Here is a 144,179-nt window from a genome sequence, read left to right as displayed (position 1 = left end):
TTTGGATGTTTGAATGTTTGAAGGTTTGTATGTTGAATGTTTGAATGTTTGAATGTTTGAATGTTTGAATGTTTGAATTTTTGAATGTTTGAATGTTTGAATGTTTGAATGATTGAATGTTTGAATGTTTGAATGTTTGAATGTTTGAATGTTAAATGTTTGAATGTTCGAATGTTTGAATGTTTATATGTTTATTTGTTGCGCATTTACGGCAAAACGCGGTAATAGATTTTCATGAAATTTGACAGGTATGTTCCTTTTTTAATTGCGCGTCGATGTATATACAAGGTTTTTGGAAATTTTACATTTCAAGGATAATATGAAAGGAGAAAGTAGCCTCCTTCATACGCCAATATAAGAGTGAAAATCAGACTATAGAGTTATTCATCATAAATCAGCTGACAAGTGATTACACAGATGTGTGGAAAAGCCAGTCTATTGCTGTATTTCCATAAGGTCTATAGTTTCAATCGGGTACTTGTGGATGAAACTACCAGTTATGAAAATCTATATATATAATAGCGAAATGGCACTCACTCACTGACTGACTAACTGACTGACTCACTCACTCACTCACTCACTCACTCACTCGCAGAACTAAAAATCTACCGGACCAAAAACGTTCAAATTTGGTAGGTATGTTCAGTTGGCCCTTTAGAGGCGCACTAAGAAATCTTTTGGCAATATTTTAACTCTAAGGGTTGTTTTTAAGGGTTTAAAGTTCGTCTTTTAGCATGTATATTCTTCTTCTCCCAATCTCTTAATTATACTATACTATAACTATATACTATAGTTACTATAGAACTATAATCAAGATAGGATACCTCTTCGAAACAGTTGTTAACTGGTAACTAAATTAATAATTTTGTCAGGTTGGCATTAAGTTCGAGTTGACTTTGTTAGGTTGGCACAAAGTTGAAGATTTAAATGCATTTATCGCGGAAAAATTGATTGGGCACTGCAACTTCAATCAGAGCTATTCCTGGGAATATATATTACTAGCCGTCAGGCTCGCTTCGCTCGCCATATCCATTTAGCCAGACGTTTAGTCTGGACCCCCGACTTGATCGTCCTAACATATGATCGTCCTACAAATGAAAAATGCAGGCGAGCGAAGCGTGCCTGTTGATTTCATTCTTGGACGATCCAGTCGGGGTCCAGGGGGCGGAGCCCCCTGGCTCGACGGATATGGCGAGCGAAGCGAGCCTGATGGCTAGTTACATCAATAAATCTGTATCAGCTACCGTCTATAGGAGGCATTGACAACACAGAGTAGAAGCTACGTTTTCTCCTATCTTTCTTCACTGCCATTATAACGTGGAACTCACTATATATATATTCTAGTGTAGATCATTAATAGTTAGCTGTTGAGTTGGTCTATTCTATAGTGTGGTTCATTACAAACTTTCAGCATCAGTTTAAAGGTAAGCATGGATGTTATCTATAAGGAATAATGACAGTTTATAGATAATCTCACTGCAGTAGGTCAAGAATAGTTTAATGATGGTAAGGCGTTGATGTAAGTAATAAGTAACATATCTGTCAATTACAATCACTTACTAGAGCCATATAATAAGCATTCTCTATTTAATGCCATCTGTAACTAGTTGGCCGCTATGGCTTTGTATAAAATGAGCGCTGCTCTCCAGAGATTGTCAGTTTGGTGTAAGGGCAAGCATTTCTGACTAGCAATTGGGAGGTATCGGGTTCGATTCCCGGGCTGGCAACTAATTTTTGGATAGTAGTTCTCATCAAATTTCCATCTAGCTGTTAGCCCTGTTGTCAATGTCTGCAGTAGCAGAGGTCTTCGGGGTGATTTGCAGCATTTATTTAGGATTTTCGTTCAATGATAATTATATATTAGGCCTAATTAGCATTTGAATTAATTTGAATTCGGGGTGATTTGCAGCATTTATTTAGGATTTTCGTTCAATGATAATTATATATTAATTAGCATTTGAATAAATGCATTCTCTATTTAATTTCATCTGTAACTTACTAGAGCTGTACTAAGAGTAGGCTATACAGTGAGATGCCATTATTCTTTGAAATAGAGAAACGGTAATTGTCTGAAATGAAATATATGGATCACCACAGCCCTCTTTTAATATTTGTATTTAAGTGAGTTTACATTTCTTTCTTATGACTTTCTTTGAAGTATTTTTGAAAGTTCCTTCAGGTTTATGGATTAGACCAAATATAGTTCAAATAAGTTGTTAAGTTGTTAAAATAAGTGGATTTCCATTAGTATTTATTATTTTTTATTTTTAGCCGGTACAATGTTTTGTAATCATATTATAATGTGCGAGATGAATTAGTTTTTGAATTGAAAAATTTAGAGCCCATATTCCCATCTTCAGATTAAAGATTCATACATCATTTTCCCATGATTTCAAATTGGAGTATTTGGTAAATAACTTTATATTTATTGACTAGTAGTTTAATTGTTGAAAACTTACAACTGAGGGACTCATGATTATTGAACAAATAGATTCTAAGGATAGCACATTGAGAATCAATGGAACAATATTGCTGTTGAAACAATTCAATCAATTAGCATGAGAAATGTTTCTAGCGGAAATCAAATGAGAATTCTACATCTGCACATTTCTAGACTCCATACTATTCCAATGTCGAGGAATCATTGAATATGTTTAACCTGTCTGATCTCTGATGACAACATTTAACTGCATGAATGTCATGAACTGCATAAATATTCATGTGTATGATGACAATGTGTTACAAAAAGACAGTCAATGATTAAAAAAACCGTTTTTTTCAAATTCTACAGTTTTATTTGGTACAGGGCCATGGTTCCGTGATCACACAGGCCACAATTTCAAGCTGACTGAATTGCTTTCAGGTCCTGTACCAAATAAAACTGTGTAGAATTTGACAACATATTTGTGTTTTTATTTCAGTATGGAATGGTTCTACAATATTGACAATGACTCAATCGAATTTTTAGTCAATGATTCATTCATTATAACAGTACTGTTTATCACTTCTATCGCCATAGAAAAGGATCCCAAGTATCCATACAGTATTCTACACAGTATAACCATACTCAATTCCTACTGATAACCAGAAATAATTCCATCCCAAAATTATTATTATTTTCCAGTCTACGTTTCAGCTGAGTGAACTCAGAGACAAGAAATACTTATGCTTATCCTTTATCATATGGTGAACTCAAATAGTAGTCGGATAGGGGAGATGACAACAGCCAATGAGAGATGAGTATTAGAAAATTCAACCAATCACAAGCTAACCAATGAGCGGGTAGCAATTTTGTTGCAATGACGACAGCCAATGGGAGTTCGGTGAGAGAGCTTTCAACCAATCACAAGCTAACAAATGAGAATGCAGATATATCTGACAACAGACAATTTCAGTTGAACCAATATTTATTTATAAATATACAATACGCACATCAAATACATGATTAGAAAAGGATCAACAGGCCTAGTCCAAAACTGTTCCCTTTCCGAATTTTGATAGTGGTAAACCAATGTCTAAAAGGTAGGTTATGTTGCTCCACTTTGAATCAAATTCCGAGTCCAGAAATATAAGGGATATATATATATCTCTGATATATATCAACCAAACACCAACTAACCAAAAAAAGCAGTGGTTTTTGACGTTCCATGTAGTCATGGACTACAAAAAATTCTAGTGTTCAAGCGGGAAGAGATGAAATAATTGATGAAAAACAAGAAGTAAAAACAACATGACCTGTGATACAATTGAAGGTATGATGAATATAATTCAAGTGAAGGTGATTTTATGCTGAGTATTCATATAGTTTCCATTCAATAGCCAATAGTTTAAATAAGTGTAAATAAGAACATAATAATATAATGAGTTTATAATAAGTGTAATGAGTTTTATAATGAGTTTTAATATAGATGAGTTTAAATAACCACAGAATGACTAATTTGATAGAGTAGACCATTTTTTGTCATAGCGATAGTAACAGACAATGAGAATCGAGAAAGAGCTAAAACCGATAGCCAATTAAACATCCAATGTAGAATTATCATTTAAGAGGATATTTATTTATTTATTAGGTTAGGCACAAACGATACAATGATCGGAAAAGAAAAAACAGGCTCTTGCCCAAGACTTCTTCAATTTCCTAGGTAAATCAGATGAGAATCAGAGGTGAGGTTTCAATAACTACAATCAATTCAATATGAAGTGATAATTGAGTGTTATATTTGAATATAGTTTGGTGTTTCCATTTCTCTAAATTCGAAATGTTTAGCTTATATATATTCTTGGAAGAAAATTGAACTTGAACGTTTCACACTAGAAACATAACCTATTATTGGACATTTTATTAATTTATCAAAATTTGGGAATGGAATAGATTTGGGCCAAGCCTGTTGTTCCTTCCTAATCATATTTATATGATTTGTGATTCTGTCCACGAATAATGAATAAATAAATGAATTGAAGAGGAAATTCTAGTGTTGAGAGGGAAGAGAAATGTTCAAGCGGGAAGAGATGAAATAATTGATGAAAAACAAGAAGTAAAAACAACATAATGGATACAAATTTTGATATGGTGAATATGGTCATATGTGGCACTTAATATGATCGCAGTCAAGGTAGCCTGATGGCGTCCTAATATGTCTGAGGCTGCAGTATTTTAATTGTGGAGTAATTAGATTCAAGCATTACTCTAATTACACGCGAATCTTAGAACGGATGCTAGACGAGGAAGAGAGATGATAAGTGAGAGAAGAGTAGCATTGATGGAACAGACAAAGGATTTGGGCAATCTAACAAAGTGGAGAGATTATTAGACTGTACCTAAAAGACAAAGAAGAAGAAGAAGAAGAAGAAGAAGAAGAAGAAGAAGAAGAAGAAGAAGAAGAAGAAGAAGAAGAAGAAGAAGAAGAAGAAGAAGAAGAAGAAAGAATGGGGGAGATGACAGAGCCATGAAGAAGAAGTTGGAGACAGGAGAGAAGAAGCAGAATAGAATGCGGGAGATGATTGAGAGAAGATAGATGAGAAGGGATAAAAATAGAACAAGGGACAAGAGAAGAAGTTCGACAAGAGTCGACAAGATAAGGTGAATTTATTTATTTAATCAATGAGAATTACACAACTTACAGAAAAGTGCCATGGGCTTACACGCCCAAAACGGTTCCAGGTGTATGAAGACCAAAAAGTATAGAAATTGAAGAAGTGAAGAAGAGAGAAATACGAAAGGATGAAAAGAAGGAGTAGAAGATCAAGAGCAATAACAAAAGGGAGGAAAAAAGATGACTCAATTTATGAATCTCAGGAGCCTCCAAGAGGAGACCTAGCAAAAAAAGAAGATGATAGACCAGGTGCAGAAATGTAACACAAGGTTCTAGAACAAGACTAAGTTAGATAGAAGATGAGAAGATAGAGATAGATTGATTGAGTGAGAGCTTTATTGATAATATAGATTACAATACTTACATGCTTATACACTGACATATAATAGCTTACAATACAACAAAGTTTTAGATGAATTTACATGATATAAATTGAAATAATAATTATTTAACTGAAAATGGAATTATAAAAATGCAATATAGAAATTACTATAAGATAATATTGCTTTGTATCCACATAAATTGGCGGAGCTTTGAACATATCAATGTCCATTCTTTGGGAAGGATACTCAGAATATCCTTCTCCCTGACTCTCTGAAGAAGAAGAAGAAGAAGAAGAAGAAGAAGAAGAAGAAGAAGAAGAAGAAGAAGAAGAAGAAGAAGAAGAAGGAGAAAATATAATGGAGTGGATCGCAGAGAGAAGACAGATAACGAGGGATAGAAATAGAACAAGGGGCAAGAGAAGAAGCTCAAGAGAGGACAAGATATATTCATCAAGGTGTATGAAGACCAAAAAGTATAGAAATTAAAGAAGTGAAGAAGAGAGAAATACGAGAGGACGAAAAGAAGGATTAGGAAGTACATATTTTTGTATATATAACAAATAACACATACAATATATAGTATAATATATATAATAAATAACAAAAGGGAGGAAAAAAGAAGAATTTTTATGTGTTTTTATACAAATACGTATTATTTGAATTATGAATCTTCTAAGAGGAGAATCTTCTAGGAGGAGGAGGAAATAAAGAATATGATGAACCAGGTGAAGAAAGATGATAAAAGGTTCTAGAACAAGACAAAGTTGGAGAGAAGAGGAGAAGAAAAAGAGAAAGAGACAATGACAAATTTATGTGAAGAAGACCCTTAGCCTCCAGTAGATCACACTGTAAGTAGTCAAGTACTACTGTATCATCACTTGATACAGTGGCCCATCTGAGGAGGGATGAGGAGAAGGATGAGGGGTGGATGAGGAGGAGGATAAGGAGTAGGAGGAGGAGAAGGATAAAGATGGAAAGGAGGAGGATGAGGAGGAGAACCAAATCACTAAGCATCCAACTTTTACTTTCAGCGCCAGAACTGGTTGTCTCTCCTTCTCCTCCCAGTTTATCCTTCGTCTCTCCACCTTTTGGTCTGTGGTTTCAACAGCGCCGATAATCATTGCACCATCGTGTAATCCGGAAAGTGGGGACAACGCAGCCGCTACTTCGGACCCCAGAAAAACTTCAACGATCGCCTCATTTCAATCGGGTGTCTCAGACTGGTAACTTCGAAATTTGCGTGGTGTTGGACTTTTTCGTGATAGTTTGTCTAGTGGGAACTTGAAATAGTTGGGAAAATTTTTTTGTATCAGTTGTAGAAAACAAACTTGATTCGAATTTTGCATGGTGTTGAACTTCTTTCGTGATAGTTTGTCCAGAAGAAACTTGAAATATTTGAGAAAATTCATTTGTAGCAGTTGTTGAAAACAAACTTGATTCGAATTTTGCATGGTGTTGAACTTCTTTCGTGATAGTTTGTCTAGTAGGAACTTGAAATAGTTGATAAAATTCATTTGTAGCAGTTGTAGAAAACAAACTTGATTCAAATTTTGCATGGTGTTGAACTTCTATCGTGATAGTTTGTCTAGTAGGAGCTTGAAATAGTTTGGGAACATTTCTATAATATTTAGAGGAAAACAACATAATTCATATTAGTGTTTACATTTTCTTTCAACGAGCAGTAGTTACAGTAGAGTTAAATTTAGAGGAGTTGGGGTTGCTTTCAAAAATCAACGACATTTCTCAATAGGAACTTGAAATACAGTTGGGAACAGTTTTTCTGTAATAGTTGAATGAAAACAACATAATTGTATTAGTGTTTACATTTTCTTTCAACGAGCAGTAGTTACAGTAGAGTTGAATTTGTAAGAGTTGATGTTGCTTTCAAGATCAACGAAATTTCTCAATAGAAACTTGAAATATAGTTGGGAACAGTTTTTCTGTAATAGTTGACGGAAAACAACATAATTCATACTAGTGTTTACATTTTCTTTCAACGAGCAGTACAGTAGTTACAGTAGAGTTAATTTGTAGGAGTTGATGTTGCTTTCAAGAATCAACGGAATTGTTCAATAGGAACTTGAAATAGTTTCTCGAACTTGGAAGTTTCTGTGGTAGTTGTAGAAGAACGGATTTGAATCAGTTGAGATTTCTTCTAACGAGTGATAGTTACAGGACAAACTTACATGAGTGAGGATTGCTTTCAATTTTCAACGGGACTGTTCAGTAGTAACTTGTAGTATTTATAACAATATTTTGTTACAATCTAACAAAACTAACTAGACTTTTATTCGAAATTTGCGTAAATCTTTAACGTTTCTATGTGGGGACAATCATTCGAGATAGTTGAAGGATTATTTGTATATATTTGGGTATTTGAAGAAAATAATTTTGAAGAATTCTGACTTCAGGGGGAATTTTCACTGTGGCTTAGGTTATACTCGGGTTGAAAAATAGATACAATAGTTCTTGTGGGCCTCTTGTTCTTGGATTTCTTATTACATCCCTTGTGAAATGTTTTGTGATATGATAAATTGTTTCTGTTATTGCTGGGAGTTTGTTTTAAGTGTTAAAATTTTACACATTTTTCAAAGATTTGGTTGATATTCTGAGGTTTTCATTGTGTCTGCACCAAGACTGATCCTCTTACATTTGATTTGTTTTGTAAACATCATTTTTAGATATTATAAAGTATAGAGTGATTGGGAGCATTTTCTAGCGTTATTTGTAAAGTTCCAAAAATATAAGGAGGCAATTTGAAGAGTATATAGTGTTTTTCATTGTTGAATTTGAAGCAGTATGAGAAATCTAAGGAGGCAATTTGCAGAGTATATAGTGTTTTTCATTGGTGAATTTGAAGCAGTATGAGAAATGTTTTTGTGTTTGACATTTTTAGGGGATAGTGAATTGATAAGAAAGAATTGACTTGTCTTCTTGTCTTGGCGACTTCCCCAAGCTTCAATAATAAGGAATCTTGAACTTTTCTTCCCTGTTTCTTATGCCGAATAGGGTTTGGGAACTCTTGATTCTGATGAACCTAGGGTTTCATCATCACAATATCCTCTCTCAAAACATTGAGAAGTTATTCAGTGGTAACTTAGGACAAAGAACGATTGAGGGAAATTACTCACAAAAGTTTCAATATCATGCAAACTTCGAATACATTGAAGATCATGAATGATTTAAGATTCAAACAATATTACTGTCCCCTTTGCAAATAGAACAGGAAAATTCTTATTTTTCCAAATTAACTTATTGTCACGGAATTATCTAATCAACAATTAACGGAAATAAGTGTATCCCAATGTTTTAACATGGTAACCTCCTTTAGGTACGAGAGTTCAAGAACTTGAGGTCCATTTTAGAACTTATTGAACAATAAGTTCCAAACAATAACTATTAGAAACAATCCACACGACTGTAGAAAATACTTTGATAATTTTAGAAGTCAGTGAAAAAACAACCCAAGTTTCCAATAGATGTAGATTTTTAGTGGAAAACCAACCATTTTTATTGTGAATCAGGTTGAATCAGTGGGCTGATCGATTGGACTTGGACTGTTGTGAATCGGAATTAGTGCTCGAATAAGTTATTTCTGTGATAATATACTTTGCGGACTATACGGATTTAGCTAGTTCGAAAACATTTTTTAAATTTTGAAAAGTGCTGGACATTTACAGTGGTGTGCAAACATCTGCTATCTGGAGGAGGAACATTTCTAAGGTGAGTAACATACTAATTCATCATTCATACTCAACACTCTATAACTGATAGACAAATAATTATATTTCTTTAAAAACCACTATTCTTCAATTCTCCACTAGAATTCAATAATAGTCATAGAAAAGCGAGCAAATAAATAATTGTTTATCTCCCAAAAAAACTAAAACTACAAAATCACTTACACAAAATATTAGATAAATTACAATTACATACAATATTTAGTTACAAAATAATGAAATTAATGTAACCTCAAAAGCTGAAGGTAGAGAGTTCCATGAAATAAATAAATAAATGTTCAATTATCTCCAAAAAACTAAAACTACTAAATCAACTACAGAAAATATTAGATAAATTACAATTACATACAATAGTTCGTTACAAAAAATTCTTATAATGTGTCCTCTACTTCTTTAGTTTTCTCTGTGTAGAAACTGACCTACTCCACTATGGCGTACCATGTTCTAGAGTAGGTTTTGTTTGTTTTTTTTTTGTGCGGATTATTATTGATTAGTTAGTGTTTAGTAAGTCATTAGGTGGTTGAACTGTTGAACTGTTAAACTGTTGTGAAAAAACTGTGAGTTTCTTATAACCTCATAGTGACATCCAGTTGATTTGGTACACATTTTCTTCAATTTTTCTCCAAATCGATTCTCTGCACCTCATCTTCTATTTTGTCCTGTCCTTTTATTGTTCTTCAATATCACTGGATAAAAAAATATATATCAACTGTAGGAGATAAATAATAATAATATCATTTTAATATACAAACATTTTAATAACTGTAGGAGATAACCTACATAATATAAATATAAAGAAAATAAAAATCTCAGTACGCTTTTTTTGAAATATTTTATCACAACATGTTTCAAACATTTATGCCATTTTCAAGTGATCACTTGAAAATGGCATAAATGTCCGAAACATGTAGTGATAAAATATTTCAAAAGTAGTCTACTGAGATTTTTATTTTCTTTATATTTATATTACAAGTAGCCCTATACAGAAAAGAGATAGCTTACATAATATTTGGACGATTTTAGACAGAATTGAGAGATTGAAGAAGTTTTGGGCAATAGCCGGTTATTTTCATTTTGCGACTATTGTATTGTTTGCTCTATCCAATTAAGCACAGCACCAATCAGCCGTGGTATGATAGGGAATGTAGAGGGTTGAAGAGGATGCTAAGAAAAACATACAGGGAGCTGAAAAGGAGCAGCTTCAACGAAACTATATTGAATAATTCCATTTCAGAAAAGAAAATGTACAACGAATGAATGGAGAAGTAGATTATCTAACGTTAGGTCGAGTAAGGAATTTTGGTTATCTGTGAAACATTTCAAGATGAGGAAACCAAGGTGTAATAATATAGAGACAGAGATATGGGCCAATCACTTCCGTGAAAAATATATGAAAAATGAATGAAAACAAAATTTTAAATCACAGATTTATCACGACAGCTTTTTATTTTGAAATAATTTACAAGATTTCTCAAAAATCGAGATACCGGTTCGGTTGTTACACCATTATCAATGTCTGTAAAATCTTTACCGATTTGGATCCTCCGTCATCTACAATAATGTTGAAGTGTGGACAATCCTAACAAAACCTAAACAGTTCAACAAAAGAATCTCTACCAAGATGGAAGATTCCCATTTCTTCCAAAACTATAAATTCTCTCTTCTTGTATTCATTTTTCTCTTTCACTCCTCCATTTTAATTATTTATTCATTCCATTGACAATCACAAATCATAATTATAATATACTAACAGTCAGGCTCGCTTCGCTCGCCATATCCGTCTAGCCAGAGGGCTCCGACCCCTGGACCCCCAACTGGATCGTCCAAGAATGAGATCAGCAGGCTCGCTTCGCTCGCCTGCATTTTTCATTTGAGCATTTTTATCATAATATGTTAGGACGATCCAGTTGGGGGTTCAGACTAAACATCTGGCTAAACGGATATGGCGAGCGCAGCGAGCCTGACGGCTAGTAATATAATATTCCCAGGAATAGCTCTGATTGAAGTAGCAGTGCCCAATCAATTTTTCCGCGATAAATACATTTCAATCTTCAACTTGGTGCCAACCTAACAAAGTCAACTCAACTCGATGCCAACCTGACAAAATTATCAATTTAGTTACCAGTTAACAACTGTTTCGAAGAGGTACTCTCTCTAGATTATAGTTTTATATTAACATATGGTATGGACATTTTTCAATTATAATTAAGAGAATAAGAAGAATATACATGCTAAAAGACGAACTTTAAACCCTTACAAACCACCCTTAGAGTTAAAATATTACCGAAAGATTTCTTAGTGCGCCTCTAAAGGGCCAACTGAACATACCTACCAAATTTGAACGTTTTTGGTCCGGTAGATTTTTAGTTCTGCGAGTGAGTGAGTGAATCAGTCAGTCAGTCAGTGAGTGAGTGCCATTTCGCTTTTTATATAGAAAATATGATTGGGAGAAGACAACAAGCATAGCCAAAACTCTCTTCTCCCAAATTCTTACAAATCTAAGTTTCAAAAACTAATGAGGTTAAGATTTCACATCTTCAAAGATTTTCTCCACGATCTCTCATCATCTTTCTTCATATCATATACAATTCAATAGTTATTTTCCTAGTCTATATTATGTAAATTCATCTATAATTTTGCTGTATTGTAAGCTATTGTATATAAGTGTATAAGCCAGTATATATTGTAATCTACATAAATAAAGTACTCAATCAATCAATCAATCAATCTACTCTTTCTCTTTCGCCCCTCCTTCTTCTCCTTTTTATTCTCAGTTTCCTTCTCGGTTGGCTACCTTCATGTCCTTCTGAGTGTTGCAATAATCATCATCTAGATTTTAAATGCCTGTCCATCCTAGCAATTACAGTAACGCTATATGACCACGACTATCATTATTCTATATCCTACTCCTTCTGCTTCTCTCTCTCTCTTCTTCTTCTTTCTATCTTCATCCTTTTCTTCTTCCAAGCATGCAATAAACACATCAAATGTGGAGTCATCCACCAGTACATCACACATGTACACTTGTTCCTTACTAAGAGATTGTTAATGCCTCCTCCTTCTTCTTTTTATTCTACTTCTTCTTCTTTTCCACTTCTTCATCTTATTCTCCTTCTCTACCAAATAATCCCATAAACACATAATATACATTGCACATCAATTGAAGCAAATCACATGAATAATTATCTCACACGTAATTTTGTTTGCTAAGATAGTCTTTCCTCTACTTTATTGATTATTATTGTCTTCTAATAAGGGTCAAAAATATCTGCTGAAACGCTCATGTATATGATTATAGTACAGACTGACTGACTTATTATTCCTCAATGATTTTAGAGAATCAAATATTTAAGAAACTGTTCAATTACTGCATTACAATTTCAGCCAATGAGTTATTGAAAAGCAATCATTTAAAAGATCTGTAGAAAATGCCTCAGACCTTATTATTCATCTCCTTCTTCCCCTTCTTCTTCTTTTCCCCTTTTCTACTTCTTCATTATCTTTTCCTTTATAAAGAGTGTCTCCTCCTTCAAGAGAGGAACATCAAGATAAAATTTACTCTCAAATACCATTGGTTGAAATTTTATTGTTGAGAGCTTCATAATGAATCGTTCTCCTCGAATTCCATTGTAACAGTTGCAATATGTCTAAACCTTACACGGTAGATGAAGAAGAAGAAACTGATTCCACAAGAACTGAGACCCTTACCTTCAACTGTCACCTGAAACGTCACAGAACAGCCTCGACCAAATCACAGCCGAGTAGGAGGACACTCCCACTTTTAACGCAATCTCATTGGTCGATACAACAGTGCTGTGTAGATGGGAGCCTTGAGGGATTACTTTGTAGGGGGGAATCGTTTCTAACCAATGTTTTGTTTCCACATTGCTATCAAAGTTGTAGTTCCAATAGCTGAGATGACTGGAATTATATTTTTTGTATTCATTATCAATGATTGAACAGAGATGAAATATCTGTATTTCAGTTATTAACACTTATTATATAATAATTTTGAGAGGTTAACATCTATTTTAATCTACTATTTGAAACTAGGACTTCAATTTCCAAAATATTTCTAGAGTTGTACTTTTGCTGGTGGTGATTCCCATTCTGATTATTCATATAAATGAGCAATTGAGGTGAAAACAACAGGCATTCGTCCAAAACTGGTTTAAACCTTGATTTAGAATACACCGTCTGGAGCTTATGTGGAGATGGTAATTTTATTCACACACAATTTGAATTGAAACAAAAAAAAAATTATCCACTGTACTTAATGTTGTATTCATCAAATCAGTTTCCAAATACATTTTTAGTGTATTCATTATTGACCGAGCGAAGTGAGTCTAAGATTCAAGTCGACGGTTTGGCATTTCTCTTAATGTTTAAATGTTTATATGTCTATATGTTTTTATGTTGCGCATTTACGGCGAAACGCGGAAATAGATTTTCATGAAATTTGACAGGTATGTTCCTTTTTAAATTCTGCGTCGACGTATATACATTTTGCATTTCAAGGATAATATAAAAGGAAAAAGGAGCCTCCTTCATACGCCAATATTACCGTAAAAATCAGACTATAGAATTATTCATCATAAATCAGCTGTCTAGTGGACTATAATACTACCCGTTCAAAAACATCGAACATCTTGAAAATTGTATCTTTCCATCAACGTTGTAGACAGTTGCAGCCAGACCTGATAACATAGCTCACACTCACATTCCGGGATGACACGTCACGATACGATAGGACAGAAAGCTCTATATTTATTTTGGATTTTTTCTAGACATTTTAAATTGATAAATTATTTATTAATTTTTGAGAAAACATAACAACAGGTCAATGTAACTCACTGAGCGCAAGGTCTACTGTTCACAGAACTACTAGTTATTAAAAATCATGATGTGTGATATATATCGTGTGAAAATGAGAGACAATTGATCCTTAATTTCTTGATTTGAATTAATACATAAAGTTATCATCTATTTTCTCATCCTAATCCACCTCATTACCCACGCACAAGAGTATAAGCCTCTTTTGCAGACATCACCATCAACCAAAAAATGTAATGGTATACTCAGGTATGAAGGACATCCAGTATACAAATATTGAAGTAAATTAAAGAGATATCAGTCCCGATATTTTCTATTGCATTAAACTGTATTATTCATTGCTCATTTATTAAGAGAGGAAATATGAGATATCATTCCTAGTGACCTTATATGTATTTTCAAATATTAACTAACTATGAACCCTTTCACTCATATACTTTCCGCAATCTTCATAAACCACCTACAATAATCAATACACTTCCATCTCCATATACGACCATCTGTCAATAAACCAGCCTCACCACATACATACGACAGTAGCAGAGAATAATTGTAATTAAAACAGACATATCGATGTCATAACTGTTAATTGAAACTCTCGTGTATGCCTTTCTCTCAAATACAGCCGATTGTCATTGCAGAAGACATGAAATATGTTTGGGGAACTTTTACACCACCTGGCAATAACATTAAACTTATGACGAAACTCTTGTATAGTAGCTGGTATATGGATACAAATATATTTACTTTATTCATGAAGATAGATATGTGAAATACAGTGGAATAGTCTCGACCGGACTGAAGATATATAGTAGCCAGAATGTGGTTACATATATACTGTATTCATGAAGATAGATATGTGGAAATTTTAAATACAGTAGCTTAATTTCAACAGCTTAATGAATTGTACATGGAGACCGCTGATAAATATATTTAGCTGTCATCTTAACTGTAGGTGTACAGTAATTCGAGTTGCTCAATGGACTACTATATAAAATAAATATACAGTATTGATAAAATTAGAGGATTTTCCGTTACTCAATTCTTATCCTAAACAATAAACTGTTATCATACCATTTTGGTATTTTATAAGTGGATTTTGGCAGTAGAGATTCTTCAACGCAAGAGGCCCTCTAAATAAGATCATTTGGTATCTGCTATGTGGACCTTAACATGGGATGAAAGTAGTAATGTTATCATCAACTTCAATCTTCAATATTATACCATAACCTCCCTAACCTTCCCTTCTACCTTTGAAAAAAATGGAACAAAACCTTTAAGGGTTATGTTCATCTTCTTTTATAGACAGGACAAATTGAAATCTAGCAGATCCGAGACTTGAAAAGTTATACCTTTGTTTGCTATCGTTTCCTCCTCTCTTTTCTCCTCAATATTGTTAAGTGTTATTTCCGGCTCTTATCAACCCTTCGAAATTCAAAATTCATCAGTCATATCTCGAATACGTATTCTCTGAGTGTTAATCTTTGGTGAAAACAGAAATTTTAAACTTAACCTCACTTTGGACTATTTATGTGCCAAAATCAAGGAATTGAAGAAGTTTTGGGCAATTGCCTGTTTCTCTTTCCAATATCGTGTTTGTGACTGTTCTAATAAATAAATAAATAAATAAATAAATATGAGATCATGTAGCAAGTCCATAGAATATCGTATCTTTCTCAACACTCTCATTTATCATCGTGTTTTTTTCAAATTGATCCCATCTTCATATAACATTTAATAATTACTTTTTAGTTCATAAATATGTGAAATCCATTCAATTCAAGCTATATTATAATTTAGTCAGCTCATTGTTAATAATATTATTAAACGAAAATCCCAATTGAATGCTGTAAATCACCCTGAAGACTTCTGCTATTGCAAATATTGACAACAGGGTAATCTAGCTGTAGATGGGAATTCGATGAGCACTACCATAGAAAAATTAAATTCGAATTTCCATCTAGCTGTTTACCCTGTTGTTAAAATTTGCAGTAGCAGAAGTCTTCGGAGTGATTTACAGCATTTAATTGGGATATTTCGTTTAATAATAGTTATCCATTAATTAGCATTAGAACAAATGCAACTTCAAAATTATTTCCATCTGTAGACTAGCTCTTTGTTACTTAGCAATCTTTATTGTTATTGTTATTTATACGTTCTCTCAGCATATCCTATTCAAGAATCTATTCTACATAAATGACAAGATGTAATCAAATCAATAATTATCATACTTTTTCGCTCATTCAGATTGGTGCTAGAGAATTACTCATGGAAAAAATTTACCATTTTCTGTATGTTCCATTCTTATAATCTCAATCATATTTTCTTCCTTATTTTTTCTCTTTTTGGTTACTGCATGAATGAATAAATCTAATCTGCTCTTCAATCCATTATCTCCTTCAATTTCTTCTCAATTTTCTACGAGCACATGCTGTGACATAACAGTTTCCGCCACTTCTTCTTCTAGTTCTACAAATTAACAATGTTAACTCTGTTGCAGCACTTAGAAAGGCAAAACCACTTTTCTGCTAAAACAGTTAAACAATGTCGGCTGATGATGAAAATATAGTCCATCACTCTCTCTCTCTTTCCATTCTTCCCTCTCTAACTCTCTCTGAATTCTTCATTCTATACCTCACTCACTCTCTCTCTGACTGTCGCTCTGTCTCTCTCTCCTACTCTCTCTCTCTCTCTCTCTCTCTCTCTCTCTCTCTCTCTCTCTCTCTCTCTCTCTCTCTCTCTCTCTCTCTCTCAATAAAGTATACTCATAAACTCTACTCATAAATAAAGTACCTACTCAATCAATCAATAAATCTCACCCTCTCTCACCCACTCTTTCTCTCTCGCAATATCTTTCTCTCTTCTCTCTCTCTCTCTCTTCCCCCTTTCTCACACACTCTCTCTCTCTCTCTCTCTCTGACTCTCTCACTCTCTCTCTCTCTCTTCAGTAAACGAATGAAGTAATTGTCGCAACTAGGCTACTAAAGCAGTATCAACTACTAAACTAGATTCACTGCAAAATATTGTCAGTATAGTTTGAATGGGAAACATTGGTGTTGTTTATGGAGAAGGCTGCCAGTTTGAACTGAAACTCACTATACTAACAACTACTAGACCGCAAAATGTAGGACGAATAATTGATAATATTATTATCAGAAACAGAGATGGAATGCAGCTGAGTATCATTGTTTGATGTGATTTTGTATCACTATCAAATCATTTCGTAATATTGTCATAATAGCTTTCTTGTTGACTACAGTGTTTGAAACATGGAAAAATGTCAAATTTGTGATAATCTTCTTCTTGAGATGATTGTGATAATTCTTTAAATTGGAAGAAAATGGATGAGGAATTTCATCTTTGTTCTTCATGAAGAGGAGTAAAGAAGGAGAAATTGTCATTGCTTTCCATGAGGAGGAGTGAAGACGTTTTGAAAGTGGATTGAAATGGATTCATGGTAAAATCTTGCCTTAACATTGAATGACTAAATTCAAGAAAGGTATGGGATTTTATTAGATTTTGAGCAGTTGGGCAGTGTTGACAAATGTTGAGCATTGTTGACAACATTGAGACATTCAGAGAGTATTGATTGATTGATTGATTGAGTACTTTATTTATGTAGATTACAATATATACTGGCTTATACACTTATATAAAATAGCTTACAATACAGCAAAATTATAGATGAATTTACATAATATAGACTAAGAAAATAATTACTGAACTGTATATGATATGAAAAAGCAGTTTGTAATATAATAACTATAGATAATAATCATATTGTTATGCATCTACATAAATTGGCGGAGCTTTGGTCCATTCTTCGGAAAGAATATTAAAAATATCCTCCCCACTAACTCTCTACCAAAAGTAGAGGTGCGAACAGAGAGTAGAGGTGCAAACAGGTTGAGTAAGTCGCGGTGTAGATCGATTCCACTAAAACAGCTGTGCAATGATTAGAACATTTTTTGGAGTCATTTGGTAACATTTTTTCGATATAATTAATAATATCAGGGCACCGAGCTTTGCTCGTTATTTTTATTTAGTGATAAACAGAACACAATTCTCTAAAATGATCGTGTTCATATTTCACAGCTGGCTATACGTCATCTTATGAATTTCAGTGATGCGATATTTTAATTTTCCACAGAATCACTACCCACAGACGACGAAAGTCTCAGCTGTTTCAGCCAAGGATGAATTATCCCTTTAATGTCGTTCAGCGAGTTTTCCCAAGGATGAGACGTAGTGCAATCGAATTTTTATATCATAAACCTACCATGATCCAAATTTCGTGAAAATCGTTAGAGCCGTTTTCGAGATCCGTTGAACATAAATAACCAGATATAAAAATATGAACAGATATACAAAAATTGCTCGCTTAGTAATAAATAGGATGGAAAATCGACAACAAGCTGATATCCATGTGTATAATACATTATTCACCTGACCGTTCTGCTCGGGCTTTTTAAGGTTTCAATCAGAACACCAGAGACAACAATTCAAAGAAAATACGAAGATTGAGGGACCTCCTTCACAATAAAACTGCCAAGAAATAATCAAAAATGAAGGAAAAACATGGAAATGATGTCATTGTTTATTTATGTATCACAAATAAGAACAGATCAAGAGAGGAAAACTGAGAATACCTTGTGCGTTATCTCTCCCAAATGAATACAACATTAAAAAAGTCAGAATCAAATATTTTCAAACTAAATTTCTGTGGAATTTTAAAGTGATCTATTCAGCATTCGATTATTTCAAATTTTGAAAATAATATCTATACTAGCCCTCAGGCTTGGTTCGCTCGTCATATCAGAATGGCCAGGGGGCTCTGCCCCTTGGACCCCCGTCTGGATCGTCCAAAAATGAGATCAGCAGGCTTGCTTCGCTCGGCTGCATTTTTCATTTGAGCATGCTTCATTCTATCAGAAAGTCAAAGAAAAACGTTGAAAAACGCAAGTTTTGAGCGTATCATAGGCGAAATATTGAAGGCCTCTCAATTTGTAGACCTCAGCGGAACCTCTGTACCGAATTTGAACGTTTTATGTCAATTTGATCTTGAAAATTTGAGAAAACGTAGAAAAACGCTGGTAAAAACACCTGTTACTATATCGGCGTATCTTTGGCGAACAAAATTCTTCCACCTCAGCTAAACCTGTGTACTGAATTTTTTTTTCCTCCACCTACTGTCTCAAGTACTTACTTTACTCCCTGAAACCTAATACTAAAGTGTCACTTTTTCGCTCTCGGTAGTAAAAAGCAGAAAAACTCCCTAGGGAGTAAAAGTGACTCCGTTTAAATAACATGGGGAGCATCTCTATTTTGAAACTTACATTGTAATAGGCCAGAAGGTCTAAGCTCAGATGAGAAATCATAATAGAGGTGTCTGTCATTGAGTCAACTGAATTCAATACCACAACCAGAAATTTGATATGTGTTTGTATGATAATTATTATATTCCTTATATTAGTAGACGATAAAAATTTATACAATATTTAAAATATTTTATTCTATTCAAAATACCAGCCAACAAATATTTTTGATCTGCAATTCAAATCTGAACCGCGTGATCTGGAGTCAGCCATTTTTGTTACCGGCAAGCTGATATAATTGTTACAACTTTTGCCGATAGATAGCGCAATCGGCAGTGCCAATCAGACGACCGGTTTTTAGGTTTTAGATTTAGGTTATGTTGTTAGGAATCATTGTCACGTAAGTTATTAGAATGATTTTATTTGCAGTTTCTATAAAAAACTGTAGATGGAGGAAAAATGTTGTGTACATCACGAGCAGAAAATACTTTTTCTCCCTCAGGAAAATTGCTGCCCTCGGCTTCGCCTCGGGCTTCAAACTTTTTCCCACAGGGAGAAAAAGTCGTACTTTTCACTCTAGATATACAAATAACTATTAATATATTTCCATCAATCGTTGAAAAAGGTGAGAAAACGCAGAAAAGCTTAAAAACGTTGGAAAAACGCTGATTTTGGGCGTATCTTTGATGAAATATTAGAATCACCTCATTACAAAATTTTTAGACCCCAACTCAAAGCTCTGTATCAAATTTGAGCCTATCTTTGGCGTTATTTCAAATTCCTTCCAACACAACATTATTACACTCCAGCTGAGCTTCTGTAGTAAATTTGAACATTTCTGTTCATTTGTTCTCAATAAAGCTGAGAGAGCGCAAAAAACGCTGGAAAAACGCTAATTTTGGACGTATCTTTGACGTTATTGCAAATTCCTTCTATAACACAACATTATTACAACCTAGCTGAGCTTCTGAACTAAATTTGAACATTTTCAGTTCATTTGTTCTCGATAAAGCTGAGAAAACGCTAAAAAAACGCAGATTTTTTGCGTATCTTTGGAAATTTTCCCAAATTCGTTCTCAGTGCGCCTCTAAAAGGCCAACTGAGCAGTCCTACCAAATTTGAACGTTTTTGGTCCAGTAGATTTTTAGTTCTGAGAGTGAGTCAGTCAGTGAGTGAGTGAGTGCCATTTCGCTTTCATATATATAGATATATTAATATGAGTATAATGAGGATAAGAATAGAAAGGACGAAAATATATAATCAAATCATAATAATTTTGAAGACGCTTCGATTCCTAGGAAGTGATACTCTTGAATTCCCAAATGATTTCTACTCGTTCTTGAAATAACGCACACTGAATTGACTAGGCCTACCTCAAACAATAACTTACTTGCATTTTACAATAGCACTATCCTGTTAGTTACTTTGATTTATAACTGAGAAGCCATCAATTATATCAAGAGTCATCCACAATCCATCCAACCATATTTAGCTGGTAACCTTCGAGTTTTAATTATGCTAGTGATGATGAAGCAAATCTATGGACGACATTGTTCAATCCTTTTTAGATAAATCTGTGTTGTATCATGAAAAATTTAATACTTATCTTGTTTTTGTTACTTGCTTTGTCTTTGGTGAACTGAGGACTGTAAGAGTGGTTCGGATTCCACGTGGATCTTACACTGGTTTCGAGGTTCCATTAATATCTTAATTTCTGGTGAACTGAGGACAGTCAATAATGAGGTCTTATGTCAATAATCACTATGAGTTTATGAAGAATGAAGAACCAACATATTTTAATGTAACTTTTTAGCCTTACCTTCAGTATTGTGTCTTCATCATCATCATCATCATCATCATCATCATCATCATCATCATCATATTGTAGGCCTACGAGCAATTCTATGATAAACCATTGAATAACCCCGTAGAAATAAATAGGAAACAGCCTACAGTTATCTTATACTATTAAACGAGCAACTTCTGTTTATAATGTTTATTATGTTCAGATGTTTAGATGTTTATATGTATGTATTTCACCGGATTTCGGTGCTCTAACGATTCTCACGAAATTCAGCGATTTCTGTTTATATATGTTTAGATGATTGTTTATAGATGTTTAGATGATTGGATGTTTTTATGTTTGTATTTCACCGGATCTCGAAAACGGCTCTAACGATTTTCACTAAATTCAGAACATAGTAGGTTTATAATATAAAAATCTGATTGCACTAGGTCTCATCCCTGGGAAAACTCGCTGAGGGACATTGAAAGGATATCCAGTGGAACGTTGATAATTCGGACGTCAATAATCCGAACCATCAATAATCCGGATTCGTCTCTGGCAAGAAATAAAATTTTGATACCTTCTGCCCTCGGCGCTAAGCTCCTTACTTTAGAGCGGGCGTCGGGAGAATGGCACTAATGTATATACCTTATACTGTACCTACCAATAATTGAATACTGTATATGCAATTTTAACAGCTTTGTTCCTTGAATAGTGCGTGCTGACCGTTTTTTTTTAACGTAATTTCGATAATCCGGATGGGGTCCGGTCCCAATTAATCCGGATTATTGACGTTCTACTGTATGATTAATCATCTTTGGAAAAACAGCTGATAATAATTATTTCGTCGTCTGTTGATGATGGAAGTGAGTGAGCGAGTTGATGTGTGTGGGACTGTGTCAAAATTGTGACTCAGTTGTTGAACTTTTGTAATCATTCAATCAGGTACTTAGTGCCGGTTGCAAAAAAGCCGGGTTATCTTCAATCCTGATTAATTCCAGAAGATCCATCTTTTTGAAATGGTCTTCTCTGATTTGGTTCACGTGAAATTAATCAAGATTAAAATTTAACCGGCTTTTGTGCAACTGGGCCTTTGTGAGGGGAATTTTTGCATTCCTCTGGGAATTAATCTCAATTTACTGTGATTAGATAGAAAATTTCTGTATGATCTATGAATGTTATTATAATTTCTTCTTTCGTAACAATTTTTTTATGATTTTGTACTCCAGAGCGAAGCTCGATCCCCGATATCAGTAACTAATTATTGTATATAATTTATTGTAATTTATCTAACATTTTCTGTAATTGATGTAGTAGTTTAAGTTTTTTTTGGAAATAAACATTTTTTTTTACTTGAACTTTATTTTCCAAAAAAACATTACAAACAAAGAAAACGAAAAACAATAAGGGTACCTACTTATTGAATTAGCAAGTTGATGCTAAATGTAGCTATATATTTATAGTTTATTAATAAGAAAGTAACATTGCTGCTAGAATAAATATAATGTCCATTATAGATAATTACGGGTAATATTTGAGGGAAAATGATACCTGCATAGGTTTAAAACCTGTGCGCAGGTAGGTTATTGAAAAAAGATCAAAGACACAAAGAAAATTACAAACGAGTTGATAATTATAACTAACGTAGGTATTTATTTATCTATTTTATAGAACTCTCTAGCCTTACCTTCAGTTTTGTGATTTCGAATAACTAAAAGTTATATAGTAGGCCTACAAGCAATTCTACCATAAACCATCAATTTTTAATAACTCTGTAGAAATAAATAGAAAACAGCCTATGGTTATTTGTTGTAATGAGAGAAGAATCTACAAAATTTATAACATAGAAGAATTTGTGATTGAAATTATTTGTTGCATTCACTGATTCACCAAACTTTGAAGCAATAAGAATACATTGTCAAGATGTATTTTGAATTTTCAAAAATGTAAAATTTGTTTTCTGTTTATTTGCAGGCCTGGGCGTGCCTTGAAATGAAGGAGGAGACTTGCGCTATTTGACGATAGTAGAACTCGGAAACGTAAGTAATCTAATTGAAAAAACAGTTATTACTTACTACTTATTCTAAGTTTATTCCCTAGATTTTATATTTCATTCATCAAATACAACTTCAGAGTCAATACATGTGTTGATATGCCTTATTAATCAATGTTTCTATACTAGTTATTTTCGAAGATAATTTCCTAGATTATACATTCCATTCCTGAAGAATGACTACATAGTCCATTCTTGTATTGATACACACATTAATCAATAATAATTATAACTTGATTGGTTCGCATTCTCATATGATATGATATACAGATTACTCTTGATGTAGCCTACTGATTCGAAATTTTATGAATTTTCATGAATGTTCTTCAAATAATTACTACTTTTAAAAATGACATCAGAACCTCCGAAAGTCAATAGACGACCTTCTATCCGAAGACGTCTTTCTAGCTGTGCTACGCTAGGTGTGAAGAGACCCTGATGGTTTGAAGTCTATGGTCCGGTTGCACAGCAGTCGGTTAAATTTGAATAGTGATTAATTTCACGAGAACCAAATCAGGGATGGCTTTTTCGAAAGAATAAGGCTTCTGTGATTGGTTCTCATGGAATTAATCACGGTTACAATTTAACTGGCTTTTGTGCGACCGGCTCTACATGTTGATAATTTGAAGTTGATTGAAAGAAGGATTCTAAAGTTATCGTCAAATATACAAACAGACATATCAAAAAACCAACAAACTGTAATTATTTGAAAGAACTGTGTAAATGAAAATAAATGAATGAAAATCAAAATACGGACAATGACTCGAACATCAAGTCAAAAGTGAGAACTCGCTACTCTCGTTCAATAATTGAAAACTTCCAAGCGCCAGTTTCCTACAGATCTTTCAAGGTAGGAGAGCACAGATCGTCATCGGACGGACAGCACGCATCGGACGATTAGATTTGATGCATTGTTTTCAAATGGAGTGCGCATATCTATACGATGCGGATAGTTTTGATACTTGTAAAGGGCCGCGGTTTCCGAGCTCGGGATTTGGCTAAGTTCTAGACTTTAAACAGCTAGCGTCAGGTGATCAATTTTCATAACGGCAAGGAAAGTTGTGTGAGTGCACCACACCAGATTATTATTATTATTTGGTCAAAGAAAAACGTTTCCAATTATAGAAATGATAAAATAAAAACTACGACCATCCTGTTATAAAAGATGCAACTACGCCCCCGTTTTGGAAATCAAATTTTCTTACTCCAGCTGTTTAAAGTCTAGAACTAAGGCCCGTCGCAAAGTAGACCCATGTTAATCTACGATAAGCAACCCACGCCGTGGGATGATGTTTTGTAAACCATTGCTATAGAATTATTCATAATCAATCAGCTGACAAGTGAATTATTCATTGCATAATAATTATATTACTTAGATGTCTAGAGAAGCCTAGACATGGTTTACAAAACATCCCACGGCGTGGGTTGCTTTTCGTAGATTAACATGGGTCTATTTTGTGGCGGGCCTTAGCTAAATCCCGAGCTCGGTACCCGGCCCGTTAGAAGTATCAAAACTCTATCAGAACAAAACAGCACATTATTTGTATTATCATCCGCTCCTATTTTGGATTACAAATTGTCTTTTAAACTTTAAACTTTTGAACACAATCACCACTTTTTCAATATCCTCATTTCCAAAACCAGACAACCCACATTACCTGTTACAACTCTTGCCACACACGCTTGCCAACCCAAATACAATAAATTGGCTACTAGAAAAATGGCGTTTCTTTTGTTTTTGTTGCAAATTAAGTTGGCAAAACATGATTGTTGCCGGAAATTCTTGAGTGTTGCTGCACTACTAAAACATTGCATGCAGTATGTGGGACAGAGCAGAGACCTTTGTTTCTGTCTCACTCTAACACGTAACTCTGTCTCTCTCTAGCACACTGGAAGTTGATAGCTCTGTCCTTTTTGGAGCACTCCTTGACCAAGATTGAGAGTCGGGCCGGTTATTGCTCAAGTGAATTCTAGCTTTGGACCGCTTTGCTACTTGTGTGTCAACTGAGTGCTGGTGGTGCATGTGGGAAGAGGAGGATGGTGGAGGAGGAGGAGGAGAAGAAGGAGAAGGAGAGAAGAAGGAACAGGTGGTAATAAGGAGAGATGGAGGAAGAAGAAGAAGAAGAAGACAGGAGGAGAAGATGAAAAAGTAGAAGAAGTAGAAGAAGAAGAAAAAGAAGAAGAAGAAGAAGAAGAAGAAGAAGAAGAAGAAGAAGAAGAAGAAAAAGAAGAAAAAGAAGAAGAAGAAGAAGAAGAAGAGGATGAAGGAGTAGGAGGAGGCGGACGAGGTAAAGGAGAAAAATTGGAACAGGCGAAGGTGAGGAGAGGTGGATAAAGAGGTGTTAAAAGAAAGAGCAAAAGAGCTGATATGAGGTAGATGGAAGAGGACGAAGGGGAGAAGAAAGAGGAAGAGGATGAATAAAAGAAAAAGGAGGTTCTATGTTCAAACCCACGGTATAGGTGCTACGAAACATATAATGTTGAAGGACTGTTGACAAAATTTTTTAAGAACAGAACTAACTTTCCATATTTTTATAAAAAAATTCAGATTGTGTTACTGAGATTATGTCTTATTCCATTTGTGAGATATTTGAACAAGTAGTTCCTTATTCTTCTAATTTGACTGTTTTCAATTAAATTTTATTGACACTTTTCCGCAAAGCGAGTCAAAGAGACTGGGACGTCCAAGTAAGATTCAATAGGGAAAAGATTAAACTATTTGTTTCAAACACTTTCTCCAAATGAATTAATCGCATAATCCTACAATGCAAGCTTCTTGTTGAAGTTTAATGAAATACAACGTTTCAGGCATTATTATTAAACGAAAATCCCAATCAAATGCTGTAAATCACCCCGAAGACTTCTGCTACTGCAAATATTGACAACAGGGTAAACAGCTAGATGGAAATTCGATGAGCGCTACTATAGGAAAATAATTACTATTGATAAAGTTATGATTTATTATTTGTTTGAGTTATTATTTATTTCCATGTTCAGGATTTTTTTTTTTTATTTTCTATGACAATACACACTTTTGTAAATCTGAATGGCATTTCTTCGCTATATTTTTTGATAATACTACTTGTTTTAATATCTATTTCATTAGAGATCTATATATAAAAGCGAAATGGCACTCACTCACTGACTGACTGATTGACTGACTGACTGACTGACTGACTCACTCACTCACTCACTCGCATAACTAAAAATCTACCGGACCAAAAACGTTCAAATTTGGTAGGTATGTTCAATTGGCCCTTTAGAGGCGCACTAAGAAATCTTTTGGCAATATTTTAACTCTAAGGGTTGTTTTTAAGGGTTTTAAGTTCGTCTTTTAGCATATATATGTGTGCATGTATAAGTTTTGTGTAAGTGTATGTGTGTGTGTGTGTGTGTGTGTGTGTGTGTTTGTGCGCATGTGTGAATGTGTGTGCGTATGAATGTGTGCGCATATGTGAATGTGTGTGCGTATGAATGTGTGCGCATATGTGAATGTGTGTGCGTATGAATGTGTGCAAGAATGATTATAAATATTGACATATTGATTTATTTCAATATAATACCATATTCAATTATTATGTTTTCATTATATAATATTTAAATTTGTATATAAATATTTATTATATATATTCAAGTGTCCCCACACATGGTAGCCTATAGGGAACACATATTAGAAATTAGGGAACAATATTGTATTTGATTTTTGGAATGCATTTGATTGTTGATTGTTTAATTTTTTTTTTTGAATAAAGAATTTGAATATTCTTCTTCTCCCAATCTCTTAATTATAATTGAAATTTCCATATCATATGTTACTATAGAACTATAATCTAGATAGAGTACCTCTTCGAAACAGTTGCTAACTGGCAACTAAATTAATAATTTTGTCAGGTTGGCATTAAGTTGAGTTGACTTTGTTAGGTTGGCACCAAGTTGAAGATTTAATGCATTTATCGCGGAAAAATTGATTGGCCACTCCCTACTTCAAACCTGGGAATATTATATTACTAGCAGTCAGGCTCGCTTCGCTCGCCATATCCGTTTAGCCAGCCGTTCAGTCTGGACCCCCGACTGGATTGTCCTAACATATGATAAAAATGCCCAAATGAATAATGCAGGCGAGCGAAGCGAGCCTGCTGATCTTATTCTTGGACGATCCAGTCAGGGGTCCAGGGGGCGGAGCCCCCTGGCTAGACGGATATGGCGAGCGAAGCGAGCCTGACGGCTAGTTTTGAATAAAAAAACAGTTTTGGACTAAGCCTGTTGGTCTCTATTCATTATTATGATATCATTTTTGATTAGATGAGTGAATCAATGAAAAAAATAGATGAAATGGAGGAGAAATGGATGTAAAACTATATAATAAACCGTGACCTTGACCTCAGAAGTAGCCTGGACTCGACACAATTCTCCATCACTAGGTCAAACAGGAAAAAACGCGAGAATTGCGACTAGGTTAAAACTCCAGTCTACGCGTGTATTATATAATACAACATTTGGCGTCTTTTCTTCATCAGCCTCTCACACACTCGCTCTCTCTCTCTCACACACAATCTATCTCTCTATCTATCCATTGGCGTCTTTTCCTCATCAGCCTCTCACACTCTCACACACACTCTCTCTCTCTCTCTCCCTCTCTACATCTCTCAATCTCTATCAGCCTTATTCTCTCTCTATCCATCTATCTCTCCATTCATACGAGTGAGTGGAATGTATTTTCTAGTCCGCTGAAAAATTGCTCAACAAAACAGGGTTTGAACCCGGGACCGACACCTTGCGACATTCGATGTCGAATTGTGTTATCTAACCATACAATTAATTTATCGGCTATTGCTTTCGAGTGTTGAATTATTGGAAAGAAAACATACAACTTTATTAGGGTTAGTTACAGCCTTAGTTACTTTTTGAATGGTGCAAGTGAATTCTTGGTTCAAATTTGTTCAGTTCTTTTATTTATTCATTCATTGAGTGGCGCAAATCAAGAAGAATTTTCCCATTAAATTGAATTAAAAAGTCTAAGATATTGTCAAAAAACCACAGATTAATTATTGATAAATTTGGTGTAATAACCGAAATATGGTGGTGGATATGGTGTAATAACCGAGACCGGTCTATCTAAGTATCAATGAATCTGTAGTTTTTTTGACAATTTCTTAGTCTTTTTCATTCAATATGAATAGTTACCACAATATCAACTTCTCAACTACACAAAAAAGTTCTCTATGAATAATTGAAAATTGATAACTTGGAGAAAAAACAGGCCTTTTTTCCAAAAAAGGCAATGAGAGAATAAAAAATACAATGAAGGAACTTGCCTATTCCAGTTGAAGAAGTTCAGATTTAATGATGGAAAAAAGTTTATTTCTCAATTTTGATTTGCATAGTCCAAATATCAATTCAAATTTGGCCACGATTGCAAGTATGTCCATTAAGTTTGGCCATGATCAACCGATGATTGAAGACGTCACCTGTTGGTTCTCGTACCGTCATTCAATCTCGGTTAAATTTAATGAACGTATATGCAACCGAGAATAGGATTTTTTGAATTGTTCGTTTTCTAATATTATATCATAAATAATGTGCATACCATATAATTAAACATTTGTTTGTTCTCTCTTATTTCATTGTTATCGTTCAGTTCAAAATTTAAGTTATAGCCTGTACTTGGGCACTTGAATAAATATTGGAATAGGAACAGATTTGTAGGTTCAAAAAAACCCCTAAAACTAAAGATCAGTTTATCTCTCCTATTTCAATTGCCTCTCGCACAAGCCTAGAGTACATGTAGACATCATCCTCAACAGGAGGTATTTGAAGTAGCTAAATACAAACACAACAGGAGTTATTATTTTATTGATTCATACATTAAGTACATTATGAGATAGATAGCGAGAGAAAAAATAAGGTAACCTTGTGCTAGTGCTAGTCCGAAATAGGTTGAGTCTTGTAGTTGATCACTTTTTCAATCCTTAATTATGTTTAAATTCAGATGCTTTAAAACCAAACATAGAAGAAATCTTTATTATATTAATACTTCACATTATTATCATTAAAATTGTAAAACGAAGTATATGGGCTTTATACTTAGGAAAAAATGGCAGTCTTGTATGATAGCTTTGGAAGTATATCAATAAAATTCATCTTGTAAAAATATCAATCAAGTGCAATAAGATAAGTTATCGAAAATTTTAAACAGAAGAAAAAATATATGATTGTATAACCACCCGTCAGGCTCGCTTGGCTCGCCATATCCGTCTAGCCAGGGGGCTCCGCCCCCTGGACCCCCGACTGGATCGTCCAAGAATGAGATTAGCAGGCTCGCTTCGCTCGCCTACATTTTTATCATGTTAGGACAATCCAGTCGGGGGTCCAGACTAAACGTCTGGCTGGACGGATATGGCGAGCGAAGCGAGCCTGACGGCTAGTAATATAATATTCCCAGGATTGAAGTAGTAGTGCCCAATCAATTTTCCGCGATAAATGCATTTAAATCTTCAACTTGGTGCCAACCTAACAAAGTCAACTCAACTTAATGCCAACCTGACTAAATTATTAATTTAGTTGCCAGTTAACAACTGTTTCGAAGAGGTACTCTATCTAGATTATAGTTCTATATTAACATATGATATGGAAATTTCAATTATAATTAAGAAACTGGGAGAAGAAGAATATACATGCTGAAAGACGAACTTTAAACCCTTAAAAACAACCCTTAGAGTTGAAATATTGCCAAAAGATTTCTGAGTGCGCCTCTAAAGGGCCAACTGAACATGCCTACCAAATTTGAACGTTTTTGGTCCGGTAGATTTTTAGTTATGCGAGTGAGTGAGTGGGTGAGTGAGTCAGTCAGTCAGACTGTCTGTCAGTCAGTCAGTGAGTGAGTGCCATTTCGCTTTTATATATGTATAATAAATAGTAATAATAATGATATGAGGAAGTGTATCAATTAATCTGGAATTTAGACAACGTTCAGTCAAGATATACTGAAATAATAACTAAGAATATTATGTTCTTCATTTTGGAGAATATTATTTTTCCTATATAAAGACCCATATTTCACCTTAAATGAAGAGCATTGTTGTAATTTACAAAAAATACAGACAATAATAATTGAAAGCAAATCTTTCTACACCAGTGTCCCAGTAAAACCATACATGACCCACTTTACGCTGCAATAGCCAAGTTCATAAATTAATCATTGTCTTTTCCTTTCCTTCAACACATATGCGCATGCGTTCACGCATCCTGCTTCAGATTCCTAGGTCCTGCATTAATTTTCTGTCTCTCTCATCCTGTTTGTAATTAATATTATCCTTATTTTCGACATCCTGTCTTAAGGATTGCACATCCACTTACTGCAGTGTTGCAATGGCGTCTAGCTTCTTCCAGTTCAGAAGCGTGCATTCTTTTTGTGTTCTAGTTTTTAATGGGAATGCAATGTGTTCCTCTATTATCTTGGTTTGTTTTCTTGTTTTCCTTGTCTATTATTCTTCTTTTTTCTAGTTCTTCTCAATTTTGCAGTCCTTCCCATTCTATTATTCTTGTCTATTATTCTTCTTTTTCTAGTTCTTCTCAATTTTGCAGTCCTTCCCATTCTTCTCCTTTCAGTTTGTACTATCCATCTTCTATTATATTTGTTTGTTTTTCTTTCCTATTCTTCTCTTTCTCTTTAATTCTTCTCCTCAATTTTGCAGTTCTTCCCATCCTTCTCTAAGTTTGTACTATCCACTCATTCTCTTATATTTTTTTGAAATTATCTGTGTTTTACTTCTTTTCAATGGTGTTTTTGTAGTATCTATGCTTGTTATTCCTCTCTGGTTACCTACCTTCTTAGTACTTCAATCATTTCTATCTATTTCCCTTTCCATCTCTCTATTATCCTTTGTTTGTCTCCTACCCTCGCATTCTCTTCTATTTCATCTTTATAATTATTGTATTTCCTTCTTCTCGTTCTACTATTTTTTTTCTCCACATCAATCCCATTTTCATGGTTCCTTCTCCACATTTTCTCTCTCTTCTTCTCTTTCTAATATTTGTCTGTTTTGTCTCAATTTTCCCCTTAGGTATTGTGAAATATCAAAATTTCCCATTTTCATGGTTCCTTCTCCACATTTTCTCTCTGTTCTTCTCTTTCTAATATTTGTATGGTTGTCACAATTTTCCCCTTAGGTATTGTAAAGTATCAGAATTTCCCATTTTTATGGTTCCTTCTCCACATTTTCTCTCTTCTTCTCTTTCTAATATTTGTATGGTTTTGTGACAATTTTCCCCTTAGGTATTGTAAAGTATTAAAATTTCCCATTTTCATGGTTCCTTCTCCACATTTTCTCTCTCTTCTTCTCTTTCTAATATTTGTCTGGTTTTGTCTCAATTTCCCCCTTAGGTATTGTGTAATATCAAAATTTCCCATTTTCATGGTTCCTTTTTCACATTTTCTCTCTCTTCCTCATCCTCTCTCTTCTTCTATCTCTAATATTTGTCTTGTTTTGTCTCAATTTCCTCCCTAGGTATTGTAAAATACCAAAAATTTCCTATTTTCATGGTTCCTTTTCCACAATGTCTCTCTCTTTCTCATCCTCTCTCTCTCTACTTCTCTTTCTAATATTTGTCTTGTTTTGTCTCAATTCCCCACTTTGGTATTGTTTCCCCCTTTTTCATTATCAGCAATATAATTTTGGCCGCTTTTCTCCATAAATATTCTATTTTGATTCTTAATTGTTGTGAAAAACTTACATCAATCACCTGTCCTCTCAATCTAATTATATTTATCTTTCACTTTATAAGATATTAATTATCCATTTTTCAAATTAAATTCTAGGGACTTATTCCAGATTCAATAGCCTATTTTGTCATAAAAAATTTGAATACGCAAAATGACACCACTTACGTTCCATGTTCTATTTTGGATCTTGAAACCGTTGAACTTCTATTCTTCTTATTATTCTATTATTCTTCTTCGTCTCCATTATTATTTCTTCTTTTCTCCCTTTTTTGGTCCTTTTCTCATACTTCTCATGAACCACTTTTCAAGTAAAGTTATGACACATTCATAATTGTTTTTCTCCGTTTTGAAAGTTGTAGTATGTCACTCATATTGTAACTTGCATGTTTATGTAAAGTGAACTTTGTGTAGGTGAAATGCTTCAAGCAAATTCGTGTTATGTTTCGTTTCATTCAAGTCAGTATGAATTAACACATTCAACATAGCTGTTACATTAATTAGTTTTTGCAATAACAGAAAATGCATTACTAAAAAAATTATCTTGTGTAACTGCATTGCATTTTAATATTGTTAAACTGACGCTATATTATTAGATGATATACATTAAGAAAACTCCGATCTTGGTTTTCAATAAACGAGTTTAACGATTTCAATTATTGAACGAGTGTTAAAGACTTTTGACTATGAAGGCCAAAATCATTGTCGTCTGTTTGTATTCTCTACAATTATTAACTAACGTTTGAATCAATCAACTTCAAATTTTGAGCACATATCCTTTGAAATTTCTTACAGATGAAGTTCTTTGAAGAACAAAATTTACCGTCTCCTTCATCCTTTTTTAGAAAAAAGAAGGATAGACTCCCAATATAGTTGTGTACTGTTTATGATATTATTATAAACAAGTCTATTTCTATTTAGTTTATCTCTCTAGTATACTATAGTCCATCTATAGATAGACTCAGTGGCCCAGTTGCACAGCATTCGGTTAAATTTCAATCGTGATTAATTTCACGATAACCAATCAGAGGAGGGTTTTTCGAAAAATACGCTTCTCTGGAAGGCTCTCATGGAATTAATCACTATTAAAATTAAACCAGCTTTTGTGCAATCGACACATAAGTACTCACGAGAAGAAAAAATCATACAAAAGTCATATGGAATATTGTAAATTGATCACAGTCAAAGTTAGTAGACTACGTTAGTAGGTTAGTAATTAGTCTACTAACGTTGGGTCACTGCGGCGTTTTTGAAACTATTATGCGAGATTTCCTCAGTCAAGGAAATAATTGAACGATCTCATCGAGCTCCTTCTTTTAACTTCAGGATCATTTCGTCGTCTGTTGGTGATGGCAGTGAGTGAGTGAGTTCATGTGTGTGGGACTGTGTCAAAATTATGACTCAGATGTTGAACTTTTGTAATCATTCAATCAGGTACATAATGCCGGTTGCAAAAAAGCCGGGCTATTTCCAATCCTGATTAATTCCAGAAGAACCATCTTTTTGAAATGATCTACTCTGATTTCGTTCATGTGAAGTTAATGCAACATATGGAAGTGAGGAGGACTGCAACATATGGAAGTGAGGCGTGGACAATGGGGGTGAGAGAGGAGAGAAGATTGGCTGCATTCGAGGCATGGTGCTACAGAAGAATGATGAAGATCAGTTGGAGAGATATGATTACAAATGAGCAAGTTTTTGAAAGAGTGGGAGAGAACCGGAACTTCTTGAAGTGGATCAAGCAAAGAAGAGCACAGCTGATTGGCCACATCATCAGACGTGACACTCTACTGACAAGGATAATGGAGGGAATGGTTGAGGGAAGGAATATGAGAGGAAGACCTAGGCTGGAGTATATGAAACAATTGCTACGGGATATGAGATGTGGATCATACTACGAGCTGAAGCGGAAAGCGGACGACAGAAAAGCATGGAGAGCTGCTGCCAACCAGCCCTACGGCTGTTAACCCAAGAGAGAGAGAGAGAGAGAAGTTAATCAGGATTAAAATCCTATGTTCTTGTAATTTTTCTATTGATGTAAATAAATAAATAAAATTTAACCGGCTTTTCTGCAAACGGGCCTTTGTGAGGGAAATTTTTGCATTCTTCTGGAAATAATTAATCTTAATTTACTGTGATTAGATAGAACATGATGAACTATGAATATTATTATAATTTCTTCTTTTGTAATAAATTGTTTATGCTTTTGTACTCCAGAGCGAAGCTCGGTCCCCGATATTCCTTATTATAAAAAACAAGAGAATTACCAGTTATATTGAATTGGATTAGAGTAGGAATTGAATGACGTTTTTATTCAAAGTGAAGAAGAATCAATAAATATTATTAGATTAAGTGGCGAAGTTTGGACAGTAATGTCCACTCTATGGCTCCCATTCGATTGCGGGCCTTCACCCAGGTAGTGAGCCGGGACCCCACCCCGTCACAGCCCCCTGTGGGGGGGGGTGGTGTTTATGTTCAGTCATGATTGAGACACAAATTTTCTAATTATGTTGCTGATTTACTCGAAGATTTTACTCAATATATTTTTATGAAGTCTTACGAGCAAGTTTGATATTGGTTCAATAAAAAATATTGTTGAAATAAATCAAGACCATGATTCTATTCACCTCTGAAATCGAACTATCAATATCCTCTCCAAAACAGTAAAAATTTTGAGTTGTAGGATGCACAAATTCGGCAAGACTCGAGAATTAGGATTAGATAGTATCAGATTTAAGGGGAGACAAAACGCCTATTCAACATAATGTTAACTCTGGGACAGATATCTGAAGAACTGTTAGAGCTAGGGCTCTGTTTTTTTTTTGTTTTTTTTTTTGAAAAGCAGACCTTTATCCAGTTCCTTACACAAGCTTTTTTTGATATGATGAATAAACTTTGTTGAGAAAAGCGAGTAAAAATAAAAAATAAGATATTTCTATTAATATTATCCAGTAATTATTTCCTAATATATATTTTCCTCCAATTTCCATTAATTTTTCACAATTTTCCATTGCAGATCCACGAGTAAATGACTGGCCACTTATGGACAGCCCTATCCCCACCATGCTGATGGTGGTGTGCTACCTCTATGCTGTGGTGTTCCTTGGGCCCCGCATCATGTCCAACCGAAAGCCGTTTCATCTGAACTCTGTACTAGTCGTCTACAACGCCATGCAAGTCATTTTCAGTCTGGTCATGCTCTGGGAGGTCAGTAATATATGTTTTTTATTATCTGCATGATATCATAACATTATTACAGTCCGGGTCCTGAGCTTTGCCTATCGGCGGAGGCCCACTAGATTCTAATTGACCGAGCGAAGTGAGTTCTAAGATTCAAGTCGACGGTTTGGCATTTCTCACTGTTTAAATGTTTATATGTTGCGCATTTACGGCGAAACGCGGTAATAGATTTTCATGAAATTTGACAAGTATGTTCCTTTTTTAATTGCGCGTCGACGTATATACAAGGTTTTTGGAAATTTTGCATTTCAAGGATACAATAAAAGGAGAAAGAAGCCTCCTTCATACGCCAATATTAGAGTCAAAATCAGACTATAGAATTATTCATCATAAATCAGCTGACAATTGATTACACAGATGTGTGGAGAAGCCAGTCTATTGCTGTATTTCCATAAGGTTTCAATCAGGTACTTGTGGATGAGAATACTGCGTGAGGTCTACTGTTCACAGAAATCCTAGTATTGTTCTACCCGTTCAGAAACATGGTACATTTTTGAAAATGTATCCTTCCATAAGCAACAGCTGCTCTTTTTATCTTCTCAGAATCCGAAAAGATACACAAGGAGCTTTGGTGTATCTTTCCATAAGCAATTTTTAACAAAGCTATTAAAGTTATTATTGACCGAGTGAAGTGAGGTCTAAGATTCAAGTCGACGGTTTTGAATTTCTCTTTTAGACGAAAATTTGAACAAAGCAAGTGACGGTAGGCGCTGAAACTCTAGCCTAGTTATTATTTAGTTTCATTCTTATTGACGTTGTGAGGTCTATTTTTTTTACTCGGATTTTCTTTTGTATGTATGTATGTAACGCATTCACGGCCAAACCAACCACAAAGGCTGCCATATCTCAGTTAATATTGATCCAATCTTAAATAATCGGGTGCCAATCGATAGGCTATTAAATTTACTGAAAAAAGTTATTCTTGTAAGATTTTTCTTGTAAGGTTTCTGAGTTATTTAGGAAACAAAATTTTAAATGGCCGCTATTTTGTTTTATGAATTAGGAAAATTATAATAATTTTTTTCTAGCTTTGTTCCTAGCTTTGTTTCTAGTTCCTATAAATGATCGAGCAAAGTTTAAATTTCGTATGTTCAACCATTATTTAGAAAAAAAAATAATGAGTGAAAAAAGCTAAATGGCCGCTGTGTGAGTAGCTGAAGACTTCTGGACAATTTAAATATGATATTTAGATATGTTTTTTTACCCAGGAACAATGCCCTAGAGTTTTGGTAGGGAATTCGTAAACACCCTGTATAACTTATATCATATACTCTGAAGATAGGATTAATCAGACTATAAAAATTATTCATAATAAATCAGCTGACAAGTGGATTATTCATTGCATCCATTACACAGATGTTTGGAGAACATCTCCCACACTGTGGGAATCCGTCTCAAAGTTTGACAACAGATAATTATTGAGTCAGCCCCATGAGCCAATCATTTTCAGGTTATCGTTTAGGCTCAGGTTACCACACGAATATATCTACAACCACACATCTAATTGTCCGAGCGAAGTGAGGTCTAAGATTCAAGTCGACGGTTTGGCATTTCTCTTAATGTGTTTATATGTTTTTATGTTGCGCATTTACGGCGAAACGCGGTAATAGATTTTCATGAAATTTGACAGGTATGTTCCTATTCAAATTGCACGTCGACGTATATACACGGTTTTTGGAAATTTTGCATTTCAAGGACAATATAGAAGGAGAAAGAAGCCTCCTTCATACGCCGATATTTAAACCGTAAAAATCAGACTATAGAATTATTCATCATAAATCAGCTGTCTAGTGGACTATAATACTACCCGTTCAAAAACATCGAACATCTTGACCATTTATCTTCCCATCAACGTTAGTAGACAGTTGACTATAATACTACCCGTTCAAAAACATCGAACATCTTGAGAATTGTATCTTTCCATCAACGTTGTAGACAGTTGCAGCCAGACCTAATAACAGCGCTCACACTCACATTCCGGGACGACACGTCACGGTACGATAGGATAGAAAGCTCTATATTTATTTAGGATTTTTTCTATACATTTTAAATTGATTAATTATTTATTAATTTTGGAGAAAACATAACAACAGGTCAATGTAACTTACTGAGCGCGAGGTCTACTGTTCACAGAACTACTAGTATCTTTGAAACTACACGAATACAAGATGATTTCTGAGTTGGTTACCCAACTCGCAATGTCTATCTGTAGCTATACAAATCTATAGCTGGTAGCTGTAGTTGGTTAAAGCTAAATGGCCGCTGTGTGAGTAGCTGAAGACTTCCGGACAATTTAAATATGATATTTAGATTTATGTTTTTTACCCAGGAACAATGCCCTAGAGTTTTGGTAGGGAATTCGTAAACACCCTGTATAACTTATATCATATACTCTGAAGATAGGATTAATCAGACTATAAAAATTATTCATAATAAATCAGCTGACAAGTGGATTATTCATTGCATCCATTACACAGATGTTTGGAGAACATCTCCCACACTGTGGGAATCCGTCTCAAAATTTGACAACAGAGAATTGAGTCAGCCCCATGAGCCAATCATTTTCAGGTTATCGTTGAAGCTCAGGTTACCACTCGAATATCTACAACCACACATCTGATATCCTTGAAACTACACGAATACAAGATGATTTCTGAGTTGGTTACCCAACTCGCAAATGTCTATCTGTAGCTATACAAATCTATAGCTGGTAGGTAACCCTATCAATATATTATCTTTTGTGAGTAAAATAGGTTAGATTTTCGGAGTACATTGTTATAAATTTTGGTAATGATTGAAAACTACTCTTTACATCAAAAATACAATACTTACATTAACTTCCTGATCCATTAACGAGCCGCTAGATACCGGGAATATTCGTTAGGACTCCAAAATTGACGAGCGCGACGACATAGAGGTCAGTTCCACTTGAAATTCGCGACGCGACTGATTCAAAACAAAGGCAGAGGTGACCGTCCAAATTTGACAAGTTATGACAGGCGACGTGCCAACGTGCAGCCCGGCAGTCGCTCCATGGCTGCAGCGTGCCGTTTACCGGTTGCCATGGTAACGGCGCTTGGCGGTACATTTGAAAATTTCTGCCGACTGAGTTTCTACACCTGTAGACAATTACATTGTTGAGCATTGTTGAATGCGGAAGAAGAAGAAGAAGAAGAAGAAGAAGAAGAAGAAGAAGAAGAAGAAGTGTGATTTTAAACCCTCGACTGGGGTAGGGTTCAAATTCAAGTTCTAGACTTAACTGAGCAAACACAAATCAGTTATTGTTTTGGAGTAGATAAAAAGCCAAATAGATTTCATGGAATACCTAAATAATTATTGGATTAGTTCATCTAAACTCATAATTTATAGTTTGCAAGTTCATTTAGGAATAAAATTGTATCAGAATTATGCGTAAAAAACTAACCTTATTTTATGACGACTGTGACATAACCTAAAAATGGTTCAAGAAAAATAATAGGATTTTCAAGGATTGCCTTGGAATTTGTATTCCAATCTGAATGTTATTAATCAAAGTCATATTCAACAGATGAATAATAATAATATAAAAATAATAAATTATTATTCCAGTTTTTTTCAAAACAAATACGTTTTCAAACTCAATAGCCTAATGAAATTGTTATTCCAAAATCACTGGTTAGAATCAATGATCAATAATAGCATGACGTAAAATGAAATGTTTATTCATTCACCTTTCAAAGGTTTTGCTTTGAATAGGCCTACAAATTGAAACGTATTTTTACAAAATAGTTTGGAGAGCATGCTCATTTGAATTATCCCGCTGCAATCAGCTGTTTCCGTTTTGCTATAATTCCAACAATACAACAGCAAAATATTGTGAATTTCCCTCATGTTTACTGCGTTAAAGTCCTGGACTCAAATAAGTCGAGAACTTGATAGACCCAGAAGTTTAAAAGATAAAATCATGACTCAGAAAGTCAATTTGGACCCGAGCGCTTATTTTAGTCCTGGACTCTGTAAGTTCAGAACTAAAAGATCCCGAGCTCGGAAACCGGCCCTAAATTAAAATAGCTTTTGGCGTGACTGGGTAAAGAAGCCTTGAGCTCCAGCCATGAGAAAGGAGAGGAAGAATATTGAAAAAAGTAATAAAGAGGGAGAAGAAGAATAAGAAAACTGAGGAAAAATTATGAACAAAAAGATATCATAGAAAAAAGCGAAAACTCCTTCCTCATCGAGAGTGTATATAAGTGGGAAAGTGGACCGCTCATATATTATTATGCGTGATAGGATAGCAGTGAATAGAGTTTGGTGAACCTTGTAGAGTCATTAGATGACCTTGGGACTACTTTTACTCTCTCGATGCGATGCTCAGTTACAGCTGTTGTGATATAACAACTCTGCTATTCACAGCACAAGAGCAAAAGAGAAGGAGAAGTATCAGAAGAGGAAGAAGTGGGACATGAGCTGAAAACATCGTAGAACAAGATTGAAAAGAAAGGAAAAAATGGAGAATGGAAGAAAAAATATGAAATAGATGAAGACAAGGTAAAGGAGTGAGTTAGATTGATTTGGAAGTAGGTAGAGACAAAAACAACACTAACAAGGCGAAGACGAAGAAAAAGAAGAAGAAGAAGAAGAAGAAGAAGAAAAAGAAGAAGAACAAGATTGGAAGGAGTGATGAGAAGGTGAAGTAAAAGAGGATAGGATCAAGGAGGAGCTAGATATGAGGGAGCAAGGAAGAAAAAGTAAAAGAGGAATGAGTGGGAGAAAAATGAGGAGAAGAAAAGGAAGAAGAAGAAGAAGAAAAAGAGAAAGAAAGAAGATAAAGAGCAGTGCCGCAAAGATGAATCACAAATTGGAGAACATCTGACCTGTTGCCGAAAGAACCAATTATTTATTAGGACTCTCACTTTCAGTTACAGTCTCCTTCTCAGTTTAGATGCAACTCAATACCGATAAAACTGGTAAACTTATAGTCATGAACGTAGAGAGAGAGAGAGAGAGAGAGAGAGAGATAGAGAGAGTGAGAGAATGCGAGAGTGAGTGAGAGAAAGAAGGAGAAAAAGTAAAAGTGGCAAAGAGTCATGGCTGGTAATCCCACAGATTAGATATTGCTTCATCGAAAGTACAAGAGTTTAAAAATTTCCTGCAGCATCTAATAATAATATTTAACTACCCGAGATGATTGTATTTTATTGATTCTCTCTATTCTTTACAAATAGTTTTGTCATTCTCTCAGTCATTCTCCTTCTGCTTCTACCTTCTCTTCTTCTCTTTCTCACAACCCAGAAATACATGAACTTGATAGAGAAAGAGAGACAGTGATAGTGACATAATTAGTAATTTTTTTATACTAATTTAAACAGGAAACACTAAAGATTACAGATAGGTGAAAAACACTTGGAAACTCACATTATAGAAATTTTCGGCGGCTGTTCCATACATTTTACAATTCCAAATGTATGTATTTTAAATGGCAGAAAAATAGATTCCAATATAGTCATTCATTTTTTCAATTTCAATTTTCAATTCATTCATTCCCACATCGGCAGAGCGAATGGCTCTCATTCATACATAGTTTACTGATCTATTCACTTACTCATTATTGGAAATCAAACTCTACAGTAATACATAGCATACATGGCTAATACATAGCCACAAAATTGAATGTATTGGAAAAGTTAAAGTTCTGTGTGTGATAATTGACAATGTATTGTCCTGGAGACCTCACATAGAATATCTTAGGAGGAAGCTAAATTCATCGATTCTTGTAATAAGAAATTTGAGGTCTCTGTTGAATTTTCATAATTTGAAAAATGTATACTACGCGTTGTTTCATACGTTGATTTCTCAAGGTGCGTACAGATATACGCGCCGTGAACATGGGCAATTCACTCTTAATCAGCTGACTATATCTGTGATTTCACAGAAATTGATTGATTGATTGAGTACTTTATTTATGTAGATTACAATATATACTGGCTTATACACTTATATACAATAGCTTACAATACAGCAAAATTATAGATGAATTTACATAATATAGACTAAGAAAATAATTATTGAACTGTATATGATATGAAAAAGCAATTTGTAATATAATAACTATAGATAATAATTATATTGTTATGCATCTACATAAATTGGCGGAGCTTTGGACATATCAATGTCCATTCTTCGGAAAGAATATTAGAAATATCCTCCCCACTAACTCTCTACCAAAGAAATGGTAAGATACAGATATAAAAAGCTTGGCATGAGCTGATTAAAAGTGAATTGCTCATGTTCGCGGCGCGTAAATCTGTACGCACCTTTACGGAGTAGCATTCTGAGAAAATTCTGTTGAGTCAATCCAGATTTTCAGATTAAAGAAATGGGCTGCAAGGGTGATGATGGGTGAGACAATGAGGACAAGCTGCCGTCTATATTTCAAAACGCTGGGAATACTACCACTTCCAAGCCTTTTCATGTTCGAATGTATTTGTCTCATTAAAAAGAACGAAAACAATATGATTAGAGGGTCTTTGATACATTCTTATGACACACGGAGACGTCACCATCTCAGAGATGAACAGCATAGGATCACACTATGAGCCGGTTTCCGAGCTCGAGATTCAGCTAAGTCCTAGACTTTAAACAGCTGGAGTCGGAAAATTGGTTTTCCAAAACGGGGCGTAGTCGTAGTCATTGTCACAGTCACGTTTGAATTAAATTTCAAAAAACCAGAAAATTGAACACATAATAAAATGAAGATAAAATAGTGTAGAGTTTCAGCTATTTTGAATTATTTAGGAATGTCTAATTTCGTCAAGTAAAAGCGTTTCCAATTATAGAAATGAGAAAATAAAAACTACGACTACTGTTATAAAAGCTGCGACTACGCCCCGTTTTGGAAAGCCAATTTTCTGACTCCAGCTGTTTAAAGTCTAGGACTTAGCTAAGTCCCGAGCTCGGAAACCGGCCCTATATGCTAAGGGGGTTGAAAGTTTAGGTATTAATCTTGATAATGCCTTGACTGATAACATGAAGGGGCTAGAATCGAAAAGATTCGAAATGGAATTGAAGAGGGAACTGGTGAAGCATGACTTCTATTCCATTTCCGAATTTTACGATCACTTTGCCGGCACCAGAGAATCGACTTCGACTGCAATGATTCGTTGAATTTCAGTGACAAATCCTTATACCCCTTTCACAGGAGGTCACAGGATGAAATAAACTAAACTAAGCTAAATCTACTTGAACCAATATTTTTCAAATTCAATTCAGTCGGACATTTAGATGCTCACTGAGAAAAGATTTTGAATGATTTCCAGGCTTTTCTCATCTTTTCTCTGCTCTTTATCAGGGTTTTCCCAGGTTTTGATTCTCAGAAAATTTGAAAAATTGTTTCAAATCAATGTTGAATGATCCAAGCTAGTGACACAACAGTGACAGTGAACAGTGAGAATATAATTCCCATATATTCTAATGGTATTATTCATACTCACTCGGCCGGGCTGAGTGTGAATAGTCCTATTAGAACACGTGGGGATTATATTTCACTGTTCACTGACACTGTTGCATGCGTATCCAGCTTTAAGGGGCTTCAAAATTACACCAAATTCATTCCTAAAATCTATAATTATTGTCTTCTAATATTCTCCAATGTTAATAACTCTATAATAATATTATTATTATCAAATTCTTCAACTCTCTTCTAAAGTTTGGTCTTCTTGTCTCTAATTGTTATTATTAAACGAAAATCCAAATTAAATACTGTAATTTTCGTTTAATAATAATAATAACTAGTAGTTTTGTGAACAGTAGATCTCACGCAGTATTCTCATTCACAAGTACCTGACTGAAACTATAGACCTTATGGAAATACAGAAATAGACTGGCTCCTCCATACATCTGTGTAATCACTTGTCAGCTGATTTATGATGAATAATTCTATAGTCTTATTTGTACTCTAATATTGGCGTATGAAGGAGGCTCATTTTTCCTTTTATATTATCCTTGAAATGCAAAATTTCCAAAAACCTTGTATATACGTCCACACGCAATTAAAAAGGAACATACATGTCAAATTTCATGAAAATCTATTACCGCGTTTCGCCGTAAATGCGCAACATATAAACATTCAAACATTTAAACATTAAGAGAAGTGCCAAACCGTCGACTTGAATCTTAGACCTCACTTCGCTCGGTTAATAATAATTAATTCATTAGCATTTGGACAGTTGCAATATCTCAGTAATTTCCATCTGTAGATCTTCTTGTCTCTATTAGCTCTTCTAAAAACATGAAACTCTGTGTTACATTTGTTAAACTCATCTTTGCGGAATTGTTAAACTCTGTGAAAAATCTTCCTAGTTGAGCAAGATTTGATAAGTCACGGCTTCCACATTCTCTGTACCACAGTAAGACTCACTACAAACGGTCAGCTTTACTCATAAGTAGCATTGATGCTTCCCATTCGAGCAATGCTGCATTTTGAAGTAGCATGCTCAAAATAATGTACTCCTATTAGTCAGAACGGCATGAGTTTCTTCACTTTTTAGAAACAGGTTTGCGCATGCTTCCATATCACTCTTCGGCACACATGCAAAGTTATCAGGAGAGAAAGGACAAGTGGAATTTGGATAAGGAGAGAGAGAGAGAGAGGAAAAAAGATTGTGTGAGAGAGAGAGAAAAAAAAGATTGTGTGAGAGTGAGAGAAGAAAAAATATTGATGAGAGAGAGACAGACAAAGAGAGAGAGAGTGAGAGAAAGTGAGACACAGTGTGTGTAAGAGAGAGAGAAAGAAAGAGATGAAGACAAAATTGGAGTTCGAAGATATTGCACATACACCTGCTTCGGTTATTAGTCACTTTATATACTAGACTTTACAAGCCTGAGGTGCCCAAGTAATATCCTGGGAATTTTTGAAGATATTTTAATGTAATTTGTAATTTTCTATAACTTTGAGCTCTTATTTGTTCGGGTGATCACGATCATGATGTATTCTTTTTAAGAAACATATGTAGTACATGGAGTCCATGGAGTTTTACAAGTCCATGGAGTCATGGAGTTTCTATAAAAAACACAGAATATTTTTTATCTCATAAAGTATTTGAGGACAACATTGTTTGTGAAGCAATGTCATTCCCCAAGACCAACATTGAGTTATCCGGAACATTTATTGATGAAAAATAATAGAGGATAAAATTGGTATTCAAATTTAGTCTATGTGCCTTATTTTTCAGAGATTTTATTCAGACCCAAACTTGGGTCTTTATTTTTTAAACTTTATCCCGAAACAGGAACTTTGAAGCCTGAAATTTCTGTCACAAACATCGTTCATTTTGTAAAGTATGTAAGATCGACATGGTATGTTAAGAAAAGTCAATCTTTCAGAGGTAGATCCACGGCAAAGTGGTGGACTTTAATGGGATGGACTTTAATATGATCCCAGTGAACGTGGCCTCTCCTACGAAGCTGAGTCCATCCGTGGACTTTCCTACAAACAGTTGGAACACTATTTAACTGTTTAGAATATTCAACTGCTAGAATTCTCCCTGTATTCATCAACTTGTATCTGTTACTGTATTATTTATCTTATACTGCATATGTATGCTATAATTCTGCTACTATTCTACATCTATTCTAAACCTTTGAAAGAAAAATGGAAAATCTGAATCTCATGGAAACAATAATTTTCAATTGGAGCGTTTCTCAACAAGAAATTATTTGGAAACAAATATTACTAGTAGTTCTGTGAACAGTAGACCTCGCGCAGTTATAAACCGCAGCCTCCTCTTATACTGTCCATCAGAGTAAATTCTGTCCTGTCGTGTCGTGTCGGCGACATATCGGTGTGAAAACGGCTAATGGCTGTTGGGGTTGGTGTATCAAAAATGCTAACATCAAAAGATGCTAATCTTCTTCAATACATACTGGCAACAGGACAGCCCAAGTTCAGAGCAGAGAAAGTTCGAGAGACAATACTATGTTGTTTTAGTTATTAATTATTGCATGCGTTATTGCACGCAATCAATAGTTCATTTGATAGTGCATAAAATTGCATTCAATGAGGCATGCAATTTATAATTCGCTCGACAGCTTATTTATGATGAATAATTCTATAGTGTTATTTCTACTCTAATATTGACATATGAAGGAGGCTCCTTTTTCCTTTTATATTATCCTTGAAATGCAAAAATTCCAAAAACCTCGTATATACGTCGACGCGCAATTTAAAAAGGAACATACCTTTCAAATTTCATGAAAATCAATCAATGCGTTTCGCCGTAAATGCGCAACATATAAACAAATAAACATTTAAACATTAAAAGAAATGCCGAACCGTCGACTTGAATCTTAGACCTCACTTCGCTGGGTCAATAATAATAATATCGAGTGACCTGGCTGGCTCAGATCTTGTGTCAGAGTTTTCAGGTTGTAACTGATTAATTTCAGGGCCTCTGGCATGACCTGCCGACTGCTTTCCAGGCAGCCGGGACCGACGACTTAAAGTGTCCATCCGAAACACGAATGTAAACAAATACACTGATAGACCGATTCCAACACAATCTTTGGTCAAAATTTCGCCAATCAAGATGGGTTCTAGATCAATCACCCCACAGTTTTTTTATAATTTAATCACTTTATGGCTCAACTCACACTTACGCGACTCAAGTCGAGAAAGACTTGACTACGACTGTAGTCGAGAGCATGTGTTTCCAAATGGTGACACTCAGACTAGTCGATTCCAGTCTCCGCGACGTCACCATTTGAAAACACATACTGCGTCGAGAAGAGACTAGAGTCGCAGTCTCTTCTCGACCTGAGTCGCGTAAGTGTGAGTTGAGCCTATTACTTACAAGTGTATAGACGGCACAAGTGCATATTGAAAGATGCATAATGTGATGAAACAATACTACATTGGTTTGTCCAGTAGTCTCAACAATACCTACCTCTATTTCCAGTATAATAATTGATTGTAAATACAGGTCTGTGGGACTTATAACCTGATCAGCCACACCTGACCCCTGTCTAGGCCAGTGGGCCAGTAAGACACCTTCTTCTTCTTTTCTCTTTCTGTTTCTCTCTCTTTCTTCTTTTCCTTCTTAAAAATTTTCTTCTTCTTCTTCTTCTTCTCCTTCTTCTCTTTCATCATCTTCTTCTCAGGCAATAACAACAAGCAATAAATATAAAAGCAAGCTAACCGATAAATATTCTCGTCGTATATATGAGCAACAAGCCGCTTGTTATATAATCGGCTGTAACCGGTCGGTCACTGATAGGTTGGGAATATTATAACATGTGAATATGTGATTTGAATCTTAGAATTATGGGATGAATGAAAAAAAAACAGATGATATTAGAATGGTAATAGTGAATACAATATTGCATTAATGATTCAAAATAGATAAATGGAACAAAAGTTATAGGGTGGGATTCAATTAAGATTTTAGAAATTGATTGAGTAATAATGACGATATACAATACTAAATAACAAAAATGTTGAGATGAGATGATGAATATGTATTATGTAAGATGGATGAATGAATGGAATGAAGAATGGAAAGGAAGGGAGATTAGAATATTTGTCATGCAGTGCTCTGGGGTTGGACAGACTCAGTCATTTTCTCTATAAGATATTTTTTCAAAGACAAGATAAAGCCCGCTCGGCTCTCAATGCAACTAATAGAGTTGGGAAGTTTATTCCATTCACGACAAGCACTGACAAGGAACGATTTAGAATAGATAGTAGCTCGATGACTAGGTATCCTATGAGTATTTGCACCAGTTCTAGTATGGGAAGCATCTACCATCGGAAACAAATTTAAAATCATTTTTGAAATAATTAGGATTGCCATATTTTAAATATGTATATATATATATATATATATATATAGAGAGAGAGAGAGAGAGAGAGAGAGAGAGAGAGAGAGAGAGAGAGAGAGAGAGAGAGAGAGAGAGAGAGAGAGAGGTGTGGAGAGAGAATGGATAGGATAGAGGGTGAGAAATGGAAAGAAATTGAAACTAACTGAAAATACAGATTATTTAACTGTTTTGTTATATAAAAGTTATTCTGAAAGTAGAGTGGGACAAAATGAACTGACCCTTTTACTTTCAGAATAATTTGATACAATAACAAATCAGTGAAAATAATTAATATTTTCAGTTTGCTTTAACTTCTTTTCATTTTTAACTCTATATCCTACCCATTTTTCCTCTCACTCTTGAACTAATATTGAACTCATTTGTTCAAGAGAGAGAAAAGTGATTAGATTTGGATATACATCTGGATTTAGATTTCTTCATCTGTCTGTGGATTACAATCCTATATAAAAAACGCTGGCTCATACACTGAGACTTTTTAAAATAATAATTTTCAATGAATTTCATAAAATATGATCTGAGAAATTATTGATCGATTTGAAGATGTAATACATTTTTTAAATTACTTTAGTTCCTCCTTCTGATATAATATTGAACTGCATCTACATGAATCAGAAGAGCTTGAACAGATAACCGTCTATTCTTGAAAAATCATTATTAATAAATATTCTAACATTCAATGGCACATTGGTGAAAAATATGAGAAGAGAAATTTATAAAATTTCTCACATTATAAGTAGTTTTGCATGATAAAATAAAGAAATGAGTGTAACAGTTCAATAGTTTCTTCTTCAAATACCCACATGTCGAGGTAGCCCAGTGTCTAGCAAAATCCAGAGAGTTCAATCCTTCACTGAGAACTCTTCCACACGATTAAATAATCCAGTCTTTTTAGGAACACAGTGACCCTTAGATAATAATACCTGGCCTGCATTTTATTACGTATCTGCTTTCCTTACAATTCACATTGACCTTCCAAACACACACCAAACCGGAAAGAGACTGGATGTGGAAGAAGAAGAAGAGGAAGAAGACAAAGAAGAAGAAGGAGAAGAAGAAGAAGAAAAAAAGTAGAAGAAGGCGATGATGTAAGAAAGAGTGGAGGGAAAGACAACGTAATTGAGGAACAGAGCGGAAAAAGTGGATATAAAAAGTTGGATGAAAGTGACGAGGAAGTGAAATAAATTCACTTTCAACTGTCAGGGTTTCATGTATTCAACAACAATATTTCCCATTCCAACAACGCTGACAAGGTGAAGTATATCTCTCCATGTCAGCGAGTCTCATAGATAACATCGATGCTTGCAAATGCAGCGAATGCTGACTGTTTAAAGTGAAACTAATAGAGAAGTCTCGCGACCTTAGAGGTTCGTTGACTCTCCAAGGTCGGCAAGGTTCATTCTTACTCTTTCTCCCCCACTCACTCTCACTCTCACTCTCGGTGAATGGGCCGACTTCAACAACAATCTAGGACGATTTTGAGATTTGAGCAGATTATTTTCTGTCTTACTTCAAGACCTAATCTTTACTAATATTACTGTAGGCCTGCATGTGCCTAATCTTTAAGATATCTAGGATATTTTAGAGGATATCAATATTACTAAGTAGGTACTGTCAGAGAGAACTTATACTTTAAAACGTAAACTACTCTCATAGATAGTTCTATTCTATGGTACAGTTTGAATGAATACTAAATACTCTTTACTAAGTACTGTGGGCCTACCTGTACCTAATCTCTAAGAAATCTAGGATATTTTGGAGGATATCAATTTGGATTTGAATACCTATCATTCTAGATAGGAGAGCTATCCGAATGGGTAGATATGAGAGAGCTCTTATGTGAGAGAACTCTATATTTCTATTGACTTACTTGATATTTTGATTTCATTGACCATTCTAGATACCTATTGGTCTAGATCTACCAATCATTGATTTTAATAATGAGCGACGGTTTTTTTATCCAAAATGAACTTAAGTTGTTGTATGATTGTGTATGAAAGGTTGAAATGTATCTGTTGGTTATCTTGTATTGACTTCAATACATTATCTACATTATTGAGCACATCACATTTAACATCATTGAGCACGTCATAAATATTACATCAGAATATTGAACATTATCATTGTATTTATCCTGTATTCATATTTATGAGTTATTGATATATAGCAATATTCTCAATGAAGGCTGAGGGGATTCTAGAAATCTTTGCAGAATAACCAACTCCAATTTGAAATTTCATTGATATAGCTTTCTGGAGCAGGATTTCACGTCATGTAATTTAACATTCTTCTGTTTCAAAACATTGGACTTTGTTTAGATTAGACTTTTCTGTTTTAAAAGATTAGACTTTGTTTAGAAGATTAGACTTTTCTGTTTCAAAAGATTATACTTTGTTTAGTAGATTAGACTTTTCTGTTTCAAAAGATTAGTCTTTGTTTAGAAGATTAGACTTTTCTGTTTCAAAAGATTAGACTTTGTTTAGAAGATTAGACTTTTCTGTTTCAAAAGATTAGACTCTGTTTAGAAGATTAGACTTTTCTGTTTCAAAAGATTAGACTTCATTCAGAAGATTAGACTTTTCTGTTTCAAAAGATTAGACTTTGTTTAGAAGATTAGATTTAATAAGCAGGATTTTGTATGTGAGAGAACTCTATGTTTTTATTGACTTACTTGATATTTCGTTTCCATTGACAACTATTAGACTATTATTCTTGATAAAACTAATGTTCAATTCCTTTTTCAGCATTTGATGAGTGGATGGCTGCTAGAATACAGCTACAAATGTCAACCGGTAGATTACTCTCATAATCCAACAGCTTTAAGGGTGAGTAATGAGTGATATTTTGATTATTCTTTGAAATGTATCAAATTCATTATGAAATCAAACTACGTCTACATGAAAATAATATTGTATGTAATGAATTATAGCCTATCTCATATTATTTATGAAACGAATATGAAATTCTTCGAGGTCTTCCCAACAATCAATTCCATTACGATTTTACAAATACAAATTTAAAATTCACAAAATGAATTTGAATTACGATTTGAACTTTTAGTATTATCATAGAGAAACAATAGCGTAAGTAGGTATCCCATGGTATAGGGCGTCTATGTCGCAACTTTTTCTGTTATCCCAAGCCGATTATTGTCAATTTTTACTGTTTTGTTGGGGTGAGAGTGTATGAACGGCAGAGTATGAGAGATTACGAGCGTCACACAGCTTCACGGGAAAGAACTACGTGAACTATCGGCTTGGGATAACAGCAAAAGTTGCGACATAAACGTCCTATACCATGGGATATCTACTTATGCTATTGTTTTTCTATGGTATTATGCTCCTCTTTTCTGAGTTCATCAGATCTCAGCAATTCCGAATCGCAAGCTTTATTCTTCATTCTTCATTGATTCATACAACGTATTTACAACAACCTATTACTTATTACTTTTTACTTAGTAACTTTTTAATTTTAACTTATTACTTTTTACTTATTCATACAACTTAACTACATCATCAAGCTTTCATGCCTTTTTTGTTATAGGGACTATATTATGTCATAAAATGTTCAAAAGTTTTATATTTTTGAGTTTCAAACCCGTTTGTTTTTTTCCAGATGGCAAACCTCTGTTGGTGGTACTACATCTCAAAACTGACTGAATTCGCCGATACTGTGAGTAAATAAGTTAGAAATCTGTTACAGAATGATACAAAAGGTTTGATGCTTATTTATATATCAGAGATAAAACGATTAGAGACGTGTGTAGAGTTGTAGAGATCAGTTCCAACAATTCTATACTACTTTTGAACCACTATCTTCAACTCTATTGAACCACCTATTATAACTCTATACTCTCAATACCCTATACTCTTACAATTATTACTGATCTGTGATCTGTGGTCTAGTGGATAGAGTGCTTGCTTATCAGCATAGATATCCTGGGTTCGAACCCTCTCATTACCAAACGTTTTTTAACCATGCCGTGTTATCGGATGGGCACGTGACTGTCGGTCCCGGCTGAAGTATGACATTCGTAAGGCCCATTGACGACTTAAATGATACATTTAGGCGGTGGGACCTTCCCGCTAGGGACTCCCCACCAACAAAAGCCATACGAATTTACTTTTTACCATTATTACTCGACCACCTTTAATAGTATTCTGTACTCTCATACTCTTCTCTTCAACTATTATTACTTATTATACTGAAATTGATCAGTTGCGACCTGAAAACTCTGACACCAGACCTGAGCCAGCCAGGTCACACGATATTATTATTATTATTATTACTTATATACTCTTGGGAAGTCCGATGGTAACAAGCATTCAAAAAACACACCATTTTTTAATGTCTTGTCTCAAATTGAGATGCAACGCAACATGACTGCTGGATAATTTAATGCAATAAAATCATATTATAATGTTCACACTTACCAGCTCCTTCTCAATGTGAACATGATAATTATTATGATCGTAGCTTATAAGTTAATATTATTAACTAATCTAGCAGACTCGGGTCACGTGACGTGTCGCCTCAATATCTGACTGGTCACAAACTCAAGTTTTGTTTTTTATTGTTCTAACCCATATACTCACTGAAAAAATCATTACCATAGAGAAACAATAGCGTAAGTAGATATCCCATGGTATAGGGCGTTTATGTCGCAACTTTTACTGTTATCTCAAGCCGATTACTGTCGATTATTGTCAATTTTTACTGTTTTGTTGGGGTGAGAGTGTATGAACGGCACAATTTGAGAGACTACCAGCGTCACACAGCTGCATAGGAAAGAACTACGTGAACTATCGGCTTGGGATAACAGTAAAAGTTGCGACATAAACGCCCTATACCATGGGATATCTACTCACGCTATCGTTTCTCTATGTCATTACTCAATAATTTGGAGTATTGCCTGTTTGACATAAGTCTTCTCTTGATCATCTACAACGACACCAGTGTGTGATGACACTTGAATATTTTGTAGCCCAAGATTAAACTATACGATGTATTTATAGCGTCTCTATGGATTCTCCATTTCCATTCAAACAGTCACTTCTTGATCCTATCATGCACAAATCATCAAATTAATTATGATTGGTGGAGGAACAGTAAACTGATAGTGTTATTATTAATTTATAAGCCTTTAGTGATAGTTTCTCTCTATCGTTTCACGTTCCAACTATCTTATGAAGTGGAGTGTATTTGTTGGTAGAATCAGATTGTATCGATATACTCAAGATATATGATCGATTAGTATATTATTCTATACTTTTATCTTTTTTCCCCGAACTCAATATACTGCTTCGCTCCACTGTTTTCGTATCTGTATTTTGTATATTTTGTTAACTTTCTTATCAATATTGCCTTCATTTACTGTTCCCTGTCTGTTTTCTGGTATAGTTTTATCTTTTTTCCCGAACTCAATATATTGCTTCGCTCCACTGTTTTCGTATCTGTATTTTATATATTTTGTTAACTTTCTTAAATCAATATTGCCTTCATTTACTGTTTCCCGTCTGTTTTCTGGTGTGTTTGAAGGTCTTCTTTGTGCTGCGCAAAAAAGATAACCAGATATCGTTGCTACATCTGTACCATCACTCTCTCACACCCATTGAGACCTGGATCTGCGTTAAATTCATTGCAGGTAACCGATATTGGAGAGGGGATAAAGTAATAATTGCATGAGGAAAATGTACTAAAGTGATATTGTATAATCTCAACGAAATGTATGAAGGGTTAAGTGTAAGAGAGGGCTGGCAGCGCCCTAACTTCGCCCTACTAGGTTTTTAATAAAGGCAGCGAATCAATCAATCAAAACTGCTACATTATTTTTCATTGCCGTTAGGATTATTGATTAAAGTCTCAGTAATGAAAGTTAAATTCATCTGAGGAATCATCGTATGTTGTACCCTAACTTCACCCTCCTAGGTTTTTAATAAAGGTAGCGAATCAATCAATGAAAACTACTCCATCATTTTCATTGCCCTTAGGATTATTGATTAAAGCCTCAGTAATGAAAGTTGAATTCATCTGATGAATTCAAAAACTACAACTTTGATGAAGGATAAACTAACTAAGGTAACTCAACGATAGACGTTGAGTCTAAAAAAACGTTAAACATTGGATAAACGTTTGTCTCTAGGATAGACTAGATAACTCAAAGCATAGAGAAGCAATAGCATAAGTAGATATCCCATGGTATAGGGCGTTTATGTCGCAACTTTTACTGTTATCTCAAGCCGATAGTTCATGTAATTCTCTTCCGTGAAGCTGTGTGATACTGGTAGTCTCTCATATTGTGACGTTCATACACTCTCACCCCAACAAAACAGTAAAATACGACAATAATCAACAGTAATCGGTTTGAGATAACAGTAAAAGTTGCGACATAAACTCCCTATACCATGGGATATCTACTTACGCTATTGTTTCTCTACGCTCAAAGTTATTTAGAGGCTTCCCATTGCTTCCACAAAATAGTGTTGGACTATTATACTAAAATGTCCTTGAATCGACCAACCTCCTAAGGCCCCTTGTACTTTTAAAAGAACAATATTTTGTACTCTGGTAAAACTCAAGATTGATTCACCACTTTATGTAATTAAAGTTGTAATTAAATTTGATTGCGTCAAAAGTGGGAGTGTCCTCCTACTCGTCTCTGATTGGTCAGAGACCAATTGGATTAGTTGTCATTGGATCCGTTATCCAACAATAGAATTTGAGAAAGTTCGATCTGTATATCATACTATGGAGAAGAGATTCTATCTTTTCTCAATGATGATAAAACATGATAATATTGTTCCCAAGAGAGTCAACATAATCTTTATCGAAAATTAGATCTCACAGCAGTATTATAGAATGATATCATATCGCTATCAATATCATCTATTCCAACATTCATTTCTTCTAACAACATTCATTAATATCATCTATTTCATTCATTTATTGACAATTTTTTATTATAAAATACGGGATAGATTTTAAGCTGTATTTGTACTATCATATCGTTATCATTATCATATATTTCAACATTTTTAGCGGAGTTTGTATGTTCATTTATTGCAACAAATATATATGTTCTTTAATATGTCTGTCTGTTACAGAGTTATCTAACTACGAGTCAGATATTTTGTCTGATCATATTTGCAAAGTCTAGGTAGAATTTGCATGCCGTGACAGTTTGGTAAAATTCAATATTACGTCAACATTTTTCATCAATCATCAGCTATTTCATTCGTAGTTGAATCGCTTTTCTAGTTTATCATTTTCCTGAAAATATTTATTTCCTACACATTTTTTTCGGTATGATTTTTATCCCCTTTACAAAATTTTCTGGCATTATGTTTTATTCCTTTCAAACAGTTTTTGATGATCGAATTATATGAGGTACAATATAGCTTACTGTACCGTACTGAATTTTGTCACTTATTTGTCTCTCTTTTATAGTAACTATGAAGATAACAACAGTTTACAGATAAATAGATAAGTTCATTTATATTATACTAGCCGTCAGGCTCGCTTCGCTCGCCGTATCCGTCTAGCCAGGGGGCTCCGCCCCCTGGACCCCCGACTGGATTGTCCAAGAATGATATCAGCCGGCTCGCTTCGCTCGCCTGCATTTTTCATTGTTTGAGCATTTTTATCATATGTTAGGACGATCCAGTCGGGGATCCAGACTAAACGTCTGGCTAAACGGATATGGCGAGCGAAGCGAGCCTGACTGCTAGTAATATAATATTCCCAGAATTGAAGTAGCAGTGCCCAATCAATTTTTCCGCGATAAATGCATTTAAATCTTCAACTTGGTACCAACCTAACAAAGTCAACTCAACTTAATGCCAACCTGACAAAATTATTAATTTAGTTGCCAGTTAACAACTGTTTCGAAGAGGTACTCTATCTAGATTATAGTTCTATAGTAACATGTGATATGGAAATTTCAATTATAATTAAGAGATTGGGAGAAGAAGAATATACATGCTAAAGGACGAACTTTAAACCCTTAAAACAACCCTTAGAGTTAAAATATTGCCAAAAGATTTCTTAGTGCGCCTCTAAAGGGCCAACTGAACATACCTACCAAATTTGAACGTTTTTGGTCCGGTAGATTTTTAGTTATGCGAGTGAGTGAGTGAGTGAGTCAGTGCCATTTCGCTTTTATATATATAGATAGATGATTTGTGTAAATATCAATAATTATTCCAACGGTTTATAGTACGTTTAAATCTCTGTTGTAGTTCATACACTGTGTTACTAGTAAATATTTGAAAAAACACTTACTTTTCTTGGAGTATTGAGGAATGCATTTCACTCCTGAAGAGGAGCTTCATCAGCCTCAAGAAGCTCCCCCATGAAATGCAATCCTCAATACTCCAACAAAAGTAAGTGTTCTTTTCAAATATCTACTAGTAACACAGTGTCAGAACTACAACAGAGTTAATATTTACAGTTTCGTCATGGAAAGCAACATCACGTTTAAATCACTTCAACCCTATCTCTCTATCACTCTCTACTCTAATACTCTTCACTCTTAACAATTATTAGGTACTCATAATACTACTTTTTACTCCACCAATTATTAGGTACTCCATAATACTATTCTTGGAGACTTCGATGGTAGCAAGCATTCAAAAGACACACCAGTTTTTAATGTAAGACTTTTGTCTCAAATTGAGACGCGAATCGACGCGAACAAGAAATGTCAAGTGTTCGATTTCTTATACGTTTAGTGGTAGTTTCTCTCTATTTTTTCACCTTCCAACTATCTTATGAAGTGGAGTGTATTTGTTGGTAGAATCAGAGTGTATCGATACTCAAGATATACGATCGATTAGTATTATTCCATAGTTTTATCTTTTTCTCCCCCGAACTCAAAATATTGCTTCGCTCCACTGTTTTCGTATCTGTATTTTATATATTTTGTCAACTTTCTTCAATCAATATTGCCTTTATTTACTGTTCCCTGTCTGTTTTCTGGTACAGTTTTATCTTTTTCCCCGAACTCAATATACTCGCTTTGCTCCACTGTTTTCGTATCTGTATTTTATGTGTTTTGTTAACTTTCTTTAACCAATATTGCCTTCATTTACTGTTCTCTGTCTGTTTTCTGGTGTGTTTGAAGGTCTTCTTTGTGCTGCGCAAAAAAGATAACCAGATATCGTTGCTGCATCTCTACCATCACTCTCTCACACCCATTGAGACCTGGATCTGCGTTAAATTCATTGCAGGTAACCGATATTGGAGAGGGGATAAAATAATAGTTGCATGAGGAAAATGTACCAATGTGATATTGTATAATCTCAACAAAATGTATGAAGGGTTAACTGTAAGAGAGGGCCGGCAGCCCTAACTCCACCCTCCTAGGTTTTTAATAAAGGTAGCGAATCAATCAATGAAAACTACTCCATCATTTTTATTGCCCTTGGGATTATTGATTAAAGTCTCAGTAATGAAAGTTGAATTCATCTGAGGAATTCAAAAACTACAACTTTGATGAAGGATAAACTAACTAAGGTAACTCAACGATAGACGTTAAGTCTAAAAAAAAACGTTAAACATTGGATAAACGTTTGTCTCTAGGATAGACTAGATAACTCAAAACTTAGAGAAACAATAGCATAAGTAGATATCCCATGGTATAGGGCGTTTATGTCGCAACTTTTACTGTTATCTCAAGCCGATAGTTCATGTAATTCTCTCCCGTGAAGCTGTGTGACAATGGTAGTCTCTCATATTGGGACGTTCATACACTCTCACCCCAACAAAACAGTAAAACAATAATCAACAGTAATCGGCTTGAGGTAACAGTAAAAGTTGCGACATAAACGCCCTATTCCATGGGATATCTACTTACGCTATTGTTCGGCTATTGTTTAGTAATCGGTTGAGATAACAGTAAAAGTTGCGACATAAACGCCCTATTCCATGGGATATCTACTTACGCTATTGTTTCGGCTATTGTTTAGTAATCGGTTTGAGATAACAGTAAAAGTTGCGACATAAACGCCCTATTCCATGGGATATCTACTTACGCTATTGTTTCGGCTATTGTTTAGTAATCGGTTTGAGATAACAGTAAAAGTTGCGACATAAACGCCCTATTCCATGGGATATCTACTTACGCTATTGTTTCGGCTTTGTTTAGTAATCGGTTTGAGATAACAGTAAAAGTTGCGACATAAACGCCCTATTCCATGGGATATCTACTTATGCTATTTCAGATACCGTTTGTCAGAACCGTTCACCATTTCAATTCCTACCTGAATAGAACAATGAGATTGTACAATAGACTAAACCCATTCCTTGACCCCTTCTATGAACGCTTCAATACATTCAAAAAATCTTGTGAAAAATTATGCTGCTCAATTGATGAATAAATTATTATTTTTGAGCTCTACTAACTCTCCATTTTTTCAACTGTTTCTTCTTTCTTTTTATTTAAATATTTTTCATCCTATACCCTTTTACTAACTTTCTGAATCTGACCAATATATCGTTCTCTTCTAATCTTATTAGTTATAGCCTACTGAATTGTGAATATTCAATGAATTGCGATATTATTTTCTTTTCTCTTGTTTTCTTTTTTAATTGTAACGTTACACTATCAAATGTGTCATTAAGGCTCGTACTGGAGTTTGTCTGTGAGCCTTTCTATGTTTTTATGGAATAAATAATAAATAATAAATAAATAAATAAATGAATAAATAAATAATAAATAAATAAATAAATAATAAATAAATAAATAAATAAATAATAAATAATAAATAAATAAATAAATAAATAAATAAATAAATAAATAAATAAATAAATAATAAATAAATAATAAATAAATAAATAAATAAATAAATAAATAAATAAATAAATAAATAAATAAATAAATAAATAAATAAATAAATAAATAAATAAATAAATAAATAAATAAATAAATGAATAAATAAATAAATAATAAATAAATAAATAAATGATAAAAATAAATAAATAAATAAATAAATAAATAATAAATGAATAAATAAACATTCCACTATAGAGTCTATGTGAATGGATGCATTAAACTACGGTACTTTGTTTGGATTACAGAAGTACTTTCGTTTAAAGTATTATTTTACCATTTGGAAACCTCCGTTGAACAATAACGTTTAGTAACGAAAGTATCTTTTTATAGGATCTTTCCTCCTTTATGTTCAAACTTTGCTATTATTAACTTCCCCCTCTTTGAAATTTGAAAATTGGAATAATTGACAAATTCTTCTTGACAATGAAAGCCAAGGACTAAATGTCAGACATGTTGAGAAACATGAAGAGTTCAGGAGATTTCAAACTCTCTTATTCTTTCTTTTTTTCTCTATAATTCTTATTATTCTATTAAGAGATTATTTCCTTATGTGGTTGTGATGTAAATGCATTAGAATATTGTATAGGAGGGTGAAGTGGGAGAAAGGGCCGGCTGCGTTCTAACTTCACCCTCCAGGTTAAAATAAAGGCAGCCTATCTATCTATCTTTCTCACTCTCTGTCTCTCTTAGAATAAAAGACAGCCTATCTATCCATCTCTCTCTCTCTCTCTCTCTCTCTCTCTCTCTCTCTCTCTCTCTCTCTCTCTCTCTCTCTCTCTCTCTCTCTCTCTCTCTCTCTATCTCTCTATTGTATTATTTTCAGTTCTTAATTTTCAATTTCTATTTATATCTTAATAATAATTTTGGTTTTCTATTTTTTCTTTCAACATTGATTATTATTCTGTATTTCAATAAAATCTATCAACCTTGTTTGTAATATTGTATATATTCCTTTCTCAATTTGTATTTGTTCAATCTTGAATTATTCAGCATTGTATTGGAGGGTTGAGTGTAAGAGAGGGCCGGCTGCGCCCTAACTCCGCCCTCCTGGGTGAAAATAAAGGCAGCTATTCTATTCTATTCTATTCTATTCTATTCTCTCTCTTTTGTACAATTGAACCCTACAGATTTCAGTCTCTTTTCTAAAACCATTGTTTTTCTGGTCTTATATGTGCAAATTTTCACTGTATGTCAGTCCTTCCTCTTTTACTTTGTGTATGAAAGTGTGACTTATATCAAGTTGAAAATTGAGAATTAAAATCAAAATTGAAAACTTACAGGAGGACACGGTACCTTCTCGAATCTGATCAACAACATCGTGCATGTAATCATGTACACATATTACATGATCTCAGCAATGGGACCTCAGTACCAGAAGTACTTATGGTGGAAGAAACATCTCACCACGTTACAACTGGTAAATTCTATCATAAAAATCATTCAAACTAAAAATAGAACTGTATGGAATTTTGATGAACAATACTGAAAAATAGAATGTTTCAAGGGAAACTAATAAATATCAAAAGTTCAATCAAATCAAACCAAAATTTTCATTCACAACTCAAAACAATTGAGGGTCCTGCCAAACCCTTAGTTTTAAGGGAGACTATATAATGATTCCATGTAAGATGTGATGGAGAAAATCAAACTAAATAGAACTGTATGAATTTTTGTTGGACAATGTAGAAAAATCGAAGGCTCTAAGGGAAACTAATAGAAATAAAAGGTTTCAATGGAAACTAATGATTCCATGTAAGATTTGTAATAGATGTGATAGAGAAGATCAAACTAAATAGAATAGCTGTATGGATTTTTGATGGGCAATGCCGAAAAATCAAAGGTTTTTAACAAAAATCAAAAGTTTTCAACTAGGTGATAAAAATCGAAGGTTTTAATGGAAACTAATGATTCCATGTAATATGTATATGTAATGGAGAAGATCATACTAAATAGAACTGTATGAGTTTTTGATGGACAATGTCGAAAAATCTAAGGCTCCAAGGGGAACTAATAAAAATCAAAGGTTTTAAGGGTAACTGATGATTCCATGTAAGATTTATAATAGATGTGACAGAGAAGATCAAATTGAATAGAACTGTATGAGTTTTTGATGAACAATGTCAAAAAATCGAAGGCTCTGATGGGAACTATTGAAAATCAGAGGTTTCAAAGGATGCTAATGATTCCATGTAATATGTAAGGGAGAAAAGAGTATCCATGATTATTGTGTATAGAAACTCAAAATCTTTGATAGCCTTCAATGTTACTGTATGGAGAAGAGTAGCCTATTCATTATTATTGTATGTGAATTAAAAATTCTGTGGGTAGATGACACAAGCTGATGTCATGATTTGTAAACTTTTCAGGAGAGCAATAATTTCAAAGTTTGGCATAGCTGCAAAAATTATCATCTATCATATTTTTTCATACCCATTTTACACTAATATAATCAGCTGATCTTTGACTATTTAAATATAAAATATCAAGGAATAAAACATTCATTCAAATTAACTATTGAGAATTTTTGCAAGTGATGTCAGATATATCATGTTTTGCCATCTGCCAAATGTTTCAAATCACAATGTAACAGTATAGGAAATATCTAAAAATCGATATTAAGAAATTGAATATATTTTTTAACAATTAATTGATATTATTTACAAGTATTGGTAAAATTCAATATTACGTCAACATTTTTCATCAATCATCAGCTATTTCATTCGTAGTTGAATCGCTTTTCTAGTTTATCATTTTCCTGAAAATATTTATTTCCTACACATTTTTTTCGGTATAATTTTTTATCCCCTTCACAAAATTTTCTGGCATTATATTTTATTCCTTTCAAACAGTTTTTGATGATCGAATTATATATGAGGTACAATATAGCTTACTGTACCGTACTGAATTTTGTCACTTATTTGGCTCTCTTTTATAGTAACTATGAAGATAACAACAGTTTACAGATAAATAGATAAGTTCATTTATATTATATGTGTTGAGTAAATTAATAGAATATTATCCATGAGCACATTGTTGAATTTCAGGGCTACTCTTAAATTAAAAATAATATTGGATAATGGCATTATATAGCCACTTTAAAGGAATAGAAGAACTTTTTAAAGGAAAAAATTCGTACGGCTTTTAAGGAGTGCCACTCCTATGGTATACCACTCCTAGTAAGCTACCTATTTTATTATTCATTTGAAAACCTTATTTTTGCACATGAATACGCTAAAAAAACCACTCAACTCATTACATAGAAGCTCTCAATTCCTATGTCTTTCCACAATGTTAGATTTAGCCTCTTTATAAAAATAATTAAGTTATTCATATATTGGAATACATCAACTCATACAGTACCTACAGTGCCTATAATTGTACCGATACTTACTAAGGCTAGGCGCACACCAGTTAGTCAAGACAAGACATGATCAGACACGTTTAGTCACAATACTTCACATAGCTGCTTAATGACGCAACTCACACGGATTAGTCATTGCAATTAGGCATGTCTCCATAAGCAACAATGTGAAGTATTGTGACTAAACGTGTCTGATCATGTCTTATTATTTATTTTTTTATTTATTTATTTATACGTGGATACAATAACAAATCATATATTATATATTATATTTTATTATATTTATTAAATATGATTGGGAAGGAACAACAGGCTTGGCCCAAACTATTCCATTCCCAAATTTTGATTACGTGTCCAAAAAATAGGTTATGTTTCTTCTGTAAGAAGTTCAAGCTCAACTTTCGTCCAAAAATAAATATGAGATGCAAATTTTAAATTTAGAAAAATTAAAACACCAAATTATAGTTAAATATTACACTTAATTATCACTGCACATTGTATTAATTAAGTTATTTTATGAATTTTGAAGCCAAAAATACACACAAATTCCCACTAAGAACAGCTAAGAACAATAATTGTCTTGTCTTGTATTGACTAACTGGTGTGCGCTTAGTCTAATTTTCTACTTCATCTCAGAGTACTAGAGTGTGATTCAGCTTACTAATTTTCTACTTCATCCTAGTATACTGCAGTGTAGTTTATACTGAGTTGAAAATTAAAATCGAAATTGAAAACTTACAGGAGGACACGGTACCTTCTCGAATCTGATCAACAACATCGTTCATGTAATTATGTACACCTACTACATGATCTCAGCAATGGGACCTCAGTACCAGAAATACCTATGGTGGAAGAAACATCTCACCACGTTACAACTGGTAAATTCAATCATATAAATTCAAACTATAAAATTAAAATCAATTTACTATGAAGGCTGTGCAAAGGCTAATAATAAACTTCCTACTGGTGATATTTTTTAAAGTTTTTCGATTTGTATATCATCAAGCTATCAAAATGAAAAAGGTTTCTCAGGATAACATTTTTTTCCCGATAATTCCTTTTTGAGATATGAGCGCCTAAAGTTTAATTTTTTGGGACCGAGCATTTCAAGTTCGGTAAGAGATAAATCCATGAGATTAAGAGGATAGATTCTTCATGGTATTGTTGATTTAATAAAACAAAAATTTTCTGAGAATATTGATTTTTGAGAAAGTTATTCAAATTACCAAAAATAACTCAACGTAGAGTTGTTTTTTTGGTCATTTTTAATGAATTGAATAACTTTCTCAAAAATTGATATTATCAGAATTTTTTTTTTTCTATTAAATCAACAATACCATGAAGAATCTATCCTCCAAATCTCATGGATTTATCTCTTACCGAACTTGAAATTTTCTGTCCCAAAAATTTAAACTTTAGGCGCTCATATCTCAAAAAGTCCTGAGAAACCTTTTTCATTTTGATAGCTGCATGATTTATATGATAATGATAAATGATAATGATAGAAAATGATAGCACAAATCGAAAAACTTTGAAAAATATCACCAGTAGAAAGTTTATTATTAGCCTTTGCACAGCCTTAAGTGAAATGAATAAATAAATATCTAGAAACCATAATGGCTCAGGTCTATAGTGAGATCCATGTTATAATAATGGCAATGGATAAAGATGGGAGAACATCGTTGCCAAATCTCTGCCTTCCATATAAGATAGCAGATACATGCAAATCTAATGCAATATCGACAGTCCATTCTTGTTGTTGAAAAATAATTATTAAATTTTATTCACCAAGAGATTAAATTTTTCAATGATTTAACAATAAATATCCGTGATTGAGTTTAAATATTCTTTTAATCAATTTTTAAAAAATATTGTATTTCATTCACCAAGATTTTTTTTTCAACGATTTAACAATAAATATCCGTGACTAAGTTTAAATAATTATTCTTTTAATCAATCATATCTCCACATTATTGAAAAGTTTACGGCAACGTCGCGGAGGTAGAGAAAGATAGCGATATCTGCTTTGTCGAATAATAGACAAGGAAAGCAACACCAATGTTAATAATTTTCAATGCCATTATAACGTGGAGCTCACCTACAGTATAGTCCAATTAGAACTCAAAATGATATTTTCACTGTATCGGTCATTTTCACTGTCAATGATATGTAAGAATCCAGGTCAACTGTCGATGTTATAGTGCAAATTTTCATTCAATCTTATTATTTTTTAATTTTTTATTTTATGTTTCAATTTTCAGTTGCAGTTCACTCTAGTTTTCTTTCACTCAGCGCAAGTCCTAATCTTCGACTGCGGGTACCCCAAGCTAGTGGCCGCCCTTCTTCTAGTACATTCTACGATATTCTTCGTCCTCTTCTTCGACTTCTACCAACAGGCCTACAAGAGAAGTCAAAAAGCTAAATTGCAGTGAAAATTTCATCCAAAAACTGAGAAACATTTTAGAGTGCAGTGAAAATTTAATCCAAAAACTGAACATTTCAGATTATAGTGAAAATTTCATTCAAAGACTCATCAAAACACTGATAAATATGTTAGATGTATAAATTAAGTTAATTGAAATTATGTGAGTTGATCATGATATTATCACCTAGGTAGGCTACCTAGAAGTATACAAAAGAGAAGTCAAAAAGCTAAATTGCAGTGAAAATTTCATCCAAAAACTGAGAAACATTTTAGAGTGCAGTGAAAGTTTTATCCAAAAACTGAACATTTCAGATTACAGAGAAAATTTCACTCAAAGACTCATCACAACACTGATAAATATGTTAGATGTATTAAGGTTATTGAAATTATGTGAGTTGACCATGATATCAGCTAGGTACCTAGAAGTATACAAAAGAGAAGTCAAAAAGCTAGATTGCAGTGAAAGTTTTCTCTCAATATTGAAATCTCAATTGATTTCAAACAAATAAATCTTGATTTTATCTCAATATAAAATTGAAGCATTGAGCTTTATGTTGAATATATCAAGGCTCATAAAATTATGTTATAATAATAATAATATCGAGTGACCTGGCTGGCTGAGGTCTGGTGTCAGAGTTTTCAGGTCGCAACTGATCAATTTCAGGGCCTCTGACATGACCTAACGACTGCTTTTTAGGCAGCCGGGACCGGCTTTTAATTTCATAAAATTATGTTGATTTTACACTGTTTTGATCAACTCTTATTAAGGAATTGATGATTTTGTTTATGCTGGGTTGCACTAAACGGGGTTTACCTTAACCCTAGATCAGCGATGTGCTATGTTATGAGTTATGTTCAGGGATCTGCTAAGTAGTTATAACTTGTAAGATCAACTGATTTGAAATAGTTGATCCTGGTTGGAGCAACCCTGGTTTAGACATTTGGAAGTTAAAATCGACGGTTATTTATAATCGGAGGTTGGCAATTGATCAGATTATGACAATTTGTATGAAAATCAGAGAACTGATTTCTTGAAATTTATGTATTTATGATTGAGAGATCATGATTGAAGAATATTGATTTATTAAGGGTTGTAAAATTATAATCAATATTTAACTTCCAATCATAGTGATGATCAGGCTACCTGAAGACTATTCTCGATTTCTTTCAATATTTGGAATTGAAATTATTGATTTAATTCCAACAACATCAATAATTATTGATAGAATACCGTAATGATTCAAATAATTGAATCGATTGATTATACTATTTGATCGTTGTCTTGAATCAATTTAGATTGTTGTTAACTATGATTACACAAAGTCATTTCTACTGTTGATTGACTTATTTTAATAATTGATAGTTCAATGATTATTATTTCAATCATAGATAGTTCCATGACAATTAATATCATTCTCTTTCGCTGATAGAAATGAGAACTGATTCTTTTTATCTCGGTTAAGAGTTGACCAATGATCAGCTAATTGGTGATCAAAATCTAGTGAGACATATAGCAAAGACTTGAAGACGATTAGTTATCTATTTTATTAAGAATTTATAGTTTAGACTCAGTTAGAATTAATGATTTATTAAAATCAACTATGTATAAATGACTAAACTATGAAATAGTCTTCTATGATAGATAACTTTGTTGCAGTGTAATATAGATCTAATATTTCACAAGTACTAATATGATAGATTTTGAATTGTTATTTTACGTCAATATTTATTTCTAGTGAGATCGTAATTTTACAATAGAAAAGTTATTAAAAGTACAAGTATTTTAATAGTTTGATTGTAGAATAATGATTTGAATAGATATTATGATTGGATGCTGTATTTTCCAACCGTTATCAAAATTATTAATTTTTTAGTATATTCTACTCGTGGTAATCAAATATTTAATACACTAAAACGAATTCAAACCAAGGAAAGATTTATTCATCTTCTCTATGTGTTGTACATTAATAACTCAAGTCAAATTTGTTGACTACTTTTTTGATTGTCTGAAGTGAAATAAGTAGCAATATAAAGACAAAATCCGATAATCAAACTCTTTACTGGATTAAATTATACTTTTTGTAAACAAATATTCTACAGTTAATATTATATTGTAATTTTTCTTGCCAAAATTTGTGATTTATTGTTCATCATAGAAACCTTAATAATTTATTTTCTAAAAATATGTAGCCTATCTTTACAATTTTTTAAAGGATTTCTCCTTTATAAGTAAGTAACTTGAAATAAGTAACTAGGACAAAATCTGATAATCAAACTCATTACTAGATTAGATTTATGAAATTATACTTTTTTTGTAGAAAATATTATACAGTTGATATTATATTGTAATTCTCCTTGCCAAAATTTGTGATACATTGTTCATAATAGAAATCTTAATAATTTATTTTCTAAAAATATGTATCTTACAATTCTATAAAGGAGAAATCTTGTCTTAAAAAAGATTAAGTAGAAATACTTTGCTCAAACATTTTGCTAATCAAGAACAGAACACCGTACTAAAGTTTTACAGATTTTTCAGAATTAGTATTTTAGAATTTTTTTAGAAAAACAATTTTTCGATAGTCTGAGAATGATTCAAAATTTTGCTCAAAATGTTCTTACAAAATATAGATTCTATGAAGTATTTTAAGCGATATTATCACTCAATCTTTGAATTTTCGTTATAAATTATACAATATTTACTGTATTTGAGAGTAGATAACTGTCATTACAACCTCTTCACCTTTTTTTCAAGACTTTTTAACCTAGTTTTAAAGCATATTAGCAATGTATTTGAAGAGCTTACACATTAAGCTTTATAAAAATCAATAAAACTAGATTATAGGAACTAACATAATAATTAAGTTAAGTTTTGCTTTCACCCAAATAAAAGATATATCGGCATTTAATCAGGACTATACACTAGTGTATAAATTATATATTGTTTTAATCATTGTTGTATGTACTTGAATGATGAAAATTGTGTGTACCTTATACTTTGATAGTATTATTGAAACAGTACATCTTTATTGGATAATTGATTAGTATAAACTGTGTATATTTTTTCAATTTCATTGTTTTTATTTATAATTCACTTGTATTATTAATAAAAATGTGTACAGAAATCATTGCTTTGTACTTCTCATTCAATTTTATTCATTTATTTATTCATTTCATTGACAATATTACAAATCATAATTATAATAAATATAATATGATTGGGAGAAGACAACAGGCATAGCCAAAACAGTCTTCTCCCAATTTTTTACAAATAAAAGTTTCAAAAAAGAATAAGGTTAAAATTTCACTTTCACTTCAAAAAGTCCAATTTCCACTTCAAAACTAATGACTAAACTAAAAATTTAGAATTTTGATATTTAAAAACTGATTAAAAACAAAAATATTTCACTCAAATCTCTACAAATTGGAATTTTTTGAGTAATTTTGTTAAGGAAATTTAGTTTTTCTAGACAGGGTCGGTGGATAGGGAAAAAATAACAACGAGTTTTTAAATTCTCTATAAATGAATTTATTATAGTAATCATCCTATAAAAATAATTATATTTTAATAGTTTGGTTAAACATATTCAGAACCAATAATATTAATTACTATACTACATACAAGGCATACTACCTAATTTTATACGTTTAGTTTACAATAATTGGAAATAGCATTACAAATTAAAGTGAGAGGTAATCCTAAGAAGCATAATCAGTACAAAGTGATATACAACTAAATGGTTCGGAACCTACCTATAAATTCATTCATTTATTTATTGTACAAAATACTACAATTATAATATAATTATGACATTGAAGGAAAAACTAGGCTGAGCCTGTACTATTTCTCTCCAAAAATTTTGATAGAAATTTAGGTCAAAAGGTTGAGGTTATAATATCACACAATTCGTTACTTGATTTTTGGTCCAGGAATAATGATTTGAAGATTTTGAATTTTGAAGGTTGACTTCAAATGAATCGAAGAATGTATCACAATGAATAAAAAACTTGAGAAATATTACACTTATTTAAAAAATTTGAATACAAAATCACAAACCTACCCACTATAAATGTAGTTCCATCAAATATATTATTTTGCATTACTCAAGCACAAGTCGAAAGTTCTTACGGAAATCATCCTTGACAAAAATGAGAGCAATAATGAAGAATACGAATTGAAAATAAAATAATTTTATGAAAAAATGTTTCATCAATGATTTGAATAAATTGCTTGCGAAATTCTCTCAAATTGTCAACATTATTTGAATGAGATAATTGGTGTTATTTAAAAGGAATAAAGCTAGCGGTATAAAGTAAATCTCACTTAAAAGGCGATTGATTTCGAATTTAAAAACAAATTTAATGCATGGAAAATGTAAAATCAATAATTAGTTGAATGAAGTAAAGGATTTAACAGTTCAAAACAACTTCAGAATTTATTTTATTACAAAATATACTATCAGGTATACAGGAGTTTACGTCTCCAGAACCCAAAATTTAATGATTGATAATACAATATATTTATTACTCTTATTCAAATTTTAAATACATTTCAACTTGTTAATCGTCAAAAAGATCTTAATTGTCGACATCTTTTTCAAATTGTATTACAAATATCAATGCTAAAGCTCTGTTTATTACAAAAACTTGATTATAGTTTTCTACAGTTTCTAAGCTAATTCCGTGTTTTCAAGTTATTTCATCCATATAACCAAACCAACTCTTTGCTATAAAAATAAACAGAGGAATTATATGAACAAATTATTGAAAAATTACATCCATTTTCCTATTATATTCTACTGTTGGGAAGATAGTGTCTCTCAATTTTATACAATTTTCTCATTTTTATAAATAATGTTCTCATTTCTTTGTCTTTCGATCATAAAATACAAAATTGTGTCAATTTCAATTCATATAACCAAAATACAAAATAACATATAACCATAACATATAAAATACAAAATTGTGTCAATTTCAATTCATATAACCAACTATCTGCTATCAAAATAAACAGAGTTATATGAACAAGTTTATTAGAAAATACATAAATTTATTATATTGCTATCAAAATAAACAGAGTTATATGAACAAGTTTATTAGAAAATACATAAATTTTCCTATTATATTCTACAGTTGGGAAGATATAGGTAGTGTCTCTCAATCTATACATGAAATAAACAGAGTTATATGAACAAGTTTATTAGAAAATACATCAATTTTCCTATTATATTCTACTGTTGGGAAGATATAGTGTCTCTCAATCTATACATGATTAGTATTCTCATTTCTTTGTCTTTTGATCATAAAATACAAACTTTGTCAAATACAAGATAAAATTTGGAACATTCATGAAATTACAAACACTGGATTATTAACATTTTTAATCGTTGTAACAATATTAGTACATTTTTAATCGTATTCAGTACCCTGAATAGAAATATGTTTTGAATCAAAAATATATATAATTATACTCACTAATATATATCATAAAATACAAACTTTGTCAAATACAAGATAAAATTTTGAACATTCATGAAATTACAAACACTGGATTATTAACATTTTTAATCGTTGTAACAATATTAGTACATTTTTAATCGTATTCAGTACCCTGAATAGAAATATGTTTTGAATCAAAAATATATATAATTATACTCAATAATATATATCATAAAATACAAACTTTGTCAAATAAAAGATAAAATTTTGAACATTCATGAAATTACAAACACTGGATTATTAACATTTTTAATCGTTGTAACAATATTAGTACATTGTTAATCGTATTCAGTAAAAAACTACAAAAATATGAAATCAACTGTTGCTAGTAGAAGAGATTCAATTCAAGCTGTCAGCATTGTTTATATGGGAAGCATTGAAGTCTTAAATAAGGAATGCTGACAGATTGAAACACAAATCTCACCACACCAAGTTCTGAACCCTACTAAATACATTCCCAACTCGCAAACAAAATTCATGTTTTTTTTTAGAAAAGTCTACCACACACTATTCAAACAAATTCATCTATATATATAAAAGCGAAATGGCACTCACTCACTCACTCGCATAACTAAAAATCTACCGGGCCAAAAACGTTCAAATTTGGTAGGTATGTTCAGTTGGCCCTTTAGAGGCGCACTAAGAAATCTTTTGGCGATATTTTAACTCTAAGGGTGGTTTTTAAGGGTTTAAAGTTCGTCTTTTAGCATGTATATTCTTCTTCTCCCAATCTTTTAATTATAATTGAAATTTCCATATCATATGTTACTATAGAACTATAATCTAGATAGAGTACCTCTTCGAAACAGTTGTTAACTGGCAACTAAATTAATAATTTTGTCAGGTTGGCATTAAGTTGAGTTGACTTTGCTAGGTTGGCACCAAGTTGAAGATTTAAATGCATTTATCGCGGAAAAATTGATTGGGCACTGCTACTTCAATCCTGGGAATATTATATTACTAGCCGTCAGGCTCGCTTCGCTCGCCATATCCGTTTAGCCAGACGTTTAGTCTGGACCCCCGACTGAATTGTCCTAACATATGATAAAAATGTTCAAATGAAAAATGCAGGCGAGCGAAGCGAGCCTGCTGATCTCATTCTTGGACGATCCAGTCGGGGGTCCAGGGGGTGGAGCCCCCTGGCTAGACGGATATGGCGAGCGAAGCGAGCCTGCTGATCTCATTCTTGGACGATCCAGTCGGGGGTCCAGGGGGTGGAGCCCCCTGGCTAGACGGATATGGCGAGCGAAGCGAGCCTGACGGCTAGTTACTATATAAAATTAACTTTGAACTGTCAGTATTCCTCATAAACAGTATAAAGGCTTCCCATTTAACTAATACTGACAGTATTGGACCATCGTCTAGTGTGGAGTAGCCTTTTCCTTACATTACCGGGCTTTTGATTTTTGTCTACAAAGAAAGGTTTATTACATAGATACATACGTATTTTTGGTTCTAAATTGTTGAAACCTGTTCTCAGTTTGATTCTCAATGTTTATTTTAGATTAAAAATGTGACATTTATTATACATTCCCCAAAAACTAGATATCAATAATTTTTGGGCGGTAAAGTTTTGAAAAGTATCCTGAATTTAATAATGATGATTCTTTTTTCGTGAAGAATCTACAGAGTTCCACTCAGGCCCATGAAGCATTACAATTCTGACATTTCTTAACAGGACTATAGGACTATACACAGTTATAAGCATAATAGTTTATTGGTTCTAAGTGCCGCTTGCATCAAGTGTCAGTTTTGACGGTACCTCAGTTATACTGGATTCAATCCATATCAACACCCGGTTGCACAAAGGTCTGTTAACCTCTAATCCCAATTAAATGCCACGAGAACCAATCAGAGAGACTTCCATTTTATACAAAACGTATCTGATTGGTTCTCGTGAGATTTAATCATGATTAAAATTCAACAGGCTTCTGTGCAACTCGACCTGAGTCTCTATTTGTATGATGTGGTTCACCTTGAGATTGAACGACCAGCTGATTCAATTCAAGCTTCCACTGTGAAAACAGCCCTAAAAGATTGGGAACGGTTCGTCAGTTTACAGTAACTATATGGGTTACTGTACCCATACTATGGGTTACTATTAACCCATATAGTTACTGTAGTCAGTCTAGTTACACACACATAATAATTTAATAATAATAATTGTTATTTGTTCAATACAGTACAGTCATTATGAATCACATTGATTTTTGGACGTACGATTTTTTTGCCGTCCTTATAAATTCTATTAGATTAAACAGATGATTTCAAACCGATGATGTTCGTCAAGTTGCGTTTAATCATAGGAATTCATAAGAATTCATTGCGTAGAATTCATAAGGACGACAAAAAACCCAACGTTCAAATTCAATGTGTGAGTAACTGGCTGACTTTAGGTATTGAGTCTTAGGCTCAACTCACACGACTCAGGTCGAGAAGAGACTCGACTCTAGTCGAGAGCATGTGTTTTCAAATGGTGACATTCAGACCAGTCCACTCTAGTCTCCGCGACCTCACCATTTGAAAACACATGCTCTCCACTGGAGTCGAGTCTCTTCTCCACCTGAGTCGCGTGAGTGTGAGTTGAGTCTTAAGGTGCGTACATATTTATGCGTCGCGAACATGAGCAATTCACATTTAATCAGCTGATGCCAAGCTTTTTACATCTGTATCTTACCGTTTCTGTAAAAATACAGATATAGTCAGCTGATTAAAAATGAATTGCTCATGTTCCGGCGTGTATATCTGTACGCACCCTTATGTTGAGACTGAATAGCAAACAGTTTTCAATCATTTAGAACCAATAAAATATGTTTAGAACTAAGCATAGTTGTTAAAGTTTGTCAGAAATGTCAAGCTACTTGTGCTTGATCAAAGAGCTCTGAAAGTATCATCACGAAAAAGTAAACATCAAAACTAAATTCGGTATATTTTCTCTAAAACTTAACCAACTTACCAAAAAAAAAAACATAATTATCTCATTGCTAACGTTATACATTTCCCTAGAACTACATTGTCTTAAATACTTGTCTTGGATTTCGATGTTCTATTAAACCGGGGCCACACCTATCATACAGCGTTCCGTTTCTACTCATGTCCGACATATCTGTGAGCTGTAGGATTGGTAGTAGGACAGATCAAATAGCAGACCTCTCATGCAACGTTCCGATTCTACTCATGTCAGATAAATCTCGTGTGTCATGCCGCATTGAAATCCGTTGTATGTTTATCTGTCATGCAGTGATCCGTCTGTATGATCGGAGTAGAATCGGAACGTTACTTGACAGATGTGTCCCCGGCTTTATTCGCGACAGAACTGGAGAGGTTTTCAACTCAGTTACATGACTAAAACATTTTATAAAAATAATTTTTTTATGAAAAAATAATAGTTTTTGGTTTGGAACTGTGCCGAGCTTAGTCTTGGTGTTTCCTCTTTCTCGACAGAACCTTTGGGGTCTTCGGTTCGGTGAGGGGTGCAGTGGAGGGACGCACTCTGAAAGGGGCCTCCATCACATTACGGGGGAATGGCGCAGCTTTGTGCTCTGCTTCTCTGCGCATGCGCCTAACTTCCTCCATCTGCTGTTTTTCTTCCTCTTGGCGACGCTGTGGACAAAGAAAACATTCATTTTTTAATCTATTCATACTAGTAGTTCTGTGAACAGTAGACCTCACGCAGTATTCTCATCCACAAGTACCTGATTGAAATTATAGACCTTATGGAAATACAGCAATAGACTGGCTTCTCCACACATCTGTGTAATCACTTGTCAGCTGATTTATGATGAATAATTCTATAGTCTGATTTTTACTCTAATATTGGCGTATGAAGGAGGCTCCTTTTTCCTTTTATATTATCCTTGAAATGCAAAATTTCCAAAAAACCTTGTATATACAAAGGAAGATCTTTACAACGTCACTGTTTAAGTAAATACTTAATTGAAGCAAATACTTAAAATTGGATCCAGTACACATTTAATTCATTTTGACAAAAACAATTGAAGTATATTACCTTATAGAAGAATTGGTTATAAACTATCACCACAGATATAAGCATTTCTAATTATTAAATTTGTTAAATACATCAATGAAAATCATTAAGGTCTATGAGTATACCTTATAAAATCATCGATATATCTCTAAAAGCAAATATACACTAAGAAAATCATTCATTCATTGAAGATCGTCAATTTGCTAAATTCAATCAAATGGCTAAATGATGTAAGCCTAATTCATTTGCCTTTGCTTTAATCTGTTTATATTATTGTTATATTTAAACTATTGGTTAACTTGGCCTGACTACCTCGATTTTTATCAGTACTTTTATTCTTTGAATTATATTCAGGATAGATTATTTTTTTGTATTTTTTAGTTCTTATTATTTTTCATTGTATTTCTTTTCTCAACCTTAATATATTTTATCTATTGTCATTATTATTTATTAAGTTAAATTTGCTTGTTTTGAACTGTCCTTTAGTTCTGTTCAGTGATGCTCCTGCAATGCGAACGTGACCTTGTCATCAAGGTCTTTGCATGCAGTATTTTATTTCGTGCATTAATTATGGTGTATTTTTGTAAAACAGAGTAGCTGTGCTAGATTACATTTCATCATCCTATAATGAGAATTAATACAATTAGTATTATCAGCAAATTTCATATTTATTCGGTAAAAAAGTTGTCTTAAGTATTGTTTTATTATTCTTATTTGCTATCTTTTCTTTTAGTTTTGTGCGCTGTTCTGTTGTTGTAAATTGGATGCGAAATAAAGAATCTTATCTTATCTTATACGTCGACGCGCAATTAAAAAAGGAACATACCAGTCAAATTTCATGAAAATCTATTACCGTGTTTCGCCGTAAATGTGCAACACATAAACATTTAAACATTAAGAGAAATGCCAAACCGTCGACTTGAATCTTAGACCTCACTTCGCTCGGTCAATTAAAATAAAAGAAAGAACTGGCTCATACACGTACAGGATAGAAGATTCACGAATGACGTATCATCACTTATGACCTACTCAACTGATCAACTTGAAATGTTGCATATAGATTATCAATTTACTGAGGATGGTTATATAGGTCTATTTTTAAGTTTCAGTTTGTCAAGATTTTAATTAGACCCTTGCAGAGCACTGGTTATCTGCTAGTCAATAATATTCTATTCGTCGGGAAAATACATTTGTCAATGAGTAAATAATATATTTTCATGATTGAGATTAAATATTTTGTCAATTATTTATTTACATTAACCAATGCACAAAGCAAATACATGATTAGAGAAGGACCAACAGGCCTAGCCCAAAACTGGTCCCTTTCCGAATTTTGATAGCAGTAAGCCAATGTCGAAAAGGTAGGTTATGTTGCTTCACTTTAAATCAAATTCCGAGTCCAGAAATATTGTCACCTGGTCATATGGGACATATATATGAATCATATATTTATCTCATATTGATCAGGATTTTAGAGTTTTAAATCAGAAAAGTTTAATGAACAGTGTTTTTGTCTTTGAACAATTTTTGTCATCGACAGAAAGATTGTTTATTTCATTTGTTGTCAAAATTTATGTAGCTTCTCTTTTTGTTTTTAATAACAAACGTGCCGCTTGTGCGACTGATAAAAATATGTATTTGAAATGGCTTTCATGTTTGGCATTGACTGAGTTATATTTAATACCCAAAATTTTTCTTTTGGTCGTTGTGTGTGTGAGCTCGTTCGATAGGACTGTGAGTAAAGTCCGGCTGTTCTGGTGAAGGGGATAGATTTTGCTCTTGTTTTATAATACAGTTTTCCTGTCGCAGTTCGGGCAGTTTAAAGAGAATTGTATTATTGAATAGGACGGGATCTGAATCCATTTCATTAGATCAGTTATTTTGATTTTAATTAATAATTAACGCCGCGAAATACCAGTGGATGCCAAAGTGGGAAGCTATTTCAAAAAGGTAGGTGACTACTGAATCATTGTTCTTAAATTTTTCATAACCACAAACATTGAATCCTCATTAGCAGCAAGCGAGTGTTTCCCCATTAATTCATAAAAAAATATTGTTTTATAATCAAATTAATCTTGTATTGTTCAAATGTAAATATGTTAAAGACTCATTAAAGTTCTAGTTATTCTGTTCATTTTCTTGTATTCATAGTTCTTTTCCCCTTACATATTTGGTGGAGGCTTCTCCCGCCGTCCATATCTTGCTTACATATTTGGTGGAGGCGTCCCTTCCTTACAATATACAAACCAGAATTTAGAATTTAATTAGATTGACAACCGAAAAGAATAAAAATATTGCACCAAACTGTAAAGTTTTCAAAACTTGAAAACATTGAATTATTTAGAATTTAGAAAGCAAAAAAACAAAATTCAACTCACTCCAAAATTATATTTCTATTCTTGTTTTACCTATGATGGCTAAAGACCTATTTAAAATTCTTCAAGATTTCAGAAGGTCAATTTTTCAATCGGACTCTTGCGGAGCACAGATTACTTGATGTAATAAATATTCAACATTATTCTTATCGACTCTTTTTGTAGTATCCTATACTATAAACGAGCAACTTCTGTTTATATGTTTAGATGTTATGTTTGTATTTCACCGGATCTCGAAAACGGCTCTAACGATTCTCACGAAATTCAGAACATAGTAGCCCAGTCAAATAGTCATCATAATGAGCCCCGACTAAACAAAAATTAAGGTAATTGATTTTATTGTTTTAATCGGTCCATTTGGGTACTAGTAAGAGTAATCTATGGTTTCCCACCAAAATTCTGAAGGCATAACTTTTGGCAGCCTGAAAACCACGAGATTTTCGTACTTTTTTCAGTTTTTCACGATATCTCCAAAACCAATTTTCAATCAATATTTTCTTCTATACTTTTTTGAAGATCATTAAATTCTCTACAATTTCATACCCTAATGTTTTCCTATCTCCAATAGGAAGCGAGTTATAGCTCGTCGAAAATTGGTAATTTTTTTCAACTTTGCGAAAAATCGCTAAGTCCATGTTTTTTCCTTTTTACTTCTTGTTATAAAGTCGTATGTGGTATTTTTTGATCGTAATTAGGGTATTACTAAGATGTCAATACAATCACTAATGATAGAGTTGGAACAAAAAACCACTCTTACTAGAGTGGATTTCTTAAAACATGTCCAACGGATTGTGGGTGGTCAGTGAGTGGTGATGGCAGTGTTCTTCAGCCTATATTTATGTCACAGCAGCCTGCACCAGAGTCTCTTCTGTACATTGTGTCCTGCGAATGTGAGACTGGATGCATTGGAACATGTACATGCATCAAAGCAGGACTGAAATGTTCACCCATCTGCAGAAATTGCAATGGGGTAGAATGCGAAAATATACTGGAGGCAACCCTTGAGAATGAAGATGACCTGTCCCCGGACTCTGGCAACCCTGAAAATGATGATGACAAAGAGGCCGGAAAAGCACAAGAGTTCCAGGAGAAAACAATGCACAACCTGGCCCATCCAAACGTCCACGGAGGCAACAATAATAGGGCATGACTTCCACAAAACTGGAGCAACTAGGGGGGGGGGGGGGGTGTTGGGATGGCACTCTGCTGTTTCATCCTCAACTGGGCTATTTTATGAAATCCACTCTAGTAAGTACTTGATAATTTTCACACTATAACACTGTATAACGTGCACTTTTTATTCCCAACATGGCAATGTGTTTTAGCAATCAGCATTCAGTCTGAATTCATCCAAAAAAGTTAGCGCCAGATCATGAGTCTTATAAATTTGAATCACTACCCTAAAATATTCCTTTTTTGTTCCAACTCTATCATTAGTGATTGTATTGACATCTTAGTAATACCCTAATTACGATCAAAAAATACCACATACGACTTTATAACAAGAAGTAAAAAGGAGAAAAAGCATGGATTTAGCGATTTTTCGCAAAGTTGAAAAAAATTACCAATTTTCGACGAGCTATAACTCGCTTCCTATTGGAGATAGGAAAACATTTAGGGTATGAAAATTGTAGAGAATTTAATGATCTTCAAAAAAGTATAGAACAAAAATATTGATTGAACAGTTGGTTTTGGAGATATCGTGAAAAAAAAAACTGAAAAAAGTACGAAAATCTCGTGGTTTTCAGGCTGCCAAAGTTATGCCTTCAGAAATTTTGGTGGGAAACCATAGATTACTCTTACTAGTACCCAAATGGACCGATTAAAACAATAAAATCAATTACCTTAATTTTTGTTTGGTCCGATGTACTATTTGATTGGGCTATAGTAGGTTTATAATATAAAGATTCGATTGCACTAGGTCTCATCCCTGGGAAAACTCGCTGAAGGACATTAAAAGGATAATTATTATTCATCTTTGGGAAAACAGCTGATAATTATTTCGTCGTCTGTTGGTGATGAAAGTGAGTGAGCGAGTTCAGGGACTGTGTCAAAATTATGACTCAGCTGTTGAACTTTTGTAATCATTCAATCAGGTACTTAGTGCCGGTTGCAAAAAAGCCGGGTTATTTTCAATCCTGATTAATTCCAGTAGATCCATCTTTTTGAAATGGTCTTCTCTGATTTGGTTCACGTGAAGTTAATCAGGATTAAAATTTAACCGGCTTTTGTACAACTGGGCCTTTGTGAGGGAAATTTCTGTATTCCTCTGGGAATTAATCTCAATTTACTGTGATTAGATAGAACATTTCTGTATGAATGTTATTATAATTTCTCCTTTCGTAATAAATTTGTTATGCTTTTGTACTCCAGAGCGAAGCTCGGTCCCCGATATTTTTGTTTAATGAATGAATCTGAATGAAGTATGAATGCTTTTTGTGTAGTTGAGAAGTTGATATTGTGGTAATAATTCATATTGAATGAAAAAGACTAAGAAATTGTCAAATTTCTAATTATCAATAAATCAGTGGTTTTTTGACAATTTCTTAGTCTTTTTCATTCAAGAAGTATGAATGAACTGACCTGATATTTGATCTGTTCAATGGTGGCTTCCCGCTCTTTAATCTTGCAGTTGAATTCCTCTCTCTTTTTTGCTCGCTCCTCGGTGTTGAGATGGATTGCTGTGACGTCAGTGAGCGCAGAGTCGCCTTTTTTTGGCTCGAAGGGCGCCTTCTTCAGAACCACGGCCGGTTTCGCTCTGAACACGAATTTTTCATCTTTGTCCTCCTAACAGACGGAAAATAAGATTAAATTTATTCAAGGTTGCAATAAATTTAATATATTTTATAAATTTAATTTAACCGGTTGCAATATAGACCGGCTTAATCATTTATTTACTCTTATGGCTTTTATCGGCAGAGAGATCCTTTCCGAGGACTCTGTTCAGTGATGCAAGACTTAACCCTCAACCAACTGTGTTACCAACTCTTTGCCAAGTCTGCTTCTGGGAGTAAACTTAGCTTACCAAGACTCCCACCAACTGAGGATGTTGTTCGTCATCACTTGTGCCGCTGCTATCACCTAATCCAATCTTGACAGCAAGTCAAAACATGTCCAACGGATTGTGGGTGGTCAGTGAGTGGTGATGGCAGTGTTCTTCAGCCTATATTTATGTCACAGCAGCCTGCACCAGAGTCTCTTCTGTACATTGTGTCCTGCGAATGTGAGACTGGATGCATTGGAACATGTACATGCATCAAAGCAGGACTGAAATGTTCACCCATCTGCAGAAATTGCAATGGGGTAGAATGCGAAAATATACTGGAGGCAACCCTTGAGAATGAAGATGACCTGTCCCCGGACTCTGGCAACCCTGAAAATGATGATGACAAAGAGGCCGGAAAAGCACAAGAGTTCCAGGAGAAAAACAATGCACAACCTGGCCCATCCAAACGTCCACGGAGGCAACAATAATAGGGCATGACTTCCACAAAACTGGAGCAACTAGGGGGGGGGGGGGGGTGTTGGGATGGCACTCTGCTGTTTCATCCTCAACTGGGCTATTTTATGAAATCCACTCTAGTAAGTACTTGATAATTTTCACACTATAACACTGTATAACGTGCACTTTTTATTCCCAACATGGCAATCTGTTTTAGCAATCAGCATTCAGTTTGAATTCATCCAAAAAAGTTAGCGCCAGATCATGAGTCTTATAATTTGAATCACTACCCTAAAATATTCCTTTTTTGTTCCAACTCTATCATTAGTGATTGTATTGACATCTTAGTAATACCCTAATTACGATCAAAAAATACCACATACGACTTTATAACAAGTAAAAAGGAAAAAACATGGATTTAGCGATTTTTCGCAAAGTTGAAAAAAATTACCAATTTTCGACGAGCTATAACTCGCTTCCTATTGGAGATAGGAAAACATTTAGGGTATGAAAATTGTAGAGAATTTAATGATCTTCAAAAAAGTATAGAACAAAAATATTGATTGAACAGTTGGTTTTGGAGATATCGTGAAAAAACTGAAAAAAGTACGAAAATCTCGTGGTTTTCAGGCTGCCAAAAGTTATGCCTTCAGAAATTTTGGTGGGAAACCATAGATTACTCTTACTAGTACCCAAATGGACCGATTAAACAATAAAATCAATTACCTCAATTTTTTTTTGGTCCGACTATTTGATTGGGCTATAGTAGGTTTATAATATAAAGATTCGATTGCACTAGGTCTCATCCCTGGGAAAACTCGCTGAAGGACATTAAAAGGATAATTATTATTCATCTTTGGGAAAACAGCTGATAATTATTTCGTCGTCTGTTGGTGATGAAAGTGAGTGAGCGAGTTCAGGGACTGTGTCAAAATTATGACTCAGCTGTTGAACTTTTGTAATCATTCAATCAGGTACTTAGTGCCGGTTGCAAAAAAGCCGGGTTATTTTCAATCCTGATTAATTCCAGTAGATCCATCTTTTTGAAATGGTCTTCTCTGATTTGGTTCACGTGAAGTTAATCAGGATTAAAATTTAACCGGCTTTTGTACAACTGGGCCTTTGTGAGGGAAATTTCTGTATTCCTCTGGGAATTAATCTCAATTTACTGTGATTAGATAGAACATTTCTGTATGAATGTTATTATAATTTCTTCTTTCGTAATAAATTTGTTATGCTTTTGTACTCCAGAGCGAAGCTCGGTCCCCGATATTTTTGTTTAATGAATGAATCTGAATGAAGTATGAATGCTTTTTGTGTAGTTGAGAAGTTGATATTGTGGTAATAATTCATATTGAATGAAAAAGACTAAGAAATTGTCAAATTTCTAATTATCAATAAATCAGTGGTTTTTTGACAATTTCTTAGTCTTTTTCATTCAAGAAGTATGAATGAACTGACCTGATATTTGATCTGTTCAATGGTGGCTTCCCGCTCTTTAATCTTGCAGTTGAATTCCTCTCTCTTTTTTGCTCGCTCCTCGGTGTTGAGATGGATTGCTGTGACGTCAGTGAGCGCAGAGTCGCCTTTTTTTGGCTCGAAGGGCGCCTTCTTCAGAACCACGGCCGGTTTCGCTCTGAACACGAATTTTTCATCTTTGTCCTCCTAACAGACGGAAAATAAGATTAAATTTATTCAAGGTTGCAATAAATTTAATATATTTTATAAATTTAATTTAACCGGTTGCAATATAGACCGGCTTAATCATTTATTTACTCTTATGGCTTTTATCGGCAGAGAGATCCTTTCGGATGTTCTGTCTTGCCGTATTACCCAATGTCATTTCCTATCAACACTCAAGTTCATAGGTTATGTCTTGGGTTCTTCATTTTTCTCACTAAACATTTTTCACTTTCACTTCCTGAGTTCCTATTTTAAAATCAAGAAAACTATTTTCAAACACAAAATCACATTTAAAAAGCAAAACTATAAAAAATTTGATGATAATATTGAACTGAAAATTTCACATTACAATTTTTTCGTGGTGCGGCTGGAACGATAGTCTTTGAACGATTATCGGTGGACGGTCATCGTTCGGCGATAATCGTTGCAGTGGACATTCTCACTGATTATTATACAATCGTCTAGTTCAAATCTGACTGTTGCCAAGTGGAGTACTGGATTATTAATTCATTTATTTACATTTCATAGCTTGTATCAAGGAACGACTATAATCTTGGATTGTTCAGGTACATTAACACAGGATATTTGCACCAATGTCGGCTTAAGACAAGGTTGTCCGCTCTCTCCAACATTATTCAAAGTGTATGCTGATGATCTGTGTAGAAGTTGGAAGCAGAAGATACAGGGAGGCATCCAGATATCTCCTACGATGATTCTCAGTTTCATGACCAGGTAATATTGCAAGAAACTGGGGATGATCTGCAGAGAGCATTATACCATCTGAATCTCCTCAGTGCTGAGTGCACTGGCATGAGTGAGTGGCATGAAGATCTCATTCAGCAAAACGAAGGTGATGGCTTTCCAGGGAAAATATCCATTGAGATCTAAAATAGTCCTCGATAATAAAGTCCTGGAACAAGTATCACACTTCAAGTATTTGGGTTGTGATATAACCTATAAAAAAACCAAGACTTGAATGTTAAATTGAATAGATTCCAATCCATTTATGGAACAATAAATGGGACTTTGAGAAACAGAGCCAGGAGAGAGACAAAACTTAAATTCTATAAGGTTATGGCTATTCCAACGCTCTTATATGGCTCTGAATCTTGGATACCTAAGAAGAAAGAATGGAGTAGGTTACAGGCTGCGAAATGAGGTTTTTAAGAGCAGTAAAAGGGTGCACAAGGGAAGATAGGCTCCATAATGTCGATATAAGAAGCGAGCTCAACATAATCTCCAAATGGTAGAAGATTGAAGAAAATCGGCAAAACTGGAAAGATCATGTTGAAAGGATGGAGAGCGACAGGATTCTCAGGGCAGTGATGTTGTATAACCCGGTTGGGAGGAGAAGTGTGGGCAGACCCCGTGAAAGATGGATGTGATGGTGAGTTTGAAGTCGGAACAGGCAAATTGCCTAATCCTTGTAGGAAGACGACGACGACATTTCATAGTGCACAAATCAAATACATGATTAGAAAAGGATCAACAGGCCTAGGCCAAACTGTTCCCTTTCCGGATTTTGATAAAAGTATGCTCAAAATTCATTGCTAACTAGAATATTCAAGACATATTACAAAATCTTTATAATATGACATATCATTAAAAATATAATTAAATAAACATAATTACTCATACATATACTTGAATAAAATAAAATATAAAATCTAGGCACCACCGGTAAAACAATGTAGATTATGTTGCTTCACTTTGAATCATTATGGGCCGGTTTCCGAGCTCGGGATTTAGCTAAGTTCTAGACTTTAAACAGCTGGAGTCAGAACATTGACTTTCAAAAACGTGGCGTAGTCGCAGTTTTTATGATAGTAGTCGCCGTTTCTATTTTCTCATACTTATAACTGGAAACGTTTTTCCTTGACGAAATTAAGCATTCCTAAATAATTCAAAATAGCTGAAACTTTACACTATTTTCTCTTTATTTTATTTTGTGTTGAATTTTCTAGTTTTTCGAAATTTAATTCAAACGTGACTTTGACAATGACTACGACTACGACCCGTTTCGGAAAGCCAAGTTTCTAACTCCAGCTGTTTAAAGTCTAGAACTTAGCTAAATCCCGAGCTCGGAAACCGGCCCTATAAGTTTGAAGATACGGCTACCGAGTTATTTGTTAATAATTCAAGATTTAAAAGATGGCATTTTGGAAATTTCAAGTGTACCACTCACTCAACACATATATTTTTACAAAGAGAACAGAAGAAGGTACTTCAAAATATTAATAAACAATCATTTGTATGCTGATGAGAGAATGTTTTCTGAGTTTTACATACTTCTCAAACTCCAGGTTTAGGAAAACCTGGTGTGGTACACTCACACAACTTTCCTTGCTCATTGAACTATAAGCCTCATTATCAAACGAGAATAATTTAGAGGGATAACATAATGACGATTGGCGGCAACATATTTGCAACTACGATCAGACTACTGTATATGTGTATATACAATTATTGTTTTCAGAGTACTTTTTCCTTTATGTAAATTGTGAAATTCAATGATTTTTTTGAAATTCGTCAAAACAGCTGTTCTACAGATGGAATATCTTGACTATGACAGTGTTCTTTTTATAAACTGCTCTACCTACTCACGGTATATGGAAGAAGAAAAAGTAAAAACCGTGTACCTACCTACCTCATGCACCAGAAGGAGGTTACAAAGTCCATTTCTCAAGGATGGGTGGACCCCCCATTAGTACCCCAGGAAAAAGACTCATGTCAGTTGATAGAGCTAATAAATAACTATACAGGGTATGGATTTGAAAAAAATCGTTGGAGCCGTTTTTGAGAAAATCGTGAAAAACATGGTTTTTTAGTAACTGTCATTTTTCTCAAAAATATTACGGAGCTCCTGCAATTTTCTCAGAAATGAGACTCATATCAGTTGATAGGGATTATAAATAGCTATCCATGGTATAAATTTGAAGAAAATCGTTGGAGCCGTTTTCGAGAAAACCGTGAAAAACAATCATGGTTTTTCACGATTTTCTCAAAAACGGCTCCAACGATTTTTTTCAAATCCATACACTTTAGTCATTATCCGCCATTTTTTCCGCCATCTTGAATTAAAAACATGAACCATGTTTTTCACGATTTTCTCAAAAACGGCTCCAACGATTTTTTTCAAATCCATACCCTTTAGTCATTATCCGCCATCTTGAATTGAATTTTATTGAATTTCTTATTGTCGGGTCCTCATGGTATAAGGACCTTAAGTTTAAAATTTCAAGTCAATCGGTTAATATTAGGAATGGAGTTATCGTGTTCACAGACACACACACAGACCAATACCCAAAAAATCATGTTTTTGGACTCAGGGGACCTTGAAACGTATAGAAAACTTGAAATTGGGGTACCTTAGTTTTTTTCGGAAAGCAATACTTTCCTTACCTATGGTAATAGGGCAAGGAAAGTAAAAACGGCGTTTTTGAAAGTCAATGTTCTGACTCCAGCTGTTTAAAATCTAGAACTTAGCTAAATCCTGAGCTCGGAAACCGGCCCTATAAGTTTAAAGAAACGGCTACTGAGTTATTTGTTAATAATTGAACATTTAGAAGATGGCATTTTGGAAATTTCAAGTGTACCACTCACTCAACACATATATTTTAGTTCGCAAAATATTAATAAACAATCATTTGTATGCTGATGAGTGAATGATTTATGAGTTCTTCTAACTTCTCAAACTCTAGTTTTAGTTTGTGTCTAGTTTAAGGCTGTGCAAAGGCTAAAAATAAACTTTCTACTGGTGATATTTTTCAATGTTTTTCGATTTGTATCTCATCAACTTATAAAAATGAAAAATTTTCTCAGGAAAACATTTTTCAAATCATCACTTTTTTAAATATGAGCGTTTAAAGTTTAAATTTTTGGGACAGAACATTTCAAATTCGGTAAGTTACATCCATGAGATTTATAGGATAAATTCTTCACAGTATTGCTCATTGAATAAAACAAAAATCTTTTGAAAATATCAATTTTTGAGAAAGTTATTCAATTTACCAAAAATAACTGGACTAAAAGTTATTTTTGGTAATTTTTAGTAAATTGAATAACTTTCTCAAAAATTGATTTTTTCAGAAAATGTTTGTTTTATTCAATCAAAATTACCATGAACAATATTTATCTTGTGAATCTCATGGATTTATCTCTTACAGAATTTAAAATGTTCTGTCCAAAATTTTAAACTTTTGGCGCTCATATCTCGAAAAGTATTGATTGAAAAAAAAATGTTTCCCTGGGAAAACTATTTCATTTTGATAGCTTGACGATATACAAATCAAAAAACATCACAAGTAGAATAGTTATTTGTGCAACTAGTGCGCAAAGTGACAGTTTACTGCACCGAAAGAAACGTTTACGCCCAAGCCTTAGGCGAGGGCGGAATGGAACTTTGCGCACATACTTCACATTAAGTTTTTCCTACAGTTACCATTGAATATGAAAAGTGGGTAATTATGGGTAAAATTGCCTGAAATGCATCAAATGTTTTTCTGTGTAATTTTATTATTGATAAAAACCTTAATTTATTGTCAAATTGAATAAAAATGTTGTCCTTGGTTATAATATATAATGAGTAATAATTTGCTCGTTGTGCTTCGTTGCACCTCTGCTCACTATAGCAGCCCAGTCACTGTTACCAACTTCATTTTGATTTTGCTGCACTGTTGCTCCATATAACCTACTAAGTATTTTGTGTTGCCATGTTGCAAATCTGGAGTGCAGAAAAATTTTTCCCGCACTAGAGCGGAAAAGTGATTCTTTGCGTTCTGTAATCAGTGCAGCAATGGCCACTTTTCAACGTAACTGTAGGAAAAGTTTATTTTTAGCCTTTGCTCAGCCTTAATCAATGATGACCTTAAGAAAAAGTCTTCGAATAACATTTCATATCCAATCACAGGAGATGAGATGATCACAATAAAAAATCGTCCAACGACTGCGATTATGACCATAATCTGCATGACGATCTGCTCCAGAAACAGACCCGTACAATTTTTAATGGTGATCGTACAATTAATGTAATCAACTCGTACGATTGTAGTCAACGACTTTGCATCAGTGTCAACGGCGCCATTAAAGGAAATGCACAGCAGCCGCTCTACGACTATCGTTCAACGATTATCATCCAACAACTATCGTTCAACGATGATCGTTCCGTTCCAATCGCACCAGTGACAACGGATCTTTAGGGTATAATCACATTAGACACGTATGTGCAAGACCACGCGAGACATTGGGCCATATGAATAAAGTTGAGCATTTGCTTATACTTCTCAAATATGGAGCATTTGCTTCATTTTCTATGAATAAACGTGAGCAAAACCTTTTGCTCATGCTCATCAAAAAAATAGTTTGAGCATTTGCTCAACTTTTGAAGTACAATACTAGATTTGGGAGGATAACGGAAAGACATAGGTTAGAATTTTTCAAGAAAAAGACGCACTACATGGGAAGAAAATACTTCACAATGCTGCCTTTAGAATTATAGGCAATAGAGAACATTAAAAAATTAAGTATAAAACTCAAGGAGTTTTTAATATCATTGTGTCTGTACTCCCTGCAGGAGTTTGCAGATAGCACTGTGCGTTTGTGATTGTTGATTATCGATTTTTGTTTTTTTATATAGAAGGTTTAAGACTTACTACTTTTTACTCTTCTACTACATTTCATGTTTATGTTGTTTGTATATTGACGCTGTTCCTAATGTACCTGTACATGTTTATGAATAAAGATTTTTTCAATTCAATTTCAATTCAATTCAATTCAATGCTTCAAAAAAGGTGAGTCTAGTCTAGAGCAGCTTATCACCTTTTGCTCATAGTAAAATGGCTCAACTAATTCGTATGAGGAAGAGAAAACTATACCAGATACGATCACAACCAATAGTTGAGAACTATAAAACTCTTTTTAGATTCAACCATGATACATATCACCATAATCCCTACAAAAGATAGCTACCTGTTATAAAGATAGCCATCACAAAATAGGAAATAGGTATTTAAGAAGATGAAAGTGTAGACGATTATAAGAAGGCTGGCTATTGATATTATAAGAATATGCTAAAGATTATTATAGAGATGACATTTTTTCACGCCATTATTTCAAAATTCTAAACTCAACTAACCTAAAACTCTATACATAAATAGAAAACAGAGCAGACGACGCAAACACAAGCGGTGCCCCCTACTTACATATTTAGCGCTTCCGTGAGCTATAAAAACAAACTAAGGCTACAAAAGCGAATCAGCTGATGATAAATCTCTAAAATACGTGAGCATTTGCTCCAGAGTAAAATAAATTATGCTCCAGGAGCATAAGGTAAGAGTAAAAGATAAAGCTTATTCATATAAAAATGAGCAAATGCTTTTGCTTCTACCTTTTGCTCATGAGCAAAACCTTATGCTCCATGCTCTTGCTCATGAGCATTTGCTCTGGTTTTATTCATATGGGCCAATACATTACCAAGCGTGCAGATGAGAGACAATATCTGTAAAAAGTCATAGAAACACTTGCACTGAACGCGTGCATTTGCTGGTGAGTGTTTCTGTGGCTCTTTCCAGATATTGTTTCACATCTGCACGCGTGATCATGCATGTTCTCGCGTGCACTTGCACATACGTGCATGATGTGATTATTTATTTATTTAATCATTCAGAATTACACAACTTACAGAAAAGTACCACAGGCTTATAAGCCCAAAACGGTTCCAATTCTAATTTATACAACAGCCCAAATGTAGCTAGGTTATGTGTCACTTAACATTCATCAATTACACACTCAATTTACAAATCAAAACACACAAAAATCATTTCTAAATTAAAAAATACTTCTAAATTAAATTGAATCAATCACAATTAATAGAAAATTCCAAACTTTGAAAAAACTATAAAATTATACCCTAAGACAGCCACTAAGGGCCCGGACCAGACAGAGAGCGATCTGTAATCCAATATATGTATTTATATCTATATCTTGAAGAGCGATCTAAGATGGAGGCCCGGTTGCACAAAAGCCTGTTGAATTTCAAGAAGAAGAAGAGAAGAAGAAGCGTGAAGAAGAAGAAGAAGAAGAAGAAGAACGGAGGAGAAGAAGAAGCGTGAAGAAGAAGAGAACGGAGGAGAAGAAGAAGAAGAACGGAGGAGGAGAAGAAGAAGAAGAAAGAAGAAGAAGAAGAAGAAGAAGAAGAAGAAGAAGAACGGAGGAGAAGAAGAAGATAAGAAGAAGAAGAAGAAGCGTGAAGAAGAAGAAGAAGAAGAACGGAGGAGAAGAAGAAGAGAAGCGTGAAGAAGAAGAAGAGAAGAAGAACGGAGAAGAAGAAGAACGGAGGAGAAGAAGAAGAAGAACGGAGGAGGAGGAGGAGGAGGAGGAGGAGGAGGAGGAGGAGGAGGAGGAGGAGGAGGAGGAGGAGGAGGAGGAGGAGGAGGAGGAGAAGAAGAAGAAGAAGAAGAAGAAAGAAGAAGAAGAAGAATAAGAAGAAGAAGAAGAAGATGAGAAGAAGAAGAAGATGAGAAGAAGAAGGAGAAGAAGAAGAAGAAGAGAAGAAGAAGAAGAAGAAGAAGCGTGAAGAAGAAGAAGAAGCGTGAAGAAGAAGAAGAAGAAGCGTGAAGAAGAAGAAAAAGGAGACTATTGATTGTATTATGTATTTATTTTAGGAGAGTAATATAGTACAATGATTATTTGAAACTTACAGCTGGTTTTTCGCGTTTATGGCGTTCCTCGAGACGCCGATCTGTCCTGAATTGTAGGTTGATTGGGTCGGTGACAGTTTTAGTGGTGGAAAAGCTGCCGATCGCTGGCTGCGAGAAATTTGGCACCGGATTCGCGTGAAATTCACGCAGTTTCTTTTCTTCGTCAAGGATCTACAACAAAATATAAGGTTTTTTATTCATAACAATACAGTGGAACTTGGTTATAACTTCATTCAAGTTACCATACATTTAATGACGCTATATCAGAGTGAAACTCTAAACCTAGCGCCGCAGTGCAGGATGGTTTCTCACAGCTTGGTGTTGTTGTCATTTGAGATGGGTGTCTGGCTTGGAAGTGTTTCGACCGCATTGCAGGATGACTGTTAACGGTTGCCGGAAGATCAACAGCTGGGTTTTTTTCGTTATTTTTCGTGATAGAGAAATTCTGATTGCAGATTCTTTCTCAGCGTCCCCAAATTTAGCCTGAAGGCTCAGAATGTCAACAATGTTTTTAAATAATCAAAAATCATCATGAAAAGTTATTAATATGGTAGTACACCACGTTTCTGGAAACTTTTTACTGGTGACTGGAGTTATTATTGATCATAGGCAGCCCAAAAATCAAAATAATCGTGAGAAAGAAAACTGCTGATGAACGCGAATAAAACCGCCACTCCATTGTTCTATTGTCTCGGCTGCTTGGCTGAGCCTGGCTGGAGGGATCAAATAACCGACTGGATTGATCTTTCGTCTGTCCGCTAGGCGGAACTACGCCGACCATTGCTGGGTGGAAGAGCTTACTGCGGCCGCTCGCATTCCTACCAACGCTGTTATTAATTGCTGTCTCAGCGCCTAGTCCGAGTCAGACAAGCATCCAGCCTGCACTGCGGAGTTAGAAAAGGATAGCGCTATCTGCTTTGTCGAATGATAGACAAGGATGGCAACACCAATGTTAATCAAACTCTGTCATTATAACGTGGGCCTCACTATAGTCCTTGTTTGAAAGAAGAAGTTTGACTAATTACATAGAGAAAAGATAGCAAAATGCTAATTATCATGAATTATTACGATTTTCAACGATCTAAAAATATTGACAAAATTATAGTCTATTAATTGATGTGTTATACTTTATTAAATAATAGTTATTTGTGCAACTAGTGCGCAAAGTGTCAGTTTGCTGCACCGAAAGAAACGTTTAAGGAATGGTTTCTTGAGTGCAGCAGAGGAACTTTGCGCACGTATTTCACATTAAGTTTTTCCTACAGTTACCATTGAATATGAAAAGTGGGTAATTATGGGTAAAATTCCCTGAAATGCATCAAATGTTTTTCTGTGTAATTTTATTATTGATAAAACCTTAATCCTAAAATCCCAAAGTCCTCGGTTATAATATATAATAGTAATAATTAGCGCGTTGTGCTTGGTTGCACCTCTGCTCACTATAGCAGCCACAGCAGTCACTGTTACCAACTTCATTTTGATTTTGCTGCACTGTTGCTCCATATAACCTACTAAGTATTTTGCGTTGCCATGTTGCAAATCTGGAGTGCAGAAAAATTTTTTCCGCACTAGAGCGGAAAAGTGATTCTTTGCGTTCTGTAATTCAGTGCAGCAATGGCCACTTTTCAACGTAACTGTAGGAAAAATTATTTTCTATTTATTGTTACCAACCTTCTTGATTTTCTCCTCCTTGATCTTCTGCAGCTGACGATCGCGTTCCTCGAAGCTAAACGGTTGCACCTTGGTGCATCTCTTTTGGTTAGTCTGGCATTTGGTGCCTTGATGGGCCACCTCCACCATTTCTAGCACCTGATTCACCTCTCCGTTCACCTCCGTCTCCTGAGACACCAAACAGAAACAAAATGTGTTAGAAAGTCAACCGTAAAATAAAGTTTATATACAATGATCAGGTGTAGACCTAACCTGACCTAACCCGTGCTCACCAACGGTCGGTGAAAAACTGAAAAATAGTTTGCATTATAGTTTTATAGGTCCATACTGGAAATAAACAGATGGGAATTACTGGGATATTGCAATTATTCAAATGCTAATTATATTAAGCGAGCAATTTCTGTATATATTTTTATATCTGGTTATTTATGTTCAACGGATCTCGAAAACGGCTCTAACGATTTTCACGGAATTTGGAACATAGTAGGTTTATGGTATAAAAAAATTCGATCGCACTAGGTCTCATCCCTGGGAAAACTAGCTGAAGGATATGAAAGGGACAAAAATTATTCATCCTTGAAAAAATAGATGATAATTTCGTCGTCTGTCGAAACAGAAAATGCGTGTGTTTGATTGAGTACTTTATTTATGTAGATAACAATAATTATTTCCAGCTGTTTAATCAATCACGAGAAATTTTAAGCGACTTGATTAAAATAATCTGATTTGTTGACATGATAAACTAGAGTAATCATTCTAAACTGGAGTATATCATAATTTTCAAAGGTATTCATTATATTTGACAATTTTAAGTGATTAGTGAGTGTTTTGTTATTCAATTTGGTTTGTAAATAATCTAAATTGGAACTTTTTTGTTTTTAAATGTTTGGACTGAAAATAGAACCTGAATTCAAGTGTATGGAACATAACATACTTTTTGGACTACCTATTTATAGTGTATAAATCAAAATTCGGGGAAGAAACAGTTTTGGGCTGTGCCTGTTAGTACTTCCCCAATCATTTCGAAGAATTGTCTTCTGTTTATCAATAGTTTATAAATAAATAACGAGCGAAGCTCGGTGCCCCAATATTTAATAATTATTAAACGAAAATCCAAATTAAATGCTGTAATTCACCTCGAAGACTTCTGCTACCGCAAATATTGACAACAGGGTAAACAGCTAGATGGAAATTCGATGAGCGCTACTATAATCGATGACCGGCAATTGGGAGGTACTGGGTTCGATTCCCGGGCTGACAAATAATTTTTGAATAATAGCGCTCATCGAATTTCCATCTAGCTGTTTACCCTGTTGTCAATATTTGCGGTAGCAGAAGTCTTCGGGGTGAATTACAGCATTTAATTTGGATTTTCGTTTAATAATTATTAAATATTGGGGCACCGAGCTTCGCTCGTTATTTATTTATAAACAGACTATTGATAAACAGAAGACAATTCTTCAAAATGATTGGGGAAGTACTAACTATACTAACTATTATGTAGTACTATGCAACTATTATATAGTACTAACTATTATGTCTACATAAACAGCCCAAAACTGTTTCTTCCCCGAATTTTGATTTATACACTATAAATAGTCCAGTTACTCTGTGATCAATATTTGCAGTAGCAGAAGTCTTCGGGGTGAATTGCAGCATTTAATTTGGATTTTCGTTTAATAATAATTGGAAATGAACCTCGCGTCCCCTTTTGGGCGACTGTGTGATGGACGTGCAAGCGTCCACCTTGGAGACGAAAACAATAATTGTTCCTAATTATTGGGAACCATGAGTATTTATTTATCCTGGCCTATAGACGAGGGCGCCGACCAGGTACACGTACCGCCGGACATGCGCAGTACCCCGACCGAGGTGCACGGTCAGTTGGGGTGGTTCCACAGCAATGCAGGCTCAACTCCTCTGTGATACTTTTTGTATTGGAGAGAGTTAGTGGGAAGGATATTTTGAATATTCTTTCCGAAGAATGGACATTGATATGTCCAAAGCTCTGCCAATTTATGTAGATGCATAGCAATATAATTATAGTTATTCCAAATTTCTTTTTTCATACATACAGTTCAATAATTATTTTCTTAGTCTATATTATGTGAATTCATCTACAATTTTGCTGTATTGTAAGCAAACGTACAAGTGTATAAGCCAGTATTTATATTGTAATCTACATAAATAGAGTACTTATTCAATACTCGCCTACCGGCTTGGCAATGCCGATGGATAGTAGCTCCCGTGTCACACCTCATGGGATATGCAAAAAAGCAGGTGCCTACTTAGAGGTGTGACGTCAACATGTGGCGTCATGGCCAGTACCCTGACTGAAATATCTAAATACAATTCAGCTGGTTGACTGAATGTTATTGTTATGCATAGTATCGTATTGATGCTGTGGTGCGGAAGGGATACATCGGTCCAGGGATCAACTCATGAGACCACGATACTCCCTATAAGTTACTGTAATTTGAAGTTATCAACTTGACCAACCTTCAATTCGGGAGCATATGTAGGGCGGACTTTCCCTTGCAGAACATGGCGGTGGTGGGATAGCTCTGTTTATGTGTTCGATATCCACACTCCGTTGAGATAAGTCCTGCAAGAGAAGAGTTACGAAAAATTATTTATGAAACAAATTTGCAAACTGATATTATTATGGCCTAAATAAGCCAGATAGATTTAATATGGAAAAGGCCAGATTGCACAAAAGCCGGTTAAACTGCAATTGTAATTCATTTCACGAGAAACAATCATAGACGGCTTTTACAAAAAGAAGGCTTCTTTAGAATTAATTTGGTCTAATATGAAAAAGGCCCGGTTGGACAAAAGCCAACTAAATTTAAATTGTGATTAATTGTACGAGAAGGGTTTTCGAAAAGAAGGCTTCTCTGATTGGTTCTCGTAAAATTAAACACGATTAAAATTTAACCGGATTTTGTGCAACCGGCACAAAGAGTTGCAGTGATAGAAGTATATGCTGAGAAGCTAAAACTGTAATAAAGTCGATAGAATAAATTAAAATGAAACAAAGAGTTGCAAAAAAGATAGGATTGAATATGGGATCAAGGGAATGAATAGCTTTCATACATTCTAACATCTACACAATCATAATTCATACTTCTTTCTATAGTCATGACTAGAGATCTACAACACTGTAGATTGACTGTGTTTAATAGTAGACCTGACTTGGTTCTTTCACAAATGAATTTGAAAGAGATTTGATGAGATTAGAAGTGAATTGAAATAGAAAACTGGGAACCATAGAGAAAAATAGCATAAGAAGATATCCCATGCAATAGGTCGCTTATGTTCCAAATTTAAAGCCGATTACTGTCGACTAGTCTATTATTACTGTTTTGACCGGGTGAGATGGTAAGAACGGCACAGTAAGAGAGACTACCAGCGTCATGGAAAAGAATAACTTAGACTATCGGCTTGAGTTAACAGTCAAATTTGAAACATAAACGCCATGGGTTATCTTCTTATGCTATCACCATAAATTATACACTATCAACACACTATGATACAGTATCATCTGAACTTGATACACATACACTATCAACACACTATGATACAGTATCATCTGAACTTGATACACAACACCATGATTTGATACCAAACTTTGTATGAATTCTACAAACCATGGGATATCTTCTTAATTCTTATGTTATCTTTTATCTATGCTAGAACTCACCAGCACTTCATTTGAGGAGCTTACAACACCTAACCCCAAGTTGTTGGATCGGAGACTGGAAACAAAACAAAATCTATTGAAAAACTGGAAGATATAAAGTAACTTACTAATTATGTAAAAAATATGATTTGAAACATGCAATGATAAAATGTAGGCTAAAAGGTGGATAACAAAAGGAACTAGACTAGGAAATTATCATCTAGCCAACATGATTCAAGGTAGATAGATAAAAAGGATAGGTGTAACCATAGAGTTAAATATACATAGATGAATAGAGTATTAATTTGTCCCTGGTATAACTTACCTACAATCATTATCGATTTACTTAGAATCTGGATAGCCCAAATTACAAGCGAGAGCAGAGTAAACTTATGTTTAGGCTACTCCCCTTACAGCTTATACAATGAGATTTTCCCCGACTATCACTAGGAATTTTATCTCCTGACTGAATTGCGAAATTCTTAGAGTTTGATGAGCCCTTTAACGCTTTTCCACTATGAAAACTATCACCCTTATTTTTATCAATCGACAATGATCGAACTTGTTTTTCAATGAAACTTACAAAGTCTTTATAAGTGGGCTCCTCTTTATCTCTATGAGATGATTCAAATTCTCTACGAGTTACAGTATCAAGAATTCTCAAACCAAAATGTAAGAATATAGCATCGTCAAGCCCATTATTTTTCAATCTTTTTACAGCAGTAACAGAGTTACAAAATCGGTCTAATACCGAAGTCAAACCTTCCCTGCTTTCTACTTTAAGCCCTTTGAATTGAAAAATCTCATCGTAATAGGTTTCCAACTGGGCTTTTGGATTATTATAGCGATTAACTAAAGCATTCCAAATAATACTATAATTTGCAGCTACGGTAGGGAGATGCCTACAAATATTGGATGCTTCACCTGTAAGTTTTGATGTTAAATATTGAATTTTTTGTTGTTCAGACAATGCTTTATTTTCATGAACGAGATTTTTGAATAACTCATAAAAGACAGCCCATTCGGACTGACGACCACTAAATTTGGCTAACTCAATTTTCGGTAATAGTAATTCATTTGACACAGTAGTAGGTGAGGTTGTCGGTGCCGATTGCACTTCGACAGTAAGCGCTGAATTAATTTTTTGAAGAAGTTCAGCTGTTTCATATATTTTCGCTACCATAACCAAGTAACTGTCATTGAATGCTGGATTGAATTGATCATTAAAACTTAATTCTAATTCATTGATAAGAAGTTCAGTTTTTTCATATTCAATAACAGTATTTGGAATCAATCTATGCAATGTGAGGAATTGACTAGCTACTTTTTTATTAGTTCCTACATCCTTAACTAAATCATAACATCTTTGAACTCTTGAAAATAGCTGAGTTAATTTTGCTTTATTTATTCGCAATGATACCTCAGTTGGCGAAGCCAGCTTCGGCTCATCGGAAGCAGTTTCCATTGTAATTAAATTTAATTTTTCAATAGAATAGAAAACGATTCGATGAACAAGTTATTATTACAACTGGACAAAACAGATAACTTTTTTGAAACAAACAAGTCCATTGTATTGCGATAATGCGATAAGCATTGCTTGAACGCAAGGCTAGCAACTATGCTGAATGAAAGGAGTCGACAATCGCTGACATGCAGCTTTCTCTAACAAGAAAATAATTGTACAATACGGACTTAGAATTGTAACGCAAAATAATTCTAGCATGAAAAAAAATACAAATTCGAAACAAATTGGGTTCATATCCGGTCCAACTAATTTAAACTAGACTTAATCTAAATACGCTAAAGGGCGTCACCAGAATCATTATTTTATCAAGAATAAGTACCGGTACCATACTTACTCTTACAGGAAACATAAATTATTAATTAGGCTATACATTGATACATAGCCTACAATATTATTCTCAACAATGAATGATTGGGAAAGGAACAGGCTTAAAGCCCAAAACTCTATGATAGTGTAGTAGATTTAATGCACATTTACTTGGCAAAACAGTAACCTGTATAAATGATTAAATTGTGTTATTGAAACAAGATAATTACCTTTTGGCACTAAAACTAGTGATGGGGTGAGTACTCGATGATACTGCTGCAGGTTCGTGTACCTGCGTGAGGCGTCTTTCAGATTCATGATCAGTGTCTGGAAAAAGTACCACAAAGATGAAAATTGTGAATAGATCTGATCAATTCTCAAAATAGTACTGTAACTCAATTCATAGAGTAGAAAGAGTATCAAAGACTTGAAAATGTGTACGGTAATGTATTATAAATGACAAACAACATAAAGCAGAATAAAAATAGTTGGCAATAGACTAGCAATACAATTGGTCAGGTTTTAGGATAGACTAGAGATTATCTTCATGTCATCGAGTCTATTATTCACCAAAACAATACAGCTTTCAAGAAAAATGATAGATTATATATTATTTGAAATTAATATAGTTATTACTATAGCCTATTCTGCAAAAACTCTGTAATTTGTTACAAATTCAACAAGATGGTTGTTTGTAGGTACCGTATCAAGTACAGTCGAAATTATGAATTAGGCTAACTATAAATTGAAATACTTGAAGTAGACCCTAATATGAAGACTACCAGTATAAATTACTGGATAAGTTATTCCTGATTGATTATTAGTATGAGAATAACACAAAATTATTACTATCAATACAAAAAAGACTAAAAGAATGAAAAACAAACATGATTCAGCAATGCATCGGCTAAGTGCACGTCCAGTGCCAACATGAACATACCTGTCATCAGATTTTTGGTTGGGATCGATTTAGTATGTTATTTTAAGCACAAAATCACAAAAATTAAACGGCGCTCACTATTGTTTTTGAAATAAACTAAGTTCAAAGTAGCAGAACTACTCAATCCAAAAAAGGCTAAAAGAATGAAAAACAGACATGTTTCAGCAATGCATCATTGTGACTTACCAAAGTATCTATCAGCTCCATCGTCTTCAGAAAGAGTTGTAGAGGTAAAATCCAAGTATTGGGGTGCGTTGAACTCAAAATTCTTGGTTTTCGTGTCCATTTTTAGTGTTAAAATTGCATAAAATTCAATAGAAAAGATTAAAAGTTTGACAGACTTACAGACTTTCACTTGGCACAAGCAAGCACAGCACAAGCATCCGAGATCCGAGATAAAAACGTTACGAATTTATTCAGACTGTTTTCGAAGTGAACCAGGTTGGCCAACGTCTGCACAAGTAAATACAACAAGCCAAGCCTGCTGTTTTCTAAATTTTAATTGCATTTTTAAAGTTGATAATATCAAAAATATTTATTTTGAAGATATAAAAAGTCAGGAAAAATCGAAGGAACGTTTTACTTGTGTGAATTGAGTCCTCATTGATTTCATACTATGGTGGGACTGAGTCATGTCTGTACAACGACAAATTCAGATCAGACGACAAGATGAGACGGTTTTTTCACCGTCCTACTTGTATTAGAAATGGTCAGTTCAAGCCAGAAGAAACAAAAATATTATTGTAATCACAAGGCATGTTATTTGAATGCAAGAAATATTTTTTTATGAATGGAACTCTTTAAGGCAGTATTTGATTTGAATATTGAGCTAAAACATTCATTCTTGTTTTTTCAAATACGGTATTCAAAATGTGAGGAGAAACCGACAGGGTTGACAAGTTGACAGGCCTGTCGGATAGTGTAAAAGAAACACAGTCTCTTTAAATTAGTTTATTTTTATCTCACTTCTTTATTTTTTCTCCTCACACTTCTGAATTTGAAAAAAAAATTCTGCCAAACACACTTTCTCTCATGGCCAATCTATAGGGTGTGACTGGAGAACTATAGATGGTCTTGGCCCTCATCACCCTAGCCATAACTATTCTCTAATAACTGTATATTTTAACATGTATTACATACCTATATTTCAATTTGCTTTTCACATGTATAGTATCCTCTGCAAAACCTCTGCATGTTTCAAATTGGAAAATGACACAACTTGTTACAACAGGGTAAAAATGTTTTTATATTTTCTCAATTGATCATTAGATAACAATACATTATAAATTAAAATAAAATACAAATAAAGCAGAGTAAAATAATATCTCAAAATATTACTACGTATTTTTTCAATTAATCATTAAAGAACAATACATTATAAATTAAAATTAAATAGGTACCAATTAGAGCAGAAGGAAATAGTATCTCAATATATTTCTACATATTGCTGAAAGAGTTAGTACCTAACTAAAATGAAATCTAAAATAAAATATGAAGGTTAAAAATAAAATGTAGTATAGCCTTAAGGAGATCTTTCTTATAATTAAAATAGTAATAACGTTAAAATAGTTAACTATTGATAATTAACTAGTAAAATTATTACACTAGTTAACTCTGTTGATTCTCTACTGAGGAAAGGAACAGACATTATTCTATTTTTACAAATAAATCGCGATAAAAATTAATTATTTAAAAGTATCAGCCTGATCTACAGAACTGATCAAGCATAAAAAAAGCACTATTAAAAACCTTCTAACAGTTGAATACACCTATAAATATTCAAAGATCTAACTACAAGTCTAGAGTGTATAAATTGAAAATAATAAACTGTTGAAAAATCATAAAATTTATAAGAAATATTCCACTCTATATGTATTTACTTCACAAATACACGTTATAAAATTGAAGAAACAACATTGAATAACGTTGAAATACGATGATAACGCATTTATTTTATTATAAAAATGATAAAATGTTGAAAAATCATAAAATTGATAAGAAATATTCCACTCAATATGTATTCACTTCACGCATATACATTATAAAATTGAAGATACAACATTGAATAACGTTGAAATACGATGATAACACATTTATTTTATTATAAAAATGATAAAATGTTGAAAAATCATAAAATTTATAAGGAATATTCCACTCAATATGTATATACTTCACGAATATTCATTATAAAATTGAAGATACAACATTGAATAACGTTGAAATACGATGATAACGAATCATTTACAAGCATGCAATCCATTTACAAATACATGTTTCAGTAGAAATTTTACCATAGAAAAACTGAACTATTATAATACTTCCTCCATGGTAAATAATGTAAAAAATGTAAGCCTCGTCTTCTTAAAAATTAATAAAATAAAGTAATATATTGTAATAAAATAAAACCGATGATGAATCAATCCAGTGAAATTAAAAGTTTATTCAGAAATCAATTCTGTACGAATTATTAAAATGAACATAATATATTTAAATAAAAGAAAAACAAATGAAAATCTATTCAGTGAAATTAAAAGTTTATTCAAAATCAATTCTTTAAAAATTATCAATGATAAAATGAATGAGACAAGAGTTGTTGAATCAATCCTCTACCACTAAATCTAGATAACAATTTAAAAACTTGAAATATTCCTTTCAATAACCATCAGCAATACATTATTAAAACATACTCTATTACATTGATATTTCCTATTGAATTATCAATAGCAATACATAATGATTTATGCTACACCCCCTACAATTTATATGATTTGTGTATTACTGTATTAGATAAATAAATGTATAATATCTACAATGATAAGTAAATGAAAATAGTTATCAGCCAAACTATGAATTAATTTCATCTTAATTTATTTTATTTGACATTGATAACAACATTGAATTATCTCGAAAGTGATCAGTAAAATTGTAATATTTAAAACATCGATTGATTGATAAATCAACATATCTAATAATATTTTAATATTACATAAGTTTTAATACATAACTTAACAACATCTATTATTATAAATAGTATTTACATTAAAGATCAATACATAAATATCCTTTTATTTTTCTAAAAAGTATTTACTAATCTCATACTATATTCACATTTCCTACCATGTTTGTTTTGAAATTTGTACATGAGAAAATTCAGCCTTATACGTTACAATAGGTCGACAATAACAATATTTATAAAATTATTGCAACTTTGCAATATTATTGCATGATTTGTGACGCAATTTTTAATTTTCCTCCATATTTCAAAACTTTGATGAAGTCAGAAGTCTTTACAGTACTGTTCAACTCCACATTTTAAGTTTCTCTTCCAACAAGCAACTATTTTTACACTGGTTTCCATGAATTACAGTCCGGGTCCTGCAGCTTTGCCTGTCGGCGGAGGGTCACAGAACTATAGTACTAACCGTTCAAAAACATCGAACATTCTTGAAAATGTATCTTTCCATAAGCAACAGATGCTCATTTGTATCTTCTCAAAAGCAGCGTGTTGAATATGAAAAGATACACAATCTATTAGCTGGCATCATAGCCACCTCTAATACAAGGCCGCGGCCTACGATATTGCAACGTCGCAGTGTAGGCCTAGAATCTAATACATGATTGGTGAAAAAGATTTTAAAAAATACCAGCTGATCTTTTTCACCAATCATGTATTAGATTCTAGGCCTACACTGCGAAGTTGCAATATCGTAGGCCGGGGCCTTGTATTAGAGGTGGCTATGCTGGCATTCGTTCAAAACACACTCTTCTATTGTCGGTGATACTTTGTAAATCTCTCATTCATGAAGAATCTCTGTGTCTATAGTGAGGTCCACGTTATAATGACAGTATTTGATCAACTTTGGTTTTGCTATCCTTGTCTATCATTAGACAAAGCCGGTGGTGCTATCCTTTTCCAGGTCCACAACGATGCCAAGTATGTTTTTGACAGTGTAGAAATATGATTAGTTTATGCAGAGAATCGGCATCACTATTCTTCTATCTTTATCCACTGTCATTATAACGTGGACCGCTCTATAGCAAGCATCATTTAAGGACGCTCTGTAGGCAGTTTCCTCTATCTATAGTCAGGTTCACGTTATAATGGCAGTGGAGAGAAATAGGAGAAAAACGTTGCCGTCGCCTCTGTCTTGTCAATGCCTTTTATAGACGGTAGCTGATACAGGTTTATTGATGTAATATTAACTGTTCATTCTCGTTTGAAATAAACAATTATATTTTATTAAGCAAGTAATTTTATTTTGAATAATTTCAAATTGAATTTTCATAATTAAGATGAAATATTTTGTTCATTAATTATTAATTCTACATTGTTAAAAGACGATCTGGCAATAGAGTAAAACGAGAAAGAGATAGCGCTATCCGCTTTGTTGAATGATAAGCAAGGATAGCAATACCATTGCTAATCAATCCCATTGGAATCATGGAATCATAGGGAGCTTCCTCTATGTAGGGTCTCTGAGCCCTTAGACCAGTTATAGAATAGACACGCTGGGAAGTCTAGCCTCTGAAGCCAACATCTACTGCCATATCGCCCCATCGTGACGTCAGCAGAAAACTTTTCTTTGGAGCTTGTTACATTGTTTTCCATAGCAGATTTGGGTCTATTTCAGATGGAAGTAAATTATTATTTATGAAAATGGTAAACTACCCCTGAAATAGACACAATCTGCTATGGAAAACAATGTAAACAAACACTACAGAAAAGTTTTCTATCCGATGCTGACGTCACGATGGAGCGATATTGCAGTAGATGTTGGCTTCATCGACTTTCAGTATGTATATACAATGAGGCGTTTCTATTCTATTAACTGATCTAAGTCTTTGCCGGATGTTTTTCAAAGCCGTAACTATTACCTCATATCTTGCCTGTATGCCACAGAGGCAAAGATACGGGACGCGTACTGTAAACCTAGCTCCGCAGTGCAGGCTGGTTGCTTGGCTGAATCGGACTAGGCGCTGAGACAGCAAATAATAGCAGCGTTGGTGGGAATGCGAGCGGCCGCAGTAACATCTTCCACCCAGCAATGGTCGGCGTAGTTCGGCGGACAGACGAAAGATCAAACCAGTCGGTTATTTGATCCCTCCAGCCAGGCTCAGCCAAGCAGCCGAGACAATAGAACAATGAACAAACGCGGTCTTATTCGCGTTAATCAGCAGTTTTCTTTCTCACGATTATTTTGATTTTTGTGTGTCAATAATAACTCCAGTCACCCAGAAACGTGATGTACTACCATATTAATGACTTTTCATGATGATTTTTAATTATTTAAAAACATTGTTGACATTCTGAGCCTTTAGGCTAAACTTGGGGTCGCTGAGAACGAATTTGCAATAAGAATTTCTCTATCACGAAAAATAACGAAAAAAATCCAGCTGTTGATCTTCCGGCAACCGTTAACAGTCATCCTGCAATGCGGCCGAAACACTTCCAAGCCAGACACCCATCTCGAATGACAACAACGCCAAGCTGTGAGAAACCATCCTGCACTGCGGCGCTAGGTTTAGTGTAGAGTTTTTCCACTCATTTGTAAAGCATTTGGGAAAATCGCCTACCCTAACCTACTAACCGACTGCAAATAGGGCCACGCTCCACCCCTGGAGAAGGCAGCAGTCAACATCACCCCTGTATGCATTGTGTTGGCCGGGGCGGTCGCCTTTACTCTGAAGAAATCCGTCAACGACACGTGTTTGAAATACACGTCCACATCGTAGTTTTGCTCTATCAGGTCTTCGGCGGTTGTCAAATACTGCTGTTGTTGTTGCTGAATCGCCTAAAACAATAGAAACAAATTAAAATGTAGTCAAAAACCCATTATTTATTCAATTTATTCAAATACACTAGTAGTTCTGTGAACAGTAGACCTCGCGCAATTAAAACCACAGACTCCTCTTATACTGTACATCAGTGAATTATGTCCTGTCCTGACGTGTCGGCAAGATCTCAACCGAATGCTCCAAGATAACCTGACCTGGTGCTGTGAAACCCTGCAGGAGATAAGGATACAGGACACGAATACGTCGGGCATCAGTGTCCTTATGTTGCTCATGTTTGTCAAGCATTTAGAGTCGTTGGGAGGATTCCTTTACTATCGGTGAGTGGATATTGAATTGATGGAAAAATGGGTATCAATGAAAATAGGTTACTACAATTTTACTACCGGTGAATGAATCTTGAAATTGGAAAATATCACTTTCAATGAAAATACTCAAAAATTTTGGTACAAGCTGTGGTTAGTTTGTAGTGGTTGGGAGGGTCTTTTAATTATCGGTAAGTGAATCTTGAATCTAAAGAAATTATCGGTAAGTAAATCTTAAATCCAAAGAAATCATCCAACTAGTAGTTCTGTGAACAGTAGACCTCGCGCAGTTAAAAACCACAGCCTCCTCTAATACTGTCCATCAGTGAATTAAGTCCTGTCCTGACGTGTCGGCAAGATATCGGTGTGTAAACAACTAATGGCTGTTTGGAATGTTGTGTCGACAATAATTATTAATTGACCGAGCGAAGTGAGGTCTAAGATTCAAGTCGACGGTTTGGCATTTCTCTTAATGTTTGAATGTTTATATGTTGCGCATTTACGGCGAAACACGGTAATATATTTTCTTGAAATTCGACAGGTATATCCTTTAATTGCGCCGCATCGATGTATATACAAGGTTTTTGGAAATTTTGCATTTCAAGGATAATATAAAAGGAAAAAGGAGCCTCCTTCATACGCCAATATTAGAGTAAACATCAGTCTATAGAATTATTCATCATAAATCAGCTGACAAGTGATTACACAGATGTGTGGAGAAGCCAGTCTATTGCTGTATTTCCATGAGGTCTGTATAGTTTCAATCAGGTAATTGTGGATGAGAATACTGCGTGAGGTCTACTGTTTACAGAACTACCTAGTAATAATTAGTTGTAAGCAACTATGGTATCATCAAAAGCTTACCGAGTTGAAAGCAGAGAAAAAAAAGTAGGGAGAAAATAATAAGCTACTTGAGTTATGAATATTGCATGCCTCAATGCTTGCAATTAATAGTCCACACGACAGCTGATTTTTACTAAGTTACATTAAGATATTAATTGCATGCGTAACTGCATGCAATTAATAATACACTCGATGATTTACAGACTGATTTTTACGGTAATATTGGCGTTCGAAGGAGACTCATTTTCTTTTTGTATTATCCTTAAAATGCAAAATTTCAAAAAACTTTATGTATACGTCGACACGAAATTCAAAAAGGAACATAGGCCTACCTGTCAAATTTCATAAAAATCTATTTCTGCGTTTCGCTGTAAATGCAGAACATGTAAACATAAAGAGAAATGCAAAACCGTCGACTTGAATCTTAGACCTCTCTTCGCTCGGTCAATAATACACAGTTGAGGACTGAAAATTTTGAAGTGAACTAACACCTATTTCGGACTATGTGTAACCTTATCTAAATTTGGGAGAGGAATAGCACAAGGTTACCTTATTTTTTCTCTCTCTTCATTTTTGATGATGTACTTATTGTATCAATCAATGAATCAATAACGTTCAAGTGAAAAGAACAGACATTCAACCAAAATTATGATGAGATTCACGTTATAGGGTCAGTGGGAATGATAGGACTACAGGTTTGGCAAGTTTCAAATTTACACAGCCTTCTAGAGTAGATGGCATGATCCAATTCATAAGCAAAAGGTCTGATATAACATTACAGTCAATTTAAAACTACTTCCGAAGCTGAAACCTGCTGTCAGCATCAAAAACCGTGTTTTAATGTTGATGCGCAACATTAAAAATATATAAACATTTAAACATTAAGAGAAATGCCAAACCGTCGACTTGAATCTTAGACCTCTCTTCGCTCGGTCAATTATAATATGGTCGTAGATATTATAATAATTTTACCTGCTCCTCGAGGTTGGTTGGTGTCGCTATTTGCCACGTTGCCACATCCTCGATTGTTCGCAGTTGCGCGCATGCGCGCACCAGGGTCCAGATGGCGTTGCTGTCGCACTGCAACCAAAGAGCGGCAAAATTCAAATATTGCGGAAACAATACAGTGAAAGCTGCAAATTTTTGTTCGAAAAAAATCGTTCTCCACTTCCATTATAACGTGGACCTCACTGAAGCCTCAATGTGAGTGAAAAGTGATAAAAATTGAGGTGAAATAAAAGCGATATTGTCAGTTCCACATCATTTAAGCCAAACTGAAGTTTGAATCTCAGGAAGCTTCCTCCATCTAGGGATCGAGGGTCTCTAAAGCCTGATGTTTTTTGCAAAGCCGTGAATATTACCCCGCGAACCATACCTTGCCTATAATATTCCGTTTCAAAGTCACGGAGGCAGAACTACGGGACGTGTACTGTAACCTCAGGTATTTTCTCTCCCGATCATTTTAATGATGCTTTTAAAAATAATGATTAAGATATATTGGTAAGAGAATTATTTTTCGCCCCACTTGGATGTAATGAGCTGGTTTTCGTGCGTCATATGGAGGCCGAAAATGATTGTTTTCTGACCAGGCCGGTAAAAGTTTTACGGCCCTAGGGCTGTAAAATAACCTTGAAGTCAGCTGATTCTGATTTGATGTGAACGTGATTAAAAAATGGTTTATGAAACGGAATCAGTTTATGTTTCTAGAATTGAATAAGTATTCTGCAATAAGATACTATCATTTTATTTGGATGAATAAAAATACAGATAAGATATATTTTATAAACTATTCAAATTCTATGTCAACAACAACAAGCATTGTTGACGTTGACATTCAGATTGGCCAAATTTCAAGTGTGCTAAAACAGCTGATCAAAAAACTTTTCATTATTTGTGTTTATTATTCAAGAATCAAAACATTTATAATAATATCATCTTATTGTCATTTGGAAGAATAAAAAGTATAAACTCAACCTCTTACATAATTGAACATAATCTTTTAGGTTATTTAGACAAATCAGAATAAAAAATAAAAATACTTGGACAATTTCCTGATATTCAGATTACCTCAGATTTGCTAGAGCTATGACCTTCCTGTTTTGCTTTCGGAAGTGCCTAATAAACAATTATTCTCATATTATATATTGTTTATTTTTTGTGTGTGGCGAAAAATAGCGTTCGCACCACTGGCAAAAATGTTGTTCCGGCTCTCAATCTTTTCTAGTCCTCGGACTTGAAAACAGATTTCAAGCCGGAAAAGTCTCATTTTCGGCCCTAGGTGCGAAATATACTATTACTGACACTTACTCTTTCTCTAGGACTACTGAGGTAGACAATGCTGAGATGTTCGATTGTGTCAAGGGAGGGCACACCCATCTCAGCCAGGTCGAAGATCACACGATTGTTCAGCCAATACTCGCTTTCTCGGTGCATCTCATACATCTCGTCTTGCTCTATGCGCACCTGAAACCATTACATGACTCAATTTTTTCAAAATACAAATCAAAATAACAATGGTTATCGAAGTTTTTGTTTCAAATGATTTGGTTGTCAATCACTGATGAGATTTTGTTAATCATTATATTAATCATTATTTAATAATAATGTACTGAATATCTAGTGAGAAATATGCTTTTGAATGCTTCATCCTGATTCAAAAGACGTTTCTGCTCTCAATACAGCGCTGGATTTACAAGTAAGTTGGCAAGTCTGTATTTAAATAACCATTATATTTCTTCTAGTATTATTGAAACATGTTGATTGTTCACTGATCACGTTAAGCCGTTGGTACCGGCTACCTTAAAAAACAGTCGTTGGGTCATGACAGAGGCCCTGAAATTGATCAGGTGCGACCTGAAAACTCTGACACCAGACCTGAGTTAGGCATGTGAGTCGTTATTATTATTATTATTATTATTATTATTATTATTATTATTATTATTACAATAATTAAACCTGAATCATACTTTTCTAAGAACATTACAATAATTTATTTCTGGAATAAATTGGGCATTGCTGCATTGTGTCTTGAATTGAAACTTTTGGCAAATAAATAGAATTCACCGCGAGTTTCTTGATATTTGAAAGGTCATCAACCAGAAGTCACCACGCTATTCATCAGACCAGCTATTCAATGAGTTTGACGTGATGGATCCAAGACAGCTTTACTCCAAGGAGATACTATGCAGATTACACAAGAACCCAACAACATTTCAAACCAGAAACCACAACCACAACACCACATACAGGAATCTTCTCATCACCAGTGTTGCAAGGAAGGCACTATACCAGAGACATTTCAATCATTTAGCACCAAAATTATACAATCTACTTCCTGCAAACTTTAAACAGATTAATCATCCTAGACAGTTCAAAACAATAGTTCACAATTGTGGTTGATGAGCAAAGGAAGACAGAACATAGAAAACATTATTTCAAACAACAACTCATATTTTCAACTAAACACCTGATGACTTACTAAACACTAAGGCTAGGCGCACACCAGTTAGTCAAGATAAGACAAGCATGATCAGACACGTTTAGTCACAATACTTCACATAGTTGCTTATGACGCAACTGATTAGTCTTTGCAATTAAGACATATCTTCATAAGCAACTATGTAAAATAATGTGTCTGATCATGTCTTGTCTTGTTTTGACTAATTGGTGTGCGCCCAGCCTTACTAATTACTTATCCGCAGAAAACAAACAAACAAAACCTACTCTAGAACATGGAAGGCCATAGTGGAGTAGATCAATTTCCACACAGAAAACACTTAACATGTAGAGGACACATTATAAGAGATTTCCGAAACTAACTAGTGTATGTAATTGTAAACTATCTAACATTTACTGTAATTGATGTAGTAGTTTTAGTTTTTTTGGGAAATATATTTATTTATTTATCTATTCATAACATCATGACATTTCGTCTACTTGACTTGTGAGATTATGGCAAATTAAATTTAATTATAACCTCAAAAATAATCATTAATACATTATTATAGATAATTAAATACATGGATGACAAAAAAATTGGAATAAATATAATTTACCGCCAGTTTCTTAATGATGGGACAGTTGACCATGATCCACGTGAAGACTTGGGCTGTGTTGATTTTGAGACGAGCCACTTTGAGGTGCGCCAACTCGCTGTGAGGAAAGTGATTGTCGAGGCAAGTACTGGCGGCCAGTTCCACTAGCTGTGGACAGTAGTTGGCGATCACTGTTATGTCCATGTTGTAGCCCTGTCCAACATAGCAGATAAAACATTTGAGTGATCCTATGGTTTTTCATGTTAAATAATGATTATCATTTGAGTAAACCTCAAATAAGGCACACTTTAGTAACAGGATTTTAGGATAGAATGAATAGGACTTATGGTTTTTTATGTTAAATAATGATCATAATTCAAGTTATTCTATGGTTTTGTTTCTTGTTACATGAGGTGCACTTTGGTAAAAGGATTTTACGATAATTAATTCGCCTCTCCTTATCCTCCTCATCCTCCTCGTATAGGGAGAATATTTTATTCAAAGTGAAGCAGCATACCTACTTTTGGACATATTTTTATCAAAATTCGGAAAGGGACCAGTTTTGGGCTAGGCCTGTAGGTCCTTTTCTAATCAAGTATTTGATTAAGCCGTTGGTACCGGCTACCTTAAAAAACAGTCGTTGGGTCATGACAGAGGCCCTGAAATTGATCAGGTGCGACCTGAAAACTCTGACACCAGACCTGAGTTAGGCATGTGAGTCGTTATATTATTATTATTATTATTATTATTATTATTATTATTATTATTACAATAAATTAAACCTGAATCATACTTTTCTAAGAACATTACAATAATTTATTTCTGGAATAAATTGGGCATTGCTGCATTGTGTCTTGAATTGAAACTTTTGGCAAATAAATAGAATTCACCGCGAGTTTCTTGATATATTTGAAAGGTCATCAACCAGAAGTCACCACGCTATTCATCAGACCAGCTATTCAATGAGTTTGACGTGATGGATCCAAGACAGCTTTACTCCAAGGAGATACTATGCAGATTACACAAGAACCCAACAACATTTCAAACCAGAAACCACAACCACAACACCACATACAGGAATCTTCTCATCACCAGTGTTGCAAGGAAGGCACTATACCAGAGACATTTCAATCATTTAGCACCAAAATTATACAATCTACTTCCTGCAAACTTTAAACAGATTAATCATCCTAGACAGTTCAAAACAATAGTTCACAATTGTGGTTGATGAGCAAAGGAAGACAGAACATAGAAAACATTATTTCAAACAACAACTCATATTTTCAACTAAACACCTGATGACTTACTAAACACTAAGGCTAGGCGCACACCAGTTAGTCAAGATAAGACAAGACATGATCAGACACGTTTAGTCACAATACTTCACATAGTTGCTTATGACGCAACTGATTAGTCTTTGCAATTAAGACATATCTTCATAAGCAACTATGTAAAATAATGTGTCTGATCATGTCTTGTCTTGTTTTGACTAATTGGTGTGCGCCCAGCCTTACTAATTACTTATCCGCAGAAAACAAACAAACAAAACCTACTCTAGAACATGGAAGGCCATAGTGGAGTAGATCAATTTCCACACAGAAAACACTTAACATGTAGAGGACACATTATAAGAGATTTCCGAAACTAACTAGTGTATGTAATTGTAAACTATCTAACATTTACTGTAATTGATGTAGTAGTTTTAGTTTTTTTGGGAAATAAATATTTATTTATTTATCTATTCATAACATCATGACATTTCGTCTACTTGACTTGTGAGATTATGGCAAATTAAATTTAATTATAACCTCAAAAATAATCATTAATACAATTATTATAGATAATTAAATACATGATTACAAAAAAATTTGGAAATAAATATAATTTACCGCCAGTTTCTTAATGATGGGACAGTTGACCATGATCCACGTGAAGACTTGGGCTGTGTTGATTTTGAGACGAGCCACTTTGAGGTGCGCCAACTCGCTGTGAGGAAAGTGATTGTCGAGGCAAGTACTGGCGGCCAGTTCCACTAGCTGTGGACAGTAGTTGGCGATCACTGTTATGTCCATGTTGTAGCCCTGTCCAACATAGCAGATAAAACATTTGAGTGATCCTATGGGTTTGTTCATGTTAAATAATGATTATCATTTGAGTAAACCTCAAATAAGGCACACTTTAGTAACAGGATTTTAGGATAGAATGAATAGGACTTATGGTTTTTTATGTTAAATAATGATCATAATTCAAGTTATTCTATGGTTTTGTTTCTTGTTACATGAGGTGCACTTTGGTAAAAGGATTTTACGATAATTAATTCGCCTCTCCTTATCCTCCTCATCCTCCTCGTATAGGGAGAATATTTTATTCAAAGTGAAGCAGCATAACCTACTTTTTGGACATATTTTTATCAAAATTCGGAAAGGGACCAGTTTTGGGCTAGGCCTGTAGGTCCTTTTCTAATCAAGTATTTGATTTGTATATTATGATATATAAATTAATATCAATAGTTAATTAATATCAAACTACCTGAGTATTTCTCATTCTGACTTGTTATTCTTTTCTTCTTGTAGTCTTCTCCTTATCCTCTTCTAGTGTCCTTTCCCTGTCTTCTTCATTATCTGTGTTATCCTACTTTCCCGTCTCTCCTTTTTTTCCTTTCACTGTCTAGCTCTTTTATCTTCGCCTCCACCTTCTATAGTTTGTATGAAAACTTCTCATGCAATCCATATTATGACTGGATATAATCAGATTGACAACTCTGCCCATTCACTAAATTCGACTGTGTTGTCGAATTGAATACATCCTGTCATATTTGAATACAAATATTCAATACAATCTGAATACAATATCCTTCATGAGGATATGGAATTTCGCACAATTTGGCAACAAGGATATTTTCTCAAAGTCTCAGCTTATTTTATACAAACTATAGAAGTGGAGGCGAAGACAAAAGAACAAGACAGGGAAACAGGAAAAGGAAGAGAAGAGGTGAGGAGGAAAGGATAAGTATAATAAGAAATTGAAGGAGTAGACAAAGAAGACAGGAAAGGACACTGGAAGAGGAGAAGAAGACGATGAGAGAAGATAACGATTCAAAATGGAAGTACAGAGGAGGAGGTAAACAACTGGAAAATGAGAAGGAAGAAAAGAAGGAATATGAAGAAATGCCACACAAAATTAAGAAGACGGTGAGAATGGAAAATAAGACAGGATGAGGAAGGAAAGGAGGTGGAGAAGACAGTGGAAATATAGGGAGAAAGATAAGGGGAAGGTAAAGTTTAAGGAGAGAAAGGAACAGGATGGAGAAGAAGCAAGTAGACGAAATGAAGAAAAAAACAGGTGTAGGAGGAGATTACAGGATGAGTACAAGGAGGAAAAGAGGAAGAACATAAAGGCAATATTATACAAATCCTGATATACAGACAAGGAGAAGCAGACAGTGAAAATCCGTGTAAAAAGGAGACAAAAAAGAGAGGAGATTGAATAAAAGAAGAACGGTAAAGAGGAAGGAGAAAGAAGGATGAGCTTAATAAATAATGAACAATTGATAACCTTTATTTTGGACTTTTAATGAATCAAAATTCGAGGGAGGAACAGTTTTGGGCTATGCCTGTTGATCTTCCATCAAATTATTAAAGAAAAATAACTGTGTATCATTGAATCGATAAAAGAATGAAGAATAACAATAATTATTGATCAAGTAATACAAGCCACAGTAGAGTAGACAGTAGAGAGTTCCATAGGCATTAGAGAACCATGTAAAATAAGGACATAGACGAGAGAGGAGATTGAATAGAAGAAGAAGACGACAAAAGGAGAAGGAAAAAAAGAACAACAAATGCAAGAAAACAAGAAATAAGATGAGTAGAATCATGACAAATGAACAGAAATACTAGTTTTTTGTGCAAAATACATACCTGATCAAGTAGAACAAGCCTCGTCAACTGTGCCCCATTTGTGGCAAGGAAGTCGACAAACGCCTGCTCGTAGACAAAATAGTCGAAATCGATGGTCAAGTCACGCAGGGCTGTGAAGGGCAGTTGCTTGGCTGTGATCTGTGACACACGCGTGTACAGCGTGTGGAGGCCGTGACCTATCACCTCGCCAATTGCCACCATCTTCTCCCAGGGCAGATGCATGTCCCACAGTTTAGTAATGGCCAGTCGGCTCCGAAACGGCTTCACCGCCAATATGCAGTCGCCTAGGTTGCTTAACATGCCAAGTCATGAAAAAACTTTTCATAGTTTTATAATATTATGATATATAAATTAATATCAATAGTTAATTAATATCAAACTACCTGAGTATTTCTCATTCTGACTTGTTATTCTTTTCTTCTTGTAGTCTTCTCCTTATCCTCTTCTAGTGTCCTTTCCCTGTCTTCTTCATTATCTGTGTTATCCTACTTTCCCGTCTCTCCTTTTTTCTTCCTTTCACTGTCTAGCTCTTTTATCTTCGCCTCCACCTTCTATAGTTTGTATGAAAACTTCTCATGCAATCCCATATTATGACTGGATATAATCAGATTGACAACTCTGCCCATTCACTAAATTCGACTGTGTTGTCGAATTGAATACATCCTGTCATATTTGAATACAAATATTCAATACAATCTGAATACAATATCCTTTCATGAGGATATTGGAATTTCGCACAATTTGGCAACAAGGATATTTTCTCAAAGTCTCAGCTTATTTTATACAAACTATAGAAGTGGAGGCGAAGACAAAAGAACAAGACAGGGAAACAGGAAAAGGAAGAGAAGAGGTGAGGAGGAAAGGATAAGTATAATAAGAAATTGAAGGAGTAGACAAAGAAGACAGGGAAAGGACACTGGAAGAGGAGAAGACGATGAGAAGAAGATAACGATTCAAAATTGGAAGTACAGAGGAGGAGGTAAACAACTGGAAAATGAGAAGGAAGAAAAGAAGGAATATGAAGAAATGCCACACAAAATTAAGAAGACGGTGAGAATGGAAAATAAGACAGGATGAGGAAGGAAAGGAGGTGGAGAAGACAGTGGAAATATAGGGAGAAAGATAAGGGGAAGGTAAAGTTTAAGGAGAGAAAGGAACAGGATGGAGAAGAAGCAAGTAGACGAAAATGAAGAAAAAAACAGGTGTAGGAGGAGATTACAGGATGAGTACAAGGAGGAAAAGAGGAAGAACATAAAGGCAATATTATAACAAATCCTGATATACAGACAAGGAGAAGCAGACAGTGAAAATCCGTGTAAAAAGGAGACAAAAAAGAGAGGAGATTGAATAAAAGAAGAACGGTAAAGAGGAAGGAGAATGAGAAGGATGAGCTTAATAAATAATGAACAATTGATAACCTTTATTTTGGACTATTTTAATGAATCAAAATTCGAGGGAGGAACAGTTTTGGGCTATGCCTGTTGATCTTCCATCAAATTATTAAAGAAAAATAACTGTGTATCATTGAATCGATAAAAGAATGAAGAATAACAATAATTATTTGATCAAGTAATACAAGCCACAGTAGAGTAGACAGTAGAGAGTTCCATAGGCATTAGAGAACCATGTAAAATAAGGACATAGACGAGAGAGGAGATTGAATAGAAGAAGAAGACGACAAAAGGAGAAGGAAAAAAAGAACAACAAATGCAAGAAAACAAGAAATAAGATGAGTAGAATCATGACAAATGAACAGAAATACTAGTTTTTTGTGCAAAATACATACCTGATCAAGTAGAACAAGCCTCGTCAACTGTGCCCCATTTGTGGCAAGGAAGTCGACAAACGCCTGCTCGTAGACAAAATAGTCGAAATCGATGGTCAAGTCACGCAGGGCTGTGAAGGGCAGTTGCTTGGCTGTGATCTGTGACACACGCGTGTACAGCGTGTGGAGGCCGTGACCTATCACCTCGCCAATTGCCACCATCTTCTCCCAGGGCAGATGCATGTCCCACAGTTTAGTAATGGCCAGTCGGCTCCGAAACGGCTTCACCGCCAATATGCAGTCGCCTAGGTTGCTTTAACATGCCAAGTCATGAAAAAACTTTTCATAGTTTTATAATATTATGATAAAAATTTTGCAGAGGAAAGTTAGGTTATGTAATAAGCGTTAACGAGTTTGACTAGGTTGCTGTAACATGTTAATTCATAGTAAAAAAGTAAATTCGTATGGCTTTTGTTGGTGGGGCGTCCCTTGCGGGAAGGTCCCACCGCCTGAATATATAATTTAAGCCGTCAATGGGCCTCACGACTGTCATACTTCAGCGGGACCGACAGTTTAACGTGCCCATCCGATAACACGGGAGTGATCTGGTTAAAAAACTTTTGGTATTGAGAGGGTTTGAACCCGGGATCTCTATGCTGCTACGCAGGCACTCTATCCACTAGACCACGGATCACTCCATGTTAATTCATAAAAAAATCTTTATTTTATAATATTGGATAAGAATGATGTAAGATATGATTGACGATAGAATGAGTTCACCTTGGTTTCTCAAAAGGAAATTTGAGAATTCATACTAATTTTTCGAGAAACTAGTTTCCGTTGTTGAAATTATCAACCTCTAGTGAACGTTGATAGTTTATTATCAACGTCACCGTTATCATTATTATTTATTATCAACGTTACCTTTATCAACCTCAGGTGGGCAGCGATTGAGACAATTTATTTCTTGTTTCTTCAATGGTCCAAATTTTCTTAAATAACTCAATATTATTTGCTACAAGTGGTAATTGAGTGGAATATTTCTAATCAATTTATCAATTTAAGCCTTCTAAATTCAAAATTTATAGTTTTCATGTTTATTTTTGACTAGAATTTTGTGAAAATTGTACACGTGAAATTCCAACCTCATCTTGGACTGTGTCACCTTCAAATTTGGAAGAAAAATAGCACAAGGACTACCTATTATTTTATCTACCAATGTTATTACATTAGTCTCATTTGTATTGCAAATAAATAAAAATAAAAAAAAAAATAAAAAAAATTTAAAAATTGAGTAACTGAATTCGGTTGATACACAGTTATCAATCTTTAAAAAACGCAGATGTTTACAATTTTTAGATGATTTTTTCTGTAATTCAAGATTCATTTACCGATAATTAAGAGACCCTCCCAACCACTACAAACTATAGTGAGGTCCACGTTATAATGGCAGCGTTTGATTAGCAATGGTATTGCTATCCTTGTCTATCATTCTATCAAGCGGATAGCGCTATCTCTTTCTCGCTTTGCTCTGTTGCCAGATCGTCTTTTAACAATGTAGAATTGAGAATTAATAAAAAAAATATATCTTTATTAGGAAAATTCATCATGGAATTATTGAAAAATATAATTTATCATTTTAAACGAGTCCATAGAAGGCATTGATCAAGACAGAGGATCGGCAACGTTTTTCTCCTATCTTTCTCCATTGCCAGAACTCCACTCATAACGTGGACTTCACTATAGAGTAAATGTGTGGGCATCATCCTCAGCAAAAAAAAAAGAATGTAATATTTAACATTAATATCTGATTATACATTTTCACTTTCGAAACTGATGTACTTATTGTATGAATGAATAAAGAATAAACCTGCTGCCAGCATGAGAAAACCATGTTTTAATGTTGATGCCACCAGCTTTGGGAACCGTGTTATATAATGTTCATATTAAAATACTAGCCGTCATTGTACTGAAATTTTCGAGTATTTTCATTGAAAGTGATGTTTTCCAATTCGAGATTCACTCACCGGTAGTAAAATTGTAGTAACCTATTTTCATTGATACCCATTTTTCCGTCAATTCAAGACCACTCACCGATAGTAAAGGAATCCTCCCAACGACTCCAAATGCTTGACAAACATAAGCAACATAAGGACACTGATGCCCGACGTATTGGTGTCCTGTATCCTTATCTCCTGCAGGGTTTCACAGCACCGGGTCAGGTTATCTTGGGGCATTCGGTTGAGGTCGGTCAGCATCCAGTCACAGTCATCCAGATCAGCTGGCAGATGGATGCTGCTCGAGTCCTGTTAATCAAAATACAAAATTACAATGATTACAATGAATCTGTAGTCACAGTACAACGCTACAAGTGATTTGAGATCGGGGAGTCCGATCTCACTAGGCATCAAACCTGCATCGTTGTAGAAACCAATCTGAAAACAGACAGCTGGGGAGTAAAAAGTACATTCGTATTTCGTATTCATACTCTGCCAAACTACAAACTAATTGTGGGAGGTACTGGTCCAAAATATTTGAGAGAAGGACTTGTACTTTTCACTGAGGTTCATCAGAGGGATACTCGGTCTCACCGCTTCTCTCTTCAGATACCTCAACACCGAACGGCAATTTTCGGAGCTTCGTTTTGTGTTACGGCTTCTCGTGAATGGAATGCTCTGCCACTTTATATCATCCTTTCCCCAACCTTATCACTATTCCAAAAGAGAGTGCACCGACACCTAGCTCTTGCTTCTGGGTATTGACTTATGGCTGGTAGCAAGGAGAAGTTGTATTCCTTTTTTTTATAATTACTTACTCTTATGAAATGTAGATAATGATTTTTGCATGGGTTCACGAACTGCATGCCTTTTTTCTTTTTTTCCTTCTCATTTTTCTATTTCTATCATGTTTTTGAAGTAATCTATATTAATTTTTACTGTGCTCATCTATTATACTTTTAGTTTTACATTAATACTTACCGTATAGTTTATTCATGTACAGTTCTATTTTGTTTTGTACCACTATGGGTCTTGTTAGACTCAGTGGAAATTGTCATATTGTATAAATAATAAATAAATAAATAAATAAATAAAAATAAATAAATAAATAAATAAATAAATAAATAAAAAATAATAAATAAATAAATAAATAAATAAATAAAAATAAATAAATAAATAATAAATAAATAATAAATAAATAAATAAATAAATAAATAAATAAATAAATAAATAAATAATAAATAAATAAATAAATAAATTCGTATTTTGTTTGTTGGTGGGGAGTCCCTTGCGGGATGGTCCCACCTCCCTTGAATATACAGAATGTCCCACGAAAGGTGTAACAGCCGAAGACTATGGATTCCACATTGAATTTGCAACAAAAAATGTCCAGTAAAATTTTCTTATATCGCCCTTAGTTTTCAATATACTTCTACTTCTACTTCTCTATAAGTAGAATACACTATACAAAGCAATTCATTGCAGGCATTTCTACCTCAATGCAAAGCATCGTATTGGGATCTTGTATTATTAGAGCGACACCATATCATTCAAGATATTTCGATTTTTCTATATTATCGAAAAACATCAACAACTAGAGAACTAGCAGTCAAAATCTAATTATATAATTATATAATAATTCCAAGGACATGGTTGGAGAGAGAAAGAAATTTCCAATAAGATTCATATACTGTGTTTTGTTCCCTTGTTTCACGTTTTTGAACCTTTTACGAACGTTCAAAGTTGAAAAAAGTACATCATTTGTCGAGTTCAAAGCCAAATTTCAAAGTTCGAAAACCAAAGTTCGAAAACGTAAAACAAAAGAACAAATTAAACACATACATAGGCCTACACCTACTATTTTCATCCGTTTTGGAAAGTGGCAACTGGGGGAGAAGAAGGAGAAGTATTAGTAGTTGAAGAAAAATATGATGATGATGATGATGATGATGAAGGGGAAGAAGCAGAAGAAGGAGAAGAAGAGAAAGAAGAAGAAGAAGAAGAAGAAGAAGAAGATGATTTAAATATTATTGTAAATTTCTTGCTCTTTCCAACCATGTCTTTAGAATTAGATTTTGCCTGATATTTGTCTAGTTATTGATGTTTTTCGAAAATATCGAAAAATCTAAAATAAAGAAGGAGAAGTAGTAGTAGTAGAAGAAAAATATGATAATGATTAAGGGGAAGAAGCAGAAGAAGGAGAAGTAGAAGAAGAAGAAGAAGATTTAAATATTATTGTAAATTTCTTGCTCTTTCCAACCATGTCTTTAGAATTAGATTTTGACTACTGACAGTTTTCTAGTTATTGACGTTTTTCGAAAATATCGAAAAATCTAAATATCTTGAAAACTAAGGGCGATAAAAGAAAATTTAGAATCCATGGTCTTCGGCTGTTACACTTTTCTTGGGACACCCTGTATAATTTAAGCCAACAACATTGCAAAGCTAGAAAAGGATAGCGCTATCTGCTTTGTCGAATGATAGAAAAGGATAGCAACACCATTGTCAATCAAATACTGCCATGATAACGTGGGCCTCACTAAAGTACAGGCCTCGGACTGACTTTGAAGAGCAGCTGACAAATTGGGTACAGAATCTTTGCTAAGCAGTATAATATTGTATTCTGGTGTTCACTATTTATAGCCTTAAACAATTTATTTATATCAATATTTATAAATACCAATCTTTATTATTTTTTATAAAAATGATAATATTTATTACTATTATTTTATAATTATTATACGACTTATCATATTACTTCAAATGTCATGATGTTTCAATTTTTATTTTACACTCTTGTTATATTTGTGCTTCAAGCATTTTTGTGTCCTGTTTTAAATGTTACAGTGCCGGTTGCACAAAAGCCGATTAAATTTTAATCGTGATTAATTCCAAGAGAACCAGTCAGAGAAGCCGTCTTTTCAAAAAGGCCTTCTCTGGTTCTCGTGAAATTAATCACGGTTAAAATTTAACCGGCTTTTGTGCAACCGGGCCACAATCATGTATAATTTTGACGAAATAGACTCAATTCAATTCAAATGCCTTTGCACTGACCTTGAAAAGCAACTGACAAATATTTATTTATTTATTTATAAGGTTAGCAAAAAAATACAAGAATCGGAAATGAAAAAACAGGCTATTGCCTAAAACTTCTTCAATTTCCTAATTTAGTTTTAAATTGTCCAAAAATATTATAGGTTATGTCCATTCAAATTTCTACACCAAATCACAATCTAAAATATAAATTAGAATAAAACAAACAATTATAAATTTGGATGGATTAATAATAAAAGTTTCTTAAAAACATGAAACAAACTATAAATTCACAAAATAAAGAATAAAAATATGACCTTGGACTGACCTTGAAAAGCAACTGGCAAATGTGACCTTGGACTGACCTTGAAAAGCAGCTGACAGATGCCCTGCTCGTTGATGAGCCAGTTGTCGGCGATGTCGAGCTTGCTGAGACACGTGGCGTGTCGGCCCAGTTGTGCCAACATGGCGTTGTCACACGTGTTGCGCAGCACAAGTGTGTGCAGGTTCCTGGCCAGACCACGTGACATCAGACTGTTCAGCGGCGCCATGCCTGTGTGCTCTACGGCCACTTTCATGCGTGGGTTTACTGTGATCTGCAAAAAATGAAATTGGTTATTGATAACTAGAAGGTAACCCCGTGTTCCGCAAGGGTCTATTTTAAAACTTGACAAACTGAAAACTTGACCGAGTGGTATCTTGAAGAGTTTGAAATAGGCCTAGAATCATCCTCGGTTAATTAAGAATCGTTATGCAATATTTCAAGTTAATCAGTCCAGTAGTTCAGACGTGATGATGCGTCAAACATAATTTTCCAATCACGTACGTGTATACGCCAGTCTTTCCTTTATTATTATAGTATAGATAAGTATTTCAACTTAGTACTAACATAATAAAGTGACAGAACTCAAATCTTGTTTAGAAACCTTTCTCAACCTGACAAAATTGGACTGGTTATTAATTTACTTGCCAATTTGAACCATCTGTTTCGAAGAGGTAGTCTCTCTAGATTATAGTTCTATATTAAAAATTCAAATATAATCAAATTTTTGGCAAATAAATTTCAAATTAACATATGGTATGTATTCATGTCCTATTGAAATTTGAACATTAATTTTAAAAAATCTAGAAGGAAATTTTAAATTTGAGCTTCGAGTTGCACGAGATTGATATTTCTAGAATCTTTGAGAAAAATTTGGAGATCTATATCATACCCATTTTTCCGGTATGCAATCCACAAGTTGACATGTTTTGATGCGAACAAACGAACAAACACAACCCTAGTCTCTCTTATTATATAGCTTATCATTGGGGCTTACAATAAATCATAAACACTGTTTATCTAGAATATTGTGGATTGCTTGCTGGAACCTGCAAATCTAACCTAACCCACCTTGAGTTCAGTGAGCCCCGTGGCATCGGCCTGATGCATGATACAGAACAGTCGCATGCACTGACTTGTGCTCAGATGTTCCATCTCCGGCGTGGGAGCAATGCAACGTATCGACCCATCCAACAGTAGGTACACAATCTCTATCATCAGGTTCGAGTCACGTCTGAAATTTAAACAAGTAAATCAATATTATCAGCTTCTTATCAATAAAGTAATATCAACTTCTTATCTGTAAAGAAACTACATTATAAATTGAAATTTAAATAATATTTATTCTTCTTCTTAAGAAATACTAACAATACAGAATATACATATACAAAACTTGAAGAAGGTTCCTCACATGGGCAAAGCCTGTGTGCGGGGAACGAGAAAATAGAATTCCAAACGAATTTATAGATAAACAAATGACATAAAGCATAGATTATTGGATTGAGCATAACATATTATTTAAACTAATTGTATAAAGTATAATATTGTATCCAACAAGGACTGTTACTAAAAACATTGAGCAATGGTTTTTCTATTTTCACGTTCTTGAACCAGGTACTGTAAATGTTCCCACATCATCTTACAGGATTTTTTTTATTGTATTGTTTTATGTATTCCCTTTGTGAAAGATTCACTTCATGACGTCACAGTGGTTAATTGGATACCACTTTGTCATATAGTATGTACTATTCTCAAGTTTTTTCTGAGCCTTTGAGACTTTTGTATATTGGTGTAATACTTTCTTTAGCTCTATTTAATTTAATTTGTATATATTTTCTTACTTGACTAGAATTGAAGCAGAATAAGTGATCTGCATCTCACTGCCAACACACAAGGAATCTTATGTTGGCAATGCCGAATATTACATTGATAATTTATTGTTGTGCAAGTTACAATCAATGTCTATTTGTAGGTAATTGTATACTATAGTGATTGTATTGTACAAGTATTTGTATGTGATTTTTGGCAATAAATTCAATAAAGAAGGAGTGGATTGAAGGTGAATATTTCTTCACTTTGAACCTAGCACTGTGAGTTTTTTTTCAGTTTCAGTTTAGTATTTCTCTAAATTCTGACCTTTTATAGATTATCAATATAGGTGTGAATTATTCTACTTTGGACCACATTTTTGAAGTATATTGATTTGAAGTACATTTTGAGACTCTACTTTTGTTATTAATTCATACAAAAAGTACATCAAAAAAATTATATGGAGAGAAAAAAATAAGGTAACCTTGTGCTATTCCTCTCCCAAATTTATATAAGGTTACACATAGTCCAAAATAGGTTAAGTCTTGTAGTTGTTCACTTCACAAAATTTTCAGTCTTCAATTATTTTCACAACGTAGATTTTCAAATTTAGATGTTTCAAAACCAAACATAGGAATATATTTCACATTAGTATCACTAAAATAGTAAATATTCACATTTTAAAGAAATAATTTTGAAGGACCAAAAATCAAACTTTAACTACAATTAAACTTGTTATAAAGCCTTTTCGTTTCAATTTCTAGTTATTTTAGGGAATTTTTTTAAGCAACTCTCACCAGCGAGCAAAGAGTTATCTTTTTGCTGGTGATGTCCAGAAATGTTATAATTAGTTTTTCTTCTCTCATGTATATGCATGTATGTGTATGTATGTATAACGGTTTGGGAAAGTTTGGGTTCAGACTGATGTCTTCTCCCGAGATTATATTATTGTAGAATACTAGTGACCCCTGGGTTGGAGAACTCGCTCATGAACTGTTGTATTGTAATCTTTGAAACCCACAACTTTGAATACATACAGAGTTGATAAAAATCATGGAAACAGCTAACAATTTTTCTAAAAAGAATATTTTGACAGTAGGTTTCATTGGGAAATGAAAAATTACTTTGTCGCTTCAACATCTTTGACCTTCGTTTGAATCCAAATTCATCTTTTGGAAAGAGAAGGTGTTCATGTGATGAATGATTTCGATACAGAAGTCCAAGAGAAAATAAAAAGCGAAACCCGCACATTTATATCTCAACCACTACTTCCGTAAACAAAGCCATAGTGCATGACAGGTGGTTGATGGAAACGTCAGCACAGGTAGGGCTCCTATAGTTTAGTCCACGTTATAATGGCAGTGAATAAAGATAGAAGAATAGCGATACCGATTCTCTGCATTAATTAATTATATTTCTACACTGTCAAAAACATAATTGTCATCGTTGTGAACCTAGAAAAGGATAGTATTACCGGCTTTGTCGAATGATATACAAGGATAGCAAATCTAAAGTTGATCAAATACTGTCATTTATAACGTGGACCTCACTATACAACAATAAACACACTAGCTGATATAGATCAGCTGAAATCAACAAATGTTTATTGGTGTAGGAGCCCTACCTGTGCTGACGTCACCAGAATGCACTATGGCTTTGTTTACGGAGGTAGTGTCTCAACCCGTATCAGTTTGTTGATGTAAAAGTTGTAAATTATGTTGTATATTAACCAGCTGAAATTATGTGTCCGCGCATGAAGGACTGTCTGTGTGAAAGCTCCCAAATAGCCACAGCTGATTCTATGAATTAATTATATTTCTAAGGGTCGTTTGCACAGTGAAAGCTTAAACTGAATTCAATCAGCTGTTGGCTTAAACTCAAAATGAATCACATTATATCCAAAAATTAAACTTGATAATATAGCTGTGGCTTGATGCAAGAAGTACCTATGTCAAAATATCAACTTTCTCACAAATCAGCTTGGAAGTTCACCTTGTATTTTCGAACTACGGCATTTCGATAAGGAAATGCGAGTGCTAGAAGTGCAGAAGTCGACATTGGTAGTTCTGGCACGGAGTATGAATGACATTCTAAAAACATATGTCTTCATTGGTAGATTTTACTCTCTGAGAGTGGAATTTCTAAATACTAAAACTAACTTACTAGTAGTTCTGTGAACAGTAGACCTCGCGCTCAGTGAGTTACATTGACCTGTTGTTATGTTTTCTCAAAAATTAATAAATAATTTATCAATTAAAAATGTCTAGAAAAAATCCTAAATGAGCATAGAGCTTTCTGTCCTATATCGTAGCGTGATGTGTCGTCCCGGAATGTGAGTGTGAGCGCTGTTATCAGGTCTGGCTGCAACTGTCTACAAAGTTGATGGAAAAATACAATTTTCAAGAGTTCGATGTTTTTGAACGGGTAGTATTATAGTAAACTGTCTACTAACGTTAATGGAAAGATACATTTTCAAGATGTTCGATGTTTTTGAACGGGTAGTATTATAGTCAACTAGACAGCTGATTCATGATGAATAGTTCTATAGTCTGATTTTTACTCTAATATTGGCGTATGAAGGTGGCTCCTTTTTCCTTTTATATTATCCTTGAAATGCAAAATTTCCAAAAACCTTGTATATACGACGACGCGCAATTTAAAAAGGAACATACCTGTCAAATTTCATGAAAATCTATTACCGCGTTTCGCCGTAAATGCGCAACATATAAACATTTAAACATTGAGAGAAATGCCAAACCGTCGACTCGAATCTTAGACCTCACTTCGCTCGGTCATCTAAATCATGACATTGGTAGTATAAATTTTATGACTTTTTATTGCTTTGAGGTAGGACATTAGCACTTCTGGAACTGAAAATAATCTATATTAGTTATGTATTAGTGTATTAAACTCATTTTTGAAAAAAAATTGACATTGGTCGTTTTTGCACCGATTGGTACAGATAGACTTAATCCAGTTTAAGATGAAATTTAGTTTAAACTGGCACTAAGTTGTTAAAAAATGAAAAGAATAGCACTGTCAATGTCGAATGATAGAGAAGGATTGCAACCCCAATGTTAATCAAATACTGCCATTATAACGTAAACCTCAGTAGGCTATAGTGAAATAATTCTAAATTGAGCTTCATGAGACCAAAATAATCTGTATTCCATCAATACTGCCAGTTCATTGTGAATCTAACAAGGAATTCAATACTAGCCTGCACTCGTGGAAGGCAAGATTGATGAGCTGTTGTCTGATGCCGCTGTGCAGTACACGTATCAGGTACTGTCTCTCGTCTTTTATCATCGAGGCCCCTTTGCACATAAACGTGCCCTCACGGATCACTGTAAGAGCATAGCGGAGGCTGCACTCCTGCAGGGTGGGTACTTGAAGGCGGGGGCTCATTGTGGGCTGAAAATTGGAAAAATCAAAAATTATGAAAGGGAAATAAAATAACATAGTTGTAGTCAGGACACTGTGTTTCTAAGTGTCTTTTTAAAGCTGCGTACACATATTCGTGCTTCCAACCCGCACCGAGCACGCTCCTCCCTCGTACCGCCTTCGTACCACCATCGAACCACAGTCGGACCGCCCACGCACCCATCATGAACGTTACGGAAGATGTTAGATCTTCTCACGTTCCCCGGTCGACTACTCTTGCTCCCCGTCGATCATCAATCGCTCTGCTGGAGTGACGTTCGGTTGCGGAGCAGAGCGAGAGTCTGTACGCACCTTAAGAAGAAACACAGTCTCTAGACTAGTCTAGACACTGTGTTTCCAAGGGCCGGTTTCGGAGCTCGGGATTTTGGTAAGTTTTAGACTTTAAACAGCTTGAGCCAGAAAATTGGCTTTCTGAAACGGGGCGTGGTCGCCGTAGTCGTACGACGAGTGGTTATTGCCCTTGAACGAACGTATGGTAGACGGCATATACTTTGCCGTTTCCGTCGCTATGGGGCGTTGTAACGTACAACATCGTGTGTTCGCAGTCAAGCAGTTTTTTTTTAGAAAACATGAATCTGTAGATACAGTGCAACGCTCTTCCATCAATGTTTTAGAGTTGGGTGTCAAGGTACAGTGTCTGATTAAAATGCTGTACTCTGATGGGTTGCAGCGTTTAGAAGTACTGGTTCTGTGCTTGAAAAGTCTTCCCCGTTCAGTTCGTACATTGGGAAATGTAGACCATGTCAGTGTCGTCTAGGAATAGTAACAACTGCCGTTCTGACTTGGTCTACATTTTCCGGAGTACGAACTGAACGGTGAAGACCAGGTGGTTTCTTTTTCATCACATAACCAGTACTTGAAGTCAATGATTGAAGTCAAAAATCACAAAAATATAACGCTAATTTAAAGAAAGCACTTAAAGTTAAGCTACGGTACGGTATTTGATTATTGTATTCCTAAAAAGCAATATTTCAATTTATTTGTACACATTGGGTAGGCTACATCAAATGAAAAATCAGTTTAATAAACCATTAAGTTTTTTGCTATTAATTAATGATGGTTAGTTTAATATACTTACACTTATTTAATAACAAATTGCAGAGATGAAATAAACGAAAACTTTTGAGTTCCAACTAACTACGTTTTGGAAACATAGTTTCAATTCTGTTTTGTTTACAACAATGTTTTTTCATCTCATAGAAACTCTAAACTTTACTCAGAAACTAAATTATATAAAGCTTGTTATGCCCTATAACTATAAAACAAGATGTTTTTCCGAGAAAACAAGTTCAAATACCTCACACGTTCAGAGACATTCATCTTCAACACAGAACACACCACAATATTTATTTACAAAACCACTGGAGAACAAAAAAAAGAAACTTGTCTAGTGAATAAAAAGATACAGGAAACACTGCATTAACAATTTATGGATAAAATAAATAGATAATATCACTTCATCTCTCTGATATTATTATAAATATAGTAATTTTTATGTTCAATGATAGATTTCTAATAAATATGCATATTTTGTGGTTAATTCCAAAGGTGAAATAATAATATAACAGCTGATTGAGATAGATGCCTTTCCTATCATTTTTCCATTTTGATGGCAGTGGCTTCCCAGCTGATTTTGCCATTAGTGGAGATTTTTAGGTTATGTTGACAAATCATTCTCAAACAGATCAGGCTGTGTTTACTGTTGGATTTAAAAGTTTTTATTTAAAAAATAAGTATTTTTTTAAATATTTCAATTTTATTATCATGGCCAAGCCTCCTCCGGACCCACTATTTGTATTTCATGAGGGTATGGAGTCTGTATTTTGTCTACTTTTTGTTATAAATGATAACAACGAGTTGATCTATGCTGGAACAGGGGATGGTAAAGTTTATATTTGGGATTTGGAGGTGGGTATATGGGAAATTATTATATTCCTTCGATGTAACAACTATATCCATGTATTTTTGAAAATGGCTCACAAGTATCCAACCTTTCCTATAATTTATTCATCAGGTAAATTCAACTTGTAAGTCTCAATCTTTGTTTACCATTCTTATTGTACGGTACATAGAAATCATTATTTTCATTTTGCTGTACAATAAGAACATTATTAAACCAGAGAGCCAGTGAGCAAGACCTTAGACTTAGTGGCGGTTGCCCAAAAGCCGGTTAAATTTTAATCGTGATTAATTTCATAAGAACCAATTAAAAAAAGCCTTTTTTTTGGAAAACGTCTTCTCTGGTTGCTTCTGAAATTAATCACCATCAAAATTCAATCCGCTTTCATGCAACCGGGCCTTAGATTAGAACACCAGGCTAGAGACACCAGTAAGATATCAAGTAGTGTCCAGGAAAATCGATGGACAGAAGCTCTTATTGTGGTCGATACGCTAGGGATACCTGACGAGATTCTGGTTCCCGGCTGTTATTTCACTCTAGAGACTATAGTTGTGTGGCAGAGAGGACCTAGAGTCCTAACTCCGCTCTTAATAAAAACTATTATTCAGTTCAATTCAAAAGACTAGCCTGGACACCGCTGGGACACAATTGGTGACCCAAATGGCTCTACACACAGATAACGTTGGTGTTATCCGATAGACATGTTAAACTGTCGGTTCCGGTTGAAGTATGACTGTCGTAAAGCTCATTGAAGGCAAGGTAATACCATAGAGAATCAATAGCATAAGTAGATATCCCATGGTATATGGCGTTTATGTCGCAACTTTTACTGTTATCTCAAGCCGATTACTGTCGATTATTGTAGATTTTTACTGTTTTTGCTGGGTGAGAGTGTATGAACGGCACAATATGAGAGACTACCAGCGTCACACAGCTTTTTGGGAAAGTAATACGTGGACTATCGGCTTGAGATAACAGTAAAAGTTGCGACATAAACGCCCTATACCATGGGATATCTACTTAAGCTATTGTTTCTCTATGGTAATACCTTCTGGCAAGAGCCTCCCCACCAACAAAAGCCATACAGTACTAATTTACTTTTTATCATGCGTGTCCCAGCCTGATGTTCTTAAGTAACAAGAAACTTAGAAAAATAATTATACTTATTACTGTAAAAATGTTGTACATACTCGTAGATGAATATGGATCATTCTCAAGATAGAGCTTGCAATTGTGATAACAGCCAAGCTTGTTTTGTGTCTGGACATCTAATAATACCAATAATAATATTAAGTAAGTAGGTTTCCAATGAGCTCAATCAAGTCTCCACATAGTTTCCTATTTTGTATCAGTTTTGCCAATTGAGTTCCTATATTGTTTGGCAATATTTTTTTCTTGTATTCCATTATAGTTTATTGCAATTTCTTGATTTTATTTAAACAACAAACCTTTTTTCCAGGACAACCGCAAACTGAAGACCAACAAAATCGGAGACAATACTTGCCTACAACTACACCACATTGATCAACAGCTGTTCGTCACTCAAGAGAAATCAGGCCCTTCAACCGTATGGCAAGAAGACACTACTACAATGGATTGGTCCAAAAAACATGTGATTCCTTCATCCTACGTGGGTTTTTGTAGGAGTGTATTGACTCAGGACATGAGGCTTATCATTCCTTGTGGTGGATCTGTTCTAAAATTGGTTTGTTTATTAGAAGACAAGAAAAAAGGTGGGATTGTAGATGAAAAAGGTAATAGTGGAGAAAATTCTGTTGTGAAAATGGGAAATAATGGAGCTTCATGCTGCAAATCCGGGGATACTAAGGGAAACACTATCCTCTCAGAATTAGGAGACTCTTTAAAAACTATAATTTCCGAATTAGTCGGGAAAACTTTCATAGAAAAATATTTGTGTTGCAAAAACGATGAGAAAACCGGTGAGGTTATGGCGTTGAAATCGTTTGGACAGTTTTTGTTAGCTGTGTATGAATCTGGGGAGTTGAAACTCTGGTGTTTAGGCACCCAAAAATGTTTGGGGACTTTGAAATTGTTCGATGTGACCGTTGACGGTGGATCTGATTGTCCGATGGCCATTGATTTCGATGAGGCAACTGGTTGCGGTATTGTCGGGAGTAGTTCTGCTGAATTAATTGAGTTTTCTCTGGAAGGTTTTGGAGTAAATTGTGAACAGACTAAAAACAGTACAGTGGTCGCCTATGATGAACCGGTTAAAAACAGTACAGTGACCGCCGAGGTGAAACTGGTTAAAACACGTACAGTAACAATGACAAACCCGGGATCAAGTTGTGTCAAAATACGGGAAGATGGCAAACTTTTTCTGGTAGGTAGTTGGGATGGGAGGATTCGTGTATATTCTTGTAGAAGTTTGAAACTTTTGGTGGTGTTAGACAGTCACAGAAAGAAAACTGTACAAGATTTAGTGTTTTCTTCGAAAGAAAATATGAAAAGCTGGACTGGTAACAATGTATTTGCCACAGGTGGTTTAGATGGCAGGGTATGCCTGTGGAGTATTTATTGATCTATTGATGGAGTATTATTTATTAATAAAAGATAACTCGCCAAGAAGTTGTAAATTAATGTTCAATTCTGCAATATTTCACTACATTATTCAATTTTATAATTTGTAAAATTGAATACCATATAGTGGTTGAAAATTATTTCTTGTTCTCTTTAGGTTCCGGCCACACAGAGAGTGATCTATGAGCTTATAGTTATAAATATCTATTTATAAGATTTGCGATCTTATTTATCTCTTTTCTGTATAGGGCTACTTGTAATATAAATAGAAAGAAAATTAAAACATCTCAGTACCCTTTTTGAATTATTTAATCACAGCATGTTTCAACATTGATGCCATTCTCAAGAAGTGTATTCAACTTGAAAATGGCATTAATGTTGAAACATGTTGTAATTAAATAATCCAAAAAGGGTACTGAGATTTTTTATTTTTCTTTCTATTTATAAGATTTGCAATCTATGATATCGATGTAGATACCTACAGGGTCCTATGCATGGCTCTCTGTGTGACTGGGCCCCAATTCATTATAGTGAAATACCACATGCCACAACACAAAAGCTATATTTTATCTATTAATTGTCGATAAAAATTATATGATTTTTCATGGAATTATCGTTTCAATATTGCTTGTGATAAACCTTACCTACGTTGTATATACCTATAGGATCCCATACATTGCTCTCTGTGTGACTGGACCCAAATTCATTATTGTGAAATACCACATGACACAACACAAAAGTTTTATTTTATCTATTAATAGTCGATAAAAACTATATGATTATAGATAGATAGATAATTTAGCAGCCACTGACCTCCTCTCAAAGGGGTATATGGACTTGTCAATCATTTTAATTATTCAACTTGAATTGTGCATTTATAAAACAGATTGTTACATATATACTCTCAAAGGTCTACGAAAAATCACCGTGAACTAAAGCAACTGAAAGACTCCTGAATCGAATAAAAGCACTGTCCTTCCACTTCTGTCTTCAACTGAACTCTCAGTTTTTCAAGCGTTAGACACGTTAAATGTGTTGGAAATGCATTGAATAGATGAATTCCTACACTGGTTACCCCTTTCGCATGTACAGCTGTACGATGTGTTTCATCCCTGAGTACATGTCTGTGTCTTGTCTCATAGGAATGTATCATAAAACCCTTCTTGAACATCGACTCATTTTTTTTATAAGACAATTCTTCCAACATATATAAACTAGGGAGTGGGAGAATTTTTAATTGCTTAAAAAATATGATTCTTCATGGAATTTTCGTATTAATTGCTTGTGATAAACCTTACAGAAACCACAAATCCTCTCAATAGAATTTAATAGCTTAATAAAATTTGGCCTCAACCCCTTCGAAAGTCTTTGATACCTTTGAAAATAAGAATTTCAGCTGATGTTACCTGACTAGTGGTGGAAGTAGAGTATATCTGAGATGGTAGCAGAGAGTGTTGAAAATGATGCATGCATTCAAATGTTTCTTAACATATTTTAGCGGCGAAGTTGAAGTGGAACGTTGAAGGAAGCTGCGAAATTTATATAATAATTGCATTTGTTAAACATTCTCTGATACACTCTATCATAGAATAGACAATCTATAGTGAGGTCCACGTTATAATAGCAGTGTTTGATTAGCAATGGTATTGCTATCCTTGTCTATCATTCAACAAAGCGGATAGCGGATATCTCTTTCTCGCTTTGCTCTGTTGCCAGATCGTCTTTCAACAATGTGGAATTGATAATTAATTAACAAAATATTTCATCTTAATTATGAAATTATTGGAAAATATAATTTCTGGCTTAATAAAATATGATTGATTATTTTAAACGAGAATGAACAGTTAATATTACATCAATAAACCTGTATCAGCTAGGGTACCGTCTTTGGAAGGCATTGACAAGACAGAGGATCGGCAACGTTTTTCTCCTATCTTTCTCCACTGGCATCATAACGTGGACCTCACTATAACCACAGCTTGTACTGAAATTTTCGAGTATTTTCATTGAAAGTGATGTTTTCCAAATCAAGATTCTCTCACCGGTAGTATATTGTAGTATATGTACATCAATGAACCTGTATCAGCTAGGGTACCGTCTATAGAAGGCATTGACAAGACAGAGGATCGACAACATCTTCCGCCTATGCCATTACAACGTGGACCTCACTATAGTAGAATAATAGAAGTTTTCTCTGACAATACCTCCGCCCCTTCACTATGATTTGACCCTATGTCATAGCATTTCAGTGAAATGTATTACAGAGACTTTGTTCTTACAAATAAAATGTGGGTGGTGATAACATAGAGAAGCAATATCATAAAATATAAATAAATATTTCACTTGATGTTGCTTTCCATGACGAAACACTATAAGCTTATAATAACTCTGTTGTAGTTCTGACACTGTGTTACTTGTAAATATTTGAAAAACACTTACTTTTGTTGGAGTATTGAGGAATGCATTTCACTCCTGAAGAGGAGCTTCATAAGGCTCAGGCTCATGAAGCTCCCCAGCCTGAGGCTGAGCCTGAGACTGAGCCTGAGCTTGAGGCTAAGTGTTTTTCAAATATTTAAAAGTAACACAGTGTCAGAGCTACAACAGAGCAATATTTTACGCTAATGTCTCTCTATGGTGATACTTGATGAATTTTACAACACAATTGATTTATGATAAATATTTTTATTGAACAAGTTTATTCGGTTATAAAATGGCTGTAAGGTATCTGTGCAAATAAGTTATCAATGAAATTGTGCATGTTGACAAGCAGCTTTTTCTTAATGGAGGGTTTCATTTCTCTCAGAAGATCCTGAGCGTTGGAGTTGATGAATAGATTGAGAGCTGCCTCTGTAATAGGAAAGAGAAAAGAGTTCAAAATCCATCCAGAAATAATATTTATTATTCACATTTCTTAAATATAAGCACTTATTACTATAGTATTAGAAAAAATATACATAGATTTTATTCAATAGTAGAGGTGTGTCAAGTACTTTCCTTGAAATATTTTATTTATTCATTTTATTTATTTATTCGTGGACAGAATCACAAATCATATAAATATGATTAGGAAGGAACAACAGGCTTGGCCCAAATCTATTCCATTCATAAATTTTGATAAAATGTCCAAAAAATAGGTTATGTTTCTACTGTAAAACGTTCAAGTTCAATTTTCGTCCAAAAATATATAAGTTAAACATTTAGAATTTAGAGATATTAAAACACTAAACTATATTTGAATATAACACTTAATTATCACTTCATATTGAATTATATCATATCACTTCATATCCATCTTGAAAAAATATTTATTAGGCTATTCATATTTTTGAAATAAAAGCACTTATTTATAGCACTAGCATATTACCCGTGCTTCGCTACGGCGAACTAAAAACCTGTTTAGAAAATACATCTTACTAAGAATAAAAGTATGGAGAATGTACCACCACTGATCCAACAGAAAATGTACTACTACTAATATTAGTATATTTATATAGTATTAGAAAAAATATACATCGATTTTAATCAAGAGTAGAGGTGTGAGAAGAACTTTCCTTGAAATATATAAAAACAATTATAACAATTTGAAATAATTGAGACACTTGTTTCTTCTGAAAAACAATATGAAAATCGAAATCAATTAGGTAGGTCTATAGTATAATTAGAAAACCATGTGAGTAGCCTCACTGTTGTAGAAGTACACTTTAATAGTCAATTTACAGAACAATTTAATAGTCAACAACAATTCAAAGTATAATTTAAAATATAATTATTATTTAACGAAAATCCTAAATGCATCCTCTATTCAATTCCATTTGTATAATTTAAAAGTCAACACAATTTAAAGTACAATTTAATAGTCAACAACAATTCAAAGTATAATTTAAAATATAATTATTATTTAACGAAAATCCTAAATGCATCCTCTATTCAATTCCATTTGTATAATTTAAAAGTCAACAACAATTTAAAGTACAATTTAATAGTCAAAAACAATTCAAATGACAATTTAATAGTCATCAACAACTTAAAGTCATATTACATGACTGACCAATAAGTGTTCAAATAGGATTCAAACTTGAGAAGAAATCAAATAAAACTGTTGACCTGTTTGTGGTCAGATCCAATCATTCTTGAGATAAATTTCCTGATTTTTATATAATTATTTTGTTTTATTTGTGTTCGAATTGAATAGTTTTCAAGAAGAGACTCATCTACTTTAGTCTATTATTTGTATTATTAATTCATTTATTACATTCCACAATCACAATATCACATTAATGATTGTGAAAGAATCAACAGGATAAACCCAAAACCTCTCCCTAATTTTGATAAATTTTATGATTAATATTATGTGTGTTTAAGTCAATGATTTATATGGTTTCAAACTTACCCAATACGGTATTCCCGTTATGCACGTTTTGAATGCCCATTTTTATGTCTCTCACACTGAAATCCATTTTCAAATCCTCTAATTTTAAATATTTGACTCCCTCATCGTCTTCAACACTTTGCTCTGAAGTATATCTTGGCTTTCACACCCTCTGAAAAAATAATTTAATTCTATGTAAACAAATAAAATAGGATACGAATGAAATATACAGTCCAATCAAATTGGACTTTGTCACCTATAAACTTTAATTTGAAAAAAAAATAGCACAAGGACTACCTTATTATTTTATCTACCAATGTTATTAAATTAGTGTCATTTGCATTGTAAATAAAATAAAAATGAATCATGAATAAATTGATGAGAGTAATAGGTAGTAATATTATGAATAAATTTATAAATTTAAGAGAGTAACAGGTAGATAATTATCATTATCATTGTATTATCATTCATCCCATCATCATCACCTAGGCTTAAAATACTTCTAGTAAGTCGCCTTTGTAAAATAATAAATGAATAATAATAAAAATTTGACTGAGTCACTGTATAGAATTTTAGAACTGTTTAGAAACTGTGTAGAATTTGATAATATATTTGAGTTTTTATTTCATTCAGGTAAGTAATAAATAGTCTATGTATCAACATTCAAATTGATTGAACAAAATTCAGATCAATATAGAAATAGTATTTAGGATATGGGCATTCTTGGATGCCCCTTCATGGCCTTCAATAATATATTTGATGGTGTTCTTTCTTGGATGAATTGACGTTCTGGAAAAAATATTTGGTTGAAACATTCGTGATCAACTATCATTTTTATTCATTCATCGTGAATCAATAATATTATCTATAATTTCTAAAGATACGCCCAAAATCTGAGTTTTTCCAGCGTTTTTTCAGCTTTATCGTGAACAAATGAACAGAAAATGTTCAAATTTAGTACAGAAGCTCAGCTAGGGTGTATAATGTTGTGTTAGAAGGAATTTGCAATAACGTCAAAGATACGCCCAAAATTAGCGTTTTTCTTTTTTTACTTTTTCTCAGATTCATCGAGAACAAATAAACAGAAATTGTTAAAATTTAGTACATAAGCTAAGCTAGGGTGTAATAATGTTGTGTTAGAAGGAATTTGAAATAACGCTCAAGATACGCCCAAAATCTGCATTTTCCAGCGTTTTTTTTTTGCGCTTTCTCAGGAAAATTCATATTCGAGAGAGTTGGATAGGTAATGAATGAATGATTTGTAAATTCTCCACGTCATTCCTATCTCTAATTTTAAAGGCTAGACTGGAGTACAATGATTCTCATAATATTCTAACGAAGTTTTCCACCCTGCACTAAATAATTGAAATTAATCGGTGATTGAATCGAGCGATGAAGTACTTTGACTTTCTGATGGAATGTCAAATGAAAAATGCAGGCGAGCGAAGGGAGACGGTTATAGCGAGCGAAGCGAGCTTGACGGCTAGTAATCGATAAGATTAAGCTCCACGCTAATCCTGAACAGTTTATATCAAGTTATAACGTAGAGTCCATCGTTAATCACGTTATTTTCTCATCTACCGTACGTTATTGAATCAAGACTTGAAAATAAAGTTTTTCAAGACTTGAAAATGGCATGAATGTTGAAACATGTTGTGATAAATTAATTCAAAAAAGGGTACTGAGATTTGCATTTCTATTATTTATATTACAAGTAGCCTAGCATGTTTAGCATTATATAGTTCTAACACTTTTAGTTAGGATCAACTGCATATGGATTAAATAGCTAACGCAGATGAGAAGATACCGTTATAAGTTATTCTGATGGTAACTCACCATAATCACCCCAGTAATCTCCACCACCTGTGGCTTGCACCATTATAAGGACACCTGAGCTGCGGTAGTGCGCTCTAGCGGTTATGCGAGGTATGTACACACTCAGTTGGAATTGTAGTGAGTTCAAGTCAGACCTGCAATGCAAAATCAGACTCTATTGGTGAAGAACTATAATATTGTAACCCTATATAAATTTGGGAGAGGAATAGCACAAGATTACCTTATTTTTTCTCTCCCAATCATTTTGATGATAGACTTATTGTATTAATAAATGAAAAATGAAGAATATTCATTAATAGTTGTTTGAATAAATTGAATGAAACATGAATACAAATCATTCAAGTCAAGCAGGTATAGTTTAAATACTTAATAAGAACAATATAAAAACTTGTAGTACCCTTTATTATTAAAAACTTTAGAATATTTTGAAGCATTTTAACTTGAAAATGACCTATGGTCGAATCTAGTCCTTAAAATATTTTAAAGTTTTTGAAAATAAAGGGTACTACAAGTTTTTATATTGGTTTTATTAATTTGTACAAAAGTAGCCCATAGAAGTGAAGTTTTTTTCAAATATTTAATATAGTATTCACAGTTAGTATGAATTTCATTTGACTTTTTGTGTAGTTGAGAAGTTGACATTGTGGTAATTATTCATATTGAATAAAAAGACTAAGAAGTTGTAAAAAACCACAGATTCTATTTAAAATAGAAAGACCGGTTTCGGTTGTTACACCATTGTCAATCTCTGATAACTTAAACTAAATACAAGAGCAACAGAATTTATACTGACAATTTTATATTCAATTTTGACAAATTCTTAGTTTTTCATTTAATATGAATTGAGTAGTGAATTTGAGTCGGACATGCAATGGAAAATATAAGATCAGATTATTAGTTGAGAGTATTCATGAATAATAAATTAATGAATCAAATAGAGCAAAACACGTTAAGTTTGAATTTGAGCTATTATTCAAGTCAGCTAAATAGTTGAAATATTTATATGAGTATGTGTTTCATCATAAATGCCACCTCTAATAGAGATGAAATATTCTGTATTAGAGGTGACTATGGCTTCATTGATAGCCTTCAATCTTCCCACTAGAACAACATTTTTAACTAGGGAAAAAAATTGATGATTATTTGAGATAAAAGAAGGAAGAAGTCACTATTCGTATAGGCTACCCTCAGTAATTGGAGAGACTTGGGATATTGTCAAAAAGTCCACTTTATTTCAACAAAATATACAATTTTTCATAAGCATGCTTTCGTGTGCTTCCTTTCAAAATCTCAAATCTCTTCAATTTATTATGTGAAAGTTCCACATTATCAATATATTCACTCTATTCCCTCAGTATAACTTCTTGAAGATGAGAATTTCTTTTATAGTTCAAAGATCTATGTTGTGAAAGTAGCCTATTGCTCTATGAAGTATGAAATAAACAAACTTCAATCAATAATTAATAATAAATGGTTATTCATCCAATAATTAATAAAAATCCAAAATACCGTACTTGGAGTATCACTTCAAGTTTATTTGAAGTATATTAGCTGTTCACCCTGTTGTCAATATTTGCAGTAGCAGAAGTATTCGGGGTGATCAACAGCATTAAATGGAATTGGATTTTCGTTTAATTTTTTTTTATTATTACTTCCATTAAAACTAGTCACTAGGACTAACCATTAATTTTGTTCTCTTATTTCTTATCCTGAAATATTAATTTTTATTGCTAAAGTCTTCCAGTGAAGCCTACAGTTCTAATCTATAATTCTTCTACTTTCTCCCGCTACACATTTATTTAATTTATACTTTTTTCACTTCACTAGCACTACACCAACTCGAAGGGCTTTGTTCTCTTCAACCTCCTTGTGAGTTCAGTGCTGTCTAGGAGTTGGATGACTTCGGTGTTGTCGTGTTGATGAAGACGTGACTCATGATGGGCTGCCAATCGTCTTATCTCACTGGTCACATAGGGGATGTGCAGATCTCGGTGCAAATCGCTGTTCCTTATGTACCAGGGCGCATTCACCATGTTCCGCAGTACTTTGAAATTTTCGTTTAATGAATAATTATTTGAAGTATTTTTTTTAATATTCAAAGTATCACTCACCTTACTCCAGTAATTGTGAGATTACTAACTCCATAAGCTTCTACATCTCTGAATGTTGCTCTATAGCCATCAGGCCCATTCCCCAATGCAAGGAAAATTTCGTCTATGTTAATTGGTTCTACATTTTCAACGCCCAGCTCTGGGATGCCTGTGAAAATTAAATGAAGAATAATTGAAGATATAGGCTGAGTATGGAATAATTTGAACTGAAATATAATAGAAAACAATATAAAATAAATTATATAAACCATAAAATAATAATTTACGGTATTAAATAAGTATCAATCATATTCATTTATTATTTATATAATGTATTATTAAAAATCATCTATTCAATAGAATGATTGCTTCTTTATCTCTTTTCTGTATAGGGCTACTTGTAATATAAATATAAAGAAAATAAAAATCTCAGTACCCTTTTTTTAAAATATTTTATCACAACATGTTTCGGACATTTATGACATTTTCAAGTGATAAAATATCACTATTTTATCATGTTGTGATAAAATATTAAAAAAAAGGGTACTGAGATTTTTATTTTCTTTATATTTGATTGCTTCTTACATTTCCGATATATCAAAATCCAAAATCAAATGTATTGTTTCATCTCCATACAATAAAAAACATGATATTATCATTGAAAAAAGAAAGCATATCTTATGCTATGTTTTCTTTATGACATTATATATCAATGTTGAATATTTATTTTATTGGACTAATATTTACTATGATAGCCCAGGTGGGTATAGACAATACCTACTATTACTTCAGGCCCCACAACCAATACCTACTATTACTTAATAGAAGTAATAGTAGGTATTGCCACAACTGATATCTAATAAACTATGACGTCATCACATGTAGATCATCGATGATCCACGGGCGGTAAGCAAGCGAAATAAGAGCGCTGATGCTTGTTATCACATCTGATATGGTAAATCAACAAAATTGGAGTTATAATAATTCAATTTTCACGGTGTTCCTTTTCAATGAATATGGTTTGTTTATCATTCTTCTAATATTCGTTTGTGAAAAGTAATAATGAATTTGGGCGTTTAAATCATGGGATACTGTTGTGTACCTAATTGTTGCGGGAATTATAACAAGATTCCAAAAGTTTCCGTACGGTTTTAAAGTTTAAAACGGTATTTTCTTTTTCGAAAGATGAAACTTTGAAACGAAAATGGATACGAGCGATAAGAAGAAAGAACTTCAATTCTACAAAACAACGGTTTACATGAAGTGTAGAAGAACAGTGTAAATAAAGTGTGAGTGGAGAATTTAATTAAAGTGTGAAAGAACAGTGTAAATAAAATGTGAAATAACAGTGTAATTAGAGTGTGGAAGAACAGTGTAAATAAAGTGTGTGAAAGAACTTTTGAACTAATAAATTAAAAAGTAAATGCAAAAGTGTTGGAACTGTCCAGAACATCATAATATTAAAGGTTTTACCTAACTGAAAAACATTTCCTGATGGGTTTCTTTGTACTACAGATTAATTGTGATCAAGTTTGTGAGAGCCTCTTTCCTAAAAAAGAGTTAGCCTATATCAAATTTGATTTATCTTTGATTGGTTAATTATTAAGTATTTTTGGTTGAGATGAATTTATCAATAGCTCTATCACTGAATCGAGTAGGCAGGCCTATGTCTATCAATCTGAAAGTATGAATAAATTATTTCATTTGTGGAATAAAAGTGTTTTTATTTCAATAAAATTTATATTTATCATAATACAAGTGTCTTTAATCTGAAATTTAGATAGTATTCCATCCAATAAAAAATCGATACAGTAACAAAAGTTACATTGATAAGCTGGTAGAAACTAGTATGATCTAGGAAGAATCAATCTACATGTTATGAAGTCATTAATTAGTTGTGAGGCCTGAAGTAATAGTAGGTATTGGTATAGATCCATCTCATTTCATTTTTTATATTGCATAATACACAAATCATTTGCATAATAATAATTGAGAGATGGTCAACAGGCTTAGCTCAAAAATGTAAACGGTGCCTATGTTGAGGTAGTATATAATTTCAATAGTTCTTATTATAATATAGCTTTTATTACATGAACTATAGAAATTATTTTGTTAATACAGGAAACTAAGTACTGTAATAATGTTTAGCTTCCACTTGAGGTCAGCTTCCATTCTCTAAAAATTTCAAATTATCACAAATATTTGCTATGCTATCCAAGTCACTTTCTCATATTAATTATAAGAAGACTTTTCTATTTTAATGATATTCTTTTTCTATTCCTAGAGTACAATTCTCAATGAAAACACAAGTCAAATATTTCGAATTCAAATTCATATCATAAGGATGATGTTCTTATTTCAATGAAACAGGTACAAGAGTATCTACAATCTTTAATGGAAGAACAAGGATAATAAAACACAGTCAAATAGCTATCAGAAATTTATTCTTATTCTACAATTTCCATTTTATTTATCTACTTTGTTTCAAATTCCAGGTCATTTAATATTATTTTCAGCAAGTATGACAATCTTAACGCAGAGTCTTCAATTGATTAGATAATTCCCTTAATCAATTTCTTAAAATAGATTCTCTTCATTTTTCAAATGGATTAATTTCTCTTAATTTGATTTGTCTGAGAGTTTAATAGTTTTATGCTCTCACCTTTCTGAAAATGCCTGGCCAAATGATTAGCAGCATGCGTGAAGCATTGGTTGATGTTGGGGTCATGTTTGCTACATGGGTGAACGTAGTAGGCTGTCAAACAAAAAACAAACTCAATATATTTTATAAAATTCATATATTTATTTATAGGCTATTTTATCTTTATTCATGGAGACAGCATATTCCCCTATATTTGTCTCCTCTACAAATACATCAGAAATTTGAATAAAGCTATTTATCAAAGATGAATGGAAACTAAAGAGACTGACTCGAGATTGATGATGGCCTAAATTAATTAAAAAATTGTGAAGTGTAAACATAACCTATTTTTGGACAATTTCTATCTAAATTAGGGTGAGGAACAGTTTTGGGCTTCAAGCCTGTTGTTCCTCTCCCAATCATTCATAGTTGAGAATTATATTGTATCTATCAATGTATTAATGAATAAATAAAAATAAGATTTATTTATTTATACTTAATGATGATTGCAAAGTTTGATACCTACTCAAAGTATAAAATACATAACATAAGTGTTAGATATATATACAGTACCGTGTGGGAGTATAGTAGATAGTTTAGCCTATATAAATTCAGTGTATATATAATTATGATGGTGTATAGATACAGTAGATAAATAGTTGTAAGCCTGTTTCAATCTGTTATTCATAATCATATATTACAATAATAATCCGTCTCCAAATCCAAGAGAATTGTCGCTGGAACCCAAAAATGAATAACAGGTCCTCTCCCAAAACCAGTAGGTATAATTTCCAGTTTGTTAAAACTGGTTGAATCTGGATTCCGGAATCATCAATTTTCATTCAAGATACAAATCATGGGATTATTAAAGATTTATTATTATAAAAACTAAATGAAAAATCTGGTGTGGCGCACTCACACAACTTTCCTTGCTCATATTTGAAACTGCGATCAGACTTCTGTATATGTGTGTATAAAATTGTTTTCAAAGTACTTTTTCTTTGTGTGAATAATTGTGAAATTCGATGATTTTTTTAGTCGTCATTTTTTCAAAGTCGTCAAAACAGCTGTTCTACAGATGAAATATCTCGACTATGTGTTCTTTTTATGAGCTGCGCTACCTACCTACCTCATGCACGAGAAGGAGGTTACTAAGTCCATTTCCCAAGGTTGGGGTGGACCCCCCATTGGTTTCCCAGAAAGGAGACTCATGCCAGTTGATAGAGCTGATAAATAACTATACAGGGTATGAATTTGAAAAAAATCGGTCGAGTTATTTTTGAGAAAATAATGAAAAACATGGTTTTTTAGTAATTATCCGTCATTTTTCTCGAGAATATTACGGAGCTCCTGCAATTTTCCCAGGAAGAAACTCATGTCATTTGATAGGGCTTATGAATAGCTATCCATGGTTTAAATTTGAAGAAAATCGTTAAAGCCGTTTTAGAGAAAACCGTGAAAAACATGGATTTTTAGTCATTATCCGCCATTTTTCTCAAGAATATTACGGCGCTCCTGAAATTTTCCCAGAAATGAGACTCATGTCAGTTGATAGGGCTTATAAATAGCTATCCATGGTATAAATTTGAAGAAAATCGTTAGAGCCGTTTTCGAGAAAAACGTGAAAAACATGGTTTTTTAGTAATTATCCGCCATTTTTTCCGCCATCTTGAATTGGATTTTATTGAATTTCTTATTGTCGGATCCTCATGGTATAAGGACCTTAAGTTTAAAATTTCAAGTCAATCGGTTAATTAGGATGGGAGTTATCGTGTTCACAGACATACGCACATACACACACACACACTAACAACACACACATACACACAGACCAACCCCAAAATCATTTTTTTGGACTCAGGGGACCTTGAAACGTATAGACAACATGAAATTAGGACCTTAATTTTTTTGGAAAGCAATACTTTCCTTACCTATGGTAATAGGGCAAGGAAAGTAAAAATGGGAGAAATTGAGAGTAAAGAGTTGCTTATTCCAGTGAGAGGATTCGAGTGTAGGATGACTGGATGTAATCATTTTTCAACAAAAATTTAAATACCATAAGCCTATAACATCAAATACAGTGAAAGGTTTCAACTACTATTCATTTAAAAAATACAGCACTCTAAAATTTGTATTTCATCTTTGAAATTGAATTCACGTTGCCTATTTTCAAAATTGTAACAGCTTCTTCCCATCTTAAAATGATTTTTTATCGGAGAAAAACACCATTCAACTCTCATTTTCTTTTTCATTCCTTCGTACATGGAACTGAATTCATTTATCCATTCCATTCGAAATATTTTATAGGTACTGAATCATATTTAAGATAGATGATATAAATAGTTCCTTCAATATTGAATACTCATTAGTGGATTATCTAGTTCATTTATACTGCAATTTTTATGGTAGCAGAACTCTGATGGCTAAATAAGTAAAGACTAGTTAAATAAAAATGTGAAGGAAAACTCATTCACAGGAGAAAATTCTCCTGCTATTTCAGTTTTCTTCGTTCCAGTTGCATCTTTTTCTAGCTCTATACAAACTTCAAGGACTTGTAAATTTCACTAGTTGCTACTCACGTATATCTTCTTCCTGGTACCACTGGTTCTGTGGTTGAACTGGTTGCAGAAATCCCAGCAAACAAATTACAAGTGTGATTATTGGTGGTGAAATTGATCGAAAGTCGACTAATCGAATGTCGATCAACATTGTCGACTATCGAGTTTCCTGGTCAACTATTGCAACTTGTCAAGAAGTTGATATCACCAAACCTGTGGAAGATATGAGTAATAAAAACATTATTTTGATTGTATAAAATTTAAAAGATTTATAACAGTGAAATAATACTGATGGAGATACATATTATTATTATTATTATTATTATTATTATTATTATTATTATTATTATTATTATTATTATTATTATTATTATTATTATTATTATTATTATTATCATTATTATTATTATGTTATTCATGGCGCTTAGTTGTGTAAATGTGAGCTTCATTAAAACTCACACACATGCCACCTGTCAATTACATATATTTTTTACTTTCCTTTGCCCTACTACCATAGGTAGGAAAGTATTGCTTTCCAAAAAAATTAAGGTACCCCAATTTCAAGTTTTCTATACGTTTCAAGGTCCCCTGAGTCCAAAAACATGATTTTTGGGTATTGGTCTGTGTGTGTGTATTGTGTATGTGTGTGGTGTGTATGTTGTGTGTGTGTGTATGTTTGTGTGTGTGTATGTCTGTGAACACGATAACTCCATTCCTATTAACCGATCGCTTGAAATTTAAACTTAAGCCCCTATACCATGAGACCCGACAATAAGAAATTCAATAAAATTCAATTCAAGATGGCGGAAAAAAATGGCGGATAATTACTAAAAAACATGTTTTTCACGTTTTTCTCGAAAATGGCTCTAACGATTTTCTTCAAATTTATATCATGGATAGCTATTTATAAGCCCTATCAACTAGCAAAGTCTCATTTCTGGGAAAATTTCAGGAGCTCCGTAATATTCTTGAGAAAAATGGCGGAAAATGACTAAAAACCATGTTTTTCACGGTTTTCTCGAAAACGGCTCTAACGATTTTCTTCAAATTCAAGCCATGCTATTCATAAGTCCTATAAGACATGAGTTTTTTTCCTTGAAAATTGCAGGAGCTCCGTAATATTCTTGAGAAAAATGGCGGATAATTACTAAAAAACCATGTTTTTCACGATTTTTTCAAAATACTTTGACCGATTTTTTTCAAATTCAACTCTGTATAGTTATTTATCAGCTCTATTAACTGGCATGAGTCCCCTTTCTGGGAAACTAATGGGGGTCCACCCCATCCTTGAGAAATGGACTTTGTAACCTCCTTCTCGAGCATGAGGTAGGTAGGTAGAGCAGTTCATAAAAACACATAGTCGAGATATTTCATCTGTAGAACAGCTGTTTTGACGACTTTAAAAAAATGACGACTAAAAAAATCATTGAATTTCACATTTACACAAAGGAAAAAGTACTCTGAAAACAATTATATATACACATATACAAAAGTCTGATCGTAGTTTCGAATATGAGCAAGGAAAGTTGTGTGATGTGTACCACACCAGATTTTTGAAGTTGCTTTCCATGACGAACACCTATTAATAACTTTGTTGAAGTTCTGACACTGTGTTACTAGTAAATATTTGAAAAAACACTTACTTTTGATTGGAGTCTTGAGGAATGCATTTCACTCCTGAAGAAAAGCTTCATCAGCCTCTGATGAAACCTCTGATGAAGCTCCTCTTCAGGAGTTAAATGCATTCCTCAAGACTCCAATCAAAAGTAAGTGTTTTTTCAAATATTTACTAGTAACACAGTGTCAGAACTTCAACAAAGTTATATATTTTTTACACACAAGATTGGTTTTGTTTAAAACATTTTCCAATATATTAATTTTCTTGAAACCTATACGTCTAAACTACCAGACAAGGACCTCATCCCCTCTTGAAAACTATAGGGACAACTCTTTAATAATATATCACTTATTTTATTTTTGAATACTTTCAAATTAGTCTCCGTTTTCAAATCGTTTTTCAAAGAGTTATATATTTTTATGCCTGAATATAATGCTCCCTTCTCATAGGCGGTAAATCTGTGCTTGGGCAAATAAAGATTATTGTTACGCTGAGGAAACCTGTGAATGGGGTGGTTGTCAGCAATTATCTCACTATTTCGTTCCATGTACATTAAAATGTCAGCCATATATAAAGCCGGAAGGGTTAAAAGGTTGAGTCTGCGAAATATGGGCCTGCAAGAGTACCGTATCTCCTCCCAGAGTGTGTTAAATTCCTAATCACTCTTTTTCGAATTTTAAAAATGTTTAATGCGCCAGTGGAGGAGCCCCAAAAAATTATGATGACATATGATGTCATAATATTGTAGAATATGTGTAATAAATACATATTTGATTAATAGAATTTGATAGATTCATAACAGTGAAATAATACAGATGGAAATACATATGATGTCATAATATTGTACAAGTGCTAATAATAGATAGCGCTAGCCTACATTATTATAATTATCAAATAAAATCCGATTAATTAACCTAATTGGTATTAAATATCCTGAAGACTTCTACAACTGCAAATGTTGACTATAGAAAGGAGATTCGAATGAGT

At 33.9% G+C, this 144,179-nt stretch overlaps 5 protein-coding genes and 2 long non-coding RNA genes across 11 annotated transcripts in view; 3 read left to right on the top strand and 4 right to left on the bottom strand.

The window, feature by feature from the left end:
• The first annotated feature begins 6,645 nt into the window (after nucleotides 1-6,645).
• Nucleotides 6,646-23,130, top strand: LOC120353970. Its single transcript, XR_005572700.1, has 3 exons — nucleotides 6,646-6,915; nucleotides 8,862-9,139; nucleotides 23,065-23,130. It is a non-coding gene; the product is annotated as an uncharacterized LOC120353970 (long non-coding RNA).
• An 11,738-nt stretch (nucleotides 23,131-34,868) lies between these two features.
• LOC111054749 (elongation of very long chain fatty acids protein AAEL008004) lies at nucleotides 34,869-66,694 on the top strand. 5 transcript variants are annotated; one of them, XM_039439549.1, is made up of 7 exons: nucleotides 34,884-35,069; nucleotides 49,694-49,774; nucleotides 50,565-50,621; nucleotides 52,488-52,593; nucleotides 61,883-62,019; nucleotides 63,403-63,563; nucleotides 63,798-66,694. In XM_039439549.1, the coding sequence occupies exons 1-7, from the start codon at nucleotides 34,905-34,907 to the stop codon at nucleotides 63,805-63,807; spliced, it is 717 nt and encodes a 238-aa protein (XP_039295483.1). In that variant the 5' UTR covers nucleotides 34,884-34,904; the 3' UTR covers nucleotides 63,808-66,694. The 5 variants fall into 5 exon arrangements, with proteins under 5 accessions (XP_039295484.1, XP_039295483.1, XP_039295482.1 ...); XM_039439550.1 differs by lacking the exon at nucleotides 61,883-62,019 and adding an exon at nucleotides 59,061-59,197 and having other exon boundaries at nucleotides 34,869-35,069; nucleotides 63,403-66,694; XM_039439548.1 differs by lacking the exon at nucleotides 52,488-52,593 and adding an exon at nucleotides 56,071-56,176 and having other exon boundaries at nucleotides 63,403-66,694.
• Nucleotides 66,695-67,071: 377 nt separating this feature from the next.
• LOC120353969 lies at nucleotides 67,072-69,186 on the bottom strand. The gene is made up of 2 exons (XR_005572699.1): nucleotides 67,628-69,186; nucleotides 67,072-67,315 (listed from the first exon to the last, which is right to left on the bottom strand). It is a non-coding gene; the product is annotated as an uncharacterized LOC120353969 (long non-coding RNA).
• A 1,573-nt stretch (nucleotides 69,187-70,759) lies between these two features.
• On the bottom strand, nucleotides 70,760-96,808 carry LOC111054747 (targeting protein for Xklp2 homolog). Its single transcript, XM_022341845.2, has 8 exons — nucleotides 96,561-96,808; nucleotides 95,665-95,761; nucleotides 93,625-93,679; nucleotides 92,421-92,526; nucleotides 89,922-90,089; nucleotides 88,251-88,421; nucleotides 80,332-80,535; nucleotides 70,760-72,668 (listed from the first exon to the last, which is right to left on the bottom strand). Exons 5-8 carry the CDS (start codon nucleotides 90,048-90,050, stop codon nucleotides 72,480-72,482), a joined length of 693 nt encoding a protein of 230 aa, XP_022197537.2. The 5' UTR covers nucleotides 90,051-90,089; nucleotides 92,421-92,526; nucleotides 93,625-93,679; nucleotides 95,665-95,761; nucleotides 96,561-96,808; the 3' UTR covers nucleotides 70,760-72,479.
• A 4,966-nt stretch (nucleotides 96,809-101,774) lies between these two features.
• On the bottom strand, nucleotides 101,775-125,176 carry LOC111054755. Its single transcript, XM_039439545.1, has 10 exons — nucleotides 124,718-125,176; nucleotides 123,416-123,609; nucleotides 119,458-119,620; nucleotides 118,430-118,660; nucleotides 115,129-115,340; nucleotides 113,056-113,347; nucleotides 109,239-109,430; nucleotides 105,623-105,778; nucleotides 104,288-104,395; nucleotides 101,775-102,166 (listed from the first exon to the last, which is right to left on the bottom strand). The coding sequence occupies exons 2-10, from the start codon at nucleotides 123,601-123,603 to the stop codon at nucleotides 101,945-101,947; spliced, it is 1,764 nt and encodes a 587-aa protein (XP_039295479.1). The 5' UTR covers nucleotides 123,604-123,609; nucleotides 124,718-125,176; the 3' UTR covers nucleotides 101,775-101,944.
• A 74-nt stretch (nucleotides 125,177-125,250) lies between these two features.
• On the top strand, nucleotides 125,251-128,082 carry LOC111054750 (guanine nucleotide-binding protein subunit beta-like protein 1). The gene is made up of 2 exons (XM_022341849.2): nucleotides 125,251-125,547; nucleotides 126,999-128,082. Exons 1-2 carry the CDS (start codon nucleotides 125,299-125,301, stop codon nucleotides 128,079-128,081), a joined length of 1,332 nt encoding a protein of 443 aa, XP_022197541.2. The 5' UTR covers nucleotides 125,251-125,298; the 3' UTR covers nucleotide 128,082.
• A 2,660-nt stretch (nucleotides 128,083-130,742) lies between these two features.
• Nucleotides 130,743-144,179, bottom strand: part of LOC111054754 (protein takeout) — a 101,964-nt gene continuing 88,527 nt past the window's right edge. Inside the window, 7 exon segments of the mRNA XM_039439544.1 lie at nucleotides 130,743-130,927; nucleotides 132,471-132,589; nucleotides 132,591-132,621; nucleotides 134,286-134,419; nucleotides 136,397-136,544; nucleotides 139,038-139,130; nucleotides 141,596-141,787. Coding sequence (XP_039295478.1) covers nucleotides 130,776-130,927; nucleotides 132,471-132,589; nucleotides 132,591-132,621; nucleotides 134,286-134,419; nucleotides 136,397-136,544; nucleotides 139,038-139,130; nucleotides 141,596-141,725 — 807 coding nt within the window. The 5' untranslated portion in view covers nucleotides 141,726-141,787 and the 3' untranslated portion in view covers nucleotides 130,743-130,775.

This window comes from Nilaparvata lugens, chromosome 13 (assembly GCF_014356525.2).
Source record: "Nilaparvata lugens isolate BPH chromosome 13, ASM1435652v1, whole genome shotgun sequence".
In the NCBI taxonomy this organism is placed as follows: domain Eukaryota; kingdom Metazoa; phylum Arthropoda; class Insecta; order Hemiptera; family Delphacidae; genus Nilaparvata; species Nilaparvata lugens.
Note: the sequence above shows the minus strand (reverse complement) of the source record. Positions and strands in the feature narration are given on the sequence as shown.

What these genes read in the sequence shown, in the direction of transcription:
- LOC111054749 (XM_039439550.1), top strand. Translation starts at nt 34,905, where the DNA reads ATGGACAGCCCTATCCCCACCATGCTGATGGTGGTGTGCTACCTCTAT. An exon ending in GTCTGGTCATGCTCTGGGAG is followed by an intron (nt 35,070 to 49,693) that starts GTCAGTAATATA and finishes TTCCTTTTTCAG; the next exon opens with CATTTGATGAGTGGATGGCT. An exon ending in CTGCGTTAAATTCATTGCAG is followed by an intron (nt 52,594 to 59,060) that starts GTAACCGATATT and finishes GAAAACTTACAG; the next exon opens with GAGGACACGGTACCTTCTCG.
- LOC111054755 (XM_039439545.1), bottom strand. Translation starts at nt 123,603, where the DNA reads ATGAGCCCCCGCCTTCAAGTACCCACCCTGCAGGAGTGCAGCCTCCGC. An exon ending in CTTGCCTTCCACGAGTGCAG is followed by an intron (nt 119,621 to 123,415) that starts GCTAGTATTGAA and finishes TTTAAATTTCAG; the next exon opens with ACGTGACTCGAACCTGATGA. An exon ending in GGCTTGTTCTACTTGATCAG is followed by an intron (nt 109,431 to 113,055) that starts GTATGTATTTTG and finishes TATGTTGGACAG; the next exon opens with GGCTACAACATGGACATAAC.
- LOC111054750 (XM_022341849.2), top strand. Translation starts at nt 125,299, where the DNA reads ATGTTGACAAATCATTCTCAAACAGATCAGGCTGTGTTTACTGTTGGA. An exon ending in TTTATATTTGGGATTTGGAG is followed by an intron (nt 125,548 to 126,998) that starts GTGGGTATATGG and finishes CCTTTTTTCCAG; the next exon opens with GACAACCGCAAACTGAAGAC.
- LOC111054747 (XM_022341845.2), bottom strand. Translation starts at nt 90,050, where the DNA reads ATGGTGGAGGTGGCCCATCAAGGCACCAAATGCCAGACTAACCAAAAG. An exon ending in ATAAACGCGAAAAACCAGCT is followed by an intron (nt 80,536 to 88,250) that starts GTAAGTTTCAAA and finishes TCCGTCTGTTAG; the next exon opens with GAGGACAAAGATGAAAAATT. An exon ending in TTGAACAGATCAAATATCAG is followed by an intron (nt 72,669 to 80,331) that starts GTCAGTTCATTC and finishes CTTTGTCCACAG; the next exon opens with CGTCGCCAAGAGGAAGAAAA.